The sequence below is a fragment of the Catharus ustulatus genome, chromosome 7 (genome assembly GCF_009819885.2).
Source record: "Catharus ustulatus isolate bCatUst1 chromosome 7, bCatUst1.pri.v2, whole genome shotgun sequence".
NCBI lineage: Eukaryota > Metazoa > Chordata > Aves > Passeriformes > Turdidae > Catharus > Catharus ustulatus.
The window spans coordinates 28,020,523-28,123,117 of NC_046227.1; the positions used below are offsets into that span (position 1 = coordinate 28,020,523).

Sequence of the window (102,595 nt, forward strand, 5' to 3'; positions counted from 1 at the left end):
GCTAACCTTGTTTTAAGGCAAGCTAACCAAGGCCTTTTGCAGATGGCAAGTGAGGCATAGCACTGTGAAATGATTTGCTAAAGGTTATCCAGCTGTGACTGAGAAAGTGTGCTCTGATTCTGCTGCAAAAGATGCCACAAAAGTGTAAATGTTAATAGTAATAACTTTCTCTATGTGTGTTTCAGCTTTGCAAAATTATATCTCCACCAGGGGACTTGTTAATGTCAACGTCATTCAGTTTTCATGATCACCACTTGAAGTGATCAGTGAGCTGTGTGGATCTACAAATTGCTCCCTTGCAGCCATCCTCTTAGTCTGATGCTCGGGTGACAGTCAGCTGTAAGGATCGGGCTCGAAGATGCCTTTGATTTTCCTTTGATGTTTCTGAGCCAAGGAAGAATTTCACAGAGCCACTGGGCGGTAGGTGAAGATCCCTTCTGTTTGTGGGAAGCCAATTATAACGCGGCTGACCTGCCCTGACCTCAAGATTACTGGCAGGACATCTGGGATGTCCTTGCGAGGCAGAGCTAGCTCACTGGATGTGCCAGAGCGATTTGTTCGTCTGGGTGCAGCAACCATTCCAATACCGTGATTATAATGGAGGCTGCACAAATTGATCCTGGTCAGACTCAGTGCATCTATTTATTGTCTTGCACTTTGGCATCATTGCCGACGACGCGGTTCACCTTTGGGATTTAATGAGTGGGAACAACTTACAAGGACAACAGGTCCTAGTTTTTAATCCTCTCTACCAGTTAACTCTCTCCTTTCGTTATGTTTTGCTCCCTTATACATCTCTTATTCCAGATCAGCTGGAATAAGATCAGCTAAAGCTTTTAAAACCCCTGACAAACAAGCATCACGAAAGAGGCTGTGTGCCAGAAGCCTCTTTGGAGTAATGCACACGCCGGGACAGAGGTGGAGGCACAAATAACCCCAGACGGGAGGCCAGTAGGACGTGAGAGAAGAGCCGGAACTTTTTAACCTGTGCTGAAGCAAACGGGACGGGGAATGCTGTGTGACTGCCATCAGCATTTCTGCGGGGGTTGCGCGTTGGTTTCCCCGCGCGGGATGGCTGCGGGATGGCAGCGGGAGCTCCCGTTCCCGGGGACGCGCACCCCCGCGGGCCGGACTACAGCCCCCGGCATGCCGCGGCGCGGGCGGGCGGTGGCGGCGAGCGCGCCTGCGCCGCCAGACGTGGCAGCAGCCGCAGCGGCGGCGGGTCCGGAGCGGGTCCGGCTGGCGGCGGGATGGCAGTGCCGGGGCAGGGCGCGGGGGCTGCGCGGCGCCGCGGGCGGCTCCCGCCGCTCCCGCTGCTGCTGCTGCTCGGCCTGGCGGTGAGTGGCGGCGGGGGGCGGCGGGGGCGGCGCGGGGTGTCCCCTGTCCCCGGGCCGGGGCGGGGGCGAGGCGCGGCCGGCGGAGTTGGGCGAAAGTTGGGAGCGGGACGGGCCCCCGGGGCCGGGAGCTGCGGCTCCCCCGCCGCCCGCACCCGCCGCCGCCGCGGGCGGGCTCGGCTCGGCACAGCCCGGCGTGGCCGGGCTCCGGCAGCGCTGCTCCCGGGTGTCTCCCCAGCGCTCAGCCCGTGTGCTGCTCTCCTGCTTCCCCTTCCCCTTTCTCGATCTCCCGAAGCACCGCCCGGAGAAAGCGCTCCCCGAGCGGCTGCGGGCTGGGGCCCCCGGCTGCCCCGGCCCCGGGGGCTCCGACCGGCGGCGCTTCGCTCCCAAGTTTCGCGTGAAGAGCGGTGCGGTGGCACTGGGCTTCCAGAGGGCTTCCCCCGGCGGCGGCTGTGCCGCAGCGGAGCTGCCGCGCTCGGCTTTGTGCACCTGTGTGCGGCTCCCCCGGCCCGGCACCCCCAGCCCGGACACCCCCACTCCCAGCACCCCCAGCCCGGCACCCTCAGGCATCCCCGGCACCCCCGGCCCGCCCCCTCCCGTGCAGCGCTGTCCATCCCGGCGCGCTCCGGACTGCCGGGGTGTGCTGCATTGACATTGCACTGAGTAGAGCACTGCTTACCTCAGGGAGGCTCCTAGTCTTCCAGAAATATTTTAAAGTCTGATTTGTCTTTTTTCTTTTTTTTTTTAATAATCTACAGATTTTAGCATAATAGCTCAAAAGATTGACAAAGACACGCTTTAGAACACTACTTTATTCACTTTATTGTCGTGAACTACAGTTCATCCTTCTGCCCTGACAAATGAAGCTAATCATTAATGAAAAATTACGTTAATTTTTTAATGCATGAGTGATCTGAAATGTATTTGGAAATGCATAACCGTGGAGTGCTCATACAAATCAAGTGTGGAATTGCTAATTGCCCTGTGCTTGTTCTGTACTAATATTAGAATTGCCTTTGCGGGACAGAAGGATTCGCCCCTGTCTGATGAGCTCTCAGCTCATCCAGGAGGGAGAAGAAATGCTGTGCATTCTGAAGAAATTTTGCTTTGTTTTAAGCTTGGTCTAGAACCACAGACCTCTGCTATCTGCGCTTTATTGATTTCAAGTGAAACTGAAGTCAGGCTGAACTGTTCCCTCAATGCTGGAGAGGTCTTTGTGTGGATTTTTTTTCCTCTGTGGCTCATCTTTAATATATGCAGTAGTTTTCTCAGTGATATTTGTGGCAGTGCATTCCTCAGATTGAGCATATACTGTGGATCAAGTGGAGTTACGAGTGGACTGACTTTTCCCCCCCTTCCAAATAGCTAAGCACATGGAGTTATTTCTGGCATTTCCTACTATATCCACTGTGACTGTCAGACCTTATCTTTCTGTAAAATTCATTCTATGTTAATCTAAATGTTTTCCCATGGTTTTTCTTTGTAGATTGCAAGATGTCTTCCCCATCTTTCTTCATATAAATCTGTTGTTCCTAGCTGTTCTGGTTGCCCTCTTTGACCTCTTGTGTTGCAGAGCTGGTATCTTTGAGATGAGCAGAGGGGGCCTGCTCTTGTCTGTGAAATTATACAAAGCCATTTTAATTTATCCACATTATTCTTTCTTACCTTTCTTAATTTGCCACAGCAGTTTATTTGCTCTGTGATGCTTCATGCTGAGCAGATGTCTTCATTGAGCTGTTGATTCAGCTAATTCTTTCCCCTTTGCTGTGTACAAGTAGTTTAAATTATTTCTTCCAATTTGCATTATCTTGCACTTGAAGGTGTGATTTTTCATCTTGAAATATGTAATTCTCTGTACTCCAGGATTGAAAAAGTAGCCTACAGCTGTGACATAGCAAAACCTGCTTTTAATTTTTTTTGACTGTATGTGAGGGTGTTAAATCAGGTGGTTCTCAGTGTGTAAAGTCAAACTAAAGGTAATACCAGCTGCTTGGTAGGTCAATGAAAAACAATTTTTCCTTCCAGCCAGTCTTTTTTCCTGTACACAAATTTTTTTTTGTTTTATTTTGTTTGTTTGTTAGTTTTTCTGGAAGTGCTGACTACTTGCACTGCACCTAGAACAGCAGCTAGAGTTATGCATGCATATCACTTCTGAAAAATAGGGCTCATTTTTCTGACCCAAAATTGGAGGTGGCTTTTGTGAATTGAAATCCTTATCTTACTACGTGTGTAAAAGGGAACCTACAAAGCTGGATGAGGAAAACATTTCAGAATCTACTAATGTAAGCTCTGCATCACTGTGGGCACTGTGGGTGTGTGACACACATGCGGGGAAGATGGTGGAGTGATCTCTGCCTCTGTGAAGTTTTATTTCTTGAATGAGTTAGCCATGAGGAAGTTGTGGGTTCCCTCTTTGGTTTATCAAGTGGTTGACTGTATTTCATGCTCAAAGGGCTGAATTTATTGTTCAAGGCACTGGGAAGGAGTTTCACACCAAGGTGGATTAGCATTTCCTCTGATGCATCCGGTGCTGTGCTTTCGCTAGCAGAAGGCAGCCACTGCTTCCAGCAGGATTGTGCATCTGGGTCTGTTTGCTTTGCAAACACCAGTGGATATTATCTCATGCCAGTGTGGCAAAGATCAGTTTGTCTTCTGAGTGTTGGCTTAATGACAGAGAAACTGAGTCAAGAGTCCAACTGACTGAGCACTGTTGGGAAGCAGATTCTGTGGCCTGGTGCTGCTCAAACCCAGTGCCTTCAAAGAAGGGCCTGAAAGGAACATTTCAGGCTTCCAGCTCCTCAAGTACTTCCTTAATCCTTGCCAGTAGGGCCACAGGAATGCACTGGTGAGCACAGACAGTGACTTGTGAATCCAGGCCTGCAGGGAGGGCTTGGGCATGATTTTCTCTGTTGCAGGTAGCCCTGCAGCATGGCAGCAGAGGCTTGCCCCTGGTGAGCTTGCAGGCAGGGTGTGAGCGCTGCTTCACCACTGCCGTGCTCAGGTGCTGTTTCCTAGTGTAGTGTTTGGGCTTGAATTCAGGAGTGCCTCTTCCCATCCAGTTATTGCTTGTACTACTGGGCAGTGTTTCCTGGCAGTCAGAGGGAGGGTATTGCAGAGACAAATTCCTTATTTGCTGTCCCCCTGCTGTATTCATGCTTTGCCCATTCCCTCGTCAAAATACGGATTTGCAAAACTCCCACACTCTGGATGTGGGTTGTGCTGTGTGTCCTCAGATGCCCTTCCCAAATCAAACCTTGGCTTTGTTACTCCACTCCATGCCTTATGGGGGGATGTTTTCAATCCACTGGTTTTGATGCTGCAGCACCTGTTTACCTCAGAGGCCCTGGGATGTTGATGCAAGTGTGGTGTGATCATCAGAACTGGTGTTTCTGTCCAGGTCTGAGTTCATGGTGTCCTGAGTAATTGGTGCTTGTTCTGTTGATGACGATTTCTTTTGCCTTTTGGTGATGGAGTTCCTTGAATTCCTCTGTTTCAGTGAAATGGAGGTAGTGAGGTATTTCTTCAGAGCTGTGGCTGGAGGTCTGTGAATGGAAGAACTCTGATTCTGGTTGCAAATTGCATTGCGCTAACTAGCATTGCATGCTTGTAGAACACAGATAACAGAGGTGGTTTAATTTGTGACTGTCCTGATGATATCCTGTCTGTTGTCTTTGGGTTTAGAGTCATATAGCCCGTTTGCTGGATGACTGCAAATAAACTCTTTCTCTTCCCTCCTCACTTTTCCTGGATATGGCATGCCATGACTGTGTGGTTTTGCTGCTCTAGGATCAGCTGTGTGCTGGTTTGTTCTGGTGCTGCCTTCATTTTGCCTCTTGCAAATCACTTCCTTTCTGTGTGAATCTTGCTCAAGCTATTAAAATTAAACTTTGTCTCCTATCACCTGGCAGAAAAATGTGAGGATTAATTAGTTAACATTTGTGCAATGCTTTGAAGATAACAAGTGCCATATAAAGTGCTAGAGATTTTCAGGTGTCTTTTTTTTGCCCTCTCTTCCTTATAAATCCCATTAATAGTGTTTTTGTCTTCTTTTTATAGTACCTCCTACGTGCTTCTTGAGTAGGTGGTATTTCTTTAAACTTCCCAATTTTTAGTGGGGTATTATGTGGCATATGCTCTGCTTATGCCCTTAACTTCTGTAGTCAAATGTGCTCATTCACAAGTGATATCTGAAATATTATTTCATCGACAGCTTGTTTAATATATGTATGGTGCTGTGCCTGGCTTGAAGAGAGAGAGCTTCACATTCATAATAAGGTGAAAGTTCTTTGTCAACATTAGTAATTGACCCTATTACAGTCAGTTGTTAATTAGTAAATAGTTGCACAGGTTTTCCTTCGCAGAGCATTGGAAACCCAGTGATGAACCACACAATCAATTAGCTACTTGGAGCCCTTAAGAGCATCCTTTAGTATAGACAATTATGCCTGTAGCTTAAACTCCACTGTTTAAGAACAATATGAACAGTAGAGTCTAGTCAAATCTTGACGTCTCCATGGTATTTTTTGCTACCTTCTATATTTGGAAAGTGAACATAGCAAGCACCGCAGTTAAGTGGAATGTCTTATTTGTAGCATTCTTCAGACTAAGTTAAAGAGTGCTAAGACACTCTGTGTCAGGGCTTTAATTTGCCTTCCTTCGCAAACAAAAGAAAAATATGACACTTGCCTCTTTGCAGATATGACCCTCCTCAACAAAATTTCAGTAGTGCTTCAGTTTTTTCATTTCTGGAATGGCTTGAGGTGAGAGTTAACTGATCTGGATTATGTATGCAGTAAGAATGTGCTCTTCCACAGAGCTTGTGGGAATGAACAAAACCCAGGAAGTGTCCAGTGGGCATGACTGCAAATATAAATCTGTCGGGCATACCCAAGGTTTTCAAATGCTGTTGGTCCTGCGGTGCAGAAATTGTTGATTCCTGATCAGGCCATCCCTTGCTGCTGTCGGTGTGGCAGTCGCTGCTGCCCACTCAGACCATAGGTGGCTTTTTGCATTGGTCACAGACATCGCTGAGCAGCCCATCAGTGAAGTGCTGAGAGTCCTCAGCGGGTTGTATTTTGTGAACCCCTGCAGGGGCAATTGGCAGAAGATGGTTTTGTGATTCCAGTGGCATTGCAGAGACTGCTGCAGGGACCACTTCAGCTGTGACCCCTGAGACCCAAGAGCTACTACCCTTTCTCTTCCCCACTCCACAAAGTAATTTTTTACCAGGCTTCCTTGATGTACCTTTGGGTAACACAGCTAACCTGTCTCCTCCCATCTGATTTGATTAAAATGTTTCTACGGCTATTTTAGATATTAATCATGAACGAAAAAAGGGGACTGTCCTACTTATCACTATCCATCTTGGAAGGCATTTGTTACAAATGGCTCAGCGATCAAAGCAGCACAACCCTGAATGTAAATAGCAGCAGAGGGAGGACTCCTGAGTGAAAAGCAAGCAATTATTGCACAAGGTCAAGAGTGGTTTGTGTGGTGAACAAGGAAGATAAAACATCTGCAGTCAAACTGTGATTCTTGTAAACAAGGGAGCTTTGGATTTGAGCATCTTGTACTTTTTGGGGGGAAGGAAGCAATGGCTCAGTTTCTCTCTTGTGCTTGCATGGAGATGACTTAGATCTGTTAGTACTGCACGGTGTCTGCACCACGGGACCTGGCTGTGTCACCAGCTGATCTGCAGATTTACAAACCTGTGTCACCCCAGGACTGAGGTGTCCCTTCCAGTCAGCCTTCTGAAGTTAAGTGCACAGTGCACCACAGGGCTCGTGTTGGGAGCTGAGTGGGAAAGAAAAGGTGAGATTCTGTCTTGCTGGAACTTCTTGTCTGCTTCCTCCCCATTTTAATGTGTGAGATGAGACCCTTGTTCAGAATGTGAGCTACTCCCCTCCTAAAGAAGTTAATAATGAAATTAAATTCAGTCATCTCCATTACTGCTTGGAATTTTGAGGCAGGTTTCCTCTTCAGCTAGACTCCTATAAAATGCCTTGTCAGACACAATCTGTTTCATATGCACAGGGTTGCTGATTGATCATATTTACAGTGGGTTGAGTGCTGTTGTCCCAAAATGAGAATGACACCAGTGGGTGGCTAAGCTAAGGCAGAAATCTGAGTCAATGTCTTCCTGAAAAAGTGGAGTTTAGAAATTGTGGTCGAGTGTAAGGCTGTATCTCTGCCAAGCAGCAGTTGTGCTAGAGTCTGTTGTCACAGCCCCAGCTATTCTTGATGAATGGTGTGCAAATTGGCTGCCTAATTATACATGTGTTAGTGCGTGCATAAAAAACGCATGTTGACATATGGATTCAGGCACCTAAGCGCTCTTTCAGCTGCATATCCATTTATACTTTTTATGCATTATTTGTGTCCAGGGAAGTATATATTTCGGGCTCTTGAACTGGAAATGGGAGAAATAGGGAATAGTTTTTCTGTCCAGTGTACAATACTGCTTTTCTGATAGAAATCAAAATTAAATAAGGAAGATCTATTTTCTTGTTTTTAAAACTGTGTGTTTTCACTGCCCTTGATGTAAAATAAATGCATAAGTAATTCTCCAGATATGCTGCTTATCTGTAGCAAAAGACCATGCTGTCACGAAGCTTTTGTGGGGAGCAACTCATAAATTGAATTGGGTTCTGTGGGAGCAGTAGTTAAGCATTTATCACATTTAATTTGAATAATAAATGTAAAATATGAGAATACATTTTGGTGGCTGTTTGAAAGATATTCCCTTTTTTTCATTTTAAAATGAGATTCAGAGAAGAGTAAAAACTTGAGAAATAAACTCTGCTTTCTCATATCCTTGATAATTTTGAGAAAACATGGCCTGAGGGATGACCACATTTTTCAATAGTGTCATTCCTGGAAGTATAATTAGCAAATAGTTATTTGCCTGTAACTCTTTGCCTCTGGGTTTCTGAAAGCTCAGATCTTCCTTGGGTACCAATTCTAAGGGAGTGGGGTTGTGGAGTGTTTACTGCTCTTTAACACAGTGCATATGTTTGGCAGCTCTGCAAGGAATTGCTAGAGAGTGGGGGAAAAAAAGAAAATTAAACCTTTTTGACGGGTCAGACTTCTGCCACCAAGCTTGCAAGATCATATATTTAAATACATACTTTGAAGAACACAGCGAGAACACATGAGGCTTTTGTACCTTGTACTTGAATAGCTGTGTCTCAGCAGTTTTGAATTGACTGTCTTGAGGATTTGGGTTCACTTACATTTTACTTGAGAGTCTTTCATGCATCTCAGACACTACAGTCACATGACTGATGTGTGACCTACGCCATAAAAATTCTGTGAAAATAAATTCAGATTGTGATCTTGAGCTGGGGAAAATTGCTATGAGATTTGCATTTCATAGTCTGCCATGTGTAGTCTGTCTTTTTTTGTAGGACTCTACCAAAGTTTCCTGCATCTGAGAACCCCAGGTGACAGTCATGTCACTGAGCCAGCCTTGGATGAGGACCTGTTACGATAGGCAACTGTGCAAACACAGCATGAAATAAAATAGGCCTTCCCTCAGTTTTGTGGCAGTTTCTTATTACCATAACTGGCAAGGGTGCCAGAGGTATTTCATGTGTGTCCTATTACCTTTTACCTTAGCAGGTGGGTAGCTTCTTGGGAAAAATACTTTGAGCATTTCTTAACTTTTCTGCAGTGGTGGTCGTGAATAGATTTTAAAACTTTAGGATGTTTAAGTGACAAGAGAGTTTAGCTTGTTTCTTATTTATAGATTTCCATATGTGTGAATGTAGCACTTCCTGACGCATATGAAAAGAGGCTTCCTGCCCAGGAGGGACTGTCACCTTTCTTGACCTCTTCTTTTTTTAATATGCGCTCATCTCCTCTTGTGCCCTGGATTTAAACAAGAAGCAGTGTGCTTGATTGGGCAGTGCCTGCCTGATGAGCTCTCCTGCAGAATGTCTGGAGTAAATCTACCTGAGTCATGTCCTAGAAATAAATTCCTATAGCACAGTACATGCACATTAGCTTCATCTTTGCTGCTGCTTAACCTATGGGCTGTGCAGGAACGTGATTTTGGTTTTCTGTGGAAGAGTGTAACTGCTTCCATAGAATTCTTTATTCCCATCCTCTTAATTTTATGTTGTTGCCAGATCTAGTGGTACGATCATCACTGCTGTGACTCTAGAGCAGGGCAAAGCAGCCCTGTGTTTGGGACTGGCGTCTGGCAGAACTGACCCCTTGGTATCCCGTGCCTTCAACAGAGCTGGTAAGGGAAGGCAGAGGTTGTTCTGGAGGTTTAACCATAAACCAGCCTCTCATTTATTCCTAGGTAGGGTCGTGATTAATTTCAGCAGGAGAAAGATGGAGAGCGGAACTACTTAATTCTTATCGGTTTGCAAATATCATAAAGCGCAAACATGAATTGTGGCTGGTGAATATTTCTGCTCAGCCAATAACCTCCAGTGTTCCTGCAGCTGCCTTAGATGTGCAGGCAGGGCATTTCTGTCCAACTCCATGCCTTTGCCTTGGACCTTTTGGGTTTTGTAACCAGGAAAGGTACAACATTAATCTTAATTAAAGGGAGATGATGATTTATTCAGCTGGGCTGACTGGTGTGCTTGTATGCACAATGCCTTTCCCAGTGGGTTTTGGGCTAAAACATAGGAACAGAGAGCTCTACAGTAGTAAAACTGCAGGAACATGAGTAGCATATATTGATTTGATACCTGGAGAGAACTGGGCAAAGAAGCAGTGGAGATATGCAATGTGACACGCATCTCCCTCCCAGCGCCTGCTGTTCCACCAGCGCAGAGAATTTTCTGTTAGTGGCAACACCGACAAGGCAGTAGTTAAAGCTGTCATTGTTTTCAGAATCCAATTTCCAAGAGGCTTACAGCTCTGCCATTATAAGGAAAGACAAAAATTAAAAGAGAGAAAACTCCTGAAGTTGGCAAAACAGCCTTTCAAGCTGAAAAAGACATGGAATGCCTATACTTAAAACCATAAAATGGTGCAGATTGGAAGAGAGCTCAAAGATCATCTCATTCTAACAGCTCTATCCTGAGCTATTGGTAAACACTTTAAACAAAGTTTACAGTATCATTTGGTATCATGTTGTCCTGGGGTGAAAGTGGCTTTTGTAGGGTTTTGTAGTCCAATTGCTTCTTTTTGATAGAGTTCATTGACTAAACTATCCTAATGGAGTCCAGTTTTGTAAACCAAGCAAGCAACCTGTAGTGTCACTTTTTTTCCCTGTATTCAGCCTTAGTTTCAGTTAAACTTATTTTTTGTATTCTGTAACTCAAGGCATAAATAAAACTATAACACACTTGAATAGTTACAAAAATTGAGGTGAAGGGAAGAGTTTTTAAAAACAATACTTAGAATTAAAGAGATCTGCCCATAATGTTGGATTAATTTCTCCTGTGCAGCCCCTGATTGTGATGGTTTTGGGCAATGCTTTTCATGTCTGTGTCACCTCATTTAGCCCAACTATATTTGCCTGCTTTGACTGGCAGCATCATGTATTCATCTCAGAAAATATACAAGTGATTCACATACATCAGCCTGGAGTGGGAAGGTTGAGATCTGGACATGTGGGTTTAGAAGAATGTGAGTCTTTTGGTCGAATTAAAGCATCAAGGACACTTATGCTGAAGGTAGAGGCTGACTTGCAGATGTGCTCAGTTCCTTCTCACAGTCTGACCATCTGGTCAGCGAGGCCCAGTGGTGGGATTCCTGCCTATGGAGTGGGTCTTATTCACTCTTAGATTTTATGTTATAGTTGTATTTTCTAGTAACTTCTAGGTTCTCAAACATTCTGGTTGTTGAGGATGATCTCCATCTCAGCTCAGCTTCTATCCTTTACCTCATGTGTCCCAGGGTTCCTTTCATGCCCCTCTCTTTTCTACATGTGAAGACTTCTGGCATTTATACAGTCTGCTTCATACCTGCGGGTTTTGTTTCTGAGCCTCAGTGACTGTGCTTGGAAATAGCTGAATTTGAATGATGTGCATGCCTGGGGCTGTGTGTTCTGACTTCATTGGCTTAGTCCCTCCTTTAAATGCTGCATGATGTAGCACATGGGATGCATGAACAGCCTTTTTCACTTCTTCACATTCACAGTCAACACATTTTCCAGCCTGGTTGGAGTAAGGCACGATCAAAATCAGTTCTGTAATTAAGGAAATGTTGAACCTCTTGTATGTGTTAGGCAAATGAGCTAAAGCTTTCAGCCAAGCAATTAAGTGTTAAGGTTTTACTGTAAGGTGAATGGAACTAGATAATTTCTCCAGCTAAGCTTCCCTTAATCATTCCATTAGCATGAATTCAGTACAGTGCAGAAGGGAAGCAGCATAGCCTGATGGATAAGATTATTATTATATTATTATTGTTGAAGATACTGCAGTAAGAATAAGCAGTAAAGGCCCCAGCTGAGGTTATGGTCATAATTTGATAGGAGTTTTGCTTTATGACAGACAAACTCTGCTCTGGAACTGTTGTGATTTAAATAGACTAAAACATGCAGTGGAAAATAACTTGTTTGCATAGATCCAGAACTGAGATGCAGAGAGATTAAATGCTGTGTTTTCCATGTGGCCAGTGGAAGCTGAACAAGACACTGCAGTGTGTGTTTGACACGGTGTGGGCACTGGGAAACATGAGCCCTGCTCCACTCTGGAAGGGTGGGTGGGAGAGGGCTGTGCTTAGTGCTGTAATGCGGATGCTGGATTACTTGCATTTTCTGTTCTCATTTCCTACATCTGCTCCCTGTCAGTGTGGGTTATTTTAATTTCATGGCTCTCACTGTCTTCTGTAGGGTATCAAGGTACTGGATTTAGTTTACAGCATATCCAGAGATGTAGGGACAAGAGTGCTCTGGAAGTGGCATTTTGCTGCTTCTCTTGGTAAAGTTTATTAAATTTATATAAGAATTGTTATCTGACTATCTGACTTGAGAGCAAACTTCTGAAGTTTGCATCTTAAGTAAAACTGTGTTTCTTGATGATGTGTTCATCTTTCCATTTAAGTGTACTTGTTAGGAATGTATTTAGTTTCACTAAATCACCTGCCTGGGATTTTTTCTTTTGGTTTTGCTGATCAAATCAAAGTGATAGCCTATTTAAGGCAGCATGTCTCAGGATTATAAAAAAACATCACTGCAATTTGCAAAAGCAGGTTGTCTGACTTGTGACTGATGTTTTTGTCTCTCTGTTTTCCTAGGCATTCTTGCCAGCGTTCGTGTACTCATTGAAGGTGTCTCCACTCATAGAAAAAATAAGTGATCACAAGGATTTTAAGAAGCTTCTCAGGACACGGAATAACGTACTAGTGCTCTATTCCAAATCTGGTAAGTCTTTTTTATTTTTTTTTTTCTCTGATGTCACAGCTCTTTGTGCCCAGCAAAGTGTGTACCAAGGGGCTTCTATGTGACTGCAGGGGCTTCTTCTGGACTGGTGTCTTTTTTTTTAAGTCAGAGTCTCCTGATGTTTCAAGATTGCAGTCATCTTAATTCAGTCTTCTAATTGCTCTGTCTCATTGGCAGAAATGTACTTTATTCTGGCTTTGTCTCCAGAGCTGACTCCCTGTAATAAGAGCTTTCTGGTGTGTTTATCACAGTAGTTTGTGAGTTTCGATTTCCTGGTGACACTGAAAGGTGTAATAAATAGTTACAGTACTGAAATCAATCCATCTTTGCTTCTGACAGTTTTGAGTGTCCCATGGTTGTCTTTCAGCTTTAATTAACAAAATATAAAAATAAAAGAAGAACAGTTGTGTAATATGGAAAATGACTCATTTCACATTATGCCACCTGTCCCGTTGAATCTTTTTGTTGCTCCCTCTGTCATTCCGGCTGACCTTTCTGGCTGTTTACTTACCTCTTTGCTCTTCCTTTGCTCTGTTCTACTCCTGTTGTACCTTTTCTCCTTTCTTGCCTTGTTTTTTGTGGAGGGTGTTCTGTGTAACAGCATATAAAATCAAGACACTATTTTTAAACTCCATACACAAGTGCAGAATGCTTTTGTGCATGTGGAAGTCATTGGACACAGGAAGTAAAATGTGCCATTTAGATGATTTTCCTTAGTGCTGTATTGTTTTTGTTGTTGCTTCCTTCTTTTTCCTGTAGGAAGGCAGGACAAGATAATGCCTTGTTTGGGTGTGGGGTCCTCCTTTTCTGACCTTTTCTGTTGCAAAGGTCTTGTGTCAATCAAACACAGTGATGGTAGAGTTGCTCTGGGTTCATAGTGTACCAAATTGGAGCAGTGTAGGGTGACTCCTCCCCCTGGCCCCCAATATCAGAGAATTTTGCAGACAAAGATGTGCAGGTGCTGGAGTAATCACTTTATTTCCTAAAGATATGCTTATTCTGAAACAGTTAAAATTATATACCTGGCTTATTTTTTTTGTTAAAACACTTGTGTTTTGCTATAGTGGGGAACTTTGAACACTTAAACTTAGCAAAATGGTTTTGTAGTAACAGGTTCAAAGTGAAAATCATAAAAGAGTTTCTAATGCTTTTTGATTTTTGAAAGGAACACTTTAGATAAAAAGACATCTGTATTATTCAGCTTCTTAAAAGGAAAATTTTCTTTTTACGCTTAATATTTTAAGTGGTGGTTGCTTTCATTTTTAGCAGCACAACCAGAACACTTCAGCTGTGACAGTCATCTAATAAATGTTGCCCTATGGGCATTGTTCAAAAGCCATGTTATGGAGATTTCTTTTTTTCTGTTTTTGTTATTCAATTGGTTGGTTTTAGCAGTCTAAAGCATTGCATGCAGAGCTGACTGTGAAATTAATGTTTCTTCCTGGAACAGTGATCCTTGCACAATTAGAAATCTTTTGCTCAACAGTCACCCAGGAAGAGGGGAGGGGAAAAAAGTGATGGGAATTTGGAGGTGCAATTTCAATCCCAGATGAACATCCCCCAGCTGTGATGAAATGTTGGCTGGCATCTGGTCATACTGCTGGAACAAAGGCTTTGCTTCCCAGCTGAGCAGAATTAGATGTCACTTTGTATTGCAATCAAAAAATGCATTGTTTTTGGGAGGTGTCATAATTTGTAGGAGATGTTTAGTTCCCCCTACCAGCTGGGTGTCCTACCAGGGGTGCTCAGCTACTAAGTCTTCTGGGACAGTGGGTCCCTGAATGCTTATTTTCAAAAGTGTGTTTGTCAAACTGTTCCACTCTGAGTACATGCAAAGAATTCCCCCACCTAAGTCCCTGTGTTGGTGACAGGTGACAATTGCATGTTCTGAGTATCAGGGGTGTGAGAGTTTCTTGAGAGCTGATACATGTGGGTTGGTGTCAAATACAAAGGGGCTGTTTCTGGCTCAGGAGATCGTCGAGGTAAAAACTGTGAAGGTTTAGAGATTATTTGGTGAGTTATCCTTACATGCTGGCTCTACTTGTCTGCTCTGACATCTACAGGCCCTCACTTCCTCAAATGCTGGAGACAAGATATTGGTCAACAGAAGCATTCTGTCTGTCCCAATATTGCCATTCTTACATTCAGATACTTGAAGTAATTGTGGAGATCTGGAAGAGGCTCTGGGTTTCTATTTTCTGTTTATTGAGGAAGGAAACGGCTTCTGATAGATTTTTTGGGGGAGTGAATACTTACTTGTACTGCTATATTTTTCTCTCTTCTGTTTATTTTTAATACCATTTATGAGACTCCTTTGGAATGGTAATGTTTTGCAAAGTGTACGCATGTGGCATGGCATTATAAAAATCTCTGATGGGTATTTATGATACAGCCAGTACTTGGAAGGACCTTTTCTGGGTACTGCTCATGACTGTTGGTTTGGGTATCTCCCAGGGTTATTATGAGAATAAAATCTGTTATTTTCTGTGTATGGCTGGGGTAGAATTAGGGAGGCAGAGATGCTGAATGACTTGCCCTTACAGCTGATGAAAGTCCTAAATGAAATTGCTCTAATTAGCAGACTGTGGTACAAACTGGTTCATGCCCAGCCACAGGGAAAAAGGCAGTGTTGGGATGGAAGCTGTAGGAGAGGGACACAGTATAGCTCCATAAATGTAGCTCAGGGAGCGTGTCTGGAAAAACCAATTTCAGTGTGTTGTTTAAGGGGGAAGGAACCACCCAGCTTCAGCTGCAGCCAGCTTTCCTTCTAGTTTACAGATCTTACTGGTTCCTTCAAATGAGACAAAATGTTCTTTGAGTGCTTCAGAACATAGAAATGCAGCATTGTGTTGTTTTGTGTGGAGTAGTAATGCTGTTCATTTAGTTTTGTAATTTAATTTTGTCTTCCAGCCGCTGCTGCTGAAAGCTCACTCAGATTACTGTCCAGTGTGGCCCAGGAGGTGAAAGGACGAGCTACTATAAGCTGGATAGACTGTGGGTATGTGTCATGCTCTTTTCCTTCTCATTTTCTCTTTCCCCTTTTGGATTTTATTGCTATCTTAGCTGTTTTGATGCCACTGAAACTTTTTGCCTTTAACTGGACCCACATAATTCTGTGCAGTTTCTTTTGTAGGGAGCTTATGTCTTACCATCTTCCTTTGAATAAGTGGAGGGCAATAATTTTTTTCCTTATGACTGTTGTTACTTCTCTGACAGCATGTTTTTCAGCCTGAAGCCGAGACTCCAGCTAACATTGCCTTTTATAGGGGACACACAGGGTGCAAGCTTTTTTCCCTCAAGCCAGGGGAGGAAGAATCTCACATGTGCCTCAGCTCGAGGGCAATTCAATTCTGCTCTGACAGAAAATGTTGTGTGAGCAGTAAGTCTCTTTGCTTGGTTTTGAAGCATTCACCCATTTTTGTTTCTCAATGAAATGTGCTTTTTTTAAAGACCTTCCTCTGTGCTGGCATAAGTTCCTCGCAATTTTTAATGTGAGGGCAGAGAAACTTTTTCTGTTTTTTTAAATGGCTGGGTGTGTGGGGAAGAATGAACAGGTGTGTGCTTTCTGCTGTGCAGGCGTGAAAATCTCCACTGTGGGTCAACTCAATAACAGTTTGCTTGTGGTTTTAGCTTGTGTCATAGTGCCTCTGCAGCTTTGAGGGCTTTGCCTGCAGGTGGCAAGTTCCCCTTCCTGCACTGCAGAGGAGCAGCTTGCTGCCTACCTGTGTGTTTGGGTGGATTGCCATGGTATGAACAGATTGTACACTGTGCACAAATGTAAGTCAGCTCTGCACATCATGTGGCTCTCTTAAAATCACGCTTTTGTAACTAACCCTCATCCATCAAAAAGTGACCCAGAATAAGTCACTGGTAAATGCAAGTTACCGTGGGTTTGTTATTGTCAATGTGCCCTGCTCCCCCCCTGCCACCAGGCAGGTATCTCTCCTGTGGAGTCCTCTGCCTCTGCCTTCTGTTTGCATTCTGCTGGGCTTGTCCAAGTGCACACACACTTTCATCTCTGCCCAACTGGTGGGGACAGAGTTCCAAGTTATCTGCTGGCAGAAAGCAGGGCTGTTCCTCAGCGGCCAGTGAAGCCTGCACCACTTTCCACCTGATGAAAAGGCAGTGGATAAATTGTGTTGACTCTGGCAAGGTGAAGGTTGTAAGGAGATCTGGCATACCTCTGAAATCCGTGAAAACCAGTCTCCATTTCTAACAAAAGCACTGATAAATAATTTCTTGTTGTCGACAATGAGGGTTCACAGATAGGATACTGAGCCAGCTTCTAGTCAGTTCTGGTTATGGACTGGTTGCTACTTTTTTGTGTCTTTTGTTTTAGGCTACCTCTGTCTTGGGGGACTTACTTCTTACTCTGTGTGTGTGTGGTATGTACAAATGCTGGATGATGAGGCTGTTCAGCTGGTCCTTCAAAATGCTGCTGTAATACAACTAAACAATAACTCCCTTCAGGATTTATTTCAGTTCTGGGTTGGAGAAGGAAAGATTCGTTGTTTAGGACTTCAGTTTGAAATCCAGGGAAGTTTTGGCACTTAGTTCAAACAGGTCAGTCTCCACTCCTGAGTTTGTAAGTAATGGTGCACTCGAGTTTGTAAGTAATGGTGATGGGCAGGGAAATGTATTACTTGGTTTTGCTGTAAAATAAACTTAAATTAATCAAACTCTAATATACTCTCATTTTCCGAATGTTGACATCTAGACCAAACTTTGTTATGGGAGCTACTTGCAAGAAATGTATTTTCAAGTCTCTGCCACGCAGTGCTTTAATATTTTTCATAGGAAGCTTGGTACTTGCAGTGCCTTTCCTCTCACCATGATGGGGAAATACTGAAAGGTGAGTTAATCTCAGACAGTGAAGCAGTGTGGTGAAAGTTGTGCTGTAAGGGGTTGGGAGACCTGGGAACAGATTGGTAGGTTCCCAAAGTTTTCTTCAACGCCAGAAATGCTACAATCAGATCACCACTTGCCAAGCGGCAGGCAGTGACCAGGGTGTTGTAACCTGGCAATAGGTGTAATTCTCTCTTTGAGGGTAAAGCAGAGCTGTCTTTCATGTCTTGTTTGGGAAGAACCTGGGCATTTTTCAGAGATGGACTTCTATCCCTTCTGTCCCTCCTGCTAACTGATACCATAACAGAGTTTGTGAACTGGCTTCATGGGGCAAGGTGAGCTGGAAGACTGACTTGTAAAGGAGGTCTTGGTGGATGCAAAAAGAAACCCTAAAGAAATACTTCAAGCCTAAACCCAGTTTTGTGGTTGATTTGCTTGTTAAGCTTTTCAAGCATTCTGAAATCAATCTAGTAGTGTTGAGGTAACTTTAAAACTTCTTTTTTTAAATGAAAGTTTTTTTCCTTTGCTTACTACTTTTTAAAAAGTTGAATACAGGTGACAGCAAACCACTGCCCACCTTGCTGCAGTGGCAATACCAGAGGCTGCAGTAGTGCTGTCTGCCCCAGGTCACAGAGGGCTCTGGACAGCTGAGTCCTCCCAGAGTGGCTCAAGCCATTCTGCAGCAAGTATGCTGCGAGGCTTATTTGCAAGTCTTCATGCCGAAACAAACAGCACACAGATGCAGGGATATTTACAGCACAGGCTCAATTTGTTTTACAAATACTGACAAGAAATGTCTTGTTTGGCAGCAATATTTAGTGGGAAATTTTGGCTTTGCTCTTCACATCCTGCTGTACTGGGCTTCTTTGCCTTCAGATCCAAGCGCTGGCAAGGCTGGCATACATGCGGAGTTGTGGTTTGTGCCTCTGCTTCCCTGTGGCGATGACAGCAGTCTTTTTCTTTCCTTTTTCTTTATTGATGGTGCTTTTTTTGTTACTTGTCATTCTCTTTCCCCTCGTTTTCAGGAGAAGGCAAGAACATTCTGCTGCATGGATAGAGATCAGTGTGAATTGCTAGGTCTCAGCAGCACATTCTGTATTTCGTGCAGTGGAGGGAGTGTGCGGGTTTGTGGCTGCAAGTGTGGCATTCAGGACCTCCTGAGTGCTGGTTTGCATGGAAACCGTGCTCCTTGGCTTCTGTTGCATCTGTGGTACGAGACAGAGATTAGCTTTGAGCTTTCAGTTCCAGGTTGAGTGGTTTCAGGGGGAGAGGGAATTTAGTTTTTCAGCATGATGTAGGGAAATAATTTGGTTTCTTACTGAGACAGTGTCGAGTAGAGGAGGTTGCCACTTAGTTTGTCACTTTGAGGCAGGGTAGCAGAAATCCCTGCAGTGCTGGGGCTTGGGAAGTGCAGGGCTGGGAATGCCATGTGCCTGCCTTTCCTGCACAGTGGGGCTCACTTGTGCCAGGTGCTGTGCTGGAGTGTGACCCCCTGCATGTGCCGCTGTAGATAAGGTCCTGTTCAGGAGAGCTCAGTAATTCCTGCAGGAAGATCAACATCTCCTTCCAGAGATGAAGGGGCAGCTGGAGAATTGCTCACAGCATTGAAGTGGTCACTGTTAGCTGCTGTGTGCTGAGATAGCATATGTGGCTCTGTACACAGCTAAACATGAAGCTATTTCCATTGTGAATGAAAGAGCCTGCAGTGATGTGACAAAAATATGTTTTATTTTAGCCTTTACATATTTAATTAGGAAGTCCTTGCTGAGGCATTTGACATTGAATGAATGGTGGTGTGAGAGACGAGAATATTGAACTAATTAAGAACTAACTATGCCTGGTGAGATGCATGGTATTGGGAATGGAGCACAGCACTGCAGGTTGCTAAATCTTCAGTGTTCCAGAGAGGTGGATCAGGCACCTTGGGAGCAAGTGTTCTGGGACTCGTGTCTGGGGAGATGACACGTTAATAGGAGCTGGAAGTCACAGCTTCTGTTCCTGACTCTGCTAATGAGTCACTTCTTGTTACTTTTGCAGTTACAAAAGGTGTATCTGTTTTCCAAGCAACTGGGTAAATATCGCCTGCTTCATTAGTCATTGTTTATATAAAGAGTGTGGAGAACTTTGAAAAGAAAAATGCTGCAGCAGCATGAATGGGTGCTCTGTAGGGCATTCAGGTGAAATTGGAATGGGCATGTAACAAAGCAGGAGGTTGGGTTATTTATTGAATTATTTCTTTAGTTGTAGGCTGTTAGAAATTTGGAAAATTGGAGGGCATCATAGGGAGTTGAAAGCTTAGGATATCTGCAAAAAAGCACAAAAGGATGTGATATTTTCTATCTTGGAGACTGGCTGCTGCTAACTGACAGCAGGTTGGGGTTTGTGCTGCAGACCCTCTGCATCCCCCTGATCTCCCAAAACCTCAGTTTTTTAAGTCCTGGTACAACTGGAGGTAAGCACTGACGTGGTCAAGTAAAAGAGTTTTGTTAAAAATAGAAACTCTTGTCAAATCCTTGTGGTGGCAAGCAAAAGGTACAAAGTGGTGTGCCTGGGAACACAGTAAGATGGAATTACCTTTTGAGTGAAAGACAAAATTGCTGCTGCTTGTATTTAGAGGAGACAAAGCTCTAGTCTCAGTTTGTGATGTCCTGAGGTGTGGTTTTGAAGAACAGTCATTGCAAAGTTATTCTCTAGCCTTGTTTAGTGGATTTTGTGATAGACCACAGTGTGGCCAAGGACTGATGCTACTTGGAAGAGTGTAACTAGTTCGGGTGAAGTGGAAAGAAGGTAAAACGCCTTTGTTGATGAGAAGAAAATGTGTTTGGCAGGTTATAAAGCACACTGTGGTCAGGTGCAGCCTTGAAGAGGTTGAAAGTAGCTCTCTCCATCATGAATATGATTTAGGGAACACTCCTGGGTTTTCCAATTACTGAATTGTCTCTAGTTTTTATTGACTATAACTCATGCCCAATTGTGGATTGGTATTTTTAAAAAAACACCCATTTCTTTGGCTCTGGGTAATTATTCTCTGCTCAAACTTGCATGGTTTCCTTTACTGTAGGTCCCAAACATAAACAAAGCTGTGTGATTTCCATCTGCTGTCATAGTGCGTGTGCTTGGCTTTAGCACATCAGACTGCTAGGAAGAGGAAATGCCATCTGGTTAAAATGTCTGACTAATTTTTGTTTGGTTTTAATCCCACTTTTTCTGCTTTTGTGTGTCATTCTTTTAGTCCCTTTTGTGTGTCATGTTCATCATTCTTGTAGTCCCTATCCCCAATGATTACTTGTTATTGTAGCAGTCCCATGACACTTAGCATAAAGGTGAGACCATAATTTGGCTGGCAAAGCAATATGTTCAAAAACCTACAGAGCTAAACATGCTCGTTCACAAGAGAGCCAAATCTAATGAGTATTTGTCTTTTCTGGGGTTTTCTAAAATATCCCTGGTTTTCTGTCTTTTAGAGGAGGTCATCCCAAATTTCTGATTTCCTAATGCTTAGATACAGAAAGGCTTTACCTATCCACGCAGTCATAAATGAATGTGTTTAATGCCTTGACATAGCAGGGAGCAATTTCAGAAATAAGACTGGCAGTACAGATGGTGTTAGAGTAATTTTGCTCTCTAGTTTTTACCTTCATCCTGTAAAGCCACTCAGAAGTAGGATTTATTTAAGAGAATAAGTCTACTCGTCTTTCGTACTTGTAGCTGAATTTTAAAGCTGATGAAAAGCTTTGAAATTGCAAATAAAACTGACCAGACCTAATAGAGAAAAAAGGAAAAAGGAGTGCTGCTCTTGCCCTGGTACAGTCCCTTCCATCCAAGCAGCTTTTGGTGCCTGGGATTTCTGCATTTTTCTACAGTAGCCTTGAAGGTGAGAGCAGCTCAGGAGAGGATGGCTCATGGTGCCAGCCTGGGGGAGGTAGCAGGGGCTCTGTTTGCAGCTGGTCCAGGGGAGGTAAGGCAGGTGTCCCTCAGGAATGCTTGCAAATGAGTTATACTGCCAATGTGGTCCTTGTGTGAGTGCCATTTATAAGGGCAAACTGCATTTACAGCATAGATTTTCAATGCCTGCCTCCTGTCTCTGTCATAACCTGTCTGTGTGGTTAATGCTCATTCACATTATAGCCTTTTTATTTTACTGTAAGAGTGACCATGCAGGAAGTGTTAGGCCAATCTGAAAAAAATCCTTTTTAAAGTAAGCTCTCAGTTCCTAATTTGAACCCATTCAGTTTGGTGTACTGCATTAATTCAGAAACACAGAACAATTAACTAAATCCACAGTAATGGTTGGGTGTACGAGGCTGAGCTCATGTCTGTACCATCCTAAATGTGAGTATTCTGTGGATTCTGCTTAGAGTTGCTCATTAACCAAATCTTTAGTGTTGCTGCTTTTCAGGCCAAAATGAAGAGTAAGTGAGCTCAGATTTAATGTAGAAGAAATCACCTCTGTTTTTCTGCACCCAGTAATTCATTTAGAACACCCTCTAGCAGCCCTCCTCTCCAGGCCTATGGTGCACCTAAAGGTGATAATTGTATGATAAAGGGCTGCAGCATCAGTGTGCCCATGGTGACATGTTCAAAACCTGCATTTTGGGGTTCTTAAATTCGTGTGAACTCAAAGACAGAGTAGTAGTCATCTTATGTCCCAGGTTAGGACAGTGTTCCCCTGTGCCATGTTGTGGGATGAGGAAAGCTGCAGCTTTGCAAAGAATTTGAGTGTTTGGTGGTTTTAGAACTTCTGCAAAGCCTTTGGTAGCTCTTGTGAATGTGTTTACCTTATTTCTGTGCAGGTATGTGGGCTGCCAAGTGCCTCTTGCTAATTTATATTTCCATGGAAAGTACTGTTCATTATAACTTCTTGACTTTCTGCAGGGGCTGGAGCTTATAATTTTTCCCTTAATTGTTTTAGCTTGACAATATGATGATACGTGTTACCTCTTTGTCTTGGTTTTCTTTCTGCTTTTTGGCTTGCTCTTACTTGCAATAAGAATTAATCTCATGGGTTTTAATTTTCAGAAAATACTTCTTTATAATCTTATTCCTCTAGATCCCTGGCCTCTCTAATTGACTAATGGGCACAGGGAGTCGTTTGTATTGGGTGACAAGTGGTGCTGGGTCTCCACAGCACACGGATTATTCTGTTTGCATTCCTGGCACGTTCCAGGGCAGCGTTTGGAGCAGAAGGCTGCAATCATCTGCAAGGTGATTGCAATCCCCCCTTGAAGTGGGGATTTTTGCTGCATTCTAGGGGGTAAAATCAAGCCCTAAATTCACATGAGACTCTGTTCTGTTCATCTACTAATCCTTATCTTTAATTCTTTCCAGCAGTACATTTTCTGGTTTTGGCTTTCACGCTCCCCCATCCCTTAAAAGATTCAAGCTTTTCATGTGCCGCACTGTTTGACTGGTTCATTTGTTCTGTGCTGGGGAAACCTGTTGCTATTGTTACTTGTTCTAGAAGATAATTTCCATCAGGAACCCGGAATGGTTGCAAAACGTTGCTTTGTTTTTCAAGACAAATCTTGTGTTTAAGCTTCCTGTGCTCATTACTTCTGCATCTGTTTCTCCTGGGTCCTGTTCCTATTCTGGTGCCTGCAGGTCCTTACACTCCACTCAGGAGCAGAGTATCTAAGTGCCTTTCTGCACTGATGGCTGAGGATGGGTTTTCTGTGCAATAGGTGTAAGCCATTACCATCCAGCTCTTTGGAGAAGTGCAAGCCAGCCTGATGGTTTGAGAAGTGATTTTATTCCCTAGGATTTTTTTGTGTTTCTGATTTCAGATTGGTCTCGAGAGAGTGATGTGGGAGGGTGTGGGATCATTATAGAAAATGAGGAGCCTTACCAATGTGATGTACTGTTAGCAGCAGTAGTTGTGGCAGCTGCTGGCCCAGGATGGGAGGGACAACTGAGGGTGATGGGGAGGCAAGCAATGCCTGCAATCTGAGGAGAGTTTTGCTAGAATGAGTCTATTTTTGTTTGGTCAGCAAAGTACACAAACTGCTGTATTGTAAATGGAACAGTCTTTGTTGGAGGGCGGAATCAATGACTGCAGGAAGCATAAGTCAAAATCCCATATTGTCCCCAACAGTGGCTAACGAATTCCCTTTTTTTATTTCAAAATCTTGTAGGAGCACATCTAACTACAAATGACTGTTAATGACTTCCTCTTTCAGATTAGGTTTGCAAGTGCAAATGTGTTTCATACTTTTAGGAGGCTTGAAGAAATTTTTGCGGCTAACACTTCTTTTGCTGCTTTTTTGGGGTCACAAGCTCAATTAGTTGTTTGGCAGGATCTCAACTCCATGCTTTCCCAGGATGTTCATCAGTCTGTTGTCTGGAGAGTGTATTCTATGGAAGGTAGCCAGAGGGTATTGCAGAGGCTGTGCATTGGGCTGGGAAACCCTCTTTGATAATTCAGTTCTGATAGCTGGACTGAAATTGCAGTTGAACTCCCCTGAAGTTGTAACTGGAGTTCTCTATGATGGTTTTCACTGTAACATAAAAGAATGAAATCACCAGAACAAGAGACAAGAATGAGAGAACGTGCTGGTAACAAGATGACAGCTGTGACTGGTACCTTCCAAAGCTTTTCCAGTGTTGGGAGACTTGCTTTACAGGCAGTCTTGCTTCTGTTTTGCTGTATTCCCTTGCTCTTGGAGCCTGCTCTTTCTCCTTACCTGCTCAGTTTTGTCTCTTCCAGCTGTTGGGAGAGTGACAGTGTTTGTACAGTCACTGACAGAACAGAGCCTCCATTGCATTAGAGTCTACAGAAACAACTGTGGTGTAAGGAACTGCTGAAGCATAATTTACATAGATTGTTGAGCTCTGTTTCAGATGGCAAGGTATACAGATAAGAGAAAATCTGTTTAACAATTGTGAGGTCTGTGGTTTGCATATGGTTACTTCATACGCTGATAGAGGAATGAGATAGTTTTTGTGCAGGCACATTTACTGATCTGGTTACTTAAATTGCTTCTGTCAGCATTTTTATTAATTACTTTCCTTGTGCCTGGAAACCCTGTAGGGTATGGGGGAAAAAGAAAGCTGGGTGCACTCTGCATTGCAAAGTATTAGGGGATGCCAGGGCAATGGCATAGAAATGATGTGGCCACACAGCATGTGCACACTCTGCTGTTACATTGGCAGCTGGAGACATGAACATTTTGGGATGGCATTTTGTCATTGCTGGAGAGGGGATTTGCCAGCCATGGCTGATCCTTTCTCTGCAGAGATGTGGTTGTGGGGCTGTTTTCCAATCTTCATGAGAGGCCAATGGGCAGCATTACATAGTAAGGGAAATAATAAGGAAGCTGCAAAAGATGTCATGAAAGAGAATGGTGCTGAGGATGTTTGGTCTTACTATGTTCTTTTGGGACCTGGCTGAACAATATTTGAATTTGCCCCAAGGAGGGGGTTTTGCGCTTCCACTTCCATACACCATTTTTTTACTTGAGATCCATCCAGCTCAGACTTTAGATTTAGAAACTATGTGGACTTAACTGCAGCAAACCTCCTGGGTCTTACTTTGTGTTCCTTCTGTCTAGCTTTATCTTCTGTTCTTTCTCTCTCCAAATTACCTTGACACAATGCTGCAAAAGCCTTTTTCTGCGTTGTTCCTCATGCTACTGGGGACTGCCTTCAGTATCTCTCACTGGTTCTCCATCCTTATGGCCAGGAGTGTCCAGACCTGTGGGCAGTCCTGGACAGGCAGAGCATCTTGTGCCACTGCTGAGGAGTGGCTGTGCCATGTCCCCTTCAGGAGGTGTCTGCACTGGGGCTGAGCCAAAGGGGGCCAGGTCTCCTCCAGGAGTCCCTCGCTGCCCTCCTGCCCTGGTAACAGCTGGCTGCCGTGCTGAGGGATTATTCATGCATGCTAATGCTGACAGGGGACCCCAGAGGTTTACAGGGAGTGCTCCAGTTGGGCTTCCTGCCAGCTCCATCATAACCCCCAATGACAGAAATACGTCCCAGTAGAGGAGACGGGGACATGAAAGCAAAGGGGTGAAGTGCACGCAATCTTTGCAATGCACGCTACCTTTGTTGTTATTTAGATTTCTTCCCTAGGTCAGCTTGGATCATTCATTTCATTCTTACTTTTACCAAGCTGTCATATGTCTTCACTTCTCCAGCAAAGGTTGGGTTTTGTGGAAGAGGAAGAATAGAGAGCATGCCTGTTAAAATGGAAGGAAACTGTGCCATTGTGCCACTTAAGGTTTGACCTTATTGCCACATAGCTGCTGGTTGGGTCCTTGTGGTATTGAAAATAGGTTGATGTTTTGGATGATTTTCCAGGGAGATAACGCTGGATTATTGTAGGACTGCCTGCAAGGGTCCTGTCAGCAGTAGCAGAGCGGGACCTGCCAGGGTTAAAATTGCCCTGGATGGAAATGGCAAGAGGGAGCCAAGGATGGCTGCTGGGGACACATTACTGACCTCATCCTTGTCAGGAGGGCTTGGCCTGAGTTGGTAGAATGCTGATTTTGGGGGTAGTTTCCGGCTTCTTAGGTTGCGTTGTCTATTTTTTTTTTTCTTCCGCCTTTTTCTTTTATTTCCTGTTTTTGGGTGTTTTAGTTTAGGTTTTTTTGTTGTTTTTTGGGGGTTTTTTTGTTTGTTTTTTGGTTTTTTTTGTGGTTTTTTGTGGGTTTTTTTATTTTTACTTTTACTCATTATAACAAACTCTTACACTGCCTCTTCAAGTGATATAATTAAATTGCAAGAACTGGAGTCCTAATTACCCTCTCCCATGTGAGAGTTGAGGAGCTCATCTTCACAGAGAGGATGTTGGCTGAGATTCAAAAGAGACAAATCTCAGAGCAGGCTACATCTGTGTTGATATTTACTCTTATTAAGAATAATGGTCATTACCAAGTGATATCAGAGCAGGTTGCTCTTTGCAGGTTATTTTTGTCTGTCTATAAGCAAAGGCAGAAAGAACAGCAGACGGGTCCATCTCTGCCATTTCTGTGCATCTCCTTTTCTGCTTTTTCCAAATAATTGTTAGCATAGCATCTGAGATGGTGGGTCTGGCATGTGCAAAAATCTGCACTTGATGCATGAAAAAATTGTCAGTATACATATTTAGACATTTCCAGTTCTTGGAATTTGCTCCTCTTCTTTCCCGTGTATGAGTACAGGTAGCTTGCATAAACAGGCTTAACTCCAATGCAGTGGTGCAGAGAATCTGCCCACTAAGTGGTAGGAGACATACTGGAGCAAACTGCTGCTTTATTTCCTGTGATAATGGCTGTGCATTCAGGCAGCTGTGTGAATCTCTGCAAATGGAGAAATCCTGAAAGCAGGGCACACTTAGATCCAGTGAAATAGCTATTCTTATCTTTCTTTTTTTTTTTTTTTAATAGAAACTCATGCAAACAGAAAATGAATTGCTAGGAGTTGAAGTGGTAGGAGTGGCTAGCTGCTTACTCACAGGTATAGCTCAGTAATAATGCTTTGTAGCTTTTTTCCACTATAAACATTGCAGAATCTTAGTATCCATTCAGATCTCCATTCAGACACATAAGGGGAAATTACACTTTCTTCCCCACATGGTTAGAAGTCACACCAAATAGGTGGTAGAACAGACACAGGACTCTCCTGGTACTCAGTTTAGTCCTCTGGTTATACCAGAACAATGGTCTGCACATCTTGGGGTATCACAGACCCTGTTGCTGAGGTTTCAGCATTACACTTGTTCACAGCAAGCACCTAACATTTGTCTTGGCAAAGCTGAGATGGCCACAGATACACACCTGTACACTGGAAACGTTTGGGAGTGTCTAGAAGAGCATTTATGAATGTTGACTGTCATGTGGGCTGACTGTAGTTTGCTGCCTGGCACTCAGCTGCTGCAGTGCACAAAACCTTCTCTGTGCCTCTGAATCTGTCTGGGGTAAGACAAAAGAATGATCTGAAACTGATGTCTTCTCTGGAGATTCCTTGATCTTTGTTAGCCCATGGGACCATTGAAGAACTGCAGAGGGGAGAAGACAATGTTTCTGACCCCTGGGTTTGATGCTGCTGCAGGTTTTTTGTATGACTGCCACGTGGCAAACACATTTTTTTTGGCGTAACTCCAAATCCAAGGCGTTTGTGCCATAGTCTAGTTTTGTTACAGGGAGACGTGTCCACATTATTCAGCTCTCAAGCTCAGCTCTCCAGCCTCCCAGAGAAGCAAAGAGAGTGTTTATGAGTTACAGGGATGTGAAAATGCAAAACTGACATGAATTCAGTAAGACTCTTCAGAAATACACTTCTTTTCAATTGAGATTACAAGTGCTCCTTCCTGGTGCGGTAGCTGTGGGCTTTCTTAGTTCCTTAAAATGCTCATTTCTATCTTCAGCATGATATTCTGATTTTGCTGCATGTGTCCATGGCACATTCCTCCTTATTTCCATATGCTGTAAGCATTTGGGAAGCTTCCACTAAGGTGCATTCTCACTTGCAGCTCACTGTGAACTTGGTGTTTGTTGTTCTCCACATTTGTGGAAAGGCAGCAGGAGAATATTGGGAGGATTAGCACCAGAGCTGGCAGCAGCACTTAATTTGGTGGGGCTCTTGCAAGCCTTGCATCTTGTTGTCTCTAATCAGTTTAAACTTGATGGGTTTTCAGTGTTTTCATTTTCTAAATTGATTTATCTGCGTAAAAGGTACAAGTTGTCCTCTACTGGGAACAAGTTTCCAAGCTGTTTAATCTTGTTGTTTGTCAATGCAGAGAACAGCCTTGTCAATGTGAATCATCCTCTTTTCTGTTTTGCTCATCTCCCCAGATCTTTGACCAACTTCTTATTCACTTCAGCTTGAAGTCTCCTTGTGGCTTCACTCCTGCACTTTTTAGGAGAGCAGCTAGGCTGTGAAGGCCCTTTACCTGCCCACTGACACAAATGTATTTGCAGTTCTCTCCCATGACTCTCCTCTCTCAAGTCAGCCTAATCTGGTGCTGGAAGCATTCAGTCTCATTCAGTTTGAAGACCACCTCCAGCAGGTCTGTCTGCTGATACCTCCCTCCTTCTTTAAGAGCTCTTTTTGCCTGTTTTCCAGGTGTGGCTCCAGGACACATCTTTCATACATACAATGAATGGGGTTGCTGGGCTTGGGGCTCCAGAATTTCAATTGGTTTTTGTTTTCTGCAGGACCTTTTTAAGGCTAAGCACTTGTGATTTGGACTTGGACACACCACGAACATGGGTTTTTTATTGTCTTCTGCCAAATGTAAAAGCTGACCTGCTCTTTCCTTTTGAATCTTTTCGCAAACAGTGCCCTTTGACCACCACCCTAACAGTAGCATGGTCTTACAGAAACTTGACTTCCAAATTTTATGTTATCTCATGGACAGAAGATCTGCTGAGGTCCTTGGAAATGCTGGAATGAGCTGCTTCTCTACTGGTTAGGGCTTGGCTTTGGAATGTGAATTTAACACAGTTCACTGTGTCCTGACCAAGCAAACAGAGAAATTAAATTGACTAATGGAGCTTTTCACAATGCTTGTCCCACAAACTTAGCTAAACAGCTTCCAAATTACTGTTAGTTTGAATTAATTGCTGATGAGGAAGCACAGCAGTGAGTTCTCAGAACTGAATGCATTTGATTTTCTTTTTTGGTAACCTTTCTTCCAATATGTGTTTTTTGCAGTGATACTGAAAGCCGAAAATTATGCAAGAAGATGAAGGTAGATCCTAATTCAAAGGAGAAGGGAGTGGATTTACTCCATTATAAGTGAGTGCTGGGCTGGGATTTGTAGTTCACAATTGTTGATGCCCCCATTAAGAGTGTTTATTCTTCTTTCAGCCCCATGCTGCTGCAGCATTAAGATGACTTATTTTTTATCCTATGAAGTTAATTGCTGTTTCTTCAGTTTGCAAGCATGTGTTATGACAGAAGTTGAGTTAAATTTAGTTGAACACAGAACATTAAATGCACAAGCAGGGCCAGGAAGAGATGTCCAATGGACTAAAACTACCCAGTGCATGGGGCTGATGCCTGAGATTTTAGTTCTCTTGCTTTCTGTCATTTACCTGCTGGCATGTGCCTTGGACAAGTTGCTTCACCTCTCTCTGCTTTTCTGACTTGAGATAGTGCTTCATAATGGGAGTGGGGACAGGCAAGTGTCGTGAGACAGCAAGAGATTTTTCTTCATGAAAATAATAGGAGTGGGAGTACTGTTATGTACACCAAGCAGCTGCATCTCCATCTCCAAAGATCCTGCCTTAGTAAATAATCTTGTTAAAGTGTCAGGGAGGAAATTGTTTACTGGGAAACTGTTTTCTTTACACTGGTTTACACCCTCCCTTTTTCCTTCCTGTTGTTCCTCCCCATTCCCCCCTTAAATTACTATACTGTAAATTCTACTTAATTCTGTGGCTTCAGCAGGATAATGTTCTGGTTAGCAAGGAGTCAGGAAGAGCAGCTGTATGAATTCCAGTAATGTTACTGTAAGTTAACTCTATTCCCCACTCCTTGTTTAACAGGGACGGTGCATTTCATACTGCATATAACAGAGCGGTTACATTGAAGGTAAATTCAAATATTCCATTATTATTCTTTTGGTTTTGCTAGATGTGGGTGAGACATTTGTGGATTAAAAACTGGTTTGGATTTTTTTTCATGCTGAAGGCATGAAAGGGAAGGGATTAATCTTCATAAACAGCTGTCAGAACGGCCTAAAGGTTTTTGTGTGCATACATGTCTGTCAACCACAGATCCAGGAAAATTGTTTATTATTTAAAAGATTGACCCCATGTTGAACTGGATGGTGAATTGTAAGTTAATGTACACACTGGTAACAAATAAGGATTTTTCTTGTTTTGATTATAAGGTGCTCTTTGTGGTAGTATAACTAAAAGTATTAGCTGATACTGCATTTTGATTAGGAGTTCTCTGAGGTTCTTAGATTGTATGTTTATAAACTTAAAAGAGAGCTGAGTGGCCTTATCTTTTATCAGATTGTGGAACCACAGCTCTTATGAAAGTGCTTTGAATGTATCAGGTATAAAATGACCTTTCTTCTTTTCTGGCAAATCTTGACATAAAGCAGTGGAAGGCAACGTTCTGTGGGCAAGGGAAGACAAGGCATGAGACATGACACAAATGTGTAGATCCAGATGATGGATGAAATGGTGGATTAACAGGAAACAGGCCAAAAGTGTGCAGTTTTCCTTTGCAAAGCCCTGGTGAAGTGCTGGGAGTATCCTGATGTGAGGAGCCCAGCAATGACTTAGCTTCCAGAAATCATTTCTGTCCAGCTCTGATGCCCAGTTCCTGTTTCTCTTCCTCTCTAGCAAACCTGGGCTCTGCATAGTCATCGGTCTTTTGAAGGCTTAGTGACATCACCCCAGGTTGATATAATTCCATGTATTTCCCCTTTCTGGCTCGTTCAGGGCATTGCCCTGGGATGGAGGAAAGCCTGGGTGAGATGCTGTGTGAGCCTGAGTCTGCCAGAGTGGCTGTTCCTGAGTGCACTTGCTCTGGACCTTGTTTTTACAGCCAGAGTTGGAGAGTATCTGTCTTGGAAGTGTGCCCTGACTTGAATTCATTGAGTCTTCACTTGAGGCTGTGATGCAGGATTTATCTGAGATGGGGAAGCTAGGACTGTGTATCTTCCCATCTCCTCCAGCAGAAATCTTGCCTAGCCTTAGGAAGATCAGTTAAATACCCAACCCAGTTGGCAGCTGACTGAACCAGCTTTTGTACTTAGTGAGGAGTTGCAGCTGCTGATTGTTTTTTCGTGGTGGATGATGGGTTAGGGGAGACTTGCTAGTTGCCTAAATTTGGGTGATTTGAACAATACATGATGCATCTCTCCTGCCCTTCATAAAGTGCTGCAACCAGGAATTAGTGCTGTGACTCTTCCTTAGAGATCAGATCAAGTGGAAGGCACCTGCAGTGCTCCAGGGAGCCTTGGGCTGAGAGGCAATCATAGCCCAACAGGAACCAGATCGTTTATTCCTTCAGCTGGCTTGTGATGAGCATTTCACCCTTCCCTTTTGCCCTGCCTGCTGAGAAGAAGAAAGCAGCATCCCATGGACAGGCATGTGAGGTTCTATTGGGAGTGGAAGAGGGATTTTGAAGCTCCCTCACTCTAGGGGCTGGAGTCTTTCCCAATTAAACTGCCCCTGTAAAACCAGCCACTAATGATCTACAGGTTGGGCAGTGGATCAGATCTGAGCAGTGATCAAATAATTCAGCTGTTTGCTTGTTCTGCTCCTCACAGCTGCCTGGATATTTTCTGCATTTCTCCCTCTGTTCCACTTCTCCCTGTGTTCTTCTGCTGAGCCAGTGACCTTTGTTTCTCTGTCCCAGCTGTGTTTATCAGGAGTCTCCCAGTACATACAAACAGAGAGCAGCAGAGCAACACAATTACAGAGGGTATCATACTCATTTTCTGGACAGGTGGACACACTGAAGAGTAGGGAGATTAAAGGATTTGTTTCACATCATTCAACAAACTTGTGGCAATAAAACTCAGATCTTCTTTCCAGGCATCCAGTCGACATATTAATATATGTATGACATTTTGGAGAATGATGGACACAGCTCTGAAGAACTGTAAAAGGATTTTTCTGGAGTAATCAGCAGTTTCATAGATGTGGCTGATCCAGTTGATAGTGTACTCAGGTTCTTAAAAAAGCTTTTCATTTTTTAAACTAACTAAATCCTTATGTAATTAGCAGAGATGCCCTTGTGGTTTCACTCTTAGGAAAGTGAGGAATAAAGGACAGCTCAGTGTTCACAGTAGGGGGAAGTTACTTGGCAGTCAGAACCTCCTGCTGCTGAGACCTCTGTTAAGATCTGAGCAGTTTGGGGTATCTAGGAAAGGGAGATGGAAGGCAAGATAACAAAATTCAGATGCAAAGTTATTAGGAATAGTTTAAAAAATGTATTTCCAGTTCTTTGCAGAAGGGCTTAGGTTCACATAGTACTAAAAAGGACAGCTGGAGGAAATTCCAGTAGATATTTCTGTAACTGTGAGTAGCTTAAAAAAGGAAGTGATTGCTTCTTTTTTCTCCAGATTTGAGGGCAAACAGTGGCATTTTGGGATGGCTGATTTGGAACAAATAACTGCAATGTTGGAAAAAATGTGTTGGAACTAGTAGCTACATACTGTGAAAGCCAAGAATTTAGGCGTCTGAAAAACAGTTTTAGATAGTCATAAGATATAGATCCATTGATGGTTAGAAAGCACAGAGGTCCATATCCAACAGCTGGTGCAGAGTCCATAAACTCTGTTTCTTTTTGCCAGAAATTGAGAACATGTGCCAGTGTAAGCTGTATAAGAACTGTATGTACTAGTCTGTCTTCTCAGGTAGCTGTAGTCATCTGCTGCTGATGACCTAAGCTTAGATCAGTCTTTGATCTTTGCTGGATTGTCTGTTCACATGTTGCTTTAGCCATATGACAACTAATTCTCAAAAGAGCCACAATGCCAGTATCCAGGCTGTGTTTATTACATGATGAAGCCTTTTCTGGAGTATAAAGTACAGGGAGAGTTTTACCCTTCTTCTAAAATGGAGAAAACTCACTGAAGTACAGACCTGCTTGTATGAGCAAAGGGAATAGACTTACTTGATCAATTGGTCTGCTCTAAACCCTGCATCCTTTTCAAGTTGTAAGGAGTGTATATGTGAAATTGAGGCAGGACTCGTTATTAGCATCCTTACTGCATGATACTTCAAAGGAGTGAAGAGCACAAGGATGTGTTTGTGTATGTTTTCTTTCAGGTTAAAACCTAGATCCTTGTATATGATTATGGATCAGCTCTCCTGTTAAAACTTGCTTGTTTTTAGCAGCATGTGCTGGATGAAGCATGTCCTGTGCTCTGCTGAATTGAGGTTTAAGGTTCAAAGCTGGCACAGCTGGTTACAGCCCATGGTGCCTCTGTCCATGCTGTGGGGTCAAAACAGGTCCTGACCATACCCTGCAGGGCTGGAGTGGAGCTGGTTCTACAACACCAGGATTGCTGTGCCCTGGACCTTGCTGTGGCCTCTAACACAGCAGCCTGGGGACACTGCTTTCCAGTGGCTGGAGAATGCTGTGGTTTGTTTGGGTGTTCTTCCCTGTTCAGAGTAAGAGAAGCAGTTCTCTTTGCTGCATGAAGAATTGAGGGCAAGGCAATGTACTGCTTGCTCCTGCCAGAAGACATTACACATCTAATTTTTTTCTGTCTTGGCTGAGAGGGAGAGGCTGGATGAATTAAATCTCTTTAATCCCCCATCCACTAACCACATCTGTTTCTACATGACTGAATTTGGCATGCAGGAATTCTTGAAACTAGCAGAGTCAATTACACTCATTACCCGTTCAAAGTGTTGACCCCTCTCTCCTCCTCCCCAGTGTGTAGTTGAGGTCTGTGCATGCTGAGGGTGAGCAGAACTTGATGCAGCTGTCCTGAAGGTAGAACATCTCTGCTGTTTTGTCCTCATCTTTGCTTTCCCCATGTATTATTAGTCTTCTTAGGATGTCATTTGGGTTGTTAATGCCTCTAAGTCTAAAGCTTTTTACATTGTACCTCCATTGTAAATTACTTGATTTTATATTTTTTTTCCTAACTAACTCCTTTCCCTGATAATGCCACAGGAAAATAGATTTCTTCTGGAAGTGTTTGTCATCCTCACCCGTTAGATCCTTTTTACTGTGTACATTAAGTGTTTTGGTTGCTGACTGGTGACTGATACATGCTGCCTCTTGTGATAAGACAAATCTTTTCAATGTTAGCTGTGCAAGCAGACAGAAACATAAATGCAATAAATGGATCCTGCTGTAAGCTCTGAATCCTCCTAAGCCTTGCAGTACCAACTGAGAGGCAGGAAAATGAGCTAAACTTCCCTCTCTGTTGATAAGCTGTTGGGATGTTGGATACCACAGCAGCCCCACCAAAGGCAGACAGGCAGCAAAAATGTCTCTGAGACCATTCCAGTGATGGGACATGTCACCAGGTGTGCTACCAGCCTGCTCCTGAGAAAGTGGAGTACACACCCAGGCTTTTAGATGAGTAGTCTTGGTGTGTGTGTTAGTATAGCTTAGTGCTGTGGCAGCTTCATCCATTCACATTCCCACTGAAGGAAACTCCTCAGGGACTTGAGTGTGTTACTGGTGTGGCAGGGATCCTGTATGGGAATGGACACAAACATGCAAGCAATGCCATAGAGAAAGCAATGGGGTCATTCTGAGTATGGAATGAACATGGAATACCAGGTATTATGTTTCCTAGAGCACAGATATCTGAGGACAAAAGTGATCAAGCCTATGTTTGCAGGTACAGCTGGAAACAGGGAGTAGTGTGACTGCCAGAATCCATGGAAAATATCTTATTCATTTAAGAGGGCTGGAGTTTCCTTCAGGCTCAGGCTGAAATCAGAGCTATCAGAGTATATTTTCTTATGGTAAAGAGAGTGTATCTGTGATCTACTGAGAGGAATTTTTGGTTGCATGTCAGGTAAAGCAGTTACAAAGTATGTGTGCACATGAATGTGGGAGAACCCTGCAGAATCCTAGGATTTTGTATTTCCCACTTCTCCTGTCACATTTGCTTCTTATTCTCATACTTGAAATTGCATTCAATGGATTTTTTAGGTAGGTGGGTCACACAGGGAACTGTTGGTGGATTATTCTTCCTTTGACCAAATGTGCAGTTTGATCTCTGTGTTCATTTGCTTTTGCTCCCAGCAAGTATCAGTGTGCCCTCCAGCTAGTCCTGTTACTGAGATGCAGTGAAGGGCACGAGAGCCTGACCTCTCTACATAGAGAAGTCTTTCCTGCTGACCCAGGGACTCGCTGTGGAAGGTCTAGTACCATTGAAAGAGCTCTCTGAAGGATCCTTGAAGCTGTTATCTGTGTGCTGATTCATTTCCACTCTGTTTTCCCCAGTTTCATAGTAGGAGTGGGAGCTGATAAGTTGGAATAACACTTATGATGAAGGTACCATGTATCACTTGGTTCTGCAAACAGATTTGTGCTAATCTGCATTAAAGCAGATGAATATATGAGCAGAAAAACAAAGGTACTAATTGGATGGGGTTTACATCACAGCATGGATTTGAGATTGGATGTCTCATGATTCCTGTTTGTATTTCTTTAAAAGCTTTTTTCCCCTGTTTATTGCAGTCTATAGTGGCCTTTCTCAAGGATCCAGAAGGTGCTCCACTGTGGGAAGAAGATCCTGAAGCCAAAGACATTGTGCATGTTGACAGTGAAAAGGTACATTAGCTGGATAGATGTTCTATTGTTTTATAAATATATGAGATGGAGTGTGCATTTTTGTATTAACTCTGAATTGTGAAACATCATTTGTATTAACTCTGAATTGTGAAACATCATTGTTTCTTTGGAAGGGAAGTTTAAAGCACCCAGCCTGTTTGAAGTGATTTGACAAATTTTGTCGATTGTGATAACTGCAAAGCCCTGTGCTTTTCACCCTCCTCTGCCCTGCATGTGGCCATGACCTCAGGCTGCCAGCTGCACAGCAAGTGTCAGAGCTTGTGGATGGTGTGGGGGCACAGCCCTCTTTGTCTCAGGGAAGTGGGGCAGCTTGCCAGGTGCAGTCACTGCAGAATGCAAGTAGGAGGTAAAATGCTGCTCTTCAAACTGCAGGTTGTCATTAAACCTCGAGTTCCCTCATGTTCCTGAGGTTAGGAAGTGTGAAGCAAGAAGAAACAGAATCTAGATCTTGAGGGATTTAACTGGGTAACTCTCCTCTCAGTATTAAGTGGGAAAGCAACAATTGTGACGAAACTACCTTAAAAACCCAGTGCCACCACAGTTACCCATTATGTTCTTTCTAATATAATCAGTCTGGTCTTTTATATTAGTTTTCTAGTCTATAGATTTTTTAAACTTTAATTGATTGGACTCTAGCTGGTATTTTATAAAGGGCTTTTTCAATTTTCTGGCTTTCATTTTTAATATTAGAAATGGTTATTCTGACATTCAGTTTTTGTAGGAAGATTAATTTTTAATGTTCACCCTCTATATTCTATTACAAGGCTTCCAGGGGTTGCATTCAATTTGAAAACTTCATCTAGTTTTTCTATCATGCTGGTACTGAAAAATCCTTTTGCATGGCATCTCATAGGTTTGGTAAGGTTTCATGGTGTGAAAACTGAACTTGTTTTGTTATTATTGAGTCTGACTTTTTGAATTGCAATATGGATTTTGGATGTGTCAGTGAAAAAGGAGTTTGCAGATAGTGATTCTGCAGTGAGAATGAACTAAACCATAGAACTTCCACGTATTAACAGTGAAGATACTCGTCTAGGATATTCAGCAGATAGCTGAATGTATAATGAATTTTGTCATCTTCTTTCAAGTTGAACAAGGAAAAAAATGAGTCCTGTCTGTTAGGAAAGATGAGCCCTTTTCCCTCAGATAAATGAGCCTGTGTTCTATGAATATATATATTAGTTTTTTGAAGTTGTAGTATAAATAATAAGAGGTGTCATTGAGAATAAGCATGCTTTTTATTTTCTTTGGTTCATTCCCTAGGAATTGAGAAGGCTTCTTAAGAAGGAGGACAAGCCCCTACTGATGATGTTCTATGCCCCATGTAAGTAACCCAGCATGTTCTGTCACCTCTTTCCCCCTTGTCCACTGGGAGATGTCCAAGTCTGACTAGAAGCTTCACCTGTGCTTTACTGATACCATCTTGTGCCACCTTTATCATTCAACTCCTTGTGTTGTTCTGCCTGTTTGTCCTCAGTTTTTTCTTGGTTGTTCATCACTTGCATTCCAGTCTTCTCTCTTGTGATGATGGCTCTTGCTCAGTATTCTTTTAAGCAGCTGCTTTCTATAATTTTGTTGCCTGTTGTCCTTTCTAGATTTGTGCTGCACAGAACAGAATCACTGTGTGCTGCAGGCAGAGGGAGCAGTGCAGTTGTCAGGAGCAGGGCTGTTGTTCCTGCCCCATGCCAGAGGCACCCTGCACATTCCTGCCTACACTGCCAGGGGGAACTCAAGTGTGAGTGGGGCTTCAGGAAGAGGAGAGCACACTGGAGTCTCTCCATTTCTTTGGTGACCTTGACCTTGTATTGCTGCTATCTTGTCACTGCATTGACTACTTGTTGTTTAATGTTGTAGCTTTACAGCTGCCTTTTTGTGTTTCCTGGTGATGCTGTGTGAGAGGCTTTCCAGCTCTTCTAAGCTGGACTGTGTTGCACTGGAGTTGTTGCTCAGTTCAGGAAGCAGAGAAGCCATGAGAGGGGAATAAATGTGTGGCCTAAACTAGGAAAGCCTCCCAGCAGTGCCCTGATAGGGAAGTTGGTGTTAGGTACTGCAAGGAATTTGCTGGCTGATTCTCTGTAAAACGTGTGTCCCATGGAGCATTATCTGGTGTTCCTCAGTGTATTTTTTCTTCTAATTACTGCCTGAAACACCACTCTACCTTTTTATTCTCATCTGAGCACTGCCAAGATGGCCAAAATTGCCCAAGATGCATCACAAAGAGGATGATTTTTTAAAAAATTAAATCACTTGTGGCTCTGTGCCTTCAGCCTCTGCAGAGGTGTGGTCCTGTGTGGCCTGGCATGGTGTGTGGCTGTTCCCAGTAGCTGCTGCCTTGGATCAGCAGGAGATGATGTGGCTGCTCTGCTGTAAATTGTCCCTTCAGGGAGAGCTGGGCTGCACAGTGCTTCCACACCTTACCTCTATCAGGAATAATTGTTTTCCACAACTGAGTCTCTTTCTGAAATGGGCCTTATCTAACCCTTTGTTCTCTTTGAACCGTCCCCCCAGAAACCCTCCTCCTTCCAGTTTCTCTTCTTTGAAGTGGCAAAACACCTGCTAGTTTTCAGTGCTGTAATACTTGTGCTGTGAAGGAAGTCTACCTGTGAGTTTGTCTTCCTCTGATTTCTCAGTTTGTAACTCCCTCATCTTTTATTTAACACACAAGACCTTCTGAATTGGTTGTTGTCCAAATTTTTTCTTGCTCCTTTTACTGGAGACAGAATACATCCAGGAATTGCAACAAAAGATGGGATTTGAGCAACTGAAATTATTGGTTATATACAGGTGTTACCTTTCATAGCTGGAAGCAGCAGATCAAGAATGGTCACTAAAAGAAATTCAGCTTTTCCTTACTTGTGAGGGAGGTCTTTGGCATGAGAGTACATCAGAGGCTTTGTCTGGGAGGCTGTGGGGAAGACAGCTGCCTTATTTCTCTGCTTTGTTGGAAGCAGGGACTTTAGATTCATTGTGGCAGATTGATAGGAAATGGGCTCTTTCATTATGTACTGGTGCAGAGGGAGATGAATACGACTACAGACTTAGATGTAGTTACTTTAATATTTCAGGAATGCTTGGTCTGAGTAAAACAACTCAAACCAAAGGCTTGCTTTCCTCAGAAGATATTACCTGCCATTTGCAGACCTTTCACTATACTTTCAGGCCTGTATTAGAAAGTCAGACAGCACTAAAGATGAAATATTAGGGATACTTGAAGGGATTCAGATTTATTTGTAGTTAACTCTGTCAAAGAAGACTCCTGCAGGAGACTGTCTGGATTTGGCAACAAGAAAGCTGTTTATAAACATGATTGAAAACAAGGCTTTAAAAATGAAGGTGTTAACTAGTGGAAAGACTGATCTGTATTTAATTAAGCTCCCCCTTTTGGGACAAAATATAAGAAGAAAGAGCAGAAGAAAATGAGTTTTTTGAGGTTCTCCTTTCATACCTGTTGAGGGGTATATGTGGCTTGGCAGCATCCTGAACAATAGAACCCAGAAATATGAGGAGGGGAGAGGGTGTACTGAAGTGGGTTTGGAAGCAGCAAGTTTGAGGCAGCAGCAGAGTTGGGAAGAGGAGGATGACAGGGTGATGGCTGGGTGGAGGAGGCTGGTGTGTGAACTTGTGCTCTGACAGGGAGCAGTAAGAGGGTGAAGAGGGGAAGATAGGGAAATCTGCTGCAGGACTTAAGGGCCTGAGGCTGCTGAGGAGAGAAGAAACAGAAGATTCAGAAGATGATGTCTGTCAACTCACATCTTTTGATGTCTGTCCAGTGGTTTGGATGAAGTTACAAGACCTCAGTGGGCCTTAAATGAGTGTTCTGTACCCACTAAGAAATTGTCATTTTGACCAGCACTAATTTTACAACCTCATTGTCAGTTTGAGCAGAGAGATCAAAGATGGAAAGACCACAGAAACAAGAACTCTTCTTTGTCAGATTAAAGGATTTTCTTTTCCAGGCATGCTGATGTGATGCTAAACAAGTGGCTGCAAAATCTGTTCCTCCTTTCTGGAAGATGTTTTCAAAACTTTGTCTTAACCAGAACAGAAGTGTTGACTACTGTCCCGTGGTGGACTGAGAGTTTCCACAATACGTGTCTGGAGGGCTTGGCTCCAGCTACCTTTCTTCCATGCTGTCTGCACTCCTGCCCTTCCCATCTGCATGCACAGATTTTACTTGGCAGGGGTGAAAGCTGCTGCTTACAAGGTGATTTGCTGCTAATCTCCTTAGCACTGCAGAGCATCATCAAACAGCTCTCACTCAGCACACCCCAACTACACATTGGTGGTCTTCCTCACTCACCCTTTGTCTTTTCCACAGCACATTATTGCATCTTACAAGGGCTGTTGCTTCTGAGCTATGTCTGCTCAATTAACAGAGCACTGTTTAACACTTGATGTCTGTGTAATGTGTTTAGGAAATGCGTCTCAAATTAATTTCAAAGCCTTGTTAAGCTGGGATGAATCTGAAATACCTCCCCCTGTCCCTTCAAAGACCAGAAATGCACAAAGCTTTTTGTTTAGAGTTCACAATTATGACATCTTCTGTTGACTTTTGGTATGTGTGTTTCATCTTGTATTCTCCTCTGGGCTCAGTTCAGAGCCTGAGGAATATAAGATGGTTTTACTCTCTTCATACTAGGATGAGAAATGAATATTAAAATGAAGAGCATGAAAAATGTGCAAAGATAGAGGCTTGTAACAAGTAGCATCTTTGGAAACTAATAATCTAATAATGATTTAGTGAAGCTGATAAAGAATTTTTAAGTTTTTTAATATAGAATATTACTTCATATGCTTTGGAACATAGATACTGTAGAAGAGACTGAATAGAGTTGTTGTCATATTACTTACACAATTTGTTTTTTATCAGGGTGTGGTGTTTGTAAGAGAATGATGCCATCTTATCAGCAGGCAGCCACAGAACTCAAGGGTAAATATGTAAGTGAGACAATGAGATTTATATGACATTTCAAAAATCATTTTAACACTATTTTTAAAAGTATATAAACTGACAAATATTTATCAAAAACAAAATTATCAATTTTTAAGCAAACTGAAACAGAACAGAAATAAATGACTTTGTTCCAGATCTCTTCAGGATTCTGTCTTGGTTTTTATTCTTCTAAAACTTTAGACTATGAGATGTAAACTCCCTTGCCCTAAAGATCCACTGCAGGTTTTTCCATAATACAGGCTCTGACACTATGTAGATTTACATTTAGTCTCTAATTTGTGAGTTTGTAGGCCTTTGGGGCTCATTTCATTTAAGAAAGGAAAGTTTGCCTTAATGGGTTTGATCATCTTTTTGGCCTGATGTTTCATAGCAGGGTCAGGGATGGATGCCCTTATTGCAGGTGTTAATACACATTTTTAGTGGAGAATCACAGTGTTATGGGAAGGAAATCCCCCTCCAGTCTCTGGTCACCCTCCAGCCCACTCAGCATTAGTAGAATCTTACATGTAACTGTAGCTCTGTCAAAGTTAGCTGTGGTGTCACATTGGTATGAAAGTTAATTTTGGCTCTAAAAGAGTACAGCATTCACAGTAATTCAGTTACCCCTTTGTACCTCTAAGGTGTATTGATCTCTGTAAGCAAGTCAAAGGCACTTGTCTAGTTGAGGTTTTATAATGTGCTTAATGTATGATTTATATGATGCCAGTAGTACATAAAGGACAAAGAAATAGCATTGTTGCTTCATGGCTCTGGGAGGATTTGGTCTGGTCTTACCTGTTGGATCATCCAGTGTTGTGTTTACAGGTTTCCTTGTGAGCGAGAGATGAAGCACTGTAGTTCATTGCCAGGGCAGCTGTGGCCATTGCTTCTCATGACCATCTAGAGCTGTCAGACTGCCTAACATTCTCCAAAGTTGCTGTTTTCAAAAGTGTTTTCTCCAAATCCTTGTTTGCTTAGGGCTGAAATGAGTGGGAGTTATTCTGATTATTTATTTAGGACATGGCACAAGCCTTAAAAGATATTTTCAGGAGTGTTTTTGTCCAGCCAGGCAGCACTCTAAGGCCGTCTCCCCTCAGAGGAGCAGCTCAGTGCTGCAGCCTTTGGGGAGGCACTCCTGCCCTGCATGGGAGTACATTGTGGGGAGTGGGGTGAGAGGGATTAGGAATGTAAAGCCTAACCTACAGAGACAGTGCCAGAGAGAAGGCATGCTGCAGAGCACTCTGTCCTCCTGCAGTTATCACTTCCTTGTCCATGTGCATTTATTAAATTCAGAGAATTTAAACTCTAGATCTATTCTGGTTTGAGTATTTCCTTCCTCACTTGGAAATAATTTCTACGGATCCGGGCTCATCCTGCACAGCTGAGTGACAGAGCTGAGACACAGTTTTTTGCAGTGGAGTGTTGTAGTGCAGGATCAGTTCAGAGGAGAGTCCAGCTATGCCACTGCCACCCATGCTTTTCACAAAAAATCAGTCTGTTTGTCAAAATTTGACCCAATTAGCTTCCTGAGTGGGATGCATACACAGCTCACCATTTCTAAAGTTAACTGTGCTGTACCCATCGGAAATTATTCATGTAGCACCTTAGAGTGATGTTGACCTCCAGATCAGACTTTGCTGCAAAGTTTATGAGCTGTTTGGATGAGCTGAAGGTTTGGCCTTTTAATCTGACCTGTCATTATTAGCTGTGAGGATGTGCCAGGCTCAAAAGTGATTATTGCTGTTCTATAGCAGGAAAATTAAGTACAGTATTGCCTATTGAAGAGGTCATAGAAATGAAAGGGTGAACTGTACCTGTTGCTGTGTTCCCTTGGGACTGGTTGTTTCTTGTCCCAGTGCTATTACTGAGAGGAAGGCAGGGTGGCATTTTTAGTTTATATTATGTTTGTACCTTACAATTCCATTGCACCCAGTGCAGAAGGAAAAAAGTGCTCCAAATCAGGCGTGGACTTATTTTATCCTTGGCAGGAAAGATGCCTGTGGTTAGAGGGTTGGCTGGGCTCTAGTGAGTGACTGTCACTATGGCCCCAGAGCAGGGGAAAACTGGATTATTAGCAAAACATTTATCATTTCTGTAATGCCCGTGAACTGAGTGTATCAGAATGTTCTGCTCAGTAAAGACCAACTGCAGAATATGCTGAAGTGCTTTCCTCTTTTGGTGCTTGTTAGTTTTTATTTTGTTTGTTTGTTTGTTTTTTCTTTTAAAAAATTTTTGGTTCTACAAGGTTCCAGTTTTGGAGAAATCTCATCAAGAAAGCTGAGAGTCAAGGTAGGGGGTCACAGGCTCCAAATTCTTGGGCAGCTAGGAAAGGTTCACAGTTGGCTTAGATTACAGGTAGCTTGTTGGAGAGTGGATAAGTGTTGAAGTATGTCAAGTGTCACTGCAGAGGTGAAAGGAATAAACTGATCTTTGTTCCTGCAATGGCTATTACAAGACCTAAATTGAATTTGGGGGTCATTCAGTCATTTGCTAAAAGGAAATTTGCCAAACAACTGGCAGGAGGACCCTGGCTTTGAGCAGGAGATGTGTTTTGATGGTCTCTGGCAGCTTTAAAGTTCATAATTCTGTGATTATTGGCCAGCTAAAGCTGTTACTCTTGTCATTAAAGCATCTCATTGTAATAAGCTTTTTGCTAAATATGCTTCATATATGTCATGAACAGCAGAATGAATCCAAGTTATTGACTTTTATCAATCACCATTGGATGGACATTGTGAAATTGTCTGAAATGGCCAGGAGTGCCCATTTAAATCCTAGGAAATCCTCTGAAAGTTCACAGCAAATGTGGAATCTGCTAGGCTGGTGTTAATTAGAGAATTAGTTAATAAAATTAGTTCTTGCTTTATAAAAAGCAACCATTCTATCTTGATCCTGTTGCATTTACCTGCCTTCAGGTGGTGACATGGAGGATGAGGAGAGAGGAGAATTGAGTCTAGGTAATGTCATATGAATTAAGTCAATCTGGTTGTTTGAACTACAAGGAAAATTCAGAGTGGAAGACTATGCCAGCAAGTATAAACCTTACTTTTGTACTCTCCTCTGTTCAATTTATCCTTTCTTAGGATAGGGAAGGGAAAACAAAGTATCTTCTTGTGACTTTCCAGCACATTCTTAGGAACGGTTGACCTTCAAATGAGGATTTTCTGCTTTAAGATTTATTTCATGCTGGCTCTGAGCGCATTTGGTTGGTCTGTGCAGTTTGCTGCAGTCAGGAATGTGGTACTAAATTCTGATGTGGTATTTCAGGTAGAAGGAGAAAATCCTGTTTTTGGAGAGTGAAGGAGAAGGGGGTTGAATTAAGACCCTGCTGTTAAAATGATTTAAGCCATCAATGCCATTAAACTAAGTTAATCAGGAAGTGGTATCTCAGCAACTTGCTGGGTCCAGGTTTGATAGCAGAATGACCTCTGTGTGAATTGCACACCCACAAAAACTTGGAATCAATCCCATCTTCCAGTTTTCATGTCAGAAATATTTGGAAGACATTTGGACAGGCACAGTGTAAGTCACAGGAGCCCTGAACCTGAAGCTCAAGGACTCTTGAGATGGAGGATGGGTTGGCATAGGGGAAAGGAGAGAGTTTTATCTGCTAGTCTGAAAAGCTGCTATGCTTCTGTGCCTCTCTTTTGAATGCAGGACAAGGTTAATTCTTAACTCTCATTATACCCTGCCCTACCTAAGTTAACGTATTTAAAGTATATAAATGCCATGTGCCATTTCCTGAGCTCTGGGAAATAGGGCACATTTTATTTTCACATCAAAGTCATGCTGATTTCCCCTTGCCATTCAGTAAGTGCATTTTTGAACTGGGATAATGGCAGTGCTTGTGGTTGGATAGACATTGATAAGTTGGTTAGACATAGACAAGTTCGTTGCTGGAATGAAAACTAGAGAGCTGAGCGTAGAATTTGTGGTGTCCTGTTTTTAGTGTTTGGATATTAACTAAGAGCTCTCTTTTTTCTACTTACAGAGGAGTAAAAATTCTAGTTGTAGCTTAAAATCCAAATGCACAAAGAACAGCACAAGTAATTCCCTTTAGTAATTTGGTACTGAGTGAATAAAAAGAAGCAGAGATGCTTCCAGAGCAGTGAGGAGGTGATGTGGTGACTGGTGTGAGTTTTCTCTAGATTAGACTCAAGTATTTTTCTGTTCCCCTTTGCAAAAATTCAGAAAAACTTCAGTGCCTTTTACAGAGACCCCCTTGCTTGACAGCCATATGAATGGAATCAGAATCTGCCCAGATTGAAGTGGGTTTTACTTAAATCTTCGAACAAATGGTGTGATGTTCTTCTGTATTGTATCAGAATCAGTAAGATTATGCTCTGTTTTTCCAGGTTCTTGCGGGGATGAATGTTTACTCAGCTGAATTTGAAAGGATAAAGGAAGAATTCAATGTCCGGGGATATCCTACAATCTGCTATTTTGAGTTGGTTATATTTTGCTACTATTTTAGAAATCATGCAGTCCTATATAATTGTGTGTTTTTATCTTTTAGAGCAAGGACTGAACCTTGTTTTGTTGCTTTAACAGGAAAGGAAAGTTCCTGTTCAACTTTGAGAACTTTGGTGCTACTGCAGCAGATATCGCAGAGTGGCTGAAAAAGTAAGGCATTGAACTTCATGCACTGCACCTTTTATGTACTCTTCATTATTTACAGAATGTAATGGTTTAGGAACAGGCATCTCTCTCTCTCCTTCCCTCTGCTCAAAAGAGCAAACAAAACTACTCCGCTGAGATCAGCTAAACTCATACAGAGATTGACTAATGTTTGGTTTTTAGCATGCATGCCTCGCATTTCACTGCTGCATTTTGTCTGTAATAGGAGACTGACTGTGGACCAAAATAAATGCAGATACACAGATCTCAGCTTCGTTAAAAATGCCAGTTTAAATTTCCAGTGATCTTGGGTGCTTGAACTTTCAAAAGGTTTGACTTCTGTTGTGTTATTAAAAATGTATTTACCAATTGTGCAGTTCTTGTTGGTTCATCAGCCTTTAGCTGAAGCCCTTAAAGTGTCTTGCAGCAACAAAATGAAGATCAAGGCACCCTGGATAGAAGTCATTTTTACAACATCTCTGTTTGCTGTCATGACGTAGAAGTGTAGAGAGCACTTTGTTCTACCTAAAGAGAGCTATTTGCAGTCGTAAACATTTTGGGGGCTGGATGAGCCTATGGGACTAGCAGTTCAGAGACACACAGGAAAAGTGTGTGTGTGTGTATAGCTGCTCTTCAACTGCTGCAATTCCCCACATGGTCAGTGGAGCTGATGGGGCAGCTGGAGAGAGCTGAGATAATCTGGTGATGGAGAAGTCCCATTTGCAGTGAGCCCAGGCTCTTGGGCATGGTGTCTTCTTTGTAACCCTCTCTTGTTAGCTGCAGTCGTGGAAACAATACTGAAATGAAGCTAATGAAAGGAAACAAACACATGGGAAAGAACAGACTGTTGCAAGCTATTTATTGTAATAGCAGAGCTTAGCAAAATTGGCTCAGAATAAATGTATGTTGCTGTACAGTGGGGCTGTGCTGGGGATGTTCATGTAGGCTGAGTGCTTCAGGATATGGAACCCCCAAATGAAGTGAGAGCAGCATCCTGTTAGCATCAGGAGCTACAAACACTGCAAGCAAGTACTGCCCAGTGGCTCAAACAGGAGGGATTCAGCCAGAGTCATTAAGCCTCCTGTAGTCAATTAAGCCTTCAGATGTGAGTGATCAAGATGGGAGCTCCAGCAACTCCAAGGAGATGATCAGCCCTTGGAGCAAGGATATGGCTTCATCACCTGCACTTTGTTATGCTTTTCAATTCTGCAAGGATGTGGTTATCTCTTGGCTACCATATGGGAAACATTAGCTGTTTGGGGTGTTTTTTTCCTCTGTCTGCCCACATAATATCCAGATAATCCCTGCAATATGCAGTACCTTTATATCAGTGCTGTGACAGCAAGTGAACACAGCTACTGGAGGCAAAGCAGAACAGCTGCAAGCTCTTTCCAATGATAATCTCTGCTAACAAGCCACTGTGGACTCTGGCTGATACTTCAGCAGTCCAGAGCTAAAGACAGCTGTTTGTCCTCACTTAGTGCATGCTTATTAGTTGCCCAAAAGAGGATCTGAGCAGTAGCCTTGTGCCTGTTTTGTGTAATAAGTACAACTTTTAAGGAAACCACATTTAGTAGTTATGTGTACTTACATTTTGCCAGTAATTGACGCTTAAATTATGATAAATTATTAATAAAACCACATATAGGGTAAGCATGCTACATACATAATACTATACTATTCTGAGGAATCTGCAGTACAGATAGTCAGGTATGGCAAGGGCTTAAGGAAAGCCAAGAAGTGCAGTGAGATAGCTGCAGGGTGTACTGGCTCTCAGAATAGCATAATATTAAAATATTGAAAGGTTGCTTTTGTACAAAAGATACTCCAAGGACCAGGGCATGCCAGGCCTGTGGCAGGGCATGCCAATGCATTTTTATACTGTGCATGCATGTGCTGTCATTGTAGAGTCTTGAAAGCAAATCCAATAGACATTGAGATGTATGAAATGGCCCATTTTATGTGGACAATAAGTACATGCTGCAGAAAAGCAGCTGTTTTCTCTCACTTTCCTTTTTTTTTCCCCCCTCTAAATATTACTGGTAAAGTGCTGAAAATAAGTGATCTTAGGCTCATTTGGCAGGGAGAACATGATATAACTTAATGAAATATAGAATTATTTAAATAATTGTCCATGCTTTTTCCTCTTAGGACAAGAACTGATAGTTTAGAGGGCTCCAACACCTCTTTTTTTTTTTATTTTTTATTTTTAACTACTTATTAGAAGTGCTTCTTTCTTATGCTGAAGTGTGCTAATGCACACTTAATCAGTCTTACAGATACTTCATCTTTATCTTCATAATAAGCACTGGCCACTGTGTTATGGAGATTCAGATGTTTTCATGAGATGATAGAGATGAACCATCATACGACCTTAATCCAGCACAGTAGAGATGCTATCTTGTACATACTCCTTTTTTGTTAAATCTGATACACAGCTATCTCAGCCTGAGTGGTAGGCAAGCCCAGCAGCTTCTTGCTGCCTTCAATAGCTGCTTAGTTTGTCTTGCTGTTTTTATAGATTCCCCTCAGGCCCTTCCTTAGTATCAACTACTCCATTAAATCAAGAACTTGTTCTGTGCTCTCAATCGAATTGGCTTTTGATAACTCTTCTGGACTTCTGTCATCCTAATCAGGTGTTGGGTGTGCCTTGTCTCAGTGTTAAATGATACCTTAAATTTTGCTTGGTGCTCTCTCCAGGCCTTGAGGTGTTTATTACCACCTCCTGTGTAGGCTCATTAGCATGCTCAGTATTTTAAATTATGAATTTACCATTTGAATAAACATCCCGTGCCCTGCTTTACTAATTCCTGACTGAAATAGGTCATGCCAGGCCCTGCTAAACACCACATTGTGCCAGTGCTTTGCACGCACTGTGTCCGTGTTCATCATGCTCTGCCTGCTCAACCCAGCTCCCACATCCACTGTGTGTCATGGTGTTTGCTGGATGCTGGTGTCTGCCAGGATACCTGGAGATTATTGCTCTCTGGGCTGCCTGGCCAGGTACAGCTCCAACCTTTTTACTTTGCTGTTTGCTTCTTGGTTTATCACACAAGCAGCAGCAGAGGTGTGCATCACAGTTCTGCATGGATTGCTTAATATTCTTGGATCACACCCATTGCTTGCATCAACAGAATTTGCTATCTGAATCTGTGTATCTCTACTATTTTTTTTTTATCAAACTAGGCTTTCAGCCTAGAAATGAGTAAGGCAGGATAAACGAGTTATCATCTGTTTGCCATTCCTTGTTCCAGGCAGATAACACAATAGTATGTTTTAATCAGAAATAGTAAAACTGCTTTCAGTAGAGATGGGGTCACATCCAGACCTGTACTTTGCCAAAGAATTTGGGGAATTTTGGGGGGTGTTTGGAACTCATTACTGCAGCTGATGAAAAATAGCTTCAAAGTCTGGCTCCCAGTGTTCATATGTTTGGGTGTCTTTTCTGTGAACACTGCTTTAATAAATAAAACGTCAATTAGCATAGTTTAGTTCACAGATGCCAAAATCTCTCTTTAGTGTACATTAATAAAAGCCAACAACAATTGTTTATTGGAATGATGAGCTCCAGAGGAGCTTAGCTTCAGTTTCCAGACTTGCCACTGTGTCTTTGAGCAGTCTCTGTTGCTCTGGCCCATCAGACAGTTGAACTCAGGTGCAGTCATAGTGAAGTTGGTAGAACACATCACTTGCCTTCTTGGTGAAGCATGCAGCTGAATATCTCTGCTGAGTTAGGCCTGCAAGCCCTCTGCAGTGAGGGCATAACGATTCTGTGGCTCACAAGGGCTGTTCAGGGTAAAGCCATGTATTCCTGGGGAAGTGGTGTGTGTGGCTGGCTCCTGGTCCCAACACTGCTCCTCCTTTCTCTGCCAGCCCTAATCACGCTGTCAGTATCCAAGGTGACGGGTTAAATTGGCTGTTTCTGCTCACTGCTTTTTTCTTTCATTTGCAATGACTCCTGTGAACTACAAAGTGGGAATGCTGTGAGAAAGGGAGCATCCTGCTGAGGAGGGTAAAAGAGTAATAGAAAATGCATTTGATTTCTATAATGTAATAACCAAGCAGTCTGGTTATCTCCTCGCTCCATCCCCTTCCATTGCTGATCTCTCCTCAGGAGCTTCTTGCAGATTTTTTTTGTTCCTCATCCAGGTTTATCTGTGTTTCAGTGCCTGTGAGTTCTGAATAGGTAAAATTATGGAAGCTGTTCAGTAGGGTTGGTGTGTCAGACATGAGTGAACATCTGCACAAAGTGGTTCCTTACAGTTTGACTTGCCAAGATGCCTGTTTAGCACCAGAGAGCTGCCTTTAAGCTGTGTCTGTTTGTCTTGCAGCCCACAGGCACCTCAGCCACAAGCTCCAGAGACTCCCTGGGCAGATGAAGAAAATGTGGTTTATCACCTGACTGATGAGGACTTCGACAAGTTTATAAAAGATCATTCATCTGTGCTAGTGATGTTCCATGCACCATGTGAGTTTGTTTTCTCTTCTGTACCTTGAGCCAAATGCTTGCTAATGAAATCAGTGATGTTTTTCCATGAAAGTTTCACAGAACCATGAACTCAAAAATCCAGGCTTTTCTTGTTTGTGATGATTGTTAAATACCCAGGGCATGAAATGTTTGTGAAGTTGCTGACTTCACATTTAGGATGAAGATGTGCCTCTGGAAGAGGGACACTTTGTAGGCTGAGTCAAAACATAACTGAGGAGTGTAATGATGCTTAAATAGTCTGGGTACCCATCACTTAACAGCATGATTTTTCATTTTCATCTTCCCTTCAGTATTGTTTGCTTTCAAAGCAGAACTCTGGTTGATTGAACAACTTGAGAACCCTGAGCTCCTGGGTTCTTGTCCATGGCTTCAGCTATGTCATTTTGAGCATTTTCACTCCTCTGCTGCAGTTCTCTGGCAGTGTAAGGAGTGATTGTCATTATATATTGTGCTGAACTATGCCAAAACTAGGCCTAAGTTTAGAAAGACCCCAGGACTTTTGATAACTAATGCAGAGTTGATGGTGATACTACTTATTGTTCTGCTGCAAATGCATTGAACTGATCTTTTTCATGCCTTGAGGTTTTTGCTTGACAAATAAAATGCAGTGGGTTGCCTTCAGGAAGCTGTCCCAGCCACACTGCACTCCTGTATGCTATTGGGAGGAAGAGAAGAGTTCATTAACCTCTTAGTTCACTGTGGATATAACTTGTTTCAGCTACATACCTGGTTCTTCCAATTGTTTGTGTCTGTGATGGACAGTTCAGGCTTGAATCTGCTACGCTGTGTGACACACAGCTTCTGTCTCCTCTTGCTGCTGTGCTGGCAGCAATACTTGGGTGAGATGTTCATTTGCAAGGGCATAGATTTAAAGGTTAGCACTCTGGAGGCAGACTGTGTGCTCACAGCTGAGGGCCTTGGCACAGAGGCTGAAATCCTGCTTCCCTTTAAGCCAGCAGGATTTAGCTCCAAAATGCCTTTTTTGAAGGTCTGCTCATAAGACTCATTTGAAAAGCATACCATAATGAATTTCCTCTGCCTGATGCAATGTCTAAGAATTTGGTCCACTGAAGCAGGGGACTGACTGCTGTTTTGTCACTGGATTATTTCTACTAATGAAAGTGGGACCGGAGATGAGCTCCTGGTCTGAAACCCAGAACACAAGCAGCAGAACTGATGAGGCCTGGTTGCTCAGGAGTTATCCTTCGTTACCCAAATCCTTCCTGCCCAGATTTCCCTGCACCCTGGTGTGCAAGTGGCAGCATGGGCTGCTGCTCCTCGGCAGCTGTGTGCCTGCTGAGCAGCTGCTGCCAGGCACAAATGCAGTTCCTGCATTTCCCTCCTTTCCCTGTCTCTGCACAATGGCATGGGAGAAGGGTCTCCTGTCTCTCAACATGCTCACAGATATTTAGTAGTACTTTAAAGCTTTGCCTTTTTTTGGGTTTGTAAATGGGCAAAGGAGTCCGGTCATGTATTCAGGAGGAGGAAGAGGAAGAAGAAATCAACAGCTGGCCCTGCAAAACTTATTCCTTTAGGAAACCAGGTTAAAAATATATTAATACATACAACTGCAATCAAATTTTGTAGTAAGTTCAAGTTAGTTTTAAATCTCAGTAGGATTCTGTTCATCTTTTAGTGGCTTTTTTTAGTATTTTCACAAACACAGATAACACAGTTTTGGGAGTAACAATATTGCATTACCTATTTTGAGAATAGGGGTGCTTCCAGACAGGTACGTTTTCTACTAAGGGGCATTCTGCACTTAATGAGCAGTACTTGGCAAATGCTGTTTTAAAAGTAAATCAAATGCCTTAATTGGGCTGTCACAATCTTCTGATAGCATTTCCCTGCTGCTCAGAATTAGGATAAGAAGTGTTCCTTGCCAGAACAACTCCATTTTAAATGCACCTTGAATATTTGGGGCATTTTATTTACATTCAGGTGGTAATGGTATGCCTACCTGCAGAATCCTTCTCCTTCATGTGTAAAAGATCTGTGTTGGTAAGAATCCTCTCTCGGTATCCTCAGCAGAGAGTATGAGGCTTGCAAACTAATTAATGAGAAACAACTATCATAAACAGTTATCTCCATGATTAAAGCTCTTCTCTTAACACTTCTTAAATGTGCTAATTGTGTCACCTTATGAACATTAGGAGATAAATGATTCCAGTAAAAGAAGTAAAGCCAGTGAGTGTCTTCACTTGTGTTAACCTTGGTAGCTCTGGCTGAGGAAGTTTTTTTCTCAGAATTATGTATTAATAAAAATAAAAAGTTGAGACATCTATAAAATAGGCTCATAACACAGGATATACCTCTGTGTAACTAAGAATAATCGAGGGGATTTCAGCACTGGCCTGGAATTAGCAAGTACTTAAACTCCTGTGTCACCACACAGCATACACGTGACTTGGAGTTTTTCTGTTGTGGTTTAGCCTCAGCCACAGCTCAGCCCCACACAGCTGCTCTGTCATGGTGGGATGGGGGAGAGTTTGAAAGGTAAAGCCAAGACAACTCATGGGTTTGTGGGATAAAGATAGTTTAATAAGAAAAGCAAAAGCCATGTATAGGCAAACCAAAACAAGGAATTTGTTCAGTACTTTGCATTGACTGGCAGGTCTTGACCATTCCCAGGAGAGCAGAGCTTTATCACACATAATGCTGACTTGTGAAGACAAACTCCATCACTCCAAATGTCCCCCCATCCCCAGTTCTATGTGCTCAGCATGACACCATATGGTCTGGGATATCCCTGTGGTCTCTTGGGGTCAGCTGTCCTGACTGTGTCCCCTCACATCTTCTTGTGCACCCCCAGCCTTCTTGTGTTGGGATGAGAGGAGGAGCAGAAGAGGTCTGGGTTTTGTAAGCTCATCCATAGCTAAAACATCCCTGAGTTACTGACACTGTTCCCAGCACAAATCCAACCCATGGCTCAGTACCAGCTACTGTGAAGAAAATGAACTCTGTCCCAACCCAAGCCATCACACATACATGTGGAGCTGTTTTACTAGAAGAGAATTATTTCAGTCATGCTTTAATTGCATATTCATTAATAGAGTGTAGTATGAAAGATGTGTGGAGTTTTTATCTGGCCCCTGCCCAGTGCTGAAGATACAGCTGAACCAAACACATCCCAAGTAAATACCTGTGAGCTGCACCATTAGGCACTGTGATGGATGTGGCCAGTTGGGTCTCCATGCCTGTGGCTATTAATGATCATCCCTGAGGACCACGCTGTAATTATTTACAATCAGTTGCACTTACTAGCCCAGCCACAGACATGGCAGCAGTTTAAGTGCTGCCTAGCATAACTAAGTTCAAGGAGAGCAGCTAGTGTGTTTTAAACACATCAGGAAGATCTGCAGCAGGCAACTTGCACCTCTTGGGATCAGAGACACCATACCTTCTGTGCAGTAATTTATCACAACCATTAAACAGAAGATGTGCTGCTGCAGGTCATTACTGCTGGCCCTGGGCAATGTGGGTGAGTGTGTGTGAGTAGGCAGGGTGAGTTCATCCTGCTTTCTTTTCACAGGTCACTGGGGACACAGGGCAGGATTTCTAACCTTCTGAAACTCCTTTGTAAAGCCCTTAAGAGGATGTTCAATAAATGGGAATATTTAGCATAGGTAAACGGTGACCCAGCCAGTCAGGCTCTGAAGGCACTCTCCTCCCCAGCCATCTGTGAAGGGTGTGCAGTGTTGTGCTCCTTACTTAAGTATTTTGCTGAAATGTCATAATTTCTAGTGATGAGCTTAGTGTTGTCCTGCATATATCCAGACCCAAAAACTGGGTTCTCCTGCGCTGTACAGAAGAGCAAAGGAAGGGCCCTCTCCCAGAGATTTGGTGTTTTTACTGGGATTGATGGTATTTGGTAACATGAGATAGGAGTTATGTTAACAGGCCTGTTTCTGAGTCTAGAACAAAGGATTTATTGCACCAACCAAAGTTATTTCTGTACTATAACATAACTAAAGGCACCGTTGCTGCTTATGATAAGCTTCTGCTAGCAATGAGAATAAAGACTCCATGTCTGTATGTGCTTCTTGATATCTGTGCCTACAGCTGATCGATTTATTTAAATGCCCAAGATGACAGCTGGCTTCTGAATGTCTCTAAATATGGGTTATGCTGCCAGTCAAGTGTTGTTAAATGCTTTAGTGTCATGGGGACTCACTGGGACTTAAAATGCTCCTGAGTCGCTTGATCAGAAAAAAAACCCCTGTTTGTGTTTTCAGTTTCCTCATCAAACTGTTTGTTGAGTCCAATGCAATTTTCAAAATACTTCTGTCCAAAATATTTGCCAAATTAGTGAGGATTGCGGTTTTTCTGACTCTGTTTTGTTGCAGGAATAGACCCCCTACACATGTATCCTTTCTACATTTTCCTCAGCATTTTTCTCCAAATCACGTCTCAGTCACAAAATAAACCCAACCAAGTCACTGATGAGTCAATTCAAATGCCACTGGAAGGTGTTTAAAGTCCAGGATTAAAATTCAAGTCAACTCAGAAGTGGTTTCTGGAAGTGTCTGCTGTTCACACACAGGAGTTACTTTTCATTATGTTTTGCTAACACAAGTGACACTGCTAATGTTTTAAAGGATGCCTGTTCTTGCAGCCTCATGCAGAATAATGTCCTGGTGTCGCTGTGAGCTGTAGCCTCCCCCTGTACCTTCAGCAAGCAAGGATCTGAGGAGTCTCTGATGCTGCCTGGTGGTTGTAGTCAGTCACCCCTGATGTTTTCCTGGGGCTGCTTTGCCCTCTCTCATACCCCATCAGCCAGAGCAAAGGCTGTGATCCAGTACTGATGCCAGAGGTAACAGAGGAGAAGAAAAGTGCTTAGGCTGTACTGTTAGTGTCAGTGTGCATTTGGTTTTTAAAGGATTAAACTATTAAAATGTTTTCCTGCAACATCTCTTCCATGTAAACTTAAATTCAGGTTAAATCTGTCTTCTTCCCAGTCCTCTTCACAGGGCTCCTTCAGAGACTATATAAGCTGATTGCAGGACTTAAGGTTAGAAAAAATGTCAATATCCTTAGTAGGATATTGGAGCTATTATGGTTTTTCCTCCATTGATAAAGAGGGATAGAAGGGGAAATGCAGCCTAACAGACCTTTGCTTGCTTCCTCCCAGTGGAAGGGAGTGCAGAAAGAAACCTTGAAATGATAAAGTGCACCACAATTTTCATGTGTTGTTGAAATGTCCATGAAATTCCTTCCTGTCTTCGGATATTTTTCTCTCCCTTTATAAACCAAGGCGATAAATTATGCAGTTGCTGCTTTCCAAAGTCAGCTATTCAGCTGTTTAGGTTTTTAATTGCACAGGGAGTGGTTTTATTAATTTGGCTTTGAAAAACAGCTTTTCACACCCTTTGCTCCTTCCCTCCTCCCTCCAGTGCATTTAACCCCAAGGTTTTAAGCGACTTTGTGAACTCATTATTAAGAATCCCAACCAATTAGCCCAGTACAAGAAGGCCTCAGCTTCTAACCAAGTAGTGAACTTGGCTCTCTCCTGCCAGTGCACCATCACTGGTTTCAGTGGTCTTGTTTTTGTTTCTTACAGCTGCATGTGGTGAGATTGGGATGTAGGAATCCATTGCTCACTTTAAATATGAAGCAAAGTGAACCCAAAATGTGTGCACAAAATCAGATCTATTTTTTTCAAACCATGTTTTGCAACTATAAATAAATAAGTTTCCCTTTCAGATCCCCCCTGATTCCTTTTGAAAGCAAGCTGTGTTGCTGTGAGCTCTAATTGGGATATCTGTTGGCAGCATCAACAGAAAGGCCACAAGTTGAAAAGGCTGAAGAATAATCTACTCTGCAGCCTGAAAAAAATGGCCTTTCTAGCACAGGTCAGCAGCAGCCTAACATTGGCAGCCTGTGATAAATAAAGAAATTAAATTATTTATAAATAAATAAAGTTTTTCCATGCTAATTCATGATTCAATGAAAGATGTTTTTTTTAAATGTCAACCAAAGCAGTCATTCCAGAAGAGGTTAAAGGCTTGTCAGTTATCCAAACATCCAGCAGCACTGAATGGGGATGGAAGCATCCTTTAATTTTCATTTGTCCCTGTCATATGTGGCATTTGTGATTTTCAGAGTAAAATGTTGGTTGTGTTCAGTGGCTACAGGGAGAGCCTTTGTCATCTGCCTTCAGATGTAGAGCCTCAGGGACAAAGGCAGACAGTGGGTAGCTGGGAAGCTGGTTTTGGTGCACCTGTGCAGGTCTGGATTACTGAGAGGTTGTAGTGTGTGAATTACTGGCAGGTTGTGCATCTGGAATCTGGTCAGATGCCGTGTCCCCATGATGCAGGTACATATACTAGCCCATAGGAGGCTACACAGAGAGACATTTATGTGTCAGGGTGCTTGCTGTGCGCTCAGTCCTGTTCATGCCAGACCCTGTGAAAATGTTCTTGTTTCAGAGTTCTTAGAGAAAGCTTTGAACGAGTCAAACTTTCTGGACTGTTTTGTGGGTCACAGGCAGTGCCTGTCTCTGGTGGGATTTTGCTGGAGCAGTGCAGATGTCAGGGTGGGCTGTTGCAGTGCCCACATCACCGAAAACTGAATTGTTCTGTAAGGGCACTCGGATGATGAATGTTGCTGTTTAAGAGTCTGGACAGATTGTTGAAGAGAAAAGATCTGCTTCAATTTCAGAATCTTGTTTCCTGACTGTCTGTGTCCCATAGGCTCCTAATTTTAATGTTGCCTTAGTGTATTTTTAATGGAATGTATGATAAATTGTGCCAACTTTCTGTGCATTGTATGTAAGTACTTCTCAGCTGAACATTCCTGGCAGGCTTCTGGAGCAGATACATTCTTCTTGTAAACCAGTTAGGAATTGGTATGTTCCTGGCTTCAGAATCTACTTCCACTGAGATTACTCTTGATTTCAGGGAGAGGAGGTCTGGGACTTAGGCTGGTTCTTCATTATTTAAAAGCATGGAAGTCTATAAGATGTTGCTTCATACTATGTGTATTTGAATGTCAGCAAAAGTCTGAGGGAGTGTAAGCAGTTCAGCATGGTGACCTGCCAGTGCAGTGACCTGTCTCATTAAACTAATTACAGAAATTATTTTCAGGGAGGTTTAATCACGCATTAAAGCAGTAGTTCTTGGAAAGGCAGCAAACCAGGAAAATTAAGAACCTGACATGGATTTTTCTTTTAGTGACAATACCACTCATGTTTCTCAAGGATCTAAAAATAAAAATCAATATGGGTTTTTAGTGGTACTTAATATAAATAGGAATGTGAAGAGTATAAGAATCCTGGTAATTATCTTGTGCAGTAAAACTTGATAGGATACCTGATGAAAGGGGTGAAGACAGTAATGACTAATACCATTGTCTCTTTTGTGTCAGTCTTCTGATACTGGAGCACACAGTTCTTGTGGGATTATTGTCTGTTTGAAGCAGTGTGTGCTCTTTGAGCAGGATATGGTCATAAAAAAGGATGATCCAGTGATAAAAGCAGTAGCCTTGGCCTGGAGATGTAAAAGTTTAGTTCTTTGCCTTGCTTTGATTTGTTCAGTCATGACCCAAGTCACTAAATATTTGTCTCGGTTTCCAACCTGTGAAGTGAAGATAACATTTCACCTTGCATGGGAGTTTTATCTAGCAAGCCATGGCCAGACTGCAAGCTGCTCCAATATTGCAGGAATTGAGATATGGAAGGTGTATGAGCACTACAAAGTCTTGATTAACATGAAGGAAGTAGGTTTTGCCTTTGGTGTTCCCTGGCTTGTGGCAGACATTGGTTTTTTGGCCTCCAGTTTAGGAAACCCCATCTGCCACTGGGTGAGCACAGGAGCTCAGACAAGATTATCACTGCTGGAGCTGATGAGTGGCAGCCTGGTTACAGCTCGTGCCAGGACTAAAAGGGAGGAGCCTTGGCTTGCTCTGGTTCAGCATCACAACAGGGAGAGTGGCAAACATGGGGTGTTTTGGGCTCCTCTCCCTTTGGGCTGGAGCTTGACTTCTCTGTGGCACGATGCTGTTCTGGGGACACAAGGGTGTACATTGAATAACTTAACTTGGTGGGAGTCATGGGTGTTGAGCAGAATGCAGGGTAGAAGTAAAGGATGAAGGAAAGGAGACAAAATGGATATTTGGGGATTGTGAAATTTGGGAGGTTTGTTCGAAATGCATTGCTGTATGCTCACCTCCAGTTGGGAGCAATTACTTTCTCTATTAAAGAAGACATTTGCAAAGGCTGTACTAATCAGAAAAAAAAGTTTCATGTGAATGTGTGGCAGGTGGTGTGAAGGGAACATTAGTTTCTTTGGGGATTTGCTGCCTCATTTCTCACATTACTGTTGCCTTCTCTCTCTCCTAAGGAGTCCTTACCAACTGACTCAGCCTGTTACAGAGGAGTAGCTCTGGAGCACCAAGGAGCAGCTGGGAGATGACAGCTGAAGAGAGACTGGCCTCATTCTCTGGCTATTTGTTGTAGGTTATTTAGGTGTTCACAGGGGTCTTTTAGAGGACTTAGGTAGTATTAGCTGTTAAAAATCCACCTTTGAGTGTGTGAATTGGGTGACTGTCCTGGCAAGCTTGACCCCAGTGTACATATAAGCCCTTAATGCTCTTGTGGTGGGTTCTGATAGGAGTGAAGCATAACTTATTTTTATAGGTTTACTTTGCTTGCCTCCAGTGATGGGGTAACAGTAGGAATTAGCTTTAAGAATTAGACTCCAGGTTTATTTCTCCAAAATATATTAATTTCCTTGCTTGGATAAGCTCAATATACTGTGCAAAGCTCTCATTTTGAAAGTGCCTTACAGTATCTCTGCTACTTGAGTCATTACCAGTGGTGTTTTCATTGTCAGGTTTATCTTCCTTAATACTTTATGGCTTCAACTTTTATTCTGTGAAAGGTAGAGAACTTTTATAAAGGGCAAATAGTGAACAGAGACACCTAGAGTGAAAGATTGCTTACCTGCCTGTCTGCTCCTTGTGCCCTTTCAGATGGTGAGTTGGCAAGTGATGCCATTTTTCTGAGTTACTGATAAATGAATCCATTGCTTGGACACTGAGGCATTGTGCTGATGGTGGAGCTTTGTCTTCTGGGGTTCTGACTGCTTATGGTTGGCAGCCATGCCAGTACACTTCTCCTGAAGAGGGGAATAGATCTCAGCTGGTAGCCACTTCTGCTGTGACTTTGGATAAAAACTGTGCATTCTGCATAGTGTCTCTTCTTGATACTTGACTCTTCCAGGTATCTTCCCAGTAATATTCAATGTCACTAGTCCTTTTAACCCCCCCTGCCGCATGAGCTTGAGTTCATTGGGATGTAGCTTTCTTAGGAAGATCTCTTTGCATGGCATCCATTTTGCTGATGTCTTATGCAAATTGCATCCTAAGAAAAAACTTGCAGGTTATGCTGTTTCTGTGAACTGAACATTCAAAGCTCTTTCATCTCACCTGTGTTCTCTGGCATTTTCATTGCTAAATCCAAAGCATAAAGTCTTCCATAGTGGGGTAAGATAGTGTGGGGGAAAGCAGTGCAACTCCTCTTCTCTCCTCAAGGTAAAATGTTGTTGTTCACCTGGCAATGGAGAAGGGGGGGAATCTTTTTTGGATGTGAAATAATTCTGGCTTAATTCAGAAGGAAACCTTCTGCTGGTATTTTTCATAAACTCTCAACAGTTTCACCTTAAGGCAACCATGCTGTTGTCTCACATTTCAATAGAGGAAGATTAATTTTCAACACCTACTCGGGGCCATGTTCCTCAAAGCTGGTGTAGGAAGTGTAATTCATATCTCCCTATGCCAGCTGATCCACCTTTCTTCACTTCTTTTCCCTCCCAAGAGGGATGGTAGGAGGCACCATCATCTCCCAACACTGATTTCTACCAGCTGCAGCACAGTCTTGAGTGAGAAGGTATAAATCTGCAGTTTTGGTATATACATGCAGTGTAATCTCCAATAGCCAGAAGCTGAAACCACCTTTGGATTGAAAATAAGGAACCATGTGATTCTTGGTTTTAGTTTGTTTTACATAAAGATGATGATGAACTTCAGAGCTGTTCCTGGATGTGTGCTGGAGTCTGTGCTGTGCAGATGGGGTGTAGTTTTTCAAAGGCTGCTTTCAGGAGTCCAGCTCAGCCACGGCCCCCTGTGAGCTCAGAAGCAGAGGGCACACACTGAGGGCAAAATAAAGCAGAGATCTCTCTCCCTGCCTGACTGCCAGGAATCCCTGGGGAACAGCAGCCTCTGGCTGATGTTAGCCTTGGAGAATAGTCACCCTTTCTCCTGAGCCTGAGCCAGAAGAAGATACGCTCCAGTGTGACCAGAAATAAAGGCAGAAGCGTGTGTTGTGCAGTTCCCCAGGGCTGCTGTCTTTTAAACCCCATGGAGGCAGCCTGCAGGACCTGCTCCATGTTTGCCCCCCTGTGCTGAGCCTTCCCCTGCCAAGGGCTGTTTCTGGCTAAAGCTGGCCCTTCTGCCAGGCTGTGAGCAGCCATGGATGCAGACAGCATTCCTGGAGGATACCTTTAGTTACGCTCTCTTCCCAGTTTGATCTGATTTATGTAATGCATCCAACTGTCTTTTTTAAAAATAAGAAAATAGTTTTAACTCATACTACAACTGTCTAAAACTATTTTGACTCTTTTCTTGAACAGTTTCAGTGATGCTGGGACCATAGAAAAGACAAGATGGTGTCTGGGTTTGGGTCACTACCACCTCAGCAAGTCACACAGACAGGAGAAAGAGTGACCAATTTGTAATGATTTTGTGCCCCAACACACACCTTCCCACTGAAGGGCTCCTGGAAGCAGGCAGAGACTTTCTTCTGTGTGCCCGTGCTGGGATTGGATTTGCACAGCTCATTGCACGCACAGATTGCCTGCCCTGTGAGTTCTGGTGATGGCAGTGAGATGTGCTGATGGCAGGGCTGGGTCGCTGCAGTGCTCTGGGATGAGCTGTGCAGCCCATGCAGCCGCTGCCCTCGGCTGCAGCGTGGCATGACTGCAATAATCCAAACTGCTTAAGTGTTTTCCTTCTAATTCTGTGTGTCTACTTCCTCAGAGTCTTTTCCAGACTGACCTTTCATAGGCTTTGTCTTTTGTAAAGCCGTAAAGCTGTTTGCTTGTCTCTGGTCTCTAAGCAATGTAATGCCTGGTGAAATCAAACCTGCCTTTAAAAACACTGTTGGGAGTGGGGTGTCTGGGTTTGTGTGTGTGCACACGTTTCTAGCTGTTGGAAATTTGAATTCAGTATCATGCTAAAGATGTTGAAGATGTGCCTCTTATAAGAAAGCATCGTCTTGAGATGTCGTTGTCTTTAAGTATCTGGAATTTTACCTGGGTGTGCAGTGCTGCTGGTGAGAAGATGAATGGTGTGGTTGGGAGTAAGTACTCAGAGGAAAAAGGTTGTGCAAAATTCTTTGAGCCCCTGATCCTTCCTAAGGTGATTCCATTCTTTTGTTTCATTTTGCATTTTGTTTGTTTGGGAGTTTTTTTATGCATGGAGATCATGCAATGGCCTGGCTGCTCTGACTGTTGTGACTATTAAGTGAACATGCAACCAACACAATTGCAAAATCATACCTGTGATTATAGGGAGAAACAGCTGCTTTTGTCATCCTGCCTCCCTGCCAAATTTGTGGATGATTTTCCATGAGATGTCTGCAATGCAGATGGCTAAATTATGCAAGGGAGTCTGCAGCTGTTGTAGTTTATGCTCTCCTACACCAGTGAAGGAACTGTAAACTGCCTTATGTCAGACCTGAGCTCTTTCACATGATGCAATGAAGTCTTTGCTTGTTCCATGGCAGAAGAGAATGCATTTGTGTTCTTGCATGGGTTTTAAGAGGGCTGGGATCTGTGTGTCCTTGCTGTGGCTGCAAGCACTGGGTCTCTCCTGCTCCATGCAGATACTCCTGCTTTGATATGTAGGGATGCAAGTTCAAAGTTAGCAATGTTAACTTGTAAGAACTGGCTATTCTGCTGTTTTCAGAGGTCGCTGCTCCTCTGGGATTAAGAATGGAGAAACCAGTGGTGTTATCCCCAGGTGTTAAATGTTTAGAGAGTGAAGGTACATCTCAATTTTTTTACTTACCTTTCTTTTTTATTTTCTTGAAGTTGTCTGTAAATCTACAAGAGTATTCTGAACTGCCAGTGGCCCACTTGCTGAAAACAGGACATGTTTTGTGCTTCAAATTCATTTTCTCATCAGGCTAATGGAGATATTTTTGGTATGCAACTATAGATGAATATAGAACTGGCATGATATGATAAATAGCTGGTACATGATAACAATATTTGAGCAGTCTGTTGATGACAGAAATGTAATGATTCTTTAAAAATCTTTTATTTGCAATTTAGTTTACCTCTGGGGTTCTTGATGTCAGAAATTGCTTCTTCACAACTGCCTGGATGTTATCTTTTATCTCTTGCTTGTCACGCAACACTTCAGATCCTCAGACAATGTTGTCTTTGAAGTGAGAGGACATGGCCAAAAGCATGGCATTTATTTATATAGTCATAATAACCTGAAAGAAGCAAACAGTGAATGACAGAGAGGAACAGAGATTTGTATTCTTGGGACATCACTAAGACAGCACAGGCAGGAGCTTAGCTGGAGCTGCTTGACTGGTTTTCTGCCTGTAAAACTTGGTTTTAACAGTTGAAGTACTTGTATTATTTCATTTCTGAAAGGGTTTCAAGCAACTGTGTTGCAAGTCTTGACCATGGTGCCAAACAGGCTGCTATAAACAAGTACAGATATTTCCTTGGAAAAAGTGTTGCTTGGTAGGTGTGTGAGGCTTCCCTTTGTCCATGTGCAGGACATGACCCTTTCACGTCAGCATTGCTCTGTCTGCACTTGGCCTTTGCCTCTAGATTTGCATATGGTCACACTCTGCAGAGGACAGAGTGCTGAGCAAGTGTTGTCCTCTGCCCTGCAGTGGGATCCTGGACTTGTGTGCACCAAGGTGGCATGGAGACCTTTGATCACCATTGTCTGGGAGTGCTGCTGAGCTAAGCTGCGTGACAGTGACTGCACCAAAGGAAGGAGCTGCTTATCTGCCCATCTGCACAGTGCAAATGGGAAGATTGATTATAAATAAACTGGGAAAGCAGAGTTCTTGCTTCATTTAGACATCTGGTTTAGAAATGGTTAGCAAGGGTGGCAGATGTCCTAGCACTGATTGTTGTAAGTTTTGACTTCTTTTCCCTGTCTTGTACCACTTCCTTGGTGCTTATCTTTGTGCTGTCTACCCGAGCCTTGGCCCTGGCAGCCCGGGGCTCCTTTTGTTCAAGAGGAGCAAGATGAGGTGTGAGAGGTCAGAGGAGTTGTCCTGAACTGGTGAGCAGAGCCAGGCACTGAACCTGGGCTGGTTTTTGCTGCCAGATGGAGAGTAACTCTGTCTTGCACCCCCAGAGCAGCTGCTTGTCTTCTGCAAGAAAAGACTGAGCCTGTGGGAGTCCTCTTGGATAGACACCTACAACCCTTGGGTGTTGCTGTGACCCACAGAGGCTCAGAGGGTGGCACAGCTTGGGGTGGGCACAGGACAGGACATCCTTGACTGCAGCCTTTCTTCTCTCCTGGGATCCCTTGCTTAGTCTTTTAGTTTTAATGTCAGTAAACACTTAACAGGACAGTGCATCTTCCAGAGGCACATCTGTCACAGATGCCCACTGCAGACCTGTGGGCTCCTTCCATTGTCCCAGCAGCACACAGGAGCATCTGGGCTCAGGGCCTGTGGGGTTGTTGTTATTTTCCCCACTCATTTTATCAACAGAAAGCATCTAAAACTAGAGGAGTTTAGCACAGAGGGATGAAGCTGCTGCTGAACAACCTAAGGTAGCAATCAGAGGAGAGGCAGTGACCTTGGAATTCATTTAAATAACTTTCCATTGGCCTCAAAAATCTTCACAGGATTATTCAAAGATAGGATAAATAATCAAAGGAGAAATTAATTGATTTGCAGTCTGTAGGTCTGACTTGTAATTTGTATCTCCCCTTTTCTACAATGGTAGGTGAAAGCAAGCTGTAGTTCACAACAGCAAAATTCTCATGAAGACAGCCAGAAAAGCATCATTTATTTTGTTGTCCCTCTCTCAGGTTCAGTTTAATGTGACTTTTTTTCCAGGCTGATACATCATGCTGTCCTCTGTCAGGGGTAGAACAAGCATTCATGACAGAGATTTGAAGACTTCAGTTTTTATTTAAGTGCCTTTTAAAGATCTGATGTTGCTTCCCTTTATTTTAAGCCTGAGTGAGTTAGCTTTGTGGCAGTCAGTAGTGCTGTGTCTGTGTGATGTTCATGAAAGAACTTGGAACAGTGACATTTCATGGTCTGGATATCTTGATGCAAAATATTACTTACATGAATTTCAGATGCTTTGGATACTTTTTCATTTCCTGGGCAAAAATGTGCCTGCATTACTGGTTTGGGTTTTTGTCCCCTCTGCATAGCTTTGTGAAAACTCTGGTTCTTTAATGCCTTTGGTTGATCAGATCTAATTAATGATTGTAATATAATTAGAATATAGTTTAGATTATGTGGATCCTGTAGCTAGAGCACAGTATGAACCTGCTGTGGGTAAGGGACACACTATGTAAAGCCCACCAAGGTGAAGTTAGCCCTGCAGAAAATGATTGTTTGTACAAATTTAAGCTATCTACTTCAGAGAGGTTCACAGGTATCTGAACTTGGAGTTGAGATGCCTTTTGGTTAAAAGTGGGGAAGAGCACAAAATGAGTAAAGTTCCCTGCTCCTAAAAGGAGAAATAAATCAACTTGGGCAGGTGTCAGAGGATTCTGTCAGCCCCTTACACAAAACCATATGCCTGCAAGTTTTCTGTGGGTGGCAAATAAATCATTTTGCCAACCTCTTTTGTGCTTTTTACCAAGATAAGCAGTGCTGAGACAGTAACTCTTCCTCAGCCTGTCCCAGCTTCCTCCTGAATCCACCTGTGAAGATGTCGCATCAGGTTCCCAGCATTCTCACACCATGGTATAAAATTAAGGCAAAACTTTCTCCACCAGCTGAGCTCCCCTTGTTCTGCTGCTCCTACCACATTATTGTTTTTTGTGTAACAGAATGGCATGGGGTTCTTTAGTGCTGTGGTCTCTGTACAGATGACTAAGTGGTATGGGCTGTAGCTGGTGTTTGAACAGGAGTTGGTCTGTGATCAACTGCTTTGGTATTTGCTGTAATTCTTAGGTGGGATTTGCAGTTGCTGTTCAGATGTGTTCACCCTGTTCTATAAACATGCCCTGAAAGTGCTCCATGATGTGCTGTGGTGGCTGAAGCTCTGCTTGCTCTGCTGAAGTTACTTAACACCTGGATGTCTTATTGCTTCTTGGCTGCAAACACTCTTTCCTTTGTGCTATAGAAAACATGCTTGTCTGGTTGAGTTCAGGCCCAGGTTTGTGTCTGCTGGCTTCAGCAGTCATCCCATTAGAGGGAAACAAAGCAGCACTGAGGTTCAGAGTCTTTGGTTTATTTTCTTTTGAACAATGGTGTAAAAATAGCCCCAGCCCTGTTACCCGAACACCTCAGAGTCGGCTTTTGCTGGCATGCATTGAAACACATTTCTAGCTGTATCTTCTGATACAGCTTCCAAAAGCTCAGCAAAGTCTGGGCTTTCAAGTGCCCATTCCAGCAATAACAGCTCAGGAAAGCGAGCTGGCTGTGCTGCAGCCCGGAGGGAGAGGTGCAGCGGGGCAGTGCACAGGGCAGGCGAGGGCAGCCCGTGTCCCCCTGCCTGCACCCCCAGTCAGACCTGACCTCACCATGCTGGGTGTTCACCCCAACACCCCTCCCTGTGCCCTGTCCCCGAGGGGCTGCTGTGGTACCAGTCCCTTGGGGACAGGGAAGAGGCTGGCACTGACACTGGAGGTGCCCAAGTGTGACTTACAGCGGCAGGACCCTCGCCTGAGCCCAAAAGCTCAACCTGCTTGCAAGCAACTGCACCAGCTGAAAGCAGTTTAATTTACACCCAAATAATTTATTCTAAGTCTGCTTTTCTCACTCATGCATTCATTTTACTTTATTGTAATGTCAGCACTTAGCACTGAAGTAATGGCAGATCTCTGGAGAACTTCGCACAAGCGAGAAAGCACCATTATCTTGGTTTTACAGATCCTGCTTATGTCGGGAGCATATGTGGTGGTGTAGTTACACTGATGTGATTAAATCAGTGCAAATCCTTGCTAGAGGGACATGCTGCGCCACTGTAAAGGGGGGCTTATTATCAGTGCAGTTGAATTCAAATTATGTTACTCTATTAAGCTGTGCTAGTGTAAGCCTCCACTGAAAGTCACCAAGTCACGTGAGGAGCTGTGTTGTTTCTTTTTAAAGCAGATAAAGATTTGGAATCTGAAATGGTGAGGTTGTGCCTTGCCCGAGAGCATGCTCGAAGCAATGGGCTTGACAAGTGTTTATAGTACTTTTTGTAAGGAAAGAGGTGTGGGTATGAAAGTGGGAGTATATTATTATTAACAGTAGATTAAATTCTTTAAACTATTATGGCCATTTTGGAAAAAATTCTATATCATTATAAGGCTTTACAAATAAATAAAATGTATACAAAATTCTAGTAAATCTTTACCACATGTTTTTGGATTTTGATAATGGCTGGATGGGTCAATGATGTGTACAACTTAATTGTATTTTTTCTTTTTTGGCAGGGTGTGGGCACTGTAAGAAAATGAAGCCAGAATATGAGAAGGCTGCAGAGTTTCTCCATGTAACCAGTGATGTAAGCTAATTTCCTTTATTATATCCTTCAAATAATCAGTAATAAATAACTAGAGTAATAAAAGTGACTTTTCTCCCTACAACAAATTCAGCTGTTCTCATCCTCCCACAGGACCCTTCAAAATGCGCTTCCAAAGTACAGTCTCATCGCTAATGCATGAGCCCTGCCAAAGTCTGAGAAAGAACATTCTGTCTTGAACGAAAACAAAATCAAAAAATGTTTATGTATTCTGCTGTAGGCCTTATACATAATATGATCAAATCCAAAAATGGATTTTTCTTCGCCTTTCTTAAAGGCATTGAACGTGAAGCAACATAGGCTTTTATTTATGAATTAGATTTGGAAAAAAACAAAAGGAGTTGATCCCTGTTTCAAATGTATTGTTTTTAATGGTTGCACCACTCCATTAGCTTCATCATAAGTGCTCCATCAGCATGGCTGGAGAAGAGAGATCCAATAATGCAAGTATTAGTGTTATTGATTCAGTCTCTTGCTGTGTATGCCATACAGGAAGAGAAGTAGAATTGGTCTCCCCCATACTTCAAGCATCTTCTGTGGAGACATCTAGAGTTCCTTTATTGCTGTTGGAGAGGGAGGAGATGAGAAAAACAGAGATCCAATGAATCACACTCTAGAAATGACTGTTCTTCTGTGTGTCTAAAGGTGGTCCATGAAGAGATGCCCACAAGTTAGGGAAAGATGAATTTGCCTTAAAGTAAACTTATCTTTAGTGGTGCTTGTTTCTTCTGGGCGAAACAGGGATTTGTGGGAGGAAATGCAATTTCTGGGAATGGCTCTTAAGCATTATAAAGTGAATTATATAAAGATAATCCATCAGAAATGGGAGGGAAACAGGTAAGACTCTGGTAACATTTAGTCCATAGTATGTTCCTTTCTGGTTTTGCATCATTCCTCTGTGTCTTTCTGTGTGTCTGTGCACAAAATCACAGAATTAATCAGGTTGGAAAAGACCACTGAAATCAAGTCCAGCCCATGACCAAGCACCACCATGTCAACCAGCCCAGAGCACCAAGTGCCACATCCTGTCTTTCCTTAGACACCTGCAGGGATGGTGACTGGGGCAACCCATTCCAATGTCTAATCACCTTTTATGTGAAAAAAAATTCTTACTCATGTCCAACCTAAGCCTCACCTGGCACAGCTTAAGACTGTCCTCTTGTCCTAGAAGCAGCAAAGGCACTTAGACCATGAGTGATTGCCCCCAAGCCCACTGAGTCCTGCTGAAGGGGTGTGTGTTTTTGGCTGGGATTTACAGGAGGTGATCTCTGTTTCAGAGTCCGGGTGTCCTTGCAGCAGTCGATGCTACCGTCAACAAGGCTCTGGCAGAAAGGTACCACATCTCAGGGTTTCCTACTTTGAAGTACTTTAAGGATGGAGAGGAGAAATACACTCTGCCACACCTCAGAACAAAGAAGAAGATCATTGACTGGCTGCAAAAGTAAGTTTTGAGGGTTTTAAGATAGTATTTGGGCTCCTGGTAAGTGACTCCTGCAGATGGCTTTGGTGAGGAACTAAACGGAGCTTTAACACTGCCTAAATCCCTTGCTAACAAAATTACACTGAATTCCAGTATTCAAGCCCACAGAAACATGTATGTTAATTATGGTTTCTAATGCACCAAATCCTTTATTTGCTGTGGGATTTTTCATAGCTGCCCTGGTATTTCTTTCCCAAAACAAATATTTTTCAAATATACCTTAAGCCTTTCCCTGGAGAAGGAATAGCAATGGCTCTGAAAAATAAACAGAACATTTGTTGTTCCCTCTTTATACAAAGCAGCATATCTCAGTGTTAGTAACTGAATTTCTACAGTTGTGCTTTTCTCTTTCCAATGTTTCAGAGCCAGTGCCTAGAATTCCACCCACGTGGGGTTGAAGGAAAGCCAGCAAGACTAACAAAACCAGCACCTTTGAGTGCACTAAGCAACTTTTCTTGTGTGATGTACTGAAATATTCAGAATTAAGTTTGATATGAAAATGATGACAATAATTCCACTTCAAATTAAATTGCTGCTACAATTCTCTCTTTAAGTATGCATTATGTATGCATGTATGTAAAAGTATGCATATATATATATAAAATATGCATTTTCTTTAGGTACTGTAAGCCTAATGTATTTTCTGTATTAGTCAAGGGGAAGAAAACCTGCCAGAGTTTTGTGAATATTTTAATCCTTTAACTACTACTGCTCATGCTGTTGGCATGAGGAATGTAATCTTTATTTTCCCCTCTTATTTGGTGGGGGAGGAAGTTGTGTGGGTTCTCCTTCTCCTTCTCCTCTTTTCTTCTTCTTTTCTTTCTCTTTACATCTCTGCTTCAAAGCAGGTAATAGATATGGTCTGTCAGTATTGTTGTAACATGTTGAGAAGCTTTATCTGTATTTTACTTTTAGACATTATACTCCCTTGGCCTCCCTGCCCACTCAAGCTCCAGGCTGGTGTATCTGTTTTGTATATGAAGTCGTTGTCCTCATTTCACTATTTTGCTCAACACTTTTGAGCATTGTGTAATTTGTAGTGAGTTAAACAGGGTGATGCTGCCTGTACATACTGGTAGGTGAATAAGCAATGAGGAGCAGGGAAGTGGTGTTAATTCTTCTGGATCCTGCTGTGACTCTTGAAGACTTTTGTCTGCAGCCTCAGCTAGTCAGCAGTGCAGGGGAAGCCCAGACAGCTTGTTTCCTGCTCTTGGCTCCTGGATGTTCTCCCAGCTAGAGATGCAGTGGAATAACATCCTTGTTTTCTGACCAGGGATAGAATTGACAGACACAGCTGCACTGAAGCTGGTGGAAATAGGGATGCATCTGGGGTGCAGGCTGGTGATAAAAGTACAGCTTGTGGAGACACATCTCAATGGGTGGGTGCAGCCATGCAGGTTTTGGCTGTGGTTCCTCTCTGGTGATTGTGCTACCACACTGGGTTGTTACCAGTTGCTGGGTAGCTTATTCCAGGTCAGCATGGAAAAGCTTGTGTGAGAGTAAGTCACACCTCTGTAACTCTGTAATCAATGACAGCTCACAACAACTGTGTTCATGGAGGGATTCAGCTAAAGGACAGTAGCTCAGTTCTAACTCTTTATCTGAAACACATCTAAGCCTTTCTCTAAAAACTGGAAAATCAGTAATGGTGGAAATGCAGTGAATGTCCACCAAGTGACCTTGAGAAGGACTTTAAAAATTGAGGTTTTTTCCACTTGGTTTTTATGTACCTGATAGAACTTAAAATGAAGTCATTCAAAGTGTCAGGAAAGTCTGAAAAGCTAATTTATTACCAAGACGACATATGAAGATCTTTATACTGTGGCACCATTCTGATGATTTTATGTAAGTAATCACTGTTTAAGATACAGCAGGAATGAATTTAATGAGTCTGAGAGAGGTCTGTGAGCTAGTGAATAGCAGAATTTTTGTTAGAGGCGCTCTAGGTGTGCAGGATTGCTCTGATCTAGCCAGTATGAGCAGTCATAATTGAAACCTGACATTCTCTTTACCAAAGTGAAATATTCTGGTTCAGTCACCCGCAGTATTCCAAGTGGAACGATGCTGATTTTTGCATCCTGGCTTTAATATCTGAATTCTAGAGAAGGTCATGAAATTCTTTACAGAAGTTTGCATAGGGAAAAAGAGCACAAAAAGGATGTTTGAATGGAAGATGCTGTTCTATATCAGTTGTCTTTTGATTCCACCTTGCTTGCTGTTCTTCTCAGTTCATGCCTGTGGATGATACAGTAGTATGTGTCAATATTTTTTCCATCCAGATGTTGGTTGCAATGTCAGAAGTCTTTATTCAACATTTCTATTCATATGCCTGACTACAGTCACTTAAATTACATTTTTATTGAGTTCCAGAAATTAACCTGCATCTTTTTTGCTGTTGCCTGGCATTGGAAATACTGAGTATGTCTTTCTACTGCACAGGCACCCTGAAGGATTTTTCATACTGGTTCCCTCATGCTAATTATGAACAGGAAGATGTTGTCCCTTTATCTGCTTCCAGAAACATTTTCAAACCAATTGCATTGTCTTTCTTTTCTAGTCCTGAAGCACCACCTCCACCTGAGCCTGCATGGGAAGAGAAACAAACCAGTGTTATCCACCTTGCTGGAGAAGACTTCAGGGAGTCCTTGAAGAAGAAGAAGCACACTCTTGTCATGTTCTATGCACCATGTGAGTAAATAACCTCTCTAAGAGGATGGGTTTTATAAGCCTACATTTACTCTGAAATCCTGAATTAATTCCCTCACTGTCTGCAGACTTTTCAGGGTAAAGAGCTGATTCTGAATGTAAGTGCATGAAAGAATCATTGGCACCATCATTTGTATCTTTATAAATGGAAACAAAACAGTATATAATGGTTATATTATTTAATGCAGACACCAAAGCAGCCAGCAATACAAAAACAAAGCAGATTTATTTTTCCTCTGCTGCATTTTATGGTCTATATAACAAAGTGTGATCCTTTATAGTAGCACAGTGGACATGCAGAGCCTGATTCATTAGTGCAGCACTTCAGTAGTGAAATCAATACAGTAATGTAGGAGGAATCAGTCCATGAGGTGGAGAAAAAATTTTGATGGAATAAATTTTGTCTGTAATGAATCTGCATTTAAGTCTCCACTGGGACTAGGGGCATAGCTTCCTCCTCCCAGATTGTTTTGCATGTATCACATAATCACTTTGTTTTGGAAGCTCTTGAGAATATTTCTGGAGAAGTTTAGAATCAGGCCTTTTATAAATAAGGTAATGAGAGGAACCTCTTCAGTTTTCCTGTGCTGTCCCAGAGACAGGCAGGCTAGGTACAAGTTCTTAACTTTTGAGGGGTTTATCAAAGGGAGAGATAATCCAGGTATTTCATATTAGATACTATTAATGTGCCTTTATGGCACCATGAATCAACCCCCCCAGATGCAAAAAAAGTCTTCATATCACATGGTCAGCAATTAAAGGATAACCTTCAGATAAACAGTTATCAGCTTCCCATTAAATCTTCCCATTAAATCAATGATATTTTCCATAAAGAGGGAAAAAGGTCCTTAATGTTTAATCAGGCAACCCCTTTTTTTTGCTTTTCTGTTAGAGAATTAAACATGAATGCTTTGGGGCTCGTAGGAAGGGATGTGGGAGAAAGCAGGGGTGCAATTCAGGAGGGAGATTTCTGGAAGGTTGTAAAGTGAAATGGAAGGGAACATAATCCCTTCTCCAGTCCAGTTCCCACCACCTATTGAATAAAAATTGCCCATGTGCCAGGAATTTCTGATTCATGGGCTTCAGCTAGTTAAGAGGAAATTGTAATTTTAAAATGAAATGATTGCACATGAAATGGTAAGATTTAGGAAGCATGAGGGAACTTGCCTGATGGGCTAATTTTTTGCCGTTTGACTCCCACCCTTACAGAAGGGATGAGTAAAGATCAGCCTGGCCCTTTCTGTATGAGCAGGCTGTAAAAGCAAGGCTTGCATGATGTAAAACTGTTGGGTCCTTTGAGGCTGCACTTCAGACACATTTTTGCACTGTTTTTGGCATAATGCTGCTGAGACCACCTGTACACAGGGCAGAGAGGTGTTAGCTGGAACCCCGTCTGGCCGTGCTGTGACTCCTAGGACAGCGCTGCTGTTGTGGTGTCAGCACGTGTGTCACACACAGCTTCTGATTTGTCAGATTTGTCCTCTCTAAATGTGAAAGTGTCTGTGAGCAAAGCACAAAGCAGGCACACACAGGGAGAGAAACTAGCCTGCACTTTGTTGTGTGCAGAGGAAAGTACCAGATGAGTGCTTTAAATCTCCGTTTTCTATGAAATAAACATCAATGCAGTAGAATAATTACAATGATTCAAATCACTATATTTTTTTCAGCTTTTGTGCAGTGATAATGTGCTTCCTGATACATTTGATAGATTAGCTTTTGTTTACCATCTTCTCAATCTTGAGACCTCTTGGAGTTTACATTGCCAATTAATCTTAACTTGCTTATTTTAGTGCTGGAGGAACACCGCTAAAATTTCAAGGTTCCATTACCTCAGATAATTTTCTTTTTCTATTCAAATCCACATCTTGGGTCAGAGCAGACTCACAGTATGCTACTCCATTCACTTGTGACTCTGTGGCAGTATTTGTTACACTTACACATATGCTAAGATATTTTAGGATTGGGGGGGTGTGTATACATGCATATATAAAGTATGTTTATATATAAATATTTATACTAAGAAATGTATCTCTCATCTGTCATTAGAATTTAAAGCAGAAAGTTGAGTATTCTGACCGTTGTCAGGCTTTCAGCTAGAGTGACAAACCTTTAGGCAAAGGCCACAGATATATATCTTAGATGCAAATTCAAATGAGATCTGTCTTTTCTGTGGCAGCGTCCAGCCCAAATTACTTAATATGTAAAGGAGAATCACCAGTCTGCTGCTGTGCCAATAACTCAGGGCTGAGCTGAGCAGGGCTTTAATGGTACTGAACAGTGCTTCACAGTGATTTAACTCTGGAGGAGAAGGCTGCTACATCCACATGGAAAAGATAGGGAACTTATTACTCTCTCTCCTGGAATATGGGTGAAGCGTAAAGGTTATTCCTCATGCCTGTGGAATATTTTAAGGACTGACAATCAAAATCAGGACTCTGGAAATTTCTGGGGGGGAAAGTCCGCTCCTGCAGGCTTGACACCACAGAGATCTTGATTTCTCATTCCCATTCCTGCCTGGTGGCATCTGTGTGTGCTGTAATGACTAATTTGGGGCAGGAGGCAGGAAGAGGGGCAGGTTCCTAATACTGACTTGGGAAAAAGTGCCTGCTGCAGAAAACGCAGTGCTACTTGGGCCAGGAATGACCTGGACCTGATCTTCATCCAGATGTCCTTTGTGTAGCTCTGTACCATGCCACACAGGCTGGAGTGTGGGCTGGCATGTGTCAGAGTACTCAGGGATGGGACCTGGGGCAGGCTACTGGCATCTGTGCTGCACAGCACCTGGCCCAGCTCTCCTCTGGACCCTTGTGCAGCTCTTGTGAAGATGTAATTGTCATCCCACTCATGTACCTTGAAGTTCAAAATGCCTAAAATAATCTGCAGAAGGGAGGCATGAAGCCTCAGGTGTGTGTGGTTTGGTGTGCACACAGAGCCTGGTACATGGATGATCAGGATTTGGGGGCTACAGACTGTACTGGGAAGTGAGCAGATGGACAAGAGCAGACAGACTGCAGTGCTGAACCAGCCAGGGTTGGGAGTGCAGGGGCTGCAGGTCTGTGCTCTACACCCAGGGCTTGGTTTAACACTTGCAGCACTAAAGCAAGGTGTCCTGGGCTGACACGTTTGGATCAGTGCCCTGACTTTCCTTTCTTCTTTCTCTTGTGTCCTCCCTGTTCATATAGCTTATCTAGATGTGTTTTAGCTGCATTTTGCTTTTATGTGCTCTCTCCACTCCGTTATTCCGGATAATTGAGATTTGACTTTGACAATGCATTAAATTCTAACCTCCTACTACTGTAGCACTGAAAACTGTGCAAAATAGAAGCAGTTGGTTGTGATTAGTTGTCAGAATCACAAAGGGTAACAAAAGTTCCAGTAAATAATGTCTTTATGGTTGGAGATTTTTTTGCTGCATTACTCAAACAGAATTAAGGCGGAAAAAAGAATATTGAAGCTTAGTGAGACTCTTCTCTGCAGTCCCCAGGGGCAGGACAAGAGGCAGAGGGCTCAAATTGAAACACAGGGAAGTTTGCTTAAACGTTTAGAGGAAGTGGTGGTTTTTTTGTTGTGGTTGAATACTTGAACAAGTTGACCCAAGAGTCTCCATCCTTGGAGATATTCAAAACCCAGCTGGAGACAGTGCTGGGCAGCCTGCTGTAGTTGACCCTCTTTTGAGCAAGGGATGATCTCCAGAAGTTCCTTCCAACACAGCAATGCTGTATTTCTAGGAGTAGTCATACTGGAGTTTGAGATACACAGTAGGTTTGTATTTGGTTTGGGGTTTGGTTTTGTGGATTGTGGTTTGGGTTGTTTTTCCCCCTTCTCAATCAGTTCTGATTTTCTCTAAACAGGAAAGGCTTAATAACACCCCCTGCTAATTCCTGTGCAGAAACAGAAAATGTCCACTTTCGAGTTCCAAAAATGTCATTTTTTGGTTGAGATTGCTGCTTCCAAAGAGACTACAAATGAGTCAACTGTGTCAGAAAGGAATTATATATAATAGACCAGTCATTAACAGGTCCAGATAATGGGGGGAGGGCACTCTGTTTTTAGATCAGTCACTTTTAATGGCAGGACTCAGCACTTACCAAATTCATTCAGTTTCTACTTTTAGTGTCAAAACACGAGTTAATAAGTACTTTTAAAAAATAAAGATTTTCAGCAGCAATAGGAAGTGGTTGGGGGAAAGTGCTCCCTTTTAATGGTTCATAAGGGGGGCAGTTGCCAATGTTATTGACTTGCCAAATGGCCTCAATTTGTGGGACTCAACAGGGTTCACAGAATGGGTATTTTTAATAAATGCTTTGCTGGGAGCTGATTTCCGGTTCTGTGTTCAGCAGTGAAACTTTCACTTCACTGGAAATTAATTTCATCTGCTGGAAAAAGTTATTTTCTGGTGAAGCCTAACCCACAGGGCTTAAGCAGAGGACACACAGAAGTAAACCATCCTGAGGATGATTTTAATGAGGTATTTTTGGATGGAGCAAGTGGCTGTACTGCTGCAAGAGGCTGTGCAGTTAGAGACAGCCTCCTTGGTTCTTCACTTAAACTTTTTTGTAGGGTTTTTCTTTCAGGGCTGGAAGAAGTGAATGAAGGTGCCTAATTTGTGTTGCATCTGATAAAGTCCCAGCAGACTTTGGGATGTTTTTGGAGCCATTAAAAGGCTGTGTGTTGATCTGAGGTGTTTGTGGGAGATACTACCTGGGTATTGTTCTGATGTAAAACAGAGTAAAGCAGTAATACTGACATTATTGCTGTCTGATGGGTCAACTCCTGGCCACCACTAAGAAGTGGGAAATCAGGTAAGACTTTCCTTAGCAGTAAGAAATCAGACAGAGATCTGACTAAACGACTTGTGCCCATCCTTGTGTGTTTCATCAGCAGCACATAAAATGCTGAGAGCTAAACAAATCTGCATTCATTTTACCCACAAAGTTTGTTCAAAATATAAATTATTCTGTATCCTGGTATGCTCCCTCTCTGTGTTTTCAAGGCAAAAACTGCTTGGTTTCTTCCGTCCAAGTTACGCATCAGGGAATATCCAATGACAAAAAGCACTTGGCTGAGAGTCCTTGCCAGAGTGGGTCACACTGTGAGCACAGAGGGTGCACATGGCTTTTAGCTGTTAATGCTGACAGCCAGGAGGGCAGTGTGCTCCTCCCTCCCTGGGAACCAAGCTGTCATCAAAAAGCTGTTCTGAAGGAAGCAGTAGTGTTTCCTTTTCATCCTTCCTATTTTTTGGAGCAAGCTTGGACAAAGCTGGTTGTGCCATGTCTCATCCTTTGCACGGGCAGTTTTGGGGAGTTAATGCTGTGTTTTGGTTAAGCTACACTGCTGTAGAAAAACATGGCAAATTCTATTCTGTGAGGCCCCAGCCTGTGGCTGCTGGGCCTGAGATGAGCTGTCTGGGTCTCTGCTGGGTCACTCAGCAGACTTGGGTGACATAGTTCTGTGTGAAGTATGCACAGAGGGGGTGAGAACATACTTGACAATTGAGTTTATGAGTTCAGATGTGCGCAGCAAAGCAGCAGCAGAGATGTATTTAGCATCCCACAATGGCCTCAGATTGGCTCCCACCAAGAGGTTTCCCTGTCACTTGCACGCACATCTTGTTAAGTTTTGATTAGGAGGTTGTATCAAAGAACCTGAACAAAATGTGTGTGTTTGTAAATGAAGCTTAAGCTATCAAAAAATTATTAAAAACATGCTGAACAGAAGAATCTCTTTCAAGGCAAAAACCCTTGCAGGAAGGATTTTCTGGTTGTTGACTGAGGCAGAGGTGAGGTCTGTACTCTCTGATAATGAGGCTTTACATCCTGTGTGGGCTGGCACTGCAGAATTTTGATATGTTAGCTCTGCCACTAACTGCTTTCTCTCCTGCATCAGTGATGCTCTTGTTACGGGCGCATTACCGGGCTGTGTTCCTGTCACTGTAAATAGTGCTGATGCCACACAGCCCCTTAACAGGGTTGATAAAGGATGAATTTGTAGAGTGGTCTCTGCAGTCAGGCTGACAGAACTGCTCTTAGCCCCAGTGTTTGAATAATTAGTGCCAAGAGATCAGTTTGAACTGCTCTCAACTCAGAAGTTCAGGAGCTTCCCTAGACTGTGCATAACCATCACAAAGTGCTCACAGTGACTGCTGGAACGGTGACATTAAACTAAAAGTTGTTGGGTGATCCAGATCCTCATGTTTTGCAACCCTAAAATGTTACAGCTGCTTGATTTGGTGTGTAGAATATTGCCTGTATATAAACAGCTCCAGCTTGTGAGAAGGGAAGAGGACGGCAGTGTGTGCTCTTGCCCTGTGGAATACTCTCCTCAAAGACACACAGCCATGTTGGTGCAGTGTCACTGTGGGTACATTAGGAAATTATGAATATGCCACCCATCCTTATGCACTGTCACAAAACCCATTTCCAATGAGACAAATGCTTTTTTTTGATGATGTGTAACATTGTCTTGACAGGAGCTGCTTTTAAGCATCAGCACAGCTAAAATTCCAGTGCTCTTCTGGCTGTTGGTAACTCAGCAGTGGATCTTCTATTAGTGGTGTCCACTGGCATGTCAGATGGCAAAATTATTTTGTTTGCTCTGTAACTGTGTTTGCAGTTAACCAGGGCTGATGCTGGCTTGGTTAACTGCTGCTGCCAGCTTTGTTTGAGCTACACAGGCCACTGCCACAGTGGAAAATGCAGGTCTGCTGGAAGTGGCGCTCAGGTTTGTTCTCGTGTAACTGTTGGCCTTTATACCCTTTCTGTCCAGAGGTGACTTGCTGTACAGCTTTCCATCTCGATTGCTTGTTGCCAAATGCTGAGAGCTGGCATGTTATTTATGATTCACTGCAGTCATATCCTTGTTTTTTGTGGTGATTGAAACAGTCCAGGAATTTTGTGCCAAGTCTTTTTACTCTCCTCACTTTGCAATATAAGCTGTTCTGATGACTTTGTTGCTGCTGTTGCAGGTGTTCATGTCTCATGGCTATGGTTTCCCAATAACTTGGGTTTTGTATGTTTTGTCTCTTTTGTATACCTTCAAAGGTGTTACAAAACAAGGGTTTGGAAAACTTGGGAAGAAACTCAAGAAAATCCACCAGCAGGCTGTGAAATTTGGAGTAGTTTGCCTGGTGTTAAGAGTAGTCAGGCAAGCCTTGGTTGACCTGATGCTTAACTGAAAACCTCACAACATTTTTCAGATCAAAGGACATGTCACCCTCTTTCAATTACTAATGTCTCGTGCCTTAGAGATAAGATTATGCTGTGGTGTCAGGTCAGGTCATCAAATGAGCTTTGAGTCCAGATATGCAATAAAAAGGCCCTCCAGTTCTCTACTGGTAAAACAAAGTGAATTAACCTTTCAGTTACATCTCCTAATGCCTTTCTCAAATCTGCCTGTGGATTCCGTAACTCCTGTAGCCACACGAATTGCACTGGTTTAAGCAGTGTACCCCTTTCCAGCTCTTATCTGTGCAATTATGTCTGTGGCCTGTCTTTCCTTGATTGACCAAGTAATATTCTTGTTTTAATTCTAGTTAATCGCTTGGAACTCTTGAAGTGGAAACAGGCTTTGCTTGACTCTGCGGTGCACAGGCTCCCGGGCTGGCTTTGATAGCTGTGCAGAGTTGCTGCTTGCACTTGCTTGGAATTGCAGTCATTTAAAAACCAATAACGGAGGGCACTATCTACCCCTGTTATTTAAACAGTGATGATTTCAAGCAGAGATGGGGAATTGGAAAGTCATTCTCTGCTCTGCACTTTGCACGCTGAGGGCTCCATCCTGCCACGTGCTGAGCCCTCTGAGGCCCTGATGGTTTCACAGCTGAACAAATGGAGTCAGCACCTTGCAGCTCAGCTCCTGTCAGGCAGGATTGTGAGTCACTTAACCTCTTCCTGACTCTGTTTAACCTTGGATGTAATGACAGAGGGGGATAATCACGTCTGTCTCTCTTAGGGGCAATTTGAAGCGTAATTAATTGTTATTAGTTAAAGCATTTGAGATCACCCGTTGAGAGGTACTAAAGGAAGCTGGGGGCTGAGGGGGGAGCAGAGCCCTTGCTCATGCTGAGGGTAGAGCACAGACAGCACAAATGCCACAGTCTCACAAATCACCCGGCTTGCAGATCTCCTCTAAGGAGTTGGCCAGGGCTTTGTTATGAAAGTACTGACAATTTAAGTTAGTGTATTTAATATGAAAGCAGTCTACATTAAAAGGTGTGCGTGTTTAAACTGTCTCCTTGAAAAAAAATCTCATGTAAAATATATGCACACCCCTTTGTTACTTTATCAAGATTTTATTACGTACGAGATGCTAAAAGCACGCACAGCAACGACACAGGTAGGGTTATAAACAATTATGTGTTAATGATGAGCAGAAGGTATAAGGCAGTGCTTTCTGAAGTCAAAATGCCCAACCTGTGCTGCTGTAGTGTTCTAGTTGGGATGCTCAGGTTAGGGTTGGCAGGGCTGTTGTCCTTGCTGGCCCGTGGGCAGTGCTGGCCTCCTGCAGCTCTGGCCACTCGGAGATGGTGACATGAGGACAGCCAGACCAGGTCACTGCTGTGGCAGTCTCAGCTCAGCGATGCAAGTCAAGGACAGCTGTCTTCTGATCAGGTAGAGACCCACTGTGTGAAAGCATCTCTTTTAGAAAAGCCATTTCCTTTCAGACTAAAAATCATTAGTGACAGGGAATGTGAATTTCCACCTAAATTTGACTGGCTTCAGCATGCAGCCAGCTCTGAAGCTTACTCAGCCTTTGGCACCTTGAATAGCTCATTATAATGAAATTTAGAGACTGACTTTTCTCGATTTCTATCGCTTCTTAATCTTTGGATTTAAGCTGTTGACACACTGAGCTTCCTGACTCTCTTTGCCATGAAACACATCTTTCAGTTCTGTTATTTTTCTTACGGGTCTTCTGAACCCCCTCCAGTCTGAACTCACGGTTGATTTGTGGGCCCAGAACTGCAAAGAGCATTTCAGAGGTCCTAAGCACAGAGGCCCTCTCTACATCTGCTTACTATTTTAATTTATATATTCAGTCAAGTTCCTTTTGACAACTCCATCATATTATTTCAAAGCTATATTGCTACCATTGTTTCAATTTATTTTCCTTGTAATAAATTTAAACCCCCTTATACACTTAAAACATCATTATTACCTCTGCTGACTGCAGATACTGCTTTGATGTCCATTTGCTTCCTTTATCTATTTTGTACAAATTGTTAGCTTTTGATCTATATTCATTAAAAAACAACTTCACCTTTCTTGTATATGCTATGCTTCCACTCTTCTAAGGAAACTGAATTAACCTTGTACTGTTCAGCTGTAGAGAGGTTATATTATATCACTGGGCTTTATAGTTTCAAATTAAAGCATGAAGTAACTTAACTGAAAGGAATTTTTTCGATATTTAAGCAAATAGAAACCTCTGTTTTTGAAAAGAGGACTTGATTCCTTCAGGCAGTTCTGAAAATTTGCCACAATTTTATTTTAAATGTAATGAGGTGACTGTTGTGCAACAGGGTGCATCTGTTTCATGCACTACTCTTGAGACATCTTTAGAATTGCCATCTGGTCATAATACCTTTGTACACTGAAGTTCTAAGAATCTCTTTAAGTTTTACTTTTCACTCACTGTCATCTCTAAACAATTTATTGGTTTAAAAAAAGAAGCTCTGTTCAATGAAAAATCCTCCATGTAATAAAGATACGTAGGTTATCCACTGGTTTGTTCTACTGCTTTGAAATCCTCTTTGCATCCCTTCTGCATCCCATGGGATCCTGCAATTATGGAAAATGTTTTCATGGGGTATTATTATGTCTGCAAATCTATCAAATTGCTGCTACATCATATCAATTTTGTGTCATTCTTACATTACCTAAAAAATGGGTTTGTATTATTTTTTCCTCAGTCCACTTTTTGTTTAAAAACCAAAAATCAGTTCACAAGGTGATGTGAGCACTTAGTTAAGTTTTTCTATTTCCCCATGTGCTATCTTTGTTTTACATCATGTAACAAATGTGTTGTGGCATTATTTTGGAAATCACATCCAGCTCAACCCTGCAGTTCTTTACTTCTTCACTGTCCTCAAGACAGTGTTTCCACAAGAATGAAGTTCTTGTTTCCACAAGAATGAAGCTCCAGCCCCTTTCTGTGCTCAAACTAATGCTGGCTCCTTGAGTCTTTTCTCAAAGATGCCCTGAGAAGGTGCTGTACCTTGAGGTTGTTCCTGCTATCAGTAAACCCAGTCCATGGAAAATAAGCTGAGTTATATATTTTCCATCACTTCATCTCCCTAAAGACCCACTAGCTTTCCTTTAAATGCCTCTCTAATTAGAGGAGATTTAATCTGACTCCCTCTTCCCTCAGTGATAATGGCTCTGAGTGAAGCCTGTTTGCTTGCTTGCTTGATTTCCCACGTCTGCTGTTCATCAGCCATTCCTCTTGAATTTTTCCCACAGAAACCATATTTCTCCATATACTGGCTCAGTTGAGAACTACTTGGTTTTCAAGGTGAGCAGTGTAACGGTGCCTGCTGTGACTGTACCACATCTACCAACTTTGAAATGTGAATGGTGGAGAAAAACCTTGTACAAAATACCGGGTTTGTGTAAATTTTTAAGTTTGAAGTACAAAGGCAGAGAGAACTTCAGAACTCCTCAGTTGCAGGTGTTTTCAGGTGGATCCAGGGACCTGTGATTTAAGCAGCAGCCCTCGTGCTCCAGCAGGTCAGGGGGAGCAGGTGTCACCATGGACTGCATGGGGGGTCCTCCAGAGAGCCAGATTCTGAGCACAGAGCTGAGTGCCTGGCCAGAGCTCTATTTTTAAAGCTGTATTGTTTGCTGACTGTGAACAGGGAATGGCCTCAGCACATGCTGCTGCACGTGCCTGAGATGGCAAGTTCTCTTGTTTTCGTACCAGGTGATGCAACTGTGTTTCTGCATTAGAAAATGAAGTTATCTGAGATACAGGAATGATTAGAGGTTTTGAATGCCAGTACTGGGATCCTGTGGAAAGGCTGGATGTTTCAGGGGCAGATTTCTTTCACATTTCTCAAATAAGGCACAGGAAATTACTGTTAAGTTCACATCTGCTCTTAACCCTGTGGAGATCAAATTTGACACTGTTGTAAAAATGAAAAAATAAAATTGTTAAAGCAAAGCCCTGCATCTGTGTTAGAAGGCTTGGCTCCCAGAAGTGCTGCTTTTAATGTTGCTCAGTTAAAAACTCCACTTCTTGTCCTTGCAGGAAGTCTGTGTGCTAACCACAGGATCCAAATTATTCAGCAAAAATTAATTTTCCTACTTGTTTAATCCATAGTGACTGAGAAGGGGCAGGACCTTTTGGTTCTTGACACCTTACCCACACCTTCATATGCTACTGGTTTAATTTCTTTCCATTGCAGCCCATCTGAAAAACCCTTTGTCAGGAGGCTGCACACTTCCTATCCTCATGTACTGTGCTCAGTACATTTCCTTTCCTTGCACTTTCAAATCTAGAAGATAGTGTTAACACTTAAAATAAATGTGTGATAGTGGGTGTGAAGAGGGAATGGGGAGAACAAGTTTTCCGTCTGTCAAAATGAAGACATCAACCTCTGCTTTTATTTTTTTTGGCATGTGTGCTTTAAATAGAATGACTGGGTTGGGTGACTTCCAAGTGTTTGCTGCATTTGGCAATCCTTCTAAGTTGTAACAGATGAAGTTCTGCTGTTCCATATGATGTGCTCCTTCCCCCTTTTTCAGTGACTCCTTGAAACTCCTTGGGAATTCAGTGTAGCATTCACATCTGTTCTGTGGATGGATGTCCAAGGCTAACAAAATGCCTACTGGACTTGGAGGCAGCTCTGCCAAAAGCCATATGGTTGTGTTTTAGTTTTGTGAGCATAGTGCAGTAAAGAAAGGAGGTTGGGCCAAGAGAGAAGTGAAGGGAGGAGGGATGGAGCTTCAGATGGGCAAGTGAAGGTAACTACTCATGATTTGATATTATAGTTGGTATTTTTATGTGGAAGAATATGCTTGTGATTTGTATTCTCATTTTCTTGTGGAATGTGGCTCATGAAGAGCTTTTACCTGCTACAACTTCACTAGGGGCTTTGAGAGAGGCCTTACTGTGCTGAAATAGCTTTTATTGAGGGTTTAAAATATATTCTTTAGTGAAATCTACATTTCAAGCTCAAGATCATAAGCAAAAAATGGAACCTGAAAGGTTTAAGTTTTTAGAAACCTTTATGGTTTCGTGTAACAGTTGGAAGTGCTTTCCAGAAAAACTGCAGCATGTAGTTAAGAACAAGTGTTCCTGTTTTAGAGGTGCCTGATTTTTATCCATTTTTTGTTTCTGCAATTCTTTTTAGATGTTGTCACCAGTTCTGTGTGGAGCAGTGTTAACAAGTCAACCGAGGCACTCCCCCCACAGTACAGGAAATTATCCAAGATTTGTTAAGAGGCAGGCTTGACCTGCAGGCTCTTCAGTATCAGGCAGACAGGCCAGACAAGTGGAAAGAGAGAAAATGGGTCACCAAAGTGGGCTGATGGACACGGGAGAAGCCTGAAACCCTAGCCTCCTCCTTGTCTTTCTTCTCTTCTTCCTCCTCCTCCTTTTCTTTCTTGACCATTTTGTCTCAGGCAAACACTGAACAACTCAGCAAGGTTAATAGTTTGCAAGCTGTAGAACACTGCACTATCTCCCACTAAACACAGCAGCCATCGTGCTACATAAAGAGTTTGAAACCATTAAGATGGATTTACAGAAGTGCCTCAGTTTCCCAGGAAACATCCCCTTGGCTTTCTGGTGTTCTTAACTCCTGCACAGACTCTCAGTGTATTTGCACAGGTGTGTCACTGCAGTGCTTTCAGAATCCTCTTCCGAAGAAAGAAATGCTCTAACATTCAAAGCAGTGCACATAAGCGATAAAAGCACATTTTGGTGAGGTTGGAAGGGGTATTCAGCCTTTCCTTTGTGGAAAGGGCTGTGCAGTGTTTACGCACAGATACTACTTTTCTTGTCAGCTGAGAGAGTGAGCATAGCTTAGGAGGGTGGCTGCAAGTCTCCTAAGAGGGCATTTGTTCAGTCCTGATTTTAAAGTAACACAGACACTTGTTCATCATGTAAAGTACTGGTAAACAACAGTAGCATAAGCTGTAATTGGTGCTTGTGAGCAACTCATTTGTGATTTTTGTGTTCCTACCCAGAAATAATAGCAAGATGAACTCCTTTGCCAGCATTACACAGGCTTGACTGAAGTGCATCCTTTCCTTTTTTAATGTGTATCTAAGCAAGAAATAGTGTGCTGAGCCTTTGCTTGGGATCAGCTTCTGTGCTGGGTTTGAAAAAAAAGTAATTTATTATGCATATGCAGGTATTGTCCTTTTCAAAGCCTTACTTAGTATAGTAATGATGTTTTGCATGTAGTTTAGATTATTCGTATACAATAATTTGTAGACATTGCTTCTGAATTAAGAGCACTCACTGAATCAAGAGAACAGTTCTAATTTCCCTTCTGTGACTTCTTCTGAAATGTTTGAATAAAATCAGTGTGTATTTAAGCAAGGGATCAGCTGACCTTTTGTTCAATGGTGCAGTGGTGTAAAGAAGTATCAGCTCATCTCCCATACAAAGCTCTGGGGTTCCTGTGTTCTGTGTCTGTAAAACTCTTCAGGGGTTTCCCATTTGTGGTGAAGAGCAGGAAGGTCTCCAGGAATGCCAGCAGCAGTCATGCTAACCTGGGACTGGATGTCTGCTCTCCATCCATGAAGGATGTCTGGCCTGTTGGACTTGCTTCTCTTCCCCTCCCATAACACATAATGTTCTCAATGGCTTGGCTTTAACACAGGCCATTTCCAAATACTTACAAATGCTCCCAGCAATTTCCTTTCCAACTTCCAGCCTCCTTCTGTTCCCACCTGTGCTGTCTAGAGCAATTTTTAATTCAAATTTTGCACTGATTCACCTTGTGTCTTGAGTTTTTCCCAGTATCTTTCCTACAACTAAAGTTTACGATGTCTTTTTTTTCCTGTGTCAAACAGGGTGTCCTCACTGTAAAAATGCCATTCCACATTTCACAACTGCTGCTGAAGTCTTTAAAGAAGATCGCAAGGTAACTTGCTGTTAATTATTTCTGTGATATTTAAGAATGTTTTCCATAATTTATACTTTACAGGCTTTGCTTATTCATAAGGTAATAGGTTTGTAGGTAAAATTGCTGTTACAGTAAAAGAAAAGTATCTGCATCATAGGGGTTGTATCTTTTATGGCCAAATTGAGTTACACTTCAGTCTGTTCTGTTTTCTCTAATATGCTGTCTTTTATGTTTAAGTCTTTATGTAATAGTTTCTTATGAAGTGAAACACAATTCTTTCTCATTGAGGGATTAAATAAAGATAATTCATATAACCTCCATTCTCCTTCAGCTTTTGTCAGCTGTTGGGTACATGTAGAGAAACCACAAGTTGTGTGATAGTCCTGAAGACTATCATATAAGTATAGCTTGTATAGCACAAAATGTAATACATTTCTGTAAGCTGGCTGACTTGAGCACAGGGTGCTCTTCTAGGACCCTGGTGCTTCAGCCTTCAAAATGCATCCAGTGGCTGAATTACACTGGGTAATTTCCTTGCAGCAGCTGAACCATTTTTTAAACTGAGCACCTGCAGATCTAGGATTTAGAAAACAAAACAAAAAACAAAAAACCCTTGAGCCCCTGTATTTAACCAGATAACTAATAGGAACCTGTTTGTTATCTTTAAGTGAACTGTATTTCACTCTGATCTCTGAATTTGTTCCAACTTCACAGTTGCTTTGTGTTTAGGTATGGCAAGAAAAAGATTTGGTGAATTAATATGGAAATTGCTCACTACACCTTCCTCGGGAGGGGAAACAGAGAGGGAGATGCTGAGCTGTTCTCCCTGAAATCCAGTGACAGGACATGTGGGAATAATGCAAATCTGTGCCAGGGGAGGTTCTGGCTGTACAGTAGGAGACACTTTACCAAGCAGATGATCAGTCCCTGGAACAAGCTTCCTTAGAGAGATCCATGCCATGAGCCTGTCAGTGTTTAAGGGACATTTGGACAACATCTTAACAACAGGCTTTAACTTTTGGTCAGCTCTAAATTGGTCAGGCAGCTGAACTAGATAGTCCTTGTAGGTCCCATCCAGCTGAAATAGTTTATCCTATTCTATGTTCTAAATGAAGAGGTAATTTTTTAACAGTTGTACTCCATAACAGAAGAATTTTTGTAATTTTTTTTTCCTCTCATTTGTTCTGTAACTCAAAGAAAATGCATCAGATTGACAAGAAACAAATCATTCTTGTATCACTGACTGCATAAATTAGGAGTCTATCATTTCTGCCCTCTGGCACACAGAAGATTCTTAGGCATGCAGCTTTTAATTCTCTTACTGCTGTAAATTAGTTTGCTCAGATGCCTTTTGGTTACTTCTTTGTTTCCAAGATCTCTGAGAAAATATCCTTGTTTTCCCACTTTTCTGGTAGTTCCCAATGAAGCCTCTCTTTCCTAAACTCATTAAAATTTCAGTCAGAGGAGGTGAAACAAATGTACCAACCAACGTGAAAATTGCTTATTAGAGCCCCAGGATGCATTAACAAGCAATCTGAATCATGGCACAGTTAGTTTGACAAGGTGGTGGTGGGAAATGCAGGCCTGGGAAGCTTTTCCTTCAGATTGCAGGTTATGAAAGAGCTCCAAGAGCAGAGCAGTGATTGACGGTTGCAACTCTTGACTTCAGTTTAAGGTTGAAGTGGGGAGATATAAAATGTAATGAGTTGGAACAGGAGAGCCAGTGGGGAATATTTAGGCTGGTACAGTTTTAAAGAGGTGTGTGCAGTTAGGGAGAATGATGTTATTCCACCCCAATGACTTATGAAAGTGCCAGGGATTGATTATGTTGGGAGCCCCTATTTAATTGTGTACAGCTATGACCTGCCAAGGTGCTTCCTGCTGCCAGTTTGTGCCATTGTGGAAATGAAAACAAACCTGGCTTAGACTTTAGAAGGGCACATTATTGCTGTTCCCACAAGCAGCACAGGTCATATTCCCATGTTTAAAACTGGACTGAGCCTTCAAACTCATTTGTAGTTCTGTAGCGTTTCAAACTTTGGTAAAATCACTGCTTTAAAGAAAGGAAGTAATTATTCTTTCAAAAACAGGGCAAGATTACTAACTTTCATTTTAAGTACTAGATTCTTTTCACTTCTTTATTTCTATAGTAGTGTCCTTTTTTTTTCCCTGGAGAAGTTTTTCACTTAACAGAGTATTTTAGCATTTAAACTGTATCTTTTTTCTTTAAAGAAGGGTCTTTTAATTAAACATTTAATCCTGCAGAAACCAAAGAAGAATCAAAAACATTCCAGCCTTGAATTGGTTATAAATGGTATCTTAAAAGGTATCCTTTGGGAGACTTTGAATCTTTACATTGGAATTTTGAAGATGAGCAGAGCTTGAAGCTGTTAAGTACGTGTCTCTGGCTCTGCAGATTGACTGCAGGGGGGTGGTTTTGGCGCAGGAGCCCCCCTCCCCCGGGGCTGTGTGTAATGCTCTGTGCTTTTTCATCATCTGCACTGCTGGAGTTGGAGTTTAAAAATGCACTGCTCAGAACATTGGCCCTGAATGTCAGCTCTCATTGGCCACATCACTGCTGGTGATTCTAGCCAGAATCCCCAGCCTGCTCGCTGGCCTGGGGCAGTCCTGGGGCTGCTGCAAAGCACAGGCTGGACCCACAGACCAGAGCCTCCAGTCTTCCCATCTTCCTGGAGAAGCTCAGTGCCAGTAGGACCAGATCAGTGGAGAGGCTACTCCAGTGGCAGTGAGCGTATTGTTTCAGTTGTTTAAAAGGAAAAAGAGAGAGGGAAGAGCCATCTGGAGCATTCTTAGCTTGGGGCACTGTGGCCTTAGCACACAGCTGCCAGGGGAAAGCCTTTGGCCACTGCCCCACAGCTCAAGTTCTGGCAGTGACCAGCGAACGTCAGAAAATGCAAATGTGAGGGTTGTCACTTAGCTGAACAGATTGAAGTTCAGGAACTGCTCCACAGTCTCTCTTGAAAACCGAATCTTAAAAAAATCTGCATTCTGCCTTTTGGCTGATCCTAAAGCTCAGCTTGAAGGAACTGATTGGTGATGTTCCAGTTTGGATTTGCTGAAGGAAAGCTCTTGACTCTTCAAGGCCTCTCAGTAACAAATCTCTGGCACTAGTGCAAAGGGGCTGCTCTTTGACCAATCTTCCCATGTTCACAGGAGACTCTTCCTGTACAAATGCATTGACCCAAATCAGAGCACCACAGCTGGGTTCTGGTGGGTTCCCACGGACACAGCTGTAGCAGGAATTGCTGCAAAGGGGGCAGCAAATGGGGTGAGCTGGGGTGTTAGTGGGTCAGTCAGCAGTGAAACTGGGGGTCCCCAGTGTGTATTGTGAATCACTGTTTGAAATTATTATACCAACCAAATGATTGTACAGTTATGCAGATGAGTTAATGTTTTAGTTTGGCAAGGAATTTGATCCCTGTTTGCTTAAAAAGCATGTTCTGAATTTCTTTTTAATTAGACTAATTAAATATGATGATTTTAGCACTGTGTATCATGTTGTACTAATGGAATTCCCCTTTGCTAAATAGGCCTGCTTTGAGAACAGCTGATGAACTGCACCTCCTGTAGTCATGCCATGCCACATCTGGGCAACTAACAATGAATCTCCCATTTGCAAGGCTTTCACTTTGAGAACAGTGGCTGAATTGCAACAAACTTTAGCAAACCAGTCCCTAACTGCTGTTAGGATCAAGAGCAGGTGATATAAATAGAAACCTGGGGAGTAATCATAGGGAAGAATGCACATCTGTGTTATTTATAGGTGCTTTTGAGACATTTGGCAACAACAGACTTTTTTACTAGTAATCAGGTAATTGTCATTTGGAATTGATTATACTTTCAAAATGTTGTTTGGAAGCATTTATTTCCATATTGCAATTTTGGTTTTACTTTTTTTAAGCTTATCAAATATTATTCCTCTCTCAAATCAATATTCAGTTAGCTATTCACTTCCATTTTCATAACAGAAGTCAATATTAGCTCTAGCAGAGATTTATTTTCTTGAATCAATAAACCAGTGTGTGGCAGTACATATTTTAACAGGAGAACAGCTAGGATTGCAGGGGGTTATTTTTAATATATTATCATGTGGTGACTGGGAGGCAAACTGTTAAAAAGAAAGCTTTAAGAACAGAAAGGAGGAGTTACTTGAAAGGTCAAGGGATCCTGCTTTCAATTTTCCACACATCTGTTTGAACTGCTCAATGTAATTGTGTTTCTTACCTGTAAGATCCCTCTAGAGCAAAAAGTTGCTTCACAATTTTGTTGGAAGGGAACTGTGATTTCTGATGTATGATTAGATTATACTGCCGGTACTTTTTTCCTTCTAACACTTAGTAACAAAATAAGGCACCACCCTTCTGTTACAGTTGGAGCACCTGGAGATCAGTGGCCACATTTTCAGCATAGCTCCACTTCTACTGAAGCACTTAAATGAAAAGTTCTGGTTTTTGCAACAGCTCAGTCCTCCTTGTGAAAAAATGCCGTGCTCTGTTTCCTCAGAGCTCTTCAGAGCTGCTCATACCCTGCTCACAGTTTATTGCCATGCTGAGTTAAGTTTGCAACTCTGTAGTTAAGCTCCCAGTTTTTTGGTAGAACCATGAAACATTGTAGGATTAGTTTTTCAAGTAAAGATATTTTCCAGTCCTAGATGTTTCTAGACTCATATTAACCTGTCCTGACTATGAAGAAATGCATACTTATTTGGTGGATTATTGTTGTTGCTGTTTTTCTCATTATTGTGCATTACTATAAATACTCATCTGATACTATTAATTATCATAGAATGCATACCACTTGTGAGGAGCTTCTTGTAAAATTAAGAAAGTTGGATGTACTCCAAGAAACTTCCTTTGGGCTCCACAGTCTCTGATTTATTACTTTTTCATTTGATAACATTTCTATTCCTGCTACAGCTACTGAACAGACTGGTCATAGACCTGAATAGCATTGGCCCCGGAGAAAGGACTTGTATATAATGATGTATTGTCAATACCTAAGGCAGCAGAGCTTTGGGTTATAGAGAATCCATAATCCCATGGAGTTTTGTGCATGTTGCAGATATAGCACTTACAGCTTTTTCTCCCTGAAATCTTTTTTCAGTGGATTTCCCCTCTGGTTAGAAGAAACCTCAAGAAATTAAATTTTAGCCCTAACAATCAAAATCTCCATAAAATCAATCTTGCCTTCTGAAAGCTGTTACACTGAATTATTCCATAATGGACAGATACACACACACAAATGTTATACCAGTGTTAGCAGAGTTTCTTTCTCTTACAGACTTTTTTGAGGATTTTTTCCTCTTGATGAGAGGGAATTTGTAAGAGATGGTGCCAAGTGTCTTGGCACCTGGACACCTATTATGGATATCTTATGCTTAATATGTCTGCAATTTCTGGTTGAATAAACTTAGTGGGTTTGCAGGTCAAAGCATGTGAATTTTGCTAAGCTGTGCTCTCCAGTGCACTTCTGTGTAACTTGTTGCTGGTAGTTGAATACGCAGATCAGTTCTGAGAGGAATATTCTCCAGAAGTCTTTAACCACATTTTGGGAGACTTTTTTTTTGTTTGTTATTTCTCCTGACTCATTTTTCTTCTTTAGTGAAGCAGAAAAGCTGACTGGTGCTAAGAGGGTTGAGAATGAGGGGAAACTTTCCCTACAGTGTATCACTGCTCACTTGAGCCAGGATTCTGTGTATTCTTACCTGCAACCTTTCAGCAGAGCCATGCAGGAATTCACTCTGGTAGGACACACCTCTATCAGCAGTGGAGCTCAGTATTCACAGTCCATGAAAACACAAACAGAAAGAAGCTAAGGATACCAGTACTATTTGCTGAAATTCTGGTGTGTGTCAGACTTCAGCTGTCTGGAGTTCAGCTGGTGGAAGGGAGATGAGAATTGGCCCTCAGTCCAGAAGCTTGTTTTGCCACAAAGTGATGTTTTCCAGCATCACTTTTCTCTTCCCTCAGTGCACTATATTTGATCTTCTGCTGTGAGACAGACAAGACAATTAGGACTGTGATACTATGATAATGAGTGCACAGAGATGGTAGCAACCTCTATATTTAGGCTGCCTTAACATTTCCACTCTAAAGTAATCACTCAAGCTCTCCTAAGTACTCTTACTCAGCCACTGTTGGCAGCAGGCATTGAAATGCAGCCTCAGATACCGACTTGGGAATTTGATGTTCCTCTATGAAATTTTGCTCACGTCTATATGAGTTACAAGGATTTTGAAAATCACCGTTCCTCTTCTCTCACTGGCTGTAAAAATAACCAAACGTGTGTGTTCTGAAGAGCTGGGCTCAGAATGGTGTTTGCAGTGGTGGGGCTGTGTGGAGCTTGCTTTAGGGGCATTGCAGAGAGGACAGACCATGGACAAGTCCCCCAGATGTTATTCCAGATGTGCTATTAGACCTGTTGGATTAGACACAGCACCAGGCTCGTGTGGCTGCCGTGTACAGACTTAGGCTGGGATCTTTGTGTGCACAGCTAATGCACAGATGGGCCAGCTTAGGTTTCCATGTGCTGTAGAGGAGAGCTGTGTCTCAAGGACACTACTGAGCGTTTCTGTGAGAAGCCACCTCTTTAACATCCATCAGTCATCTGTTCTGAGGCAACAGGTGAAGATGTCCTGAACAAGGTTAACAGTGCCCTAACATTTCCACTCTCAAGAAATGGCTTTAGCACTGCATTCCTGCACTGCACCCTCTCCTCACTGGGGGCTGTTCTCACAAAAGTCTTTTGTAAATGAAATTGGACACTTTGCTCCAGCCGGTACCAGTTTAGGTATTTCCAGATAAAGAGAGTTTCTCTTCCTTCTTCCCTCTTCCTTCCAGTGTACTAAAAACTGAGTTTCTTGATCTCCAAGGGACTAAGAACAGATGGGTCATCAGTCACAACAGTTTCATGTCTCAAACAAGCTACTAAGATCTGGATGAGCACATACCACACCATACCTTCCCCTTTTTGTGGCTATAATTTGTCTCTGTGTGATATTAAGAGCAGTGAGAAAAAAAGATTATTTTATTTATTCTAATTTTTAGGAAATCAGGACTTCTGGTATTCTTTCTACCTTTGTGCTGTGTCATGAAATAAATGTTTGCCTCCATTCTAAGCTTTTCTTTACACAGAAGTAGCCAACAGAGCTCTAAATTTTGGCTGGCTGCTAAGGTCAGAAAGGCAGAAATACTTAGATGAAACTCTTCTGCAGTTTATTATTTCTAACCTTTCATTAAAATTGGCTCTGAATGTGTAGGAGTCTTTGTGTTTACAAAAAAGAAAAAAAATGGGATCATGCATGTTTTTAACAGCTCTCAAGAGTCCTGGTTCTGTAATAGCTTTATTAATGTTTTAAATCAGAAACCAGATATTTAAGGTAAGTACACTTCACTTTCCACTTGAAGACAGAAGCAGATAATACTGAATATTGTCTTGTCAGGCTTTCAAAGCCAAAACAAAGCAAGCAAATTAATTGAAGTTGGCTTTGCCAATCTCTTTAGTTACTGTTAGGATAATGAGATCAGGTTTTCTGATTTTGACAGTGTCACCATGAAACAGGAGGGCTTTGTGCAATATTAAGTGATCTTTTAATTATGGAAGAACAGTTCAACCGCAACCCTAAACTCATGCAAGCAAAAGATATTTTGATCAGCTGTTTGAAGGTGGAAGGGAAATTTCAAATTAAGATCTGTCTGCTGTGAAATTAGCACTTGACAGACTGTAACCCACTACCCACAAAAGTCATTCCTCCAGTTTGTTTGGTTTCTTTACATAGGTTGTACTTTAACATGCTTGCCCTTCAGCAGGGCCTGGCTTGGGCTGTGAAGGCAGAGCTTATGTGAGCAGCCTGCATTCAGAGCCCAAACTGCTGCTCACAGGAACAGTCAGGGTGAAGTCACAGCACAGGGCTCAGTTACTTCGAGTAGAAACCTATGAATTCCACTTTGTTTCAGCATCAGAGCTGTTCAGGGCAGCCCCTCCTCAATACTTCACAGAGTCAGGACTTGAATGTTTGGAGCTGCTGCTCTGGGGCTGTGAGGAAGCAGGCAGGGACTGAGAGTGTTGCTCCACTGTCAATAGGCTGAAACTCTGACAGGCTCTTTCCTGCTCAGGGTTTGTCTGTGTGACAGTAGCATCTAGAGGTTTCAGAAGGAATTAAAGCCCAGTTTGCTAATGGCTGCATATAATGTACAGTCCTGGAAGAAGACAGGAAAGGAAATACAAACCCAGGCTGAGATTGTAAGCAAGCAACCTTTTTCTCTGTGTGCAGTGTTTGGTAGACAATGCTCTGGCCTCTCACCCATCCCCATTTGACCTTGGAAGAACTGCATGGATTTCAGAAAAGCTATCAGGAGTAGAAATCATTAATCTATGAATGGGCAGCATAAATGACCAGCCATGTTTGGTAACTTTTCTGAGCATTAGTCATGCCACAGGAACGAGGTGGTTGTTAACCATCACCAAAGCCACTGTCACTGTTCATCACTTAAAACCAAAGTGGAGGAAAAACGTTGCAGCATGACAGAGCTGTGACCACTGTGCCTGGATTTGGTTTTATTAATCCAGCCTCTGGGTTTCCTGTTTGGAGTCTAACACAGAGCTCAGTGGGAAGGCTGCAAAGGTGATTTTCTTCTCTGTGAGCTGAACGTGCTGTGCAGCTGCACAGGCCAGGTAATGACCATGCTCTGCTCTCCCTCCACAGCTGAGCCCTTACAGAAGCCATTGCATGTTTGGCAGAAGACTTGGGTCTCTCTCAGTGCGAAGGCTAACCTGCAGCAGTATCAACATGAAATGGGTCCTTTCTTTGTCTCCTCCTGCCTCAATGTGATCTTATTGTGTTTCAGATTGCCTATGCTGCAGTGGACTGTGCCAAAGGACAGAATCATGACCTGTGTAAGCAGGAGGGGGTCGATGGTTACCCCACCTTCAACTATTACAACTATGGGAAATTTGTGGAAAAATATACTGGAGATCGAGGGGTAAGTGAAAGCAAGAGTCATCACCTGGTACAGGGAGGAAAGTCTCCTCTGCCTGTCTTGCCTTGCAGATGAGAACTGCAGAGTGAATTTTTACCATGCCTCTGTTGCTGTCTTACATGGATGAATCATAGTGTACCACACCCCTGTACATCTCTGCATTAGGAACACTCTTGGTCTATTTTTAGGAACATGAGAAGAGGAAAAAAGGATTAGATTTGGTAATACTCTTTGTGTATTTTATTCTTTAAGCTGAAGTTTGTGAGGGAATTTGGACTGAGTGAAAGGGAAGGGTTTATTGCATGTGCTGCTGGCAGAAATGCCAGAAAATACAGGACTTAACTCCTGTCAGCGCTGGATCGCATGGACACAGCAAACGTGTTACAGGTCCACCAGGCTGCCAAATGGTGACAGACCATTGGTTTTATAGCCAGGACAAAGCTGTCCTTTGGAGACTAGAGGAAAGTAAATACCTCATTTGCCCTGAATCAGATTCACTCCTGGCACTCAGGATGGGAAGACAAATTGTGCCATCTACCCCTGGGCTGAAGTTTCATTCTTTTGTCCTGCTGTGGCCAGCTAATTATATGCTAAGAGTGTAAGAAATAGGGGCAGAAATGGCATAATGCCTTCAATGGTTGTAAAGTGCCTTAAAATAAGGAAGCAATTCAATTATTTGTGGGCTGCCTTTGTTGTAACCTCCTAGAGGGAGGTTACTCCTCAGCAGCCATTGATTGCCTGGGGTCTGCAAGAAAAACTTGGGGTCTTTGAGCCATGCAGTGATTTTGAAAAAAGATTCTTGCTGAAAGTTATTGCTGCTGTTACAGCTCAGAAAATTATATAGAAGCGTGAATTTAAAAGCCAGGTTTTGAGGTTCTCTGTTAGTCAGGATCTTGAGGAAGTCTTCATGGAGCTTTGCCTCCCAGTTTTCTTCAGCATACTTGGACTCAACTAATTATCATTTCATGGTGCTGATCCAGCCGTTGTTATGGATACCATGTTTAGTTCCAATTCTGGATCTTTTCTTAAAAGTAAAGATAGGTGCAGTAGCCAACAACTGAAGTGAGATTTCAACCACAGGTTTTGCATCTCTAACCCATACTTAGAGAAACACTATATGAAAGGAAGGCTCAGTGATGGCTGATAAAAAGAATTTATATCCAATACAGTGCTCTGAGGCCACAGGAGTTAGGAGATATTTATCCATATGCTGGAAAGTGGACTAAAAATCCCCTATATGCAGCCAGCCCTTTCTTGAGTAAAAGTTACCCAACAGGAACATTCCAGTCTCTCTGCTGGTGGCTGCTCAGTTCCCCTTCCACCTCTCTGGGGACCTACAGGCTTCCACTTGTGCAGCATTGAACTGGGGTTTGTTACCTCTTACCATGGTAGTGCTGGAGGCAGTGCTTAGCACAGTGCCTGTCTTGGGGGCTGTTGATTATCAGATGTCTCCAGGTGACAAATGGCCGAAGCTTGACACTTCATTTATTTTCAGTGGAAGAGTAGTGACTAGTTTTAGAAAAGCTTTTTGTTGTTCAGCCTTCTAAAAGCTTTCCAGCCTTGTGGTTTGGTTTGGGTTTATTTTGTTTTGCTGTTACACAACATTGTTTTAAATACTTACTTCTCTTAGTTGCTCTCTACCTTTGGTATTTTCCCTCTTCATCACCAGTTTTGAGTGTTGTGTTCTGTGATTTTTTAAATGCAAAAATGGTCAGATTGGGTGGGAGCAGTGTCATTTGTCCAGGAAACTTCAATGCTGGGGTATCAGTAGACACTGTATTCCAACACAGGTGTTCACACTTCTGCCCATCTGAGCCTTCTGAAATGCCTGAGAGCTGTGTTCACAGCTTTCCTTGGAAAAGGAAACTGCTGGCATTCAACAGCCTTAAATCATAAGTTGTTGAAATGCAGAGGTTGGCATCTAGACAGGAGGTTTGAGATTTTTTATAATAATTGTAATAGTAACTTGAAAAAAAAAGGTGATTTGCATCGTTGGAATGTTTGGAAAAGGAGGAAAATCGTGATCAAAACTATGAGAGGATGAGTGGCAAATGTGTGTATAGTCAACAAAAAATCCAGTAACTGCTTTTAAAATGACACAGCATACAAAGGCAGCTTGAAAATGCCTTTTTGAGTGTTTTCAGCAAAAAGGCATCAATGGCACTCCTAGTGACAGATTTTACCTTGTCCTGTGAGTTTTAGAGATTTTTCTCTGGGTCCCATCTCTTCAAACTTTGACTTGAGGGATGTGTGTGGATATTTTCCCCTTGCAGTGGAGCAGCACTGGACCAGAGCATGGCATTTCTGTTCTGCTGTGGGGGACAGAAAATAAACAACTGCTCCTTAGTTTATATTCTGCTGGGATACAGAAGCTCAAAGTGTTCTTGATGCATTGTTTTGCTTTGTTGGTAAAAATATGACCTATATTTTTCTTCCTTCAAAACCAGGAGTCTGGATTCACCACTTTCATGCGAACCCTGAGAGAAAGAGATCATGAAAGAGTAGGAAAGAAGAAGGATGAATTGTAGTTTCTGCCTCAAAAGAAGCTTTCCGCTGCACTGTGAATGGTTCCAGGTCTTTTGTTGATGCACCTGAGACTTCACATATTCTCAAGACAGAGACTCTTTTTTATAAACAGCCATGGCCATTTTGTACAATTTTGAAATAAAGTGAAACCACTTGATTTTTAAAAGGAAAATAAATTAGAATGTTGCCATAATGTTTTAAAGAAAACTTAGCATTTTCTCTCATGTTGGGAGACTATGCCCACTGACACTCCTATGCAATATTTTTGTAGTCTGTAGTGTGTCTGTAGGTGATGTTGTTTGTTAGGGTAAAATTTTTGTTCCGGTATTGCAGTACATGTACAAAAAAGGGGAGGGGACAGGGTTTGTTTTGGGTTTGGGTTTGTTACGTTTTGTTATGATTTAAATCAGTGCAGGAAAATGGGATTTATAAGACACAGATTTATTCAAATGAAGTTTTACATTCTTGTGAAATAGTTATGTGTTCTTGACTGAGATTTGGGGGGAACAGTTTTAAGGTGCTCAGGGATAAATAAGGTATCTGAGTTAATGAAGACATTAACATTGACCAGTCCAGATCTGTTAATTACATTTAAACCTCTCTGGTCTTTAAATCGGAACTGTTTACATACCTTTATAAAATGTATTGAGTGAATTAAGCCATGCGTTAAAAATCAGCAGAGCATGGGTGAAATCAGACTAAACCCTCCTTCTTTGGCATCAATACTGTCAATGTATCTCTAAGTTATGGCAGGAATGACTGTCTTATAGGGGTACATGGTTACTCTTACAGGTTACACAGTTTCCCTTCAAGTTATGATTGGGTCTTATCAAATATGTCTTACAAAATGTTATGTTCAACTGCTTTGAGAAATGCATAATACTAAATGCATAATACTTCTGGTAATGCAGTAATTGTGTGTATTACCTGTTCACATTCCAAAAGTTTATCTGTATTTGTAGGAGGGATTTTCCTTCTTGCTCCTAAAGGAGTTGCACAATCTCTCTCTGGCAGTCATCACTGTAAAACCTGTATCAACAGCAGTTGAAATGTGTTACACTTTTGATGCTTAAACAAAAAAAAAAAGTTGATCTGGAGGTACTTCTGTCTTCACAGGAGGGGAGAGGGAGGGGCAGGAAGTTGTGATTCACTTTGAACTAAAAATAAATTTTCAAAAGGACAAGTATTTTTATCATTAATCAGCCTTGTTCAGCTTCCCCACTCAATGACCACAGCTGGTGGTGGCTTAGGAAGAGCAGCACACGTGGGACGAGTTCCCACTGCCTGTGGCTGGGACATCCAAGCTTTGGGAGTGCTGGGCAGCACTGCAGGTGTGTGGTGCTGTGAGGGTCAAACTCCCTCTGCCCTGGCACTCCAGGGGACACAAAACAGCTTCTCACAGCAGAGAGCTGGGACCTGGGTCTGAAACGTTCCTCCTGCTCCTCAGTCTGCCCGTCTTGTCTTCTTCTAGTTCAGATCTGCAGGCTGTGCTGAGGGGCTGCTCGGGAGGTGAATGGCATCTTACCTCCCTCCTGGGTGTTTTTTCCTTCTCTCTCTTGCCTAATTAATGGCACTGTATGTTTGGCACGGTTAAGCTGCTGGAGCCATTAGTGAGTATTGTGCAATACCAGTAGCCTGATTGGCCTTGTATGGTAGCCAGCTTGTTAACCATGACATCAATTGGAATAGCCATGGAGCTGTGCCAAGTGTCTCCTCTTATTAGGCACCTGATGAGCCTCTTCACCCAAAAAAATCAGCTGCCTGATAGTACATAATATCATAGTGTAAAAGTAGCTTAATTTATGAAAACTCTTACCCTGTTTTTTTCCTTTCAATTAGCACAGTTACTTAAGTTGTGTATAGCACTTTTGCAGAAGATCGTGATAATTCTTTATTTCAAACTATCCTCACATAAGTAGCAGACATCCACCCTGCATTTAGGAAACAACACATATTGATGCCAATTGATCTCAAAAAGGAATTATTCTGCTTTTAGCAAACTATCAAATATGATCAGTCCAGAACTTGCTGTGTCTCTTTTGATCTCAGAGTCAAAGCACTCAAACGAACTAACTGGCTGGCACTAACGAAATACAGCCTCCAGAAAATGTTGAGCATTTCTGTGCATAGGCTGTGCCTATGGTTGTGCTAATTGGTGAGAAATGTAGATTTCTTCAAAAATAAGAAAGAAAAAAATGATAGCTTGCCAATGGTGACTTCACTAGTCAGGATCATTCTGAATTATAGGCTTTAGTAAATGTTTAGGATAAGACAATTGCACACTGTGCTTCAGACCAGTAATTCCTTACAGCTGGTTACACCATAATAAAACTAGGAATTCTCATTTTTCCCTTCAGTCTTTTGTCAGTTACTTCTTGGACTTGGGCATTCATTTTTTCTTGGCTAAAGAAAAAATGTGCATGTGTTAATGCACAAATATAAAATATTTGAGAATAATTTACCTTCTGTTACAGGGTCATGACTCATTTGGTTTATGGTCTGAATGGTTTTTGAAAAATACAGTTTTGAACACCATAAATGATCACATCAAATGGCTGACAAAAGCCTTAGTTACTGTGAACTAGAGTGTACCAGGAGCTCAGAGCTTTGCTTTCAAGCCTTTTTAATTAGTAGGCCAGGTCTGGATATCAGTCACACTGTTTTAGTTCTGGTGCCTCCAGTAAAGCAAAAGTTGGTGTTTATATTTGCTAGTGAAGTCAGTTTATGTTTATATTCACATCAGTCGTGTTGAAATAGAATATGTTGTTGTTTTCTACAAACTGTAAATGAAAAATATATGTAAGAGCTCTTATTTTCTGTATTTAAATGGTCATTTCACACATTCAGGCTTCCTGCAGTAGATGCGTAGCCCAGGCGTTCATAATCACACAGGAATTTCTGCCATGGTTAAAAGTGAGTAATCTGGGCTTTCAAGTCATGAATCATTTATCAGCAAGAAATTTAATTGCTGATAACAAATGGTTTGCAGTGAATCAGAGATTCTGCTGTTGCAATTACTGGTTTGGTCTTTCAGTCTTTTAAAGGTGTGATTCAAAGGTCTTGGACATCTGCTACATAGTTAACCCTAAGCAGATTAAATCTTGTTGAGGAAAGGTAAAACGTGTACACAGCAGAGAGGCTGAGCAAGGCTTGTGCATCAATGTTCCCCAGTGTTGGCTTAAACAAGATATAAATAGCCCACAGGGCTGTTTTAGTTGTGCTGTGTGGTTGGACCAAGAGATGAAGGGCAGCAGGGCCAAGCATTTTGTGCATACTGGAAGCTGGAGAGGAAATGATTGTCCCATATAACGAAAGAGCCCGACATGCTGGATTTGTTTCATCCAGGAAAAGGAGGGAAAAGTTCCCAGGAGAGTGAATGCTCTGGGATATGGCAAACATAAGTTGGGAGTCCCAAGATGAGCATAAGCTTCTATCCCAGCCCCTGCAACCTCAGAGGATGATTTGGTTCTGCTGTAGTCCATCTATCTCTGACCCAGTAACTATGTCCTTACTTGTTCAAACCAAAGCAACTCCTCCAAGAGAGACTGGAAGAGACTTGCTTTCCAATCTTGAGTCAAGAAAAGCAGCCTAACAAATCTCCATTTCCTCTTTCCACCCCCTGTAAAATTGCATTTGGATCTGACAGTCACGTTGACTCCCAAGCCCCTCCTAAATAGTTGCAGTTGGGTGAAGAAGCCTTGGGAATTTTTCTAAACTAAAACCAAATGAAGTCCCCAGATCTTGCTAACTTAAAATCCTTTTGATAGGCATCTGCAAAGATAGATTGATGTTAGTGGTGAAAAGATTAGAGAGGTAAGGTCTGTGTTGTTGCAGCATTTAAATTGGGAGTAAAAAAGCAGATAAAACTCCCATCATGTGTAAGCTCTAAGAGAATGCTTCAGAGAGTCTTGTTTCAGATGAAATTGCTGATTTTGATTTTAGAGGCGAACTGCTTTTCAAAAGAAAAGTCAAGACCTGGCGACATCGCCTACAGATGTTTTGTCTGTTTGCCTTTTAGAAAATAAAAATCAGAATCACTCTCCATGTTCTTGATAGTGCTATATTACAAGAAAGAAATGTTGCCTACATGGGTTTCCTAGAATAACACTGAACCCCTGCCAACTGCGTTTTACAAACTATGAAACAAGCTATTTGCTCCAAACAACACTCGGGGGAGTGGGGACTGCTGCCCACGTGCACCTCGTTTTAATTTAATAGCTTACTTTAGTGTGATTGGGTCTGTAATGGAACACTGGGACTGCAGGAGTAAATTCAGAAAACTGAGAGGTGGGGGAAAAATCAGCTTTTATCAGCAGGTGTTGAGCACTGCAGCCAAGGCTGGCATTTCCTTTGCCTTTGGCAGCCCAGCATCCCTGAGCGCTCCGTGGCTCTGCAGGAACCACAGGAGTGCAGCCCTTTGGCTGATCCGGTTGTGTACATTACTGCTCTGTGCTGGAACTGATTGGAAACCAGAATTTTTCCCATTAGTTTCTTTGACTGGTCATCAGAAGATGCTATGTTTTCTCTGCACATCTTGCTTTTATTTACAGAGTGAGGAAGGAGGATACCTGGGTGTCTACAAAGGAAATGAAGCTAAATGGCATTTTTTCTGCTGGCAGCCAGGATTCCTGGGGACTGACCATTGCTGCTGAAATACTCCCTGCAAAGCACTGTCGACTGGCTTGTTTTCTGCAAGGTTTTGGAAGGTACTGTGAGATGCAATATTGCAAAAAATCTCAGTATCCAAGGCAGCAATTTTCAACCTCTGGTTTCTGAGGAGTTAAGCTGAAGTGTAAACTCTATTCCTCAGCCCAGTGTTTTTGGTTTTGAGATAGAAGAAAATGTTTTTGTTTGTTAGCCTAAAATTTAGGAAATCACAGCTCTAATGCAGGCCTATAGGATGTCTGGGTGTTTCCACACAGCTTCCCTGGTCCTTGGTTTGTAAGATTCCTGCCCCTGGAAGTCATGTCCTTCTGCCCAGAGCACTTGGCACTGCTGCAGGCTGACAGCGCTCCTTAAGGAACAGTTATTCTGTGTTTGCTTAGGAAGCATAATAGTGCTAATTATTCTCATTAGCTTTGAGCCACTAATAAATTATCTTTCCTATTGCTCTTCCATCACTCAGTAATGAGAACCATTTAGCCAGATTTTGCAGATACTGCTTGCTCCCTCTCTACAGCATGATTCCCTGCAAGCATTCATCATAGGAAAAGAGCTACGTGAACAAAATCTTTTCAAATTAGTCTCTGGTGCCCCAGTTAAGTGGGTGTCTACATCGCAGGCATGCAGAAGAGCCTTCTTCATTAATATGTGCAATTCTGCGTGAGCTGATTAGCTCTTGCAGCTCATTTGATAGCAAATGTGTAAATCCGTCACACTCAAATGCCAAATATGTGCACAGCTAAATTATGGAGAAGTAAGAAACTGCAAGAGTTGGGAGTCTTTATTTGGAAAAAGAGGTCCTTATCCCATGCATTAAATTGGAGCTCTGGGTTTATCTAGAGCATTTGTCACTCCTCTGCTTTGTCATTTTACTGCTGGCAAAATGAATAATTCTTTGTCGTGTTGCTGGTCCTTTCAGAATGCGTGGGTGTTTAATTTGGTACCCAGCATTTGTAAGAGACACCTGGTATCCAGCCTGAGTTCCCATAAGACAATAGTCATAGCACAATGCCATCTTCCTTGTGCAGGACAGGAAACCAAACAATCATTTACAACTATGGATTATTATTAATGCAGTTACCATCACTTCTCTTGTTCTTTTTTGTTTGTAAAAATCTCATGAAGAAAAGGAGGGGATGAAGTTAGGTTTTTTTAACATCCGCTTTTAGCTTGGGCAGTGCTGCACAGTGTAATTAATGTCGTGGTGCATCTGCCAGCACAAGGGAAGCACTAACGAGTGTCACCTGTCAGCAGAGGGGTTGGTCTGCTGCTGTGCTTGTGCAAGTGCCCTCGGCCAGTTATTCTGGGACCAAAGAAGGAAACTGCCATTAAGAGCTCCTAATTTATGCATGTTTTTCCTCCTCTCCATGCCAAGTAGCTGCAGAGCCAGCCCAGCCTCAGGGCCTGGACACACCAGCTCAGGGCAGCCAAGCACCCTCGGTTTTATTTTCTCTCAGCACGAAGAGAAATTGCAGTGTGAACCCAGCCTGACCTCCAACATATTTTGGCATTACCTTCTGGGCATATGGGCTGGGGGGAAAAAGCTTCCCACTTCCCAAAAGTTCTGGCGTGGGAAGCTGTCTTTCTCCAAGCTGAGCATAAACTCTTCAGGGAACATTTCCTAGGAAAAT

The 102,595-nt window shown here is 42.5% G+C and overlaps 1 protein-coding gene across 2 annotated transcripts; it reads left to right on the forward strand.

Annotated features, from left to right (window-relative positions):
• Positions 1-318: 318 nt before the first annotated feature.
• PDIA5 (protein disulfide isomerase family A member 5) lies at positions 319-97,501 on the forward strand. 2 transcript variants are annotated; one of them, XM_033065047.2, is made up of 17 exons: positions 319-420; positions 12,537-12,663; positions 15,592-15,679; positions 29,158-29,241; positions 29,994-30,039; positions 35,626-35,718; positions 37,003-37,063; positions 40,610-40,677; positions 45,028-45,119; positions 45,224-45,295; positions 49,621-49,757; positions 66,426-66,496; positions 67,792-67,955; positions 70,552-70,682; positions 84,725-84,795; positions 93,645-93,779; positions 96,224-97,501. In XM_033065047.2, exons 1-17 carry the CDS (start codon positions 379-381, stop codon positions 96,302-96,304), a joined length of 1,563 nt encoding a protein of 520 aa, XP_032920938.1. In that variant the 5' UTR covers positions 319-378; the 3' UTR covers positions 96,305-97,501. The 2 variants fall into 2 exon arrangements, with proteins under 2 accessions (XP_032920938.1, XP_032920937.1); XM_033065046.1 differs by lacking the exon at positions 319-420 and adding an exon at positions 1,250-1,337.
• Positions 97,502-102,595: the final 5,094 nt, after the last annotated feature.

What these genes read in the sequence shown, in the direction of transcription:
- PDIA5 (XM_033065046.1), top strand. Translation starts at nt 1,251, where the DNA reads ATGGCAGTGCCGGGGCAGGGCGCGGGGGCTGCGCGGCGCCGCGGGCGG. An exon ending in GTGGATTTACTCCATTATAA is followed by an intron (nt 29,242 to 29,993) that starts GTGAGTGCTGGG and finishes CTTGTTTAACAG; the next exon opens with GGACGGTGCATTTCATACTG. An exon ending in TCTTTAAAGAAGATCGCAAG is followed by an intron (nt 84,796 to 93,644) that starts GTAACTTGCTGT and finishes ATTGTGTTTCAG; the next exon opens with ATTGCCTATGCTGCAGTGGA.